At 38.8% G+C, this 144,179-nt stretch overlaps 2 protein-coding genes across 4 annotated transcripts; one reads left to right on the top strand and one right to left on the bottom strand.

The window, feature by feature from the left end:
- The first annotated feature begins 18,784 nt into the window (after positions 1-18,784).
- On the top strand, positions 18,785-22,146 carry ATP5PO (ATP synthase peripheral stalk subunit OSCP). Its single transcript, XM_082014348.1, has 7 exons — positions 18,785-18,832; positions 19,040-19,090; positions 19,196-19,306; positions 19,670-19,799; positions 19,916-20,028; positions 21,577-21,663; positions 21,967-22,146. The coding sequence occupies exons 1-7, from the start codon at positions 18,803-18,805 to the stop codon at positions 22,078-22,080; spliced, it is 636 nt and encodes a 211-aa protein (XP_081870474.1). The 5' UTR covers positions 18,785-18,802; the 3' UTR covers positions 22,081-22,146.
- A 10,904-nt stretch (positions 22,147-33,050) lies between these two features.
- Positions 33,051-139,125, bottom strand: ITSN1 (intersectin 1; the record flags this gene model as incomplete). 3 transcript variants are annotated; one of them, XM_082008654.1, is made up of 39 exons in its annotated part: positions 33,051-33,199; positions 34,147-34,320; positions 34,714-34,797; positions 34,892-34,974; positions 36,901-37,022; positions 37,558-37,770; positions 39,442-39,609; positions 40,444-40,542; positions 40,981-41,164; positions 42,594-42,700; positions 43,618-43,739; positions 53,125-53,316; positions 58,641-58,758; positions 61,831-61,952; positions 66,609-66,654; positions 73,048-73,214; positions 75,372-75,454; positions 76,139-76,344; positions 77,208-77,367; positions 79,010-79,254; positions 84,057-84,071; positions 85,773-85,894; positions 87,306-87,535; positions 92,830-92,954; positions 102,610-102,749; positions 102,924-103,011; positions 108,965-109,105; positions 109,282-109,431; positions 110,259-110,521; positions 113,987-114,102; positions 115,038-115,175; positions 117,148-117,211; positions 117,873-117,973; positions 120,701-120,794; positions 121,428-121,607; positions 123,090-123,250; positions 130,764-130,827; positions 133,608-133,700; positions 139,098-139,125. In XM_082008654.1, 39 exons carry the CDS (start codon positions 139,123-139,125, stop codon positions 33,051-33,053), a joined length of 5,157 nt encoding a protein of 1,718 aa, XP_081864780.1. The 3 variants fall into 3 exon arrangements, with proteins under 3 accessions (XP_081864780.1, XP_081864778.1, XP_081864779.1); XM_082008652.1 differs by lacking the exon at positions 84,057-84,071 and having other exon boundaries at positions 37,558-37,830; XM_082008653.1 differs by lacking the exon at positions 84,057-84,071.
- Between the last annotated feature and the right edge of the window lie 5,054 nt (positions 139,126-144,179).

Genomic DNA, 144,179 nt, shown 5'->3' with positions numbered 1-144,179 from the left:
TAACGCAGCCCGGGATACCATTCACCTCCTTTGCTACAAGGGCACATTGCTGGCTCATGTTCAGCTTGGTGTCCACCAGGACATTAATGAAGACGTTGAACAGGGTTGGACCTGGTATTGACCCCTGCTGTACAGCACTATTCATTGGCCTCCAACTGGGCTTTGTACCACTGATCACCGTCCTCTGGGCCCAGCCATTCACCCAGTTTTCAATCCACCTCTGTCTTTGTCTACTCAGACAAGGGCTATGTGAAGCAAGTTTTCTCCTGTTTCAGATTGGCAAATGCTCTAAGACATGGGAGAGGAAACAAGATACTGACACTAGCCTTCACACCTCCACAGGTAGGTAAACGAGGAGACTCCCAGGTCCACTGGAAGAAGACAGAAACAGATAGTCAATGCTTTCACGGTTGGGTGGGGTCCAGGCTACTGCAGACTGTCCAAAGTTAGAAAAAAGCTGACCAAGATGAGCTGGGCAGTGCTGAGAAGCAGCACAAAGCTGCAGCAGAAGAATAACAAGCACGCACAACTAAAAAAATTCCTTCAGAAAACTGAGGCAGGAAAAATACATAGCATTTTATGCTTTATTTATGGGGGAAGGGGAGAGTTAGTAGGCCATTGTATTTCCTGTGCTAACAAAGTAAAAATTAGGCCCTTTTAGAGTCTGACTAAAGTCTGGTACCTCTAATACATGCTGCACCTAACACACGATCCTGAAAAACTACACTGTAACTATAACACAGGTATATTGCTGCTCTGGAGGAACGTGTGTATGTGGTACCAGGTGTGGGACACATTGACACTAACTCTATAAAGGGGTGAAGAAGAGGGAGCTCTGTGCTGAAAATGAGCTACAGGACTTAAGCCAAGGTGTTAATGATATCGTGGGACATGGTATGGGAAGAAGTGGAAAGTATTTTACTCTCTTGACAATTTGTTCTTGACTCAGTCAATTGAGTAAGGATGATTTGTGAGATTGAAAGTTGGTCCAAACTTCAAAGTCCACCGAGGACCTAGCAAGAACCACAGCTCAAATTGTAGGCTTCCTCTCTGGTCAAAACCAACAGGGCTAAGGCCCATCTCTGCTGTCATCGGACAACTGAAAGCCAAGATAAAAGCACATGCCATGCCACTCTGCTAAAGTTTGAGCTTCCACATCTCCAAATGATGGACATCACGAGGCTCCGATCTGATATCACATTATTGGCAGGAGGTGAATGTTCTCACAGCAACAGCCACCAAAGGGCAAAGTCTTCCTCCTTAAAAATAACATCACCCAAAACAGGCCCACTGTTGGTTTTTTTTTTTTAATAGACTAACGAGCCACTGTATCTGGGTGGATCACACAGCTATTGTATGAGTCAGACCTTGAGATTTATTCAATTATTATTCCATTAAGACAAACTGTCAATGAAGTCAGTGGGAGTTTAATCTGAAAGGGGAAGTGGGAAGTGGAACAAGGGAAACATTTACCCCTCGGCCATGGAGATCTTATTTCAGTCTTATTAAATGGCTGAAAAGCACTTCAGGTGGTCCGTAAGGCTGAAATGTGCTCTTCTTCCATTTCTGTGAACACAGAAGATTCTGCCAAATTCTGCACATGTTTTCATACATGTTTAATTTTACTCAGGAGTATCCCAAAACAACCAGGATCAAGTTTAAGAGACATAAGATGATCTGGCCAAATGACAGCGTTTTATATTTGGATCTATTTTGGCACTGCTTGTTTGGCTCTAAAACATAGTTTAAATCCACATCACCTTTAGTGTTTAATTTTTTAAGTAATTTTCTCCTGTAGTTGTAAAACAATTATATCTTTTAAAAGGTCCAGTTCTGCTTGCACAGCACTGTCTGGCTTTACTTTGCTATGAGAGGAAGAACCAACCTGAATACTCCACTTGATCAAGAGTGATTGCATTTTAAAGTTTTAAATATCAGATGAACTAAGGAGCTTTGTATAATTGCATAGGCAGCTGCATAATAAATAGTTAACTGGCTATATGTTTTCTTGCGCGCACTGTTAAACTGATAAAATTGGCAGGATGCTTATAAGCTACACCTCTTCAATAACAGTATCCAAAACAAGCAAACCCTGCATGGTTTGGTTTGTACTATTCTTGTTTAATCTGGAGCAATCTTGTTTAAAAAATAATTGATCGGTGCCCAGCAAGATTTTGTGATTAAAACCAAAACAAAACATGTTGGGTCAACTTTCCTCCTGCTGTCATTTTACTCATTTCAATAAAACAACACTAGGAATGCCTATGATCTCTGCTATATACTTGCCAACAAACTCTGATCCATGTACTACTAAGATAATAAAAATAATAACAAAAAAGCAGAGAGTGAAACTGGCCTCTTTCCTGCTCCCAGTGAGGGCAGAGTGAAGACCTGCCATTTGCTTGGAACAGCCAGCGTAAATAATAGGCGTACGAATGCTAATTAAACCAACCATTTGTTTTCTCCTTCTTTTTTGTAGTTTGACGATACGAACGGCCACTTTTATCTTTGGTGCTTCTCAGCAAAACATTTGCTTATTTTAACTTGAAAAGCAGTGTGGGCTGGATTGTGCTACCTCTCACCAATTTTACAGTGGTTGCAGTGAAATTATCCTGTATTTACACTGGCGGAAATGTCAAAGAGCAGTAAATCCCTACCTGTAAACATACACGCTGATACTCATTCAAGAGTGGATGTGTAAAAGCTAGTCACAGCTCCTCTGGAGCATACACCAGTGTTAGAAGCTACGCTGCCAGCCTCCTCAGAAACCCTTTTCTGCTTCTCTGCCATCCCACCCCGTGTGAGGCAGAGCGGAGCAATGACTGGGACATTGCAGTCCGTTCCTGAGCTCAAGCTCCCAGCTCTACTGCGGACTTTGGGTAAGACTTTTATCTTAGTTTTCATCTTCCATAAAACATCCCCTAACAAGTGCTTTGAGAGCTACAAAAGCAATCCTTGATATAAGAACTGTCTCAGGCAAGTAATAATCTGAGTAATTTCAGCAGCTACGTTGTCACACAGTCATAGCGGCTTTCAGAGGGGGCAAGAACCAGATACACTTGAGTCAGCTGTGATTTGCTGACCTTGGAGGAGTGATTATCCTGTTTCTTTTAGCCTTTATGAAAGGCGTGTTACCATATATACGAGGGGGAGGGAATGAAAGAAAGTGAAGCACTCGTGTCATGATTAAAGGTTCACTAGGCTAAAACAGGATAATTGATTTCAGTGTGATTCAAAGCGGTTCATCCATTTTCAAACACCAAAGGTCTGTTGCATTGCCTTCCAGGAAACAAGGGAACAGTTGAGGTACAAGGCATTTGTGGGGACTGGGGGCCTGCTAGGAGGAGCCGATGACCTGAGAAACAGCGGAAACCCACTAACCCTAGTTAGCAATTACGTACAGAAAATTCCCTATACAGAGGCTGTTATTATTATTGCAGTCTGAAAGTAAGGAGAAAAAAGAAATAAATAAGTAAGAAAGATGGGGGCTGGGTTGTTTTGAGATGATGCCACTTCAGCTGGTGTTTACTGAGCCATCTCTTGACAAGCAGCGACCTGCAACCATCTGAATCCCTTGAACCATTTCTCACTGTTCTCTCCATGTTTCACACAAAGAGTGCATGGGCAGGAAAGTAGCAGAGGTGCATTTTGAGGTATGTGTAAGTGTAAATAAATAAATAAACATATATAAGTATAGATATGTGTATATATGTGTGTATATATACATATATGTATGCATATACATGCTTCAAAATATATGTATGTATATGCAGGTATATGAAGTATCAGTGGCATACATACATATATATGTAACTCTCTTTAGTCTAAACGGAAAACTGCATCAAACAACATCAAATTGTGCCAAAACCCAAATTCTACAGTCACTGCAAAGTCCGCCACCTTGGCTCACTCCAGCACTTCACACTTAAACCCAGTTCTACCTAACCTATATTTTCAAGGTTTTCCAGTTTGCACCCCTAGAAAATTTCCAGTAGAGCTGCAGACCCCTCTGTGGTGATTTGATTCCCAAAGCAGTGGGATCACTTTCTTTAAATACCTTTCAATGACTGCATGGGAACAGTCACAGACCAACAAGAGGCTCACAGACTGCAGGTCGACAGTTGCTGTGTGCATATATGGCTATCCAGTGGTGATTTTTTCACCTGTTTGTCACTCAGACTCACGAGAAGACCCATACAGCCTTTTTTCTACTCGCACATCCACCTTAGGCTCCCGTTCTTCCATCTGGGAAATCTCACCACAATGAGATCATGCAGTGCTGGAACAGCTCTGGACTTAGTGTGGGCACACTGATCAGCCCTGCGGCCTCAGGGGTGCTTAGCACAGCCCCGACATTCTGGACTCGTCGCACATTCTTTGCACAGTTATTCTACACAGGCACAGTGTCTGTCTCTACGGGACTTGGGACATCTGCCCAGCAGATGGAAGTTCAAGGCGAATGCTTACCTTCTTCCTTTTGTGACAGCACAAAGTTTCTGGGTGGAAGAAGGTATATCTGGACATGTGACAGTCCTGCTTTTGGACGAGATGTTGCGCACGCAGAAACAGCCGCAGATTTTTAACTGTGATGTTTCTGTCGAAAATAAACCTGTTTAAATCTTAAAAAGTATTACCTATATTTTCTTGGTTTGACCATTATGTTAGCAGCTGTTGTTTAGTCCTTTTTCTCTATATCACTTTACATCTAGTTAGTATTTGAACCATTCCAGTTGTTAACCATCGTCACCATTCCAACATTTTCTACAATTCTGCAGCTGTAGAATTTGTCCATACAAAGTCTTTGAACACTGAAAGAAAAAGGAGACGGAAACTCAGGGAATACTTTCTCCCTCCTAGTAGTTAATTAGAACTACAAATCTGAAATTTGAAAGCTTTCTTCCGCCCAGTCCGTCAAACACCAGCACCACAAAATATGTTACAAGATTTGGATCCTGAAAAGATTTATTTCTAGACTTAGCTTTAAGCAAATAACTAGTTGCGCTCTTAAATCCAGGGTTAGTTTTGTGTGGAAAGAGGTGTCAGAATGCCAGTACATATGGCCAGGGACATTCTAGATGATTGAGAAACACATGCCTTTTTTTTCTTTTTTTTTTTTTTTCCTGGAAACAGATACGTCCATTCTAGAACTTTCTGTTCCCAAATTAACCCCGTTTAAATTTAAATACTGGAAAAAATTCTCCCAGAAATGGGGTCTTTATCTTCCTTCTTTGCACCAGAAGTTATTCCAAACCTCTGGCCAGAAATTTTACATGTTCTGTATTGATTTTCATCTGCTGGCACCTTCCAACGAGGCAGCAAAGCCCAGAGAAGGCTAGCTGAGCTCAAGGGTATTCGCAGCATTTATTGCAGTAGACACCCCCCTCAATGGGAACCCACATGAGAATGTTTAATCTGGGCAGTCAGAACAGACCACTTAAACATCAGCTGGAAAAAGCACTTGACAATATCCTGTGGAGAAGCAGCTAAGCACTGACAGGAGCTGATGAGCAAATAGATTTTCCCAACCCTGTTTCCTGCGCTCTTCAGAACTGTTTAGTGGTTTACAATATGTAACTCATAAATACTAATTTATTTTTTTGTTGTTTATACCATCACAGTGGTTTGAAAGACATTTTAAAGATGAATGAGATCCCTCTGAAGAGGTCACTGTTCATCAAATACAAACTGAAGCTACAGGAGAAGATTAAAACATCTGGGAGGAAGGACTGAATGGCTATGTGACAGTCAGATGCAGTGAATAGCTCTTGGAACTTGAAGATGAACAAGAGTCCCTCTGACCTGCAGGTAGAATTTAACATGAATTTTAGTAGACTGTCAAGGCTGGAAACAGGACCACAAAGGTCTTTAAGGGGAAGTCAGTGTGGTAAGAAGCCAACAACAAATTTTAGGCTGTCTGTGTGACAGGGAGCCTGGGCAAGGAGTTGGAAACTTCTGTCCTCCTTCTGTCCACCTAACACCAACAAAGTGAACAGAGCTGCAAGAGAATGACTGCTGTGTGAATTAAGCCGCGGCTTAATTCTTCAAGCCCTTCTCCAATTTTAGAGCAATGCAGCTTCAGTGGTTCTAACCAAATTACCTGTGATCTTCATGGGGCATCTCAGCTCCATGAGCCCCAGGAGATCAGAATCAAGCTATCTCTTTTTCTGAACTAAAAAGCAGAAAAAAAGCATTGACTACATAATATATATTACAAGGATGTACAACTTGCTGGAGTAAGGAGCACAATTACATGCTAACTAAAGCATAGGTTGGCATCACTTTCATTGACATGCTGTCAACGACGGGTTCACGTTACACCTGAGCACAAATGTTACTACGCAGAACAACAGTGTAATATCAAAAGCTATATCACATTACTCACCCAGTCTAAAACAACAGATTTATTGACAGAGAGTTGGCTGTGGTAGCGCTGCTATTACCCCTAATCAGTACAGCTACGTTCATGAATCAGAAAGATTTCTGTAACTGTTTTTCAATAACTGAGTTTTTTCAGTGAATTCTTAGTTCATAGCAACAGCATGGTTTTATACTGTGAGATGGCAGAAACGTTAACACGATTTTAAGGAACAAACAAAATGGCCCCAACATCTATAAACCAGCAATCAGCAGCCTCCCATGTATTGGAAAAATATCCAGGAGGGTGTTACTGTCACTGATCCAGGACCAGGGCGAAAAAATGCATGCTTAGATATTTCTGTAATGCATGTTCATCTTCCAAACCAGCTTTTAGGACTCTGGTATTAAAAATGACTGAATAAAGGAAGGAGTTATACTATTTTTATTTTAATTTTCCCCTCATTTAAAAAAGGAAAAATGTTTTGAAATGTCTACATCTACAAAAATCCTGATTTCTTTTTCTTCTCTGCTTAGGAGGAGAGTTTCTAAAAAAAAAAAAACCAACCACCAAACCAACAAAAATCCAAAAGAACCCATAATTTTTTGTTCATTTTTCAATTCACTGCAATTTGAAACGTAAACATAAAAAAAGTTTAAATAAAATTAAAAGTAAATATTAAAAAACTAAAACATCATAAACATGAGACTGCTTTGAGCAATATTTAAAATATAACTTTGCATACAAAGCCTTTGTGCATATCTTTGTAAGCAAAGCTGGGCTGGCTACTCTGCAACTTTAAATCAGAAGTGCAAGGGGAAATGCAAGTAACACATTTAAAATAAGCATCAAAAGAATATGATCACAGCAAAGTCACATATATTATAGCTCAAACAGTAGTCACAGGGCGAAGGCAGGAACTGAAGTTTGAGGATCAATGGCCTGAATTTTGCAGGAAGTCTGATGAGATTATCATGATGGTCCAAATAGGTTTAACTAGCCTTCTGGTGCATTTGAATTATTATATCCCTTTATTACAAGATCCCATAGTCTTTTGTGTAAGAACACCTACCTCATTCTGTGCTCAGGAGCAACAGCACTGAGCTACAGAACAAGCTGACGTTCTCCTTTTCGTCTTCACTAGTTATCTTGTGTCTTCTGCATTATACTCCGTATATACGCTTCCAGTCCTTCCCTGGGAGGCGTCTTGAAGGCATTTCTATCACGCGTCCACCCTGACAGACCGGGATCTGAAAACACTGTTCAGTGGTCGCCACCTGCTTCGAGTCGATGGGGTGGGGATTCTATGAGCAAGTAGCAGGTGAGTGTTTAATTAAAAGCTTGTCCTGAAAAACACGTGCGGAGGGGGCAAAGGATCAGGCTAGTCTCCTCCTTTCATTTATCCATTCTCAGGGGTTTGCCTTGTAACTTCAATACTGTTTTTTAAAGTATCTGAAAGGTCAGAGAGACAAATACCCCCAAAAGCACATACACATCCTATCTGATTGCACTTAATAAAAATTAAGTGCTGGTTTTCACTTTTTTTCCCCAATTATGTTCATCTCAAGAGTTCTTCCAGGTAAAGCAGGTGACATGCAACCTCTCTGACATACCGCATATTTGTCCACATCTTTATAGAAGAGCTCTTCTGCTTCTGAACATAACTATGTGCTGTCCCTTATCCACGCATTCTAGACAGATATAAAGGAAAGGGAAACGTGCAAATAGTGTTTGGAGGAGACCAGCAGTGGATTCAGTTCTTGTGGGTTTATCTGTGAGAATTTTTTTCTTTTAAAGTTGTTTTTCAGATTATGCTGACCCCGAGTCATTTGGAGAGAAAGACAACCGTGACATCTCTTGTACCGTGAAACAAACAAGCAAGCAAACCTTATTTATTGCAAATAAATAGAAGAAAGGGAAAAAATGAAGCTGTGATGATCAATTTAAGGAAGTAGAAGAGAAATGTTGCCTCTTCTTTAAAAAAAGAGTAACTATAGTAGTAACTATAGTAGAGTTTGTAGTGGCCTCCTCCCTTACTTTCTCACAGCAGATGCCTACAAAACCAGATTAACGGATCCTCTCTTCAAGCCAGGTGGTAATGAAATGATGATACAATATTTCCAGCTCTTAACACAACCTCCAACTTGTAAAATGCTGAGGCATGCCCATGAAACACAGACAAAAGTAGGTGGGGCTACTGCTCAACAGTAGTCATAATAATAAGATATTAATGATACCGAAAACAGTGGTATTTACCATGAAACTCACAGAGAGGAAAAGTCCTTTGGCTATTTTCTTTTCCAATTTCATTAGAGATTATCTTGTTTCTTTTTTAACTCTGGCCCAACATAACACTATTCTGCTTTCTGCACAGACTTAGAAGCTTGCATGTGGTGTAGTTGCCACTGTTTTGTGTAATTTTTCTTTTAAATTTTGCTGTGATGACTCTCAGCCTTCAGGAAGGGCCGAGAGAGATTGTCATTTGTATTAAGATTTCACAGAGGTCTTGCAGCAGGTATAAATGACATTTCCGCTCATAGCAAAGTACCTTTCTGCTGCTGAAGTCCTCGTGTTGGCAGGAACCAGGCAACATACACCTTAAATTTTACTGTGACTGCTGTCAATATTTGTTGAATTATGGAAGAAATATCTTGCTAAAAATCTAGCAATAATACTGGGCAATCATTCCAATTAAAGTCCTTCAGGTTAAAAAAAAAACAGACAGATGATAAATATTCTTTTTTTATCTCACCCAACAAAAATGGCTGCAAAACCAGGACAGGCTTGTAGACGACACTTGTGCTTGAAGCAAACATACAGGAGGGATGATATTTTACTTGTCTGTAGCAGTAGTTTTCACTCCAAAGTGTTAGGTACATATACTACTCTCAATGCAAATTCTGAACATCTTCTCCTAGGATTGAATTCGCTTTATGTACAAACAAAGATTGAGGAGCCTGGAGGAGTTGAGCCTTGTGCACTGAACTCGCTTCAGTCTGACGTGATTTGGTGAAAAATGTGAAATGGAAGTTCTGCTGCTGTCTTTGTTCTGCTGTTGGACAAATGCCATTGAACACCGCGAGAATGGTTTCTGTATCAAACTGCAGTCGCTGTACTCCTCCAAGATCTGTAGTGCGAAGACATACCACTCTGTTGTAGAAAAGCCTGATTTATCCAGTTCCACCATACAGCCCAAGATGCAGTAAGGTGTGCCTACAATAAGATGGGTTAAGCTAAAACTAAATTCCTGCTCTCTTGAAAAATAATTGTCAGACAAAACACAGTTTTGCTGACTCCATCAGTGCTGCCATATCTGCAAGCGTAACCGAAGGGTAATGCAGCTGTTCATCTCACAAACCGTTGTGTATTTTGACAGTGTGGTTTTCCCCTCTTGCTTCCCTCTTTGCTTGGCTCAATCAATGAGTCTGTCCGCTGATGTGCAGAAGAAAAACACAGTGTTCGGATGCCAGAAACGATCTGCTGCCTTTTATCAGCTCTTTTGCATCCCTCCCTTCTTGCCACCTGCTAACAGTATCAGTAACGATATGTCCAAAAAATTAACATTTTAGGGTGGCGATTTCAGAACTATTCAAACCCTGTCCTGTGTAGACCCTTTGCAGAGGCCTCTTTTGCCCTCGGATGAGACAACTCCTAGTTCTGGGTCTGCACACCTGAGGCGAGCTGCAGATGCCACCTTCTCTGTAGCTCTGGGGACCAGGCTCTCTCTTGTTTGCCTTCTGTAGTAACACCTCAGCTTCTTGTAGAATAGGATTGGTTTTCTCTTTTTTTGTGTGTGCGTGCATGCAACAGCTGGTTATGCAATTATTTCGGGGAGGGGGCTTGGCAGACAGACTCCACTGAAATCACACTCAGCAGTCTAATAAGCCACCACTGGTGTTTGTGAGATGAGCTTTCATCCAACGATGTCATGGTGTGGAGGAGCCTCAAAAATATCCCAGAATGTTAAGGAAATATCCCTTTCCCTGCCTACACAAACACGCGGTCCTCACAACAGGATTTGCTTACGCCGGTCAAAGAAAAAGAAGTGTAGAGGGGTATATGTTACATGCATTATTCTGCCTGTCGCATCGCCTTCGCTGCCTCGTTATTTATTTATTTATGTTAAAGCCAACCTGTATTCCATCTCAGGCATGGCAAGTGTTTATGTCCTCGGAATCACGCCCACATTTTACATACCGGGAGCTCAGCTCAGCCTGGGGCTGCTTGTGATTCCCATTACAGTCAACAGGAGCTGCACATGTCCACCCGGGAAGGAGCGTCCCTCAACCTCCTGGTGCCGCGTCTGCTGGCGAGGAGAAAATTAATATTTTATAGCAGAGAAGAATAACTGGAAGCAGCCCTGCTCCACCGTAGTAGCCAGCGCCGTGCATGATGTATAGCATGCTGCCTAGCAATGTTGCTAAGCAACGCAGCACCATCCAAGAAAATCCTGCATTAGCTTGTAGTGTCTGGTGGGGTGGGTTAGACGTGACACTTTGCACACAGAGCGATGGGGAGGTGTGCTTTGCTCAAGACTGTTACGGCCGTCTCCGACTGCTAATACATCTCCCTATTATTCTCTCTGCGCTGATGAACTACATCACGATGCGCCGTGCGCCGCAATAATTTTCCGCTGAAAAAATACCTCCCCCCGCCCCACCCCCCACGCTTCCTGTTTCTTAATGCTCTTCAAACCTGATTTAGAGAGTAGCGAGTAGTGGAATTTTACAGCTACATCCCATGATGCTCTCGCTCTCGCTCTCAATCCCATGGCCTGGCTCATACCTCAAACTAACCGTAAAGTCAGATCACAATGATGTGACTCACTATTATAACTAAAGATAGATCTTGTCAAAAGCAGTCATGAGCCCTGGATGCTAGAGGTTGTTTATTCAGCGTTGTGTTTTGGGGTGGGTATTTTTTCTCTCTCTCTCTGCTCGTCTCCCTAACTTCTGACATTCGGAGGTCTGCCCCGTGTTGGTGAGTATGTGGGTGAGAGCGGGCAGGTATGGCAGATGCTTTTGTTGAGCTGGAGGAGACCATAGGTGGGCTGCACAGAAGTCTAGCTGCGGGTGCGAGTTCAGCCTCACATAGGTCCCAGGTCAGAGCTTCACAGTGGCATGGGCTGGGAGCTCCCAAAACACTGCATGGACACGGGGCAGGACAGCCCCAGAAAGGAGGGAGAAACATTTCTAAGAGGAGTTTCTTCTAAGCCTAACAACCTTTTTTTTTTTTTTAAATGTTTACATAGCAGCTGTTTTCAAGTGTAAGCATTCATCTGGAGCATTTAATACCCACACAGAACAAAGCAGCACTGGTGCAGGAGACAAAGAGAAGCAACCTAGACACCAATCAAGACCAGAGGGGCTCTCGCCCCAAGACCAGCAGCTCCTCCTAAGGCCACGAAACAGCTCAGCATCGGACAGGAGTGGGTAAGTGGCAGGACAGACAAGACCTGCTTTATTAGCCACCCCAGCCACCCGCTGTGGCAGCGACCGGGCAACGGGGACACGGGGAATACAACCACTGGTGAAGCTCCGTGGGCGTAACAGCTCTGCAGGGCAAACACACCTGGGACCTGGTGGAGATACTGTCCTGAAGGAGAGCAGCTCCTGCTGGTGCAAAGCCATCCGAGTTCCCCCCAGCCTCAGCCACGGGGAAAGGAGGACTGACTTTGATTATGCCATAAACATAGATACGGAAACTGGCAGGTGAGGGAGCTGGAGACAGTTCTTTGTTTGGACGTATTGGATCCATTTCAGCTCTGTATAATTCCACTAGTGTCAAAGGGATAAAACCAACCCATTATTTTTAACCTGGCCATTTCCTTTTATGCCCTTCATTCAGGAAATCCCTATGCAAGTGCATGATTTTAGTCATGTGAATATTCTCACTGGAGGCAGTGTGACTGCTCGTGTACTTAAACACATGCATATATACAGGCAGGACTGGGTCCTCAAACAGCATTGGAGGAAAAGAAGAAAGTAGTGTGGGAATACCTAAAAGAACAATGTACTGTGAGGGTCTGTGAAAGGTGTCTGCCCACTTGAGTGACAGTAATATTTCTGGCTGTGTTTCTCCTTTTAAGCTTGACAATTTCTCTGAGACAAGCAGCATCTTTCGGAAAGCATTTTAAGGTATGACTGCTGTAAAGGGTGGTGGTGGTGCGGAGAACAAAATACCCAAAATGCTCCTAAACTATTTCAAAAAAATTTTAACAAAGAAGCTAGTTATGCAAATGTCCTTTGGGGACTGCAATCTATGTCTGTGACTTTCACAACCTTGCCCTGATTCCCTCTCCTGCACTTGCAAGGAACACCCTAGGGGCCTTCATAGGAAGCCTCAACATACATGTTTTTCTGCGTTGCTTCTGGCTTCACATTTCTGTTCCTCAAAAAATACATAAGCTAAATCATGACTTCTGAACACCAAGAATTATGATCCCTAACCAGTGCCATACACTAGCAACGCTCTTCAGAAATCTGAACAGCGACTCCCATATATTTATATCTTGCAGCAATCTAGAAGACAGACCAGGAAAACATCAACCAAAGAAATTTGGTTGATGAATCTCTGTTCAGTTTCTGTGTTACACCCAAACTAGTTTAAAAATCCCCATTTGCAAAACCACCGCTTTCACCACTTTACGAAGAGCTTTTTCAAAAGGCTGCACGCATATTACAACATCTGGATGCAAAATGAAATGTAATGACAAGTCTTGACCTATCAGGTTTAAGCCTTCGACATGTGATCTGAACAAAGGTGACTTTCACAAGATACCATACTGCAAGATAAGTGGTTCAGTGAAATTCCTGAAATCAGTGGAGCTACTCTGGTGTGCAGCAGAGTAAATGAGATCAGGTTTGTCGTAATAAAGGAATCCACAAAGAAGGTGCTCACATACATTGCAAAACAGGCTAAAGAACAAGTCAGAGGACTTGCTGAACTCATTTGTCATTACTATGGGGTAAGAGCTACTAGAAATAGTTATGTCTATGGCTCCTAGAATAGTCTTTAATTTCTCATGCTCAGCCAAATGAGGGAAAACACCATCTTTACTTTATCAAGTGCCATGCCCACCGAACTTCCCCTTACTTGCCTGAGGACTGTTTAAATTTGCTAAGAAAACCACCAGCTTAGTTTCGTCCCAACTTTCTGTTTCAGGTTTATGCATTCACCATTCAAATGAGACAGGCAAGTCCATGACATTCATTTCACAGAACATTGAGCAAATGGAATGTGGAATAATGTTCTTTAGCTTCTGACATATGATCAAATGCATGTTTGCTACAAGGAAAGAGAAGGAGACATGCAACAGCCTTGAAATGGATAAAAACCTTGCCACAATAACCATAGTTAATGCACAAATAAAGTTATATTATTAGGATTGGCTTCCCTCTTGTGGTAATGGGTAAGCTGTAGCCCTAATACCTAACCAGAAGATGCTAAGGTGTCCAACACAAAATGCTGCAGTGTGCACATTGGGCAAGATCCTTGCATCCACGCACAAGACAGCTAATTTCGGTTCAAGGCAGATACGAAGATCTACATCTGGCAAGTGGAGGGCAGGCTGGGGTCTCAGTTCTGCAGACATACCCCTGACTTGAGTATTTCAGAAATCTACCCTGCTATGACTCAGGCCACTATTTGGATCAAGTTTAAGCTGAAGGAAGAGAGATCTTCCACTTGAAGGTACACTTTCAGTCCTGGCTGAGAGGGTGGTTCATGTTCTAGACCTGTTCAGTCAATGATTTCTGATGATTCTGCCAGCTTAGTGGGCATTTCTGTGACAGACCTCAAGAATATAGACCAACATCTCTACTTCACTGCATATGTTGCCATTCTACCTCCAGAGGTGAGTCTAGATTAACATCCCATTTTCCAAGGCAGTGATGGAGCAAGCATGATGGTCCTCCTCTTCTTTATTTTCTCCATTGCCACTTGCACATTACCATAATTTGACTGACATTTGTGACTTTACAATTTAATTTTTTTTTTGCAGCAGTGTGTGTGAGAAGGTATCATTGCTATTAATAAAGTGTGTTTCATCAACAGAATTTAAAGCTGTTTATGAAGGATGTTGGTCTCATTCTTGCTTTTTTACAGATGGGGGAACTGAGGTGCAGAATAATTAGAAGCCAATCAGCAGGACCAATGCAGACCTGAAAATAGATCCCAAATCTCCTGAGTCTCAGTGCAATGTTCTAATTGCTCCTCTGCCAATGTGTGAAATGGTAAAGCTCAGCTATTAGTACTACCTACACCAAAGCATGCCTATTATTCACATATTTTCACAAACCAGTTCTTTTTACCACTGATATTTCATGGATAACCTCTAAAACAGTCACATGTCCAAGTGAGCCCACATCACCTTTTCTAGTATAAAGCCTTGGAGATTAGTGCTTATTTCACCAACCTATCAAAACCATATCATGACTTACCCTTAAATTAATTTTGCAGGCTTTCTAGGGTGTCTTAAAAGAGTGTAGATTTTTTTTAAGTCCACACTTAAAAAGTGTAGATATTTTGCCAAGGAAGCTACAAGCACCTAGTTGTGGGTTTCTTTCCCTTTTACAACAGATTACTATGGTAGCACGGAAAATAAACTAGAACACTATAAGCACCCCAGAAGTATCACATTCACAATAAAATTGTAGCGATTAATCATTTTATCATAAAACAATGCTAGACTGAAACATCCCTTGAAAGGCAGGAAAATGTAGGCATAGGTGCTTGGTTTGTATGAAGAGCTTTCAGTAGAGTGTTCTGATGCTAAGGTCAGCGAGTTCAGTCACCTAACTCGATTAATATCGCTCCTGCTCCTATTCTGAATTCCCCTAACCATTTTTGTGGTTTTACAATCATTCTTTCCAGTTTGGAAAAAAAAAAAAGAAATGTTTTCTGTCCCCTGCCACTGAGTGGAAAACCCTTTTCTTAATGGGAAAATGAGTCAGGTCTGCCCTAAGCAGCAAGATTTTAGTGGGTGGGTCACTCTGCCTGTAAAGGCTTAGTCCCCAGGGAGTCAGCATAACAGAACACTTGAACTTACCTGCCCAAGCATAAATGCTTATGGAGCAGAGGTATGGAAAACAACCAGCTGAATTAGATTCAGGGAGTGTACCAACTGTTTCTGCAGAAGATAAAGGGCAGCTCCTGGGAGATAGGAAACAAACCCCAAAACCAAAACAAACAAAAACCTTACTTCAGCAGCTGCAGGAACAAAAACACAGTAGCAACAGGGAGGTGAGCTGGGTCATACCTTTTCTGTGCCACATTCTCTGAGCTTTACTTGAGCACCATGAGAGGAAAACTCCTCCACTTCTTGTGAACAACATAAACTTCTTACAGAGCTCAGGAACTTTTTTGCAGCTACACTCTGGCTCCTCTGGGACTCTCCCATGCAGAGTCTGCAAATCCCAGGCTCAGCCAAAGGGAAACAGCCGGGTGCAATTACTGACTAGCAGGTGCAGAACAGCATTCAAAACAGGCCACAAGCTCATGTTTCAGGTGAGTTGCAAGGTGAAGGAGAAAAGTATTCAGTGTTTTCAGCATTCCTTAAAAATTTGGGGTCACTAGTATAGTTGATAGAGTTTTTTATGAGTGGTATTTCTTGGTTTTGTTTTTTTTAAAGGAGCTGGCCATAGTCTGGTGGAGGGTAAATTTGGCATGTTTTGTGGCACTGACCTGACATGCTCTCATCACTGTGAGGACCCCAGATGCATTGTTACAAACCTCATTTCCTTTTTACCTCTACATGCTGCAAGTTCCTTGTGGAATGGTCCAAGACTTGCTACAAGTTTTATGACACTTTCATGCAGCTGGACCCTCATTGAAACGCATCCCCACCTCTACCACAGTTGAAGAATCATCACATTCTTTCTAGAGACATAAAAGTGCTGATTACAGCAAGCTCTGTGGGTGTTATGCCTGTATGAATTCCATGTATCTTCAATATAAGCACAAGGGTGTGTCTGAATGTATCTAAACTCAGACCAATTATTTTCAATATTTCTCAAATAAAAGGGAAAATACAATATATTTTGCATTATTTCAGTTCTAGTTAGTCTCAACAGGACAAAAATGTGATGTTTATAATATCACCATATTTACTAAGAATGAGTACTTTAACATTACAATCCTACAAGCACTGAAGTAGCAGACCCACAAGTGAATGTTCTTCCAGGTGTTTCTCATGGAAGAGCTTGTAAATGTTCAAGTGCTCACTAAGTAGCCAAATTGAAACCAGGGACAGAGGCAAATATCAAATGATGACAGACTGACAGTATCCGGAGTTTAATTGCTTTGTAGCAGAAAAAAAACCTCCTAAAAACTCCCACATAATGATGATTGAGGAATCCCTTATTATAACAGATCCCAAAACACAAGAACAGGCTTTATCAGCGTTTAAATATTCCTCACAGTGCAAGGTATAAAGGTACAAACTGTTTATCACCTGTGGGATTTTACTTGTCTAAAATTAACCTGTCAGAGCTGCTCTGATTCTAATTCTTGAAAGCACTAGCAGGATTTGACCCAATCTCTAGTTCATTAAAGCACCCTCAGCTCTCAGCGATTTTACTGCCCTCAATAACCCAGATTTTCTCTGTATTAAATTGCTACAAGATCATAGAATGTTTCATAATTACAGTAAAAAAAAATTGAGGTACAGGACCCCGCTTCAAATAAATTCGTTCCCTGCACCATTCCAAAACTTCAGTGCATGCATATTATCACAAAAAAAAAAAATTTATAAGTATTATTTTTGCTAATGAAAAACAAAGATTTCTCTACATTTTAAATATGGTTTTCTTAGTACTGTAGTTATTAAAATAATCAAGAAGCATGGTGCCATGTCAGGCTTCAACCTGTCACAGACTATACTTGTGCTTTTGAATGCCACCACAGCAAATACAGCCAGGGATAGAAGAGGAAACTAAATCCGACATCCAGACTAAAGCTTGTTGGCGATACTGTCTTATTTCTGGTGGGGCCATTGAGCAGCTCTTTATTCAGACTGTATTTCCTAAAGAGCGTTACTCTAATTCTCGGGTTTTGACGTAGCTGAAGCTAGCATTTCGCTTTCAATTTGTAGCAACAGCAACATCTAGTGTTTAAAATCTGCTCTGCAGACTTCATGCAGCATGCTTTTCATTAACGCCATGCTTTGTATTTCAATAGCACCGCCCATGCGAGCTACTCGCACCACAGAAAATAATTACCTTGTGAACAGCTCTGTGAAGCAGGCAAGCGTTTTACCTTCTTTCACGGAAAAGATGGAAGAATTAGGGAGAGAAAGAGTTTAACCATTCAAGATGGTTCAGTAGTAGGCAGGATGTGAGTTGCTCAAGGTCACACAGACAGACTGACAAGGTCAGAGCTGCCTACCCTTATGCTTTACCTGGAAGATTGTGTCTTTGCCCCAGGAGACATTCGGATCTAGTTCAACCGAGGGGAGTAAATAGCTCATTGCATTTCAGAGGTAGTTTTGCTGTGTTAGAGGGCAGCAGAAAGGTCTGTGAGGGAAGCACAGCTGACGTTTTCTGTGTAGAAGAAATCATGCGCCGCTTGCCCTCCTGGCGCATCTGAACGGAGGGACGCACCTGGCTGTGTGAGTTGCAAGACTCTTACAGGAACGTGAGAAAGGGCAGTGGGTCACTGCACCCTGTCACAGCAATTGCAAGGCCCCCAAGCAGCCCCTGCGGCCCAAACCGCTCTCCCCATCCCGTGGCCCCTCCACCTGCAAAGCCACAAACGCACGCGTGGCCAGCTGAGGGGCTGGGTGTAGCTCTGCATGTGCAGGACAGCCAGAGGCCGGGGTGAGGCCCACACAGGGAGCTATTGCCCTGGTCGCTCTGGTCCTCTCCAGAGACCCACACCACCAGACTCCGCCTGAGGAAAAGCCACCTTCAGCACCAGGGTGAGAGAAGGTGCAACGAGGGGGCCGTTTCAACCGGAGCTGCAGCCCGTGCGGGGTAAGGATGCCGCTGGACCCTCCACTCCCGTTTCTTTCACCCGTGGGTGGAGCACAGGCCGCCGTGCTACGCAGCGGTTTCCCCCGGGAGGAGCACCGGTGCGCAGCGCCTCGGCCTTGCCAGGCGGCTGGGCCGCCCTAGCGTCCGGCTTTCGCCCCACCTGCCAGCAGGACTCGGCGAGGCCGCTCGCAGGACGCTGGGCAGAGACTGGACATTGCGAGAGAGGGGCGGCTGCGAAGGGAGGCGGGGGCCGCCCGGGCCGAGTTCCCTGCCCGCGTTCAGGAACTACAGCCCCCAGCAGGCAGCGCGCAGCGGGAAAGGGGTCGCCCTGAGGAACTACCTTTCCCAGTGTGCCCCGCGGCAGAAAAGGACGGTGGGTAGAGCGGGGTTGGGGGCGGTGGCCGCCGCCGCGCCTGCGCACTGGCTCACCTCGGGGACGGAGGTCAGCTGTGACCTCGAGCGGCAGTCGGGGAAGATGGCGGCGGTGGCAGGGTTCTCACTGAAGGTGAAGTTGGGGGGGGGGCGCGACAGCTGCGGCCCTCGCGGGTTATTGTGGGGAGGGGGTGCAGAAGGAAACGGCGTGTTGCGCGTGCGCTCTCACCCACCGCCCCACGCTCGCGCGGGGTCTCGAACCTTCCCCGCCCTGTCGGTGCGCACCCCCGTCCCTGAGACGTGAGGCGCGCGCCGACGCTGGCCGTTATGCGCCCCGCAGGTGCGGCAGCTGAGCACGTCGGCGGCGAGGCCGGCCTCCAAGCTGGTCAAGGTGAGCGGGACCGGGGGGGTCACCGGTGGGGCCGCCGGCCCAGCGAGCGGGTACCGGCTCCGGCTCGGGGCCATTCTCAGTGCCCGCCCTCTTTCTCGCCCCCAGCCCCCCATCCAGGTGTACGGGCTGGAAGGGCGCTATGCCACCGCGCTCTACTCCGCCGCCACCAAGCAGAAGAAGCTGGACCAGGTAGAAAAGGAGCTGAGCCGAGTGTGGGTAAGGTATTCTCTAGCCTAAGCTCGCACGGGGGTTTGGGAGTTGTGGGGCCCTCCTGTTGCCACTTGTGAGGAGGGAGGTGGACTCGGCTCTTGCAAACTGTGAGACTCTCACAGCTGGCCTTGCACTGGCGCTGTCTGCACTGCGCCCCCAGTGTTAAGTTGCTTGGAAGTGATACAGGAGGAGCATCATCTCTGAAAGAAACATACTGTAAATGAGCTGCCATTTCACTTCCCATTAGTTTCAGACCTCTTCATTCTTACTCAAGGAATGACTGTGTTGCCTGTCTTGGGTGGTTCAGTTAGGCCTTGTAGTGCCTGGAGAAGTCCTGGTCTTTATCCTGTTGCTTGTTTATCCTCTTAGACTCTCTTGAAGGACCCCAAGCTATCCAGTGTTGTTATGAACCCTCATACCAAGAGCACGGTTAAACAAAAAGCTGTGAACGATGCCTTAGCAAAAGAGAAGATGTCACCTATTACTGTCAACCTGATGAGTGAGTAACCATTTGAATTCTGAAAAACATCTGAAGATACTTGTTTTAACTGGTAGCTAACCAAATCTGCTTTTAGTGGGTGCTTTACACACTTTCAGTGCATCTGCCTCTTCCAGATTTGCTTGCTGAAAACGGTCGCTTGCGTTACACTCCAGACATTGTGTCTGCGTTTGGGAAGATCATGAGCGCGTACCGAGGGGAAGTGGTGTGCACAGTCACCACTGCACAGGTGAGTTAGGAACCTCTAGATTGAGCTTAACAGGTAGCGGTATAAAAGGCAAACTTTGGCTTAATTTTGCTCTCTGTTGTTCAAGCACTTGCTATATGAGTAGTGAGGAAATATCTCATCTCTACCAAGGTTAAAGGCTTTCTGCAAGTAGGTTTTTTGATATACAATAATTACTGGCCAAAAAATAAACCAGTTCCTCCCATTTCAGCTTAACAGGTAACATCTTCCCTTCTTTTGTGTGGACCCAGTGGCTGACAAAAGTCAGCCTGGTCTGCAAGATACAACTTCCCCTGTTCTTATTTCTGTCATCAGGATCATACGGATCAGGTCAGAACTAACAGATGAGCTATTACGTACAGACAGGCAGATACCTGATAGGGCTGAGAATACCTGTGGTGCTTGGTGCTGTGCTTCATGGGGAGCAGCTACCTAATTCACCACCTGCAGCAGTCAGGACAAGTGACTAACTTCAAAACTGCAGGAAGACTTTTTTCAAAAGTAGCAGACAGGCAGGTCTGACTGGTGCCCAGGAAGGTGAGAGGCAAGATGATGCCTCCATGAGCTGTAAGCATCAGGCTGGAGGCATGGTACTTCTGGCACTTCAGTAACTTCTTCGTTAATGGATCCACACCCAGGTCTGTTAGAGCGGGAAGCTGGTCAGCTAGGTGTGTTGTGTAAATCTATGGCCCTTGAGTAGGGCTACAGTGAACTGCCTGCCTGGACTAAATGAAGACACTCATCCACTTCAGGTTCACTGGCTCTCTGTAGGCCAGATTGTCAGTCTAGCTGGCAGCCTTCAGGGACACATGAACTCGCAAGCCTGTGCGGACCTTTCCACAAGGTTTTCCAGATATTTTATACGTAGAGTTACTGTCCTGCTATGTTTTGTTGTTAGTTTCTTTTGGCTTTCAAACTGATAGCTATTATATAGAAATTATTTAAATAACCATTAACACAAAGCTACTACCCTGGTGGCATCCGAGTGACTTGTTAGGGAACAAGAACAAACTCATAGTGTGTCTCCCACAGGGATGCAGAGTTCTTCTGTGGTGACGGAGAGGTGTACTTAGCCAGGAGCATTCTGCAAGCGGGCAGCAGGCCTGGGAGCTCGCTGCCAGTGTCCTCAGTCACTTCCCAGAGCTTCACCTGAAACGGTGTTTCTTATCAAGCTGATAATTTTAATTGTTAGAAGCAGCAATAATTAATCTTTCGTTATATAGCCTGATCACTGCTATGAGGGACATCTCAAGATTTTCCATCAAGTGCTTACTTTGGCAAGTATGGATTCCTGACACTTGCTGTCTGAAGACGTCAGCATTGCACTTTTTCTAGGAATACATGCACAGTGTTTCATGAAATTAGGAGGGCACAAAGTGCTGTTTCTGTGCTGTCCTTTGGTTATTCCTGTTCAAGAAGGCTGCTTAATCTGCCTTCCTGGCGGAAGGGTCTGTCTTCATAAGAATCTGATGGAAAATTTGAGTTCTTGTCACGTCATTTGAATATTTTTCAAGTCCTTCATTTTCCTTGTCTTCTGCTCATATTTTTCAGCCCTTGGATGATGCCAGCCTTACAGAGCTAAAAAGTGCTCTGAGTGGATTCTTGGCTAAGGGGGAGGTCTTGAAGCTGGAGACCAAGGTCTGGATTTTTTAATTGTAAATTCATCAAGTTCATGTTAAGCTGGGCTTCTGTCTCACTGATCTTAAAAAAACAAACAAACAAACAAAAAAAAAGTACTGAATCCAGTTGCTACATTACATAGTTCTGTGCTTTCTTGTAGACTTCATGATGCTTTAATTACTAAAATCTTAACTTTGGAATACAGTGACTGCCAAGTTACCTTAAAAAAGGCTCTTTTAAGAGTTTTTACTACTGTAAAAATTGTATATTAAGCTAACAAATTTTTGCTAATATAATTTCTGTTTGATGTTTCTTCTTTAGACTGATCCATCAATCCTTGGTGGCATGATTGTCAATATTGGGGAGAAGTATGTGGACATGTCAACGAGGTCAAAGATCCAGAAACTCACCAAAATCATGAGAGAGACTGTCTAGGAAGCTGTCCTTGTCATTCACAGTGAAATCTGTCAGATGGAAACAATAAAGTTATTTCTTCTTGAATAGACGGTGTAAAGTATTTTGATTCAGAAACAGAGCACTGAGGGAGAAAGATGATGAAGCTGCAGTGAGTTTCACTGATTCCCCACTGAACACTTCACGGCATGGCCTGAAAGTCTTAGCTGGCCCTGAATGTGGGTGAATGTTGCTCTGAAGGAAACGGAGGATGCTCTAGGAGGGGATAGACTGGGTCACTGCTGCTCAGGTTCTGTCAGTCTCCAGAGAAAACTCTTGCTCAGGATACTGTCAGGACGGTGGTGCAGCAGTCCTGCTGCTGCATGTGCTGTTTCTGCCTGTGGGAGGCGAGAACGCTGGATCTGCAACTGGTGGATTCCTTCAGAAATGCGGCGGTGGCTGCTTAAAGCAGTCGTGTCATCACTGTGAGCGCTGAATTGTGCCCAGTTTACTTCCATGTTTGTGTCGTTGGAGAGAGTTTTGCATGTGCCTTCAATGAAAATTGCCCTCTAAAATCTTACTAGTGAGAGACTGAGGTGTTTATACCTTAAAACCATCTACAAAAATGCTTGAACAGGCCAGGGGTTCGCAACCAGTGAGCACTATGGCAGTGTTGCCGTGACCGTCTGTACATGCTTCCCGCTTAACGTTCGGACACAAATTTAAAAGCGTCCAGTTCCTGTCTTGCAGCGCTGCGCCTCTGTTTCCCATTTAGGTAATCTTGGCCTGTAAAGGTGTGTGTGATACCTATTCTCACTGTTGGTCCTTGGCCAAGAACTGATCTTTGACTTAGTTCTTGATGGATACCATTCTTGCAGAGATGGAGTGTTGAACTGTGTTGGATTATTATTGTTTATCAGACACTTTTAAAATTTTTTTTTTTAAGAACATTTTTAATAAGTAGACATAGTCCCTGCAGGGAGGAGACTGTACAGCCCTGTGCTTTCTCTGGTGCTTCACGCTGGAAGTACATTTCCTGACAGGGCTGTTGGCTACATCCTGCATGCAGGGGGTGTAAAGGGCTGTCGTGGTTTAACCCCAACCAGCAACTAAGCCCCACTCAGCTGCTCCCGCACTCCCCGTGCAGCAGGATGGGGGAGAGAATCAGAAGGGTAAAAGGGAAAAATCTCGTGGGTTGAGACAAAGGCAGTTTTAACAGGTAAAGCAAAAGCCGCGCATGCAAGCAAAGCAAAGCAGGGTATCCAGTCACCGCTTCCCGTGGGCGGGCAGGTGTTCAGCCATCTCCAGGGAAGCTCCAGGGCTCTATCACACAACTGTTGCTTGGGAAGACAGACGCCATCACTCCGAATGTCCCTCCCTTCCTTCTTCTTGCCCCAGCTGTACATGCCGAGCATGACGCCGTACGGTATGGGACATCCCTGGGGCCAGCTGGGGTCAGCTGTCCCGGCTGTGCCCCCTCCCAGCCTCCCTGCACCCCCAGCCTGCTCGCTGCTGGGGTGGGGCGAGGGGCAGGAAAGGCCTTGACGCTGTGTGAGCGCTGCTCAGCAGGAACGAACACAGCCCTGGGTTACCAGCACTGCTCCCAGCACAGCTCCAAACCATGGCCCCGTACCGGCTTCTGTGAAGATTAACTCTGCCCCAGCCAAAGCCAGGACAAGGCCGTGCTCAGCCTCTCACCAGCCCTCCTGGGGCCGGGGGGGTGGGGGGAAAGGGCTGGGAATGGCAACGCCTGAGGCAGAATAACTCCTGCTCGTTCTGGAGGCGGTGGGCATGTGCCGGGGAAGGGGAGCGAGTGCTGAAGCTTGAGGGGACAGTGCCAAGGGTGGGTGGCTCTTGGGACCCCCAGGAGACTCAGAGGCAGGGCAGAGGTGCTGCTGGAGGCCTGCAGCCCCGGGAGAGGGGCAGGCTGAGATGGCCATGGGGCCTCCTGTACCCTGCTTCCCACTCCTGGAGCTGTACCCACAGCTGTCGAGAGCTCCGTGCTGCCCAGCGGAGATGCCGGCCCCTCCTCAGCTGGATTAACGTGGCCTGGAGGAAGCAGCCCCGCACAGCCGCCGAGCTTCCTGATGCCTCCCGTCGCACCTACCTCTGCGGCGGCTGTGATTTACAAACCATCGCGGCCCGGCCCTTCGGCTGCAGCGCCGTCCCCTCGCATCAGCCCAGCCCCGAAACAGCTGCGAGAGAGTACATCCTCGGGGCGCGGGCCTTGAGCTGGGCAAAGGGTTGCACCCTACACTGCTTACTAGGGTACCGAGGGTATTGCCCTCCGGGCAGCCGGCCAAGTTCAGTAGTCATTAACAAAAATTAGAGATCAGCGTGGGACTTGCCCTACTCTGGGGCAGCGGGGCCCCCGGCGGTGGCTGACAAGCTGCATAAAGGTTGCTGCCGGCGTGCCTGGCCGCAGAGCGGGGCCTCTGTAACGCAGCAATGCGCACAAAGTAATGGCGCCTGGCCTGCTGGGCAAGTGCCTTTGGTTGGGGTTTCTGTGAGGGTGGGTGGCTTTTTAATTGTTTTTTTGACAATTTATTTTTGCTGTCTTTTACTGCAGATTTGGTCAAGTCTCAATTTTCAAGTCTGAAAAAAATGCAAACAATGCGTTACAGAGATGAAAAGTGGCTTATGCCAGGCGTTAAATGCTGGTAAGTTATTTCCCTGCTGCTGGGGCTACCACTTTGCTTATACCTATGTAGTCCTTTTGTCAAAAATACTCATCTGAAGATTTACTTCATGTGTCTGACACCATATCACTCTTCCCCAGTGCTTCCCAAGAACATAACTGTATGCGGTTAAACTTTAAAAAAAACCTGGATTTATTCTTGCATAATTTCACTTGCACAACTACAGTCTCATCTGTGTCAAACAAACTGCACAGCCTAAATTCGTTTTAAATTGGCAGTTTTTAAATAATTTTTAAATCGGCAGTTTCCGTCTTGGTGACTGCAGCCTGGGAAGCGGCACAATTCCTCAAAGAGGTGAACACATTTTAAGGACTTTTGCTAATCGGACCTTGTCTGTAAATAGAATTATTTAACCAACTGTGGCTGAGGAAAAAACACATTCAGAGCAACCCAAGTACAGTTGAAATTGTCTTACAAGAAACAGTGGTGTAATTTGTAATTATTCGTTATACCTATTATGAATGCTTAAAAAAAAAAACCAACAGAAGAAACCAGCTTTACAGTATGAATGTTTTACTGTAGAATAGTTAGATGTGATATAAATGAACAATACAAATTAATCCCATTTTCTCTGAAAAAAAAGTAACTTTTTTTCCTATTTGATCAGATCTTAAGACATACACATAACAGTTATCTTATAATACCTTGTAATTTTTAGGATCATATGAACACTACAGACAGTACAATATCTCCTTTTTGAAGGGAAAAAAAAGGAAACTAATTGATACCATTTGTTTGGCAGCAAAAAGTGCACTAAGAAGTAACACCACCACCAGCAGGGAGGAGGATGCCCCAATTCTAAGTATTAACATTGAAAAAAATACTACAGCTATGGGGGCTTTTTTTGTTGTTCAACACGTTACCAACACGAAGTGGAAAGTGCCCATTACGCAGTCTGCAAAGGCTGCCAGAATATAAATTCCTTTTCAGCAACCTGAGGACTGGACTAGGGTAATTCTGCACAAGCTGCTAACAAAGCCAAAGCCTTACAGGAAAAACTCCCCACGGGATCGGCTTTGCCTTTTCCCGGGGGATTGGGGTTGTCCCGCTGTGGGGGGAGCGCGTACCTGCGGCGGCGGCTTGCCATGGGCCTTGCCTAGGTGGGATGCGTGCGGTGCAGGTCCCCCTGCACCAGCGTGACCTTTCAGGCGATGCTGCCCGGTCACCCCAAAAGCAGCCTGTCCTGGGGTGAGCATGGTGGTGCAGACCTAGGAAAGCCTGAAAGACGCGGTGAGATGTGGCAAGAGGGAGCGAGAGTGGAGGCAGTGAGTCGGCCGAGCACCTGGACCAGCGCTACAGTCCTGCACCCAACCTTCCCTCTTCCTCCTGGCAAGAATGGGGTATACCATGGAGCGCCCACCACAGCTGGGAGGGATTTCCCTTCCAAGCCATCACCCGAGGGACACCCACCCATGGCTTTTTTTTTGGGTGGGAGGGGGGCCAGAGACCCTTCTGCTCACCAAGTTCTTACTTCTTAGCTCTGCCCTTATTTCTTCCCTTTTCCCCCTCCTCTTCTGCATCCCAGCCTTCCCCTTCAGCTGCACTCACCATGGCAGACAGGAGCTGCTGCCTGGGCATCTGATGGGGCTCTTAAAGGAAGCACCAGCTCCCTTCGCTTGCAGGACACGTTAAGATCCCAGAACCCACTGCTAAATCCAGGGTTAGCAACACTTTTGCAGCTTTACAAGCAGCACAAGGAATTCACCTACAGTCGCAGCAGAGCCTTTGACAACAATATGAAGCGACGAGGCTGGTTTAACATATTCTTACAGCAGTTCTTTATTCTTTTAAATGAGGTCCTAAATATATCCTCCTATGTACAGAAAAATAATTTCCCAAGGACAGTCCTTACTTTAAAATATTTAAACGAACAAACAAAGCTGGGTTCCCATAAGTGCTTTTCTGTTAGATTTACTCAGTATTTGACAACGACAACATAGCTGTGTTTCTATATTATATATACAAATAATCATATATATATATATAAGCATGTATTTAACTATAGATACATCAATATGCAAGTAGGACAAGAGAGTTCAGGCTAAACAAACGCCAGGATACACGTGGAATGTACGTACAGAGCAAACCCCTCAAAGATAAGGTGATTTAGCCTGATTCCCAGCTTTTCTGTGTTTCAAGGGTTTTGACTGCTGTATTTGAATAAACTGAAATATCACAGTGGCAAACGGAGCAGTATGAAAGTAGACTCCACTGCTGCAGTAAAAGTCTGGGCTTGTCACATCTTGAAAACATATTTAATCATATTACAAAAACTGCATTATCCACAATGTTCCCCCCCAACCCTACTTGCATGTAACAAAAAGTGATTTATTCCTTTTTAAAGGGTAAAAAAATCTTAAAATGAACATTTAAAAAGTTCCCCCATAAAAACTCATGTTGAGAAAATATATAATAATTAAGTACATCTAGAAAAAAGTTCTGTAATTTATCAGTCATTTGGCTTGGCGTCGGCTCAGCGACACGATCTGTCTTTTAAGGTGCCCAAGTCAACTCACCGTCTGCATGCAACCTCGCAGGGCTTTACAGACTGGCTTTCTACCAGCACTATACTTGGCAAGGTACTTGGTATTTCAGAGGCCAGGTCAGCCTAGTGTTTTTTGGTTTACAGTCCTTCCAAATGTGTGGCAATCTGTAGGTATAAGAATTATGATTTGCCCGGTAAATACAGTTCTGGCGAGTTTAGTGGCTGTAACCACTTTCAGGAAGGAAGAAAACAGATCCAGCTGCAAAGACTATAAACTACTACCGTACTTTCTCTTACTCGATTTTTTGTTTGATGCTCTTTGTTTTGCAATCTTGCAAACTTCAAGAGTTTGAGCCAAGTTCGTAACGTAGGCTTTAAATTATCAAAGCCTTTGGAAACCCTCCGTGCATCCCCAGCAAAGCACAGGGGCACTGGGCTGGCTTTGAGTGGGCCTTTGCACTGAATTGGGGCACGAATCAAAGTTAAGTGTCTGCTGAAGTGCTTGGCTGAGCCAGGGGCTGGAGAGGCTGCCAGGTGAGCTGTGAGGGAGAAGCCTGGAAAGGAGTCCCTAAAAGAGCACTGTTTCACAGAGCTGAGCCTTCAGGGGTTGGGGTTGAAGGGAAGGAAAGATTGATGCTTTCCAAAGGACTTAATTAATTACAGGACAGAAGAACCCGTTTACCCACAAGACGTACACCGAAGAAAAACCCAGTGGGACAGCAAGGGAGCAAGGCAGTGAGATGAGGTGAGATGCGTTTTTCAGTCACCCGCTGCCTTGGTTCATGCAACAAAGCTGGTGTTTGTCTTGGAGGGAGCCGATGGGCTCAGCAGGTGGGGAAAATCATGGCCGGGAGGGGACTTGACCAATCTCAAACGTGAGCCTCAACCCAAACGGCAACGAAGCGGAGGCTACGGGCTGCAGCGTGGGCAACAGGAACTCACAGCATGGTGGTGCTGGGAAGGACGGCACGGATGCGTGCTCGGGTAGCAGGGTGGGCTTCTGAGCAGGGAGAGCTGATCCTGCCCTGGGCACAACGACTTCCACCAAGCGTAGAGGAAAATGAGCTCAGGTGGCTTCTCTGAGAGGCATCTCTGAGGGGCTGACTCCTGTCCACAGGGAGAAAATGCTCGCCAGGCGGATTGACAAGACCAGGCTGATTCTTAGGGAGGGATAGGGGCGAAAGGACAGACACCCACCCTGCCGACTGATAATGGCATTGCTGGCAAATACCTCATACAGCTTTTGGCTGGGGAAACAAGTCCTTTGAGAGACAGAAAACTGGCACATTGATGCTGGCGCAGCTGATTCCCTGTGTGGAAAGGGCATATACCCGTGTATCTCCTGGATGGCCGTGAGAGCTGCCTGGATGACACCAGGAAAGCAAAGAGCCTGACGGCAATGCTTGCAAGCCTGTGAAGTCCTTGTGAAAGCATCTTGAAATAACACAGTGCCCAAGCACCTCAGAGGTGTATCTCAGAAGGCAATTCCTGGAAAGGTGGGTAGAAGGGCTGTTAAAAACACTGAAAAGCTCTGCTTCTATAAAAAAGTGCATGCAAACTTCTGCATAAACACAGAGCTGCACTAGATCCAGTGTGGCTCTCCCAGGCTGAGGACAAACACACGGTGTGTTACTAATCACTGTTGTTATTATGACAGATGCTTGGGGTCCTGGATAACTGAAGTTCTGCTGTGAGGCTGTAGATCTGATTTTAAACTAACTCCTCCCCCCAAAAAAGAAAAGGAAAAAACCTTCCTTTCCATTCTCTTCAGTATCCTGTCCTGTCTGCAGCCACAACCACCTTGACATTCTGCCCATTACCAGCTACCACCATCTTTTAAGAGTCATTTTAATAATTTCTAAAAGTGGTATTGTTCCCTTCCAGTTTCTTATCCATTAACTCAGTTCTACTACAAGACTTAAAGCCAAGGGAACACTAGGAAGAAATACCATCCTCCTTGTTAAAATGAATGCACAGAAGGGAAGAACACAGCTTGGAAACAAACCACCAGTGCAGCTTTTTCCATTGCATGTTTTCTCACAGCTGCAGATTTTGCTCTTTGTTCTTTAGGGCTTTTTTCTCCCACTTTATCCAAAGCGAGACTACTGTTTCAATGAAGGCAGTGAATGCATTAAAAAGTCACAGTATTATTTTTAGAAAGGCTTGATTGCCAGTGAAGGAATTTGAATGCTGGAGAATTACTTCTAGGTAAAATGTATTCTCCAAAAAAGTAGAGCCTGCTAAAAGGTAGAAATGAAACCTCATCTTAAGGGCTAGTCCCAGTGGCCCATGTACCAGTTTAATCTCATCAGTGCCTCATTTTAAGGATGAGTAACAGAGAGACCTTGTACTCAGCCTCTCTACAAGGATTAGTTTTACCAAAGCAGGTGCAGCCAGCCAGTCTCAGAATTCCACAATGTATAGGTTTACAACCGCTGCATTTTTAGCAGGGATGCTTATCTGCACGCATCTGCTCTGTCAATCCAAAATGTGATCAAGTATTATCTGGGCTTTGATTTTTTGTTGTGGTTGTTTTGCACAACATCATTAGGAAAAGTTAACACACATCTTGATGGGGCTGGAAAGGGACCTGTGCTCCATTTTAGCTATTTTACCAATATATTCAGAGCTCAATAACAAGAGTCTGAAATACAGGGTCTACATAAACACAGGTATTTAGTACCAGTAGCACAGACTAGCAGAGTTTGGCCTGACAGCCCGTACGTGACACTCTTAAGAGGATGGCTCGACCTTCATACGTTGTGGTAGTGCCAGCTGGCTTTCTAAATACACACAGAGATCTGTAACTTCCTAGGTATTGCCGTGTGCCTCTCCCTTCCCCAAATTCTTCAGAACACTAGTGGTATTTAAACAGGCCTACGAGAGCTTGCAGTTTTCTTTATGAAAGCACTAGTAGGAATAGAGCTAATGAGACTCTTTTTTTTCAGCAAACGGCCTGAGCTTTTACAGCATGAAGTCCTGGATGAGCGGGAGGTCTATGTGGCTGCGGTGGGTAGAAAAGCAGAAACCTGTAGCCTGCACAGCCACAGAGTTAATGCAAAGCAACGTGCGAGACCGTAGCATTCCTGAACAGGGAAAACCAGGCAGGAGCCAATGGGTTTCTAAGAACCTTTGGCTTACCCAGGTGAAAAGCAGTTCCCTCTGGGAAGCCAGCGGTGTCAATATGCTACAGAGCACCGAGGGCGAGCAAGCGAGAAAATAGTGATGTCCCGATGCACCGTCAGCTGGCTCTGAGGGTATAAACACAGTCTGTCCACAATGCACACCAGCCTTTCATCATCACCATCATGTTTGCGTAACTCCTATTGACATTAACGGGAGCGAAACATTGCAGTGCATCGAGGATAAGCGGGAAATCACACGTGAGGGTGGTCGGGAAGGTGCTCAGTAGTTCCGTTACAGTTCCCCAAAACAGTTCAACCGTACACGCCCACGACAAGGGTTGCAATCTGGAAGGAGCCCCTGCAGCTAAGGGTCCCCCGCTCCCAACACCAGTTGAGTCTCAGAGGAAGGTGCAGCTCCTCGAGGCTCCCTTCGAAAACCTGGCCAGGATTGCTGCGTTACACCCATGGTCTTTTTTGTCCTGTTTGTCTATTTAGTTGTTACTGTAATTCATGCTGGTGAAATGATACCATAAAAAAGTGATGCTACTTTTTAAACACTGAAATGAATGTTCACTGTAATTACAGCTGCTGAGTAAAATTAGGACAGCGATAAAAGGTTAGACAATGACATTTAATGTTACTCCATTAATAGATTTTATCACTTTTTTTATCCTACCACAACAATGTGTATTTTCATATACATTATATTTAATAAAATGTATTGATATGGAATTAGGAAAGCATGGGTTTAGTACTATTTACATATTTCAGTTGAAACAACTTTCTTAACAACATTGAAAAATAGAAACTTAAAGTTCTCTTAATTGTGTTTTCAGCCAGTTAGTGGTAAACAAATGCATGCCTAGGAAGTTACACTCCCTCTAAAATGTGGTCAGTTGAAAGTTTCTAACTAAAGCGTGTATCTCTGTCTTGTTTCAAAAAATACATAAGTATGTCTGTCATTTCTGATACAAAATTCTACACTATCTTCAATAAATAAATAATAAAGCGATTCTGAAAAGTATGAAATGTAAACTTTGTTGTCCCTCCAACATACATTTTTTTTTTTCCCATTGCTCAAAACATTACAGTGGTCTTGTAGGAAATTATAATACACAGACACTTCCCAGCACAGTTTACACTTATTACCATACTGTATCTACCTATCCGTTATGAATATATCCTAATTTCCTAATGGAAACCAATAAGACTTGTAGTGCTAGAGAACATCACCTATACAGGAAAGGTGGAAACCAGTACTGAAAGGACATGCAAGGAACACCAAAACCTAACAACAGGCTCCACAAGAACGTTCACATGCTAATGAAACAGGCTGACACCTCCCATTCAGAAATAAAGTCCTTACAAAAATACCAGTGTATGCATGATAGGTCATGAACAACATGAATCCAAGCAGAACAAAGAGCAATTTTACTCTTAGGGGCCTATTGTCTCTCGGGTCCAGACTCAGCAAAGCACTTACGCACGTGCTTAAGGGAAACAAGACGTAAGTGCACGCTTAAAGCTGGGTGCTTTGCCAAACAGGGAAAGTTTGCGGGATGTGGGCCTACACGTGTGTATTCGTAGAGTTAAATGGATATATAAGCCCTGGCATTCCCCCGGGTGACAAGGCTTTTGCTTTGGGGTTACCCACTCTGCACCATCACAGGCACCTGGCTGTGCCCGGCATCGCTGCCGCCGAACCTGCCATCGCCCCGGCCTGCAGCAAACACCCCTGCGAGCTACAGCACGCTGCTGCCCTGAATTCAGCCCCACGCTGTCTAACGCAGTTAGGCATGGCACGATTTAATAACTGGTCACCACTGATTGCTCTGCAAACCAGACTCTGCAGGGTAGAAATTAGCTTCCTGAGCTCGAGCTGCCGGGTTTTTTTTTTTTCTTCCCCACTGCAGGTGACGGATCATCCACCTGCAGTCACACAATCAAGCAGCAGTAGTAAAGTAGTATCAAAGTGGTATAGCACAACATTCAGCAGGGCTCTGTGTTCGATCCTTCGCTTACTGTTCAGTCATTTACAGTCCTAGAGAAAACAGCAACTTCCAAAGGTACCGAGTGGGTGGGCTCTTCCGGCATGCAATTCATCGCTGTGCAGAAGGCCTGGACATAATCTATTTTCAGGGGCAACGTGAGTCATGAAGTGGTATGTTAATAGAATCTTCTCTGTTTATAGATATAGACTATTTATTTTCTAAGTCTTTTCAGTACCACCACGAAGATCTTCAAAGATCTTCTTACTGCGTTACATTTACACACCACTTTGCTGAGAAATAGGCACAGAATTCCTTAGGGGGGAAAACCCTGCAGAAAGCCTTCAAAACATACCAACATTGCCTTCTTCATGTAAATTAAACAGTAGGGTAACTGGAGCAAGCACAGAAACCTATGTGGTTTGCCAGCCTTTCAGACTGGAGCACAACGAACAACTAGGTTATTTCATAAACCCAGGAAACTAACATCAAGTTCCACATAGAGAAATCGAGGGAGATCTCCTCACTAAATTGGGATCCATTTTTCAGTGAGAATTATCAAGGCACAAAGATGCTCCTGTTTGCTTTGATAACCCTCTTACGTGTGAAGGGCAAGCAGTAGTTTCATACGACACCAATAAGGATTTTGTGACAGCTTCTGCAGACACCTATTGCAGTGAACTCAGACTGAAATAAAACATTGGTCCCTTTCCTTCTAAGGCTCATCGAATAATTGCAGGTCTAGTCGGACGACTATCTCTCCTGTTGGGACTTCATGCAGAAGGAGACACTTTGTAACTGGTCCCTTTGAACCCTGATCCTTCTTAATGTCTGCCACACGGATCTCTGTTCTGCCCAAAAAGTCTGAAATGCAAAAAGACAGCATGCTCAGAAATGATACAATTGTTTTACATTGCAATAAAATGCTGATTTGCAGAAGGAACTAATCTTCCATCTACACACAACAAAAGGAGAAAACAAGTCTTCAGTCCAACTATATTTTTGCAGTTGAAGAAAGCCAAAGGCTGCCAATCTGCAGAGAAGAGAATTTTAGCTGGACCATATTAGACAGCAGCAGCATTAAAAATAAATGGTCCCATAAGCAGAAAAATCCACTATGTAATTCACAGCTCCCTTGCTTAAGTAGCTTATTTATTTTATAACATGTTAGAAGAAAGGCCAAAGGCTGCTGCACAGTTCAAACGGAGTGCAAAGCCCTCTGGAGATGACAGAGCCAAGGATTGCATCACACTAGTGACAAGGTCAATGGGCCAATTGGTGCTGGCCAGATGAGTGACAGTCCTATCCAAATACTTCCTGAGAGATCATGACTCCAAAATACTCTCTTCAATGCTCCATATGTCTATTCCAGGTTATTAAATAAGAATGGGGTACGAATCTTGGGTTCATTTTTGCCAGTTATTGCATATTACAGGAATGTGAAGACATGTCCTTCTTCCTGCATTAATCTATCCATTTGCAAACAGCATCCAGAGTTTTTTTAAGACTTTGTAGAATTGCAAACCACACCTTAGCTGTTGTCAAGTTGCACAAGAAAGGAAACACAAAAAACCCCAGAGTCAGCTTGATTCTTTTTGTGCCGATACTCGCGTGACTCCACTGGGGAGCAAGGGTGAGTAGGCTCCCAATATACAAAGGGGATCAATACTGGGACTCGAATTGGATGATCTTTAAAGGTCCCTTCCAACCCAAACCATTCTGCAATTCTATGATTTACCTTAGCAGGCATGCACCTCTTCCAAACAGGAGATTTGAAAATGCCTTTGGAAGGGCAGCAGCCCCGTACGTACCATCTGGAGAGAACTGGTCCCTCTCGAATACCGTAATGCAGAGCACATCCTGCTCGAGGTCTTTGATAAAGAACTGGCAGTTGGAGTTCCACTTCGGGTTGAGGGTGTCCTGTATCGTCTTGGTAATGTGGCACTGAGAACCCATCGTCACCTCACAGTATGGGTTACTCTTTCCTGGGAAGATGGAAACAAACAGAAACGAGTAATTGCATTTTTAGGCATGTGGTCTTCCTCCTAAATGCCTCACTGCCATTATAATGGACAGGGACACAATTCTGCAAGGCACTGAGCACCTTCCACTCTTCATTTCAGGACTTTGTGGCTTTTGATCTCTTATGATACAGCTTACATGGTAGAAACTAAGTTTGTCTGAAACAAATGCTTATGTGCAGGACAATTGCATGACTGCTACTGAACTGCACAAAATCAATTCTGTGTCTTTTAAGTTCATTAAAATGGCTTCATTAAACAAAACTATGTTTTGGACAGAACCTCCTTCAAAATCAGTTTGACAAATAGGAATGTCTTCTTCATAGAGCATATTATTAAAAAGCCCAAGGCACTTACCATGGGACCTGCAAGGTTTTAGTTCAATGCCTTCAACGATATTCACCATCAACCTCCCAATGCCTGTTGCTCTTTGCGAGCGAACTGCGGTGAAACAGGAGAGAGAAAAGTCATTAACGCATTTTCGTGCCCATGGACTTTTCCACAAAAGAGGAGACCCCCGCATCCCATGCTGTACCTAAGTAGGCCTTTTCCCTCTTCTTCTTTTCGGTCTCTATGTAAAGTTCTGAAGCAGCTTTGATCTTTTGAACCCAGGCAGTCCTTCAGAAGGAAAGGAAAAAAAGTTGCAAAATACCATCTCCATTTATCCTCCCTGGAGCACAGCAGACAAAAGTAAAACTGTCCCTCCTTCCCAATCACTTGCAGTGTAAGGCTCTGGCCCATCACAGGCTCTGCTACACTGAAGCTGCCTGCCTGGAAGAGATCTTACTGGGAATCATAGCATCTGTAGAATAATTTAACTGTCCCAAGCTAGCAGAGCCAACCACGCAAAGAAAGCTCAGAAGAATCACGAGCAGGAGGGACTTGGTGAGAAACCAAAAGGGATAGATAACAGGTTTGCCTTCACCAAGCCTTTTGCTTTATTGTAATAAACTAACTTCTTGTAGCCAGTAGATACAAGACAGCTATGTTGCAGAGTTGGACACTTTTCTTGATCCCTGAGGTTTCATACCAAAATCCTTCTGTGCCTTGGGACACATGAAGCATAACTCAGGGAATACACAGGTGATGAATGACTATGGGCCCTTCTAGGAAACCATTTTATACTTAAGGGACTGAGTGGAAAGATTGACAGAGAAAAAGCATGGAAGAAGGTGTACCAAGGGACCTCGAGGGTTTAGAAGAATTGCTGTGAGGACAATGCTGTCTTTGAGCTCAGCCCTAAGTGGTAAATGGCAGCTTCAGAAGTATACCACACCTTTGATCATAAAGGTCTTTTAGGATTCAACGGGCAATTTAATCACTCATTGATGCTAATGTTTTATTTCTGTGGCTCTTGATTAAAAACAAGTGAATATTGAAAACCTGGAGGTATCTCACCTAAAATGCTGCATTTATTTAGTAAGCAATTCTGGCATACAAGAAAGTCAGAGGCTGTATCTCATATAAATAAAGGCATTTGACTGCAGATAGCAGTTCCTGTGGGTTCTCTCTGTAGTGAACGGAGAGAGGCAGGCACCTCCAGAGGGTGTTCAGCATGTAAAGATCCGGTTGCTCCCATCGATGGCTCAGTGTAGCATGCCTAAGCACCCTGCTGAAGTTCCTGGAGCTAGGTAGGAGGAATGCGGTGCCGAGTTTAGATGTTTCTGACTACCTCTGTGAGTGCTCTATCGCAGAACAGACAGTTATTGCTATAGTCTGACTTGTGCAACAGATCCTAAATTGAAAAGGCTGTGTCAACTTTCACCACCAAGCGTCTAACCACAATGCTCGTTCATCCTGTGGCATAGAGGGACAGACAGCATCCCAAAGGACAAGTGGGATCTAAAAAAGTGCAATCTTCTGCAAGAAAAACCATGTGTATAAATAATAATGAATAACACTGGCAGGCAGGGAGCAAAGATGTTTTATACATTTTCATGTATCAGAATTTTTAGGGGCCATATATTTGCAAGCTGGCATAATGCAATGTCTGTACTATGGGGCTTTTTTTGCTGGACTTTCAGCTTTACTTTTTAACAATAGTTAAGCTTGCCAGAGACAAAAATCACCAGCTGAGGTTTTGAGGTTGCCATTTTTTTGTCTGTTGCAGTCTGAACTGAACCAGGTTAAAACTAACTGGGTTTTGTTTGGTAGGTTTTTGCTTCAAGTCCTAATTGTGAGCAGTTCCTGAATCTCATTCAACATACAGCCATACAAATGCTTGCACTGGCACAAACAAACAGATGGATGTTAACAGAGAAGACAGGATTGCATCTTTTGGCTTCCTTATGCTAACATGACATGCTGTGAAATATGGCCTATATATCAGCCCTCCTAGCCCTTTCACTGTTGGTCTTACAGGAATTCAGGAAGCATTATTTCTCCCTCCTTTTCGTATATTGAGTATCACCATATTCTAAAGCAAAAGGAATTCTCTAGTTTTGTGCGATAAGCTTCTTGGAGACTGCTATGCATGTATACATCATATACATTTGCACCAGACTTTTCAAATTCAGTACTAACATGGCAGATACAGGTACTTACCTTTCGTTAATACTTTCAGCCCGGAGCGTATAGACTCTATCAATGTGGGAGATATGGAAGATGGGCTCATCTCCAGAAGGGTCTGTGGGCAATTTTACTAGTACCTCATTTAGAAAAATGGGCTGTAAAACATTAGGCAAAGCTAGAGTTCTACTGCACAATATGTGAATAGATGCATTCAACACAGAGCAATTTACAACAGATTCATCTTGTCCCTGCAGTATCTTTCCCCTTCTGTCTGCCTTCCATCTTTCTTCAGATACGTCATTTTTGGAACTTTCTTATTATCAAAGACATAGGTGCCTCCAGAGTCTGGGAACACTTTTCCTGAAGTAAGAAAGCAGCTTCATGAAGCATAGCAATCTCTCCTTTCCCACAAAGAGCAGCAAACACTACTCTCCCCATCACACCCTGATACACATGACCTCTGCTGAAGAGCTTGTTTTAGCAAAACTTCAAAAGCATCTTTTCTTATCTCACTGAAGCAAACAACCAGCTTTCTCACCATCAGTCCCTGTAATCCCCAGCATATGCCAAAGCTTTCAAACCTCTTCTACATAAAGGCTATTGCCTGCACATCCAGTATGGGAACTGCTGCCTGCTATACGCACTGTTAGCATCTAACCATCTTAGTTGCTATTTAATAGTGGTACTTACAGTTTTGTACATTTTGTATTGCAGATTAGACTTGGGGCTGAAGACTTTGTCTGTGCCAGAAGAGCCAAGAGGTTTTATGATCTGAGTCAGGAGGAGGAAATCGTTGAACAGAAAGCCATACAGCTCCTTGTTACTCTTGGCTTTATAGAGTTTCCCACTGTGCAGAAACTTGCGTGGTCCCAAGCAGTTTGTAACAGAATTAAATACGAGTTGCTGCGAAAAGTAGAAGAAGAACAACAACGCACTGTATAAAGTAAAACAATCGAGGTTCCCCTGAAAGAGATCAAATATAGTTTTGAGTCCTGACATTTGTTTCAATATGTGTCACAGGGATGACGAGCAATGTCTCTGCCTTGCGCATGATAAGCAGTGCAAGTCATAGAACTGCTGCTTGAAAATTAACTTTACGGCAGCCCATCAGTTGCACGGGGCATGGCCCGGATGGTCAGAGAAAAGCCAAAAGCATTCGTGCCTCCTTTCAATTTTCTCTGCCACGTGCATGCATCTCTGAGTGGAACTGAGCTGATCATGACTTGTCCTGGATTAGCAGTAGTTATGCAAATGGTCTCTCCAAACGCTGAGCTTTCTTAACAAGGACTGGACTTCTGACTTATGTTTGAATTTCACCCATTAAAACCTACCAAATGAACTGCAGATAGCCTGCCTTTGTGTACCAACGATACCCGGAGTTAGAGGAGAGCTGCTGACCAGTGGCTGGAACTGGCAGAATTTAAGACTCATCTGGAGGTTGTTACCAGATGAGTAGAGGCTTGCCCTTTGTTAAAGTGTCATTTTCAGATTTCTTTTCACTAGGTGATGGTACGGCTCTTGCCAGCCTAGCTGGCTGGGCAGCTAGATCTGGAGTGGCTTCTTTTACAGATTAGAAACATCTCAGTCAGAAAACTGTGGGAAGGTCAGACCACTCCTTGCCACGGATTCAAGGCTGCTACTGGCATTACCACGTCAGCATGCAGACAGCTGGTCCTTCAGGTGATATTTTTGGTGTTCTAGGACCAGACATCATGTACAGAAGATAAAGGCAGCCACCTTCCTTCAGGCAGTAGCTATAAGACACCTGAACGTGACTTTGAACCTTCTGAAATGTCACACCTGTCTTTCCCCTGAAACAGTTAATTTCGTAAGATGAAATGCAATGTTTTCCAGTTTATAAGCCAACCAGTGCTTATTATTTTTTTATCTTCTAGAACTGAAAATTCAAAGCGTACTTTGCAAATCAAGTTGTGATCTGTCTGCCTCTATTATCTTTACCAATAATAGGAAAGCCATCAAAATATCCTCCACCCTTTTGCAAGACATACCGACACAGTATTTTCATTATAATAGTACAGAAATTTGGCATGTTACCTTAAAAAAAAATATATATATATAATGGGAGGCAGTGATTCTTTTTGTAAAGTCTCAAGAGAGACTTGATCAGTATTTTCTGAGTTTTCAAAATGTATACAAAGTTTTACCACAAAAAATATTTTCTGTGATGAGTTTTAAAGCACGCCAGGATGGTCGGGTCAGGTCTCATCACTTCAGGATGAGATACAGCAGCACAATAACCACTGTATTGTAAAGAGCTACAAAACCGGGAAGTTGTGGTTGAAAATTGCAGCATTGAACCTGGCACTAGCCCAGAGGCAAGCAACAAAAGCAGCATTTATCATACAGAAGGCAGTAACACGAGCAGCGAAAAGGATTACATGCAGGAGTGAAAGGGAGCCAAAGAAAGATGAAAACAAAGGATTGAAGATTATATGACTTGATTAATTACACTGTTTGTCCCCTGATGCAGTGCCATAAGTGAGCCATGGTTTCTTCCCGACCGGTGGAGAAGTGTGCCCACATTTGCATTACTCTAGGTAGCACTTTGTTTACCTCTGACAGGCCTTCACACTGCACGTGAGCCTGGATCCACTCCAGCCTATCTGAATTCTCCTTCTCCCGCACTCCTTCATTTACTTGAGAACATAATTCTTCTGCTTTCTCAAGAGCGTGCTTCAAGTGGCTGTGGTCTGGGTGGTTTTCAGGAGTGTTTTCTATTATCTACAGATAAATAAAATACATTAGCCTTTTCTGTTATCTGCAGTTGAAATGTATTTATATTGTCAGCCCTACACTTCTCTCATTTCTTTATTTTCATCACAACCAGCCAGTATGTTCCAAATTTCTTTTGCTCCTTGACAAACATGAAAAGTAGGAGACAAACTCGCAGTCTGTTTGTGAACAGCTGAAATGAATACCTGCCTGCAGAGCCTTTGCATCAGTACATTGCTCACTCTGCCAACCTAAGCATGCAAATTCCAGCCATATACAGAAATATATCCATGACTGATTAAGGAATCTCTTAAATGTCAACATCCAGTTTATAGTTGTTTCCTGCAAAAGTCTGGGGCCAAGTTCAATAGCATTATTGAGGACGGTAAGCGTTAGGCAACAAATGAAAGTTAGGAAAGGGTTGTAAGTTATCCAGCAATGTAAGCCGCGCAGTCAGGTAACTTGCAACAATTTGGCGTTCAGGCTTGCACACTGAATGCCATTTACCAGACTATGGGGAGGGAATGACACTGTAGAAAAAGGCAAAGATGAACATAAGATTGATCCATTACTCCTGTCATCTGAATTTTTCATTCAGCATTTACTGCCTTCTGGTTCTTTGTGTGCAAGATTCACCTCTGTTTCTAACGGAAATACAGAGTCATTTCGCCAAAGCCAAATGAGTTACTGCATTTGCTCTAGTGTGATCACATAGAAAAGGACACCCCACGTTCCCCAGCACATCAGATATCTAACAAAGCTCGACACAAATAGGGCAACTACCCTGTAATGAAGCTATAAGCAAAGCAGCATCAAAAACATCATCTTTGCAAAAAAACGTACATTTTTAATTATTAGTGGGTATCTTGTTACCCGTTGCATAGGCTTTAGTAGAAAACTTGATAGCGGCATTCCTTTACAGCGAGGATCCATTGCTAACCTCTGAAACATTAGAGAGGTAAAATGGTGTTAGTCAGTTTGTTTAAAACCCTGCAAAATGAGCTCCTCCAAGAAAGAAAAAGGTAAGGCAACAAATCAACACCATGCCTCAGCTAAATCTGTTCTTGGATCATAAACAGTATCAGTACAGTAGAATTTCTTGTATTTTTCACAGCATATTCTTCACCTTGTCTGTACACGAGAAAGGCCTCTTCTTACAGCAAAACCATTATTAAACAAAGTATTTTATGGCTCCATAATCGTTTTAAAAAATTTATTCCTTCAATGAAAACATGTACTCCTTCAATGAGTGCTTAAGTCTGGAGATTCTTCATTCTAGCCCAACACAGAGCACTATTTGAGACTATATTTTGCAAGTTATTGAAATGACGAGCTAAATTTACGGTGTACAAAATTCACGGCGAGTGCTTCTTTTCTTACTTTAACAAACTCCTTGAACTCAGGGACTTCATCTGTCTTCTGCTGGATGAGTGCTGCCCCATTCAGCTGGCAGCTACAGAACCGAATGTAAGGCTGCATGTGTGGCAGCTGAGCTGTCAGTATGTCACCAATCATTTTCACTGGCATCTTCTCTCCTGACATCTTCTTACGCACACGCAAAGCCCTAAACATGAAAAGGTCACGTGTGTTTTATAAGCAGACCACTAAAGAATGATTCCTTATTTATTAAGTGGTTTGATTTTTTGTTCATTATTGAAATAAAGAGACCCCTGAATAATAAATATATCAGCCATAAGACTTACTGCATATTGTAAGAATACAATAATCAAGATTGTGCCTTCAGCCAACAACATTTTTCCCTCTTGTGGCAACTGAACTGTTATTTGACATTAACTTAATGCAATGCCAGATCAGATACAATATAAAAAGAAATGCAATTTCCTTTTCTATTAGTTTAGAGAGTAACAGATACGCTTGTGAATGAGAGATAAAAACCTTACCACTACTTTAAGCCCAAAGCTACTTCTAGTTTTCAGCCTGGTTTCCTAAGGAAAGGATTTTTATTGTTATTGAGCTTCCTGCATTTGTCCCACCACTGTCATAACTTTTCAACTTGTGGGCCATTTTCAAATACATTTTACAAAAAAGGAGATACCTCAAAGTTATGGACTTGATGATCTTAAGGGTATCTTACAACCTAAATGATTATAAAATCCCTACAAGTTCAACAAAAAGTAGAAGCTCGGTAGGGAAAAGAGGAACTTTATTAATCCTCTTGCTTGTGAAGATGCAGGTTTAACTCATCCTTACTCAGTTTCTCTGGCAATGACCAGATAAGCAACCTGTGTGCACGTGCCTCCAAACCAGCCACAGCGTTCGCTGTGTCTTGCTGAAGCAGAAGGGATGGGTGAGGAGGATGCAGGTAGGAAGACTGGATCCATCAGAGGCCACAGAGAATGAAGGGAGAAATAAGAGTACTTGCACTGCGTGGAGTTTCATGGCAGAGAGTTGGGGTCGCAGTAGTTGGAGACTTTGGAAGGAAGGGTGCAGGGTACACTGGACACAAATCCATAGGAAACCAGGCTTTGTTGGTGCCACTTCTCACAAAACAGCTCATTCAGGTGCTATAAGCCTACAATAACTAAAGGAATACATCAGCTAACTCAGAGTAAGGGAGGCAGAGGTTGTTGCGCCTTCTTTGCACTCACAGATAACAGGGCTGGAACTGGGTATGGGATGTGACAGAGACAGAGGAAGGAAAAGTCTATGACAGGAGTGTGGGTAACCTTGGCAGGCGCTACTCTTCAGCAGAGGTTGATCTCGCCTTCTGGAGCGCACGTACACCAAGAGCAAAGTAAGTGCAAATACTTACTCATCAAAGAACTGCTGGATTTTTTTCAACAACAACAACAACGAGTCATAGCAAACATTGTTAATATTTTGCTTTTTCCAGCAGGGAAAAACGCATGGCCCTTTTGGTTACTACTTGCGTAAGTGGCAAATATTTTCATGCAGCTAAAAGGAGACATGGGGGGAGAGGCCCATGATTTTGTTATTGCTAAGTACGAGGGGAAAAAAACCAAACAACTCACTTCAGTAGTTTTATATTGCACATAATCAGCTCCTTCCAATTAACAAAAATCATAGCAACTTCTTTTTCTGTTAGCAGCTCAGATTCCATTAGTGGTTTCTGGAAGATCTATAGATTCAGAAAATTAAGCAATTTAGAAAGTAGATGTTAAGTATACACAAAGCGAATAAGACTGATGATGCTCACTTCCTTAGTCTGGAGGTGAGAAAACTTTACATCAGAGTAGCACTTGACACTCAGTGGAACAGATTTCAAACATGTGCTGTGCCCTAGGTATCCATAGTGTTCCCTGATAATGTTTGTGAGCGGCATATGGCTTTAAAAGAGAATACTCTAAATTTGTGTTGGTGGTGTTAATTCTGACCTGGGTAATCTGTTTGAAACTTGGGAATTTTACTCAGAGGTCTCCTGCAGAATATCCCAGGATTACTTTGATAATACAACTTAAAATACATTCTACTTTGGACTTGTTTATGGAAGTTCTGATTTATCTCATAGTGTCTCAGGTTTGCAAATCTTGTCCTCTTTCAAAAAAAGGCTTTCCCTCCTGGTCAAAGGAATCTGCCATGTCAGTTGCCGGTACGAATTTCCTTTTTTTTCTACATAAGGGATGCACCTTGTAACATTTAAAGAAAATCACTGTAAGTGATAACTGAGTACCACCGTGAATGTGGAAACTGGCACAAATAGCGCTTCAAGCTTTAAGAACTTACACATGAGAAATAAACATTGCAAATCAGGAGCAAAAAGGGTTTACTAGAATGATACTTTAAACGTCAGTGTTTTCATGACATTAACACAAGGGATTAGTATTAGTTGCCCCCACACCCATACATGCATGCATATATATCTAAATATATCTACAGATACAGAGAGATATATATGAAAATTTAATACAGATCATCCCTCGGAAGTCAAACACAGCAGTGATCTAAAATGAGTTTGCACAGTGAAATTATTGATCCAATTTACTTTAAAAAGATGAGTGACTAAAACCTGCTCCTAAAGCTGCTGTGCCTTCTTACCTCGGTGACCAACTGCAGATCGTTTACATAGTTCTCTTCCGTGACAATGAGCTCATGGATGTATCCCTGCCTTTTTCTTTCGGTAGGCGTCAACATATCCAGAAGATGCAAGTCTGCACACCCTGGAAAACACAACGGGATCCTAGATTTTACTTACGGTTGTTTGCAAATTGATTCAGATCTGTAGTAGTTCAAATAATACATAATCAACAGCAACTACTGCCTATTCACTTAATCATTATTCACATGTAAAGGCACAACGTTAAAAATGTTTCATCTCTTTGTGACTCAAAACATTGTATTTAACACCTTTTTTTTTTTTTTAGATAAAGGCCACTACTAAGTGATAACCTTTCTCTGGTGGCAAAGCTTAAAAGTCCTCCTCACCTCTACCTGTCCATTTCCAACCTCACTCTGAAGTTCACTGTCCCCTTTAGTTGTGTCATTCAGCCGGAGCCACACTGTAAAACAAATCCCCAAATGGATGGCTCTTAATAAAAAAAGGGGCAAAGACTTCACGTGGTATTACTGCCAAAGAAAATCTAGAGGTATCCCAAAAGGGAAGAAATTAGGAAAGAGTGCTACAGTGACCTTTATGGTCTGATGGGCACTTTGGAATTCCAGCTTATTTAGTGTATACTCTAAATTCAAGGTTAGCCTTTATCCTTCTGTCAAAGTAGGCATCCTAATCAAGAAGGTCCTGCAAGGCTTATTTACTTCTTCACACTCCAACTAAAAATTGCTTCTAAATTTTTGAAGGACTTGGGTCAGAACACATGAAGGTCCGTGGAGATCACTCCACAGATTTCACTAATTCATAGGCCAAGCCAAAGAGTTTTATTATTGTTCTCCTTTATCTTTAAAAGCATGGGAAAAGTTTGTAACTAAGAACTCCTCTTCCATCAGTTTTGTCCTTTAATTTTTGCAAATCACTTCCCTTGTGTTTATCCTGTGTAAATGCTAGAATTTTTGTATAAATTCTAGAATCTCAAACTTTATTTTCTATTCTGAATTAGAACAGAACATTTAATTACGATTTTTTTCCTGTAAGCTAGTATTTTTCAGCTGAGCTTAATTAAATTCTTCTGAGACTGGCAAGCAGAATGTTTTCTTCCAGTTTCACATTAAAAAATATTTTTATTACTTTTCTGCATTAAAAAAAATGCATTTCAGAAAGCAAAGGTGATTTCAAACAGGTTGAAAACATTTTGCTTTAAAAATGCACTGTTTACAACTATTTCTACACAATCAAAATTCTTCAGTTTAATTCTTTCCCCCACCCCCCAGTGACATATGGGCAAATTCAGTATATTCTCCATTGAAACAACCTTTCCTTGTGGAAAAAGTTCTGACCGAAAAATATTCAATGGGACCTTCACTTTATGGGGTTTAAAATGGTCAAGACTGTTTTTTTTACGTTGTTCACCAGCATCAACGACACCAACCTACTGAGATCTGACAGGGATGTTTTTAGATCAGATGTTTGCATATGCTTTCACAAAGTGAACCACTACTGCTCCTAATCACATGACACCCCAGACAACTCCTTCAGTTCTTTTCATTTGGGAAAATAGCCTGCTTCAATCTGAGCAGAACATGCAGGAGACTTCTCTGATAAAGGATTTTCTTCATGAGGTGCAAAAGCACTAAGATTTTTCTTGTCTTTGTATTAAAAACACCAAAGAAGAACTGGGTTCCTTTCCAAGGGGAAATGTCAGGCCATAGGGCTCTAGCTAGTTTTTCATGGATGCCAAAGTACTGTGCAAAGTACTTTTATGAACATCCAAATTCCACTTGCAGCTGTAATAATATCATTCGTTAATTCAATCCACTAAAAGAGACTCCTGCTAAGGGCTAGAAAGTGCCCTTGATTTCAGACATTTGCACCGACAGATGGGAAAGCTCTGCCGTGGGTAGAGTACGGGACCTTACCACAGTGTAGAATTGCTTAATATTTCGAACTTAAAGCACACAGATAGTCCCTCATGCATACAGCCATTCAGGTACTTAAAATCAGGCACTGGAATTTGTCTTTTCAGTTATTGAGTGCCCCATTCTTTCATATTTTCTCTCTTGCTCTGAGACAGTAGAGTGTTGGATCCCATCTGGAAGGTGCCAAATTTGAATCCTGAGCTACAAACAACCTAGTAAGCTCAGAAAAGAATGGGGAAATTACAATAGCTAACTTGTAGTGTGAATACACAAATTTCTGCCCTTCAATTGAATAACCACTACGACCCCAAGCAGAGGCATTCGCACACACTCACCAGACTGGTTGCTCTCTCTGGACTTACAGAACCAATGTACAAATGCTCTATCTATAAATCTGTGCTTTGGCCTCCTATCACCACAGGACCTGTAGGACTAAGGGATTCTAGAAATGTAACAAATAATTTCAAATATCATTCTAAGAAGTGAACTTGTTGTTCCTTTTCCTTACAAAGTCAGACCTGAAAATATAGGTTTTACAGAGCTAACCACTAAGCTTGAAAGCAATGCGCAAGGGAGGCTGCTTTTTCAGAAGGAAGGTTCTGCTCTAGAACTCACTGATCTTCCTACATGAGCACAACTTCCGATTTCTTCTAGTTGGGAGGGATTTTTCTAAACAATGTAACCGCCAGATTTCACTGTAAACCCCACGCTGGCTCAGTCCATGGTGACAAGATCACAGTAGACAGGAATCTGTTCTATTATAGAAAACCAGAAGCAGCAAAAAATATCACAGTTTTCCTCCAAAAGCTTATGCGGGGAGAAATAGCACTCCTGGCACCATGATAGCATTCCTTCACTCAAATTACAGTATTTCACCATTCAGTCTTCTTATTAAGTAGCTTCAGATGCAACCACCAATTTCCTGTAAATATCTTGTGGGATGGACCCTTCCACTGAGAAACTATCTCAAGCTTTTGCTGAGGACAGCACAGGTGATCAAACTGATCTCTCCTTTTCAAGCTTCTGTGATGCAAAATCCCATTTCACAGCTATTTTCAACAATGTCAGATGTTTACAATTTCTCAGCTGGACTGGTTGAGTTTATTGGTAGAGCAGAGCGTTTTCCTCTGGGACGGATGGAAGTGGGATCTAGAAACAAGTCCAAAAAGTCCCATTTGCAAAATATGAAGCATTACTTTGTTTTAGCCAAGACCAGATGCTACCAACACGTTACACCAGTCAGCTATTATCAGGTGAAGGGATTGCCACTGCCAAGCCACACAGGCCAACCAACAGCCTCGATGACCTTTCATAACCATCTACACTTTCCTTTTTCTCTTCTTTTTTTTAATTCTAGAACATGCCTGAGTGCTAAAGGCAAGTTTTGTAGTCCTCAACAACATACATTTGTAATACACTACCATCATCTTCATTTTGCCATAGCAAAATATTTCTGTGGAGTTTTAGGTTAATATCTTCGTTTTTACAAAAAAAAAAAAAGTTTTAGTATTCAATCAAAGGAAGGAGGTAAAGAAGAAAGGTGAGCCAGCTGGGAAGGAAACCTACTAAATCCTTTCAGAAAAAAACAGAACACATCTACCACTCCCTTTCCAGAATCTGCTTGGAGAGAGTAAAGTCCTACATGTGAGGGAATGGATGCATCTAAAAATTTAAATAGGCTGAGTTAACCAGTTCCTGGACTGGTTTATCTGCCATGAGGTAACTTTAAATCTCATCTCTGAGTTATAACCCAGGACCTATCATGAGCCCCTAACCCTTTACTGTACAGTAACAGCAAATCAGTCATGAGCATCAGCCACAGATCCAAGCTGAAGGAACTGCAACACTCCAATTTTACATTGTCTTCTGCAAAAATAAAGATGCTGTATAGGTATTTCACTTGGAGTCAGAAATGTTGTAACTAAATGTAGTATACTAAACGTTAAAATACGATATTTTATTATTATTTTCACTTTTCTCAGGCAGACCTCCAGCCATCATCATTCCTGGCTTCAGATCTTCCACCACCCCACCCCACCCAGAATTAAAGTGAAGGAATCAAACTAGATTTATTTTAACACTCATTGGGATCCAGAATTACTCCAATATACAAAACAAGTCAGCAGAGAACACTGCACTCGACAGCATGAGTGCGACAGAGAGAGCATGAATCCAGTTTCAGCCATCTAGGCCAGGGCACAGAAAACCTTTATCTGTGACGCTGATTTGAGCCCGGTTCAGACTAGCACTCTGCTAGCGCTGGCACCAGTTTACAGCCGTACACTGGTGGGTATCGGCTGAGCCGGCAGCATCAGGTCAGCGCTCTGGGAGTGCAAACTGGTACCTGGACAGACCAAACACAGAAGCGGGGAACCAAACGGCATACAGGCACAGAGCCGCCTTCTGGCTGCTAGGGCCAGCCGCTGCCGAGGGGGTCAGACTCAAAAAGGTAGGTAGGGCAGAAGAAACAAATGAGAAACTTGTGCTTGAAAATGGAGACAAATCCCGTGACCAAGGAGCACCACAAGGCCATAGGGAATCCAACACTTTCTAAAAGCTCTACGCCCACTTGCTGTTGCACAGCTACCTGGGGTACAAACATCTTTCCGCCTATAGATACCAGCAGCTACCTTTTCCATGAAACACTTAATATTATTCCACAAGAATGAACTTGTTCTAAAATCTGACTTCTTATTCTGTGCTGCTCCACAGGATTAATAGAAGTTACAGAAGAAGAGTTACAGTTTTGATTCAAATTAGTTTCTGGTTCTATGCAGACCCTGCAATCTGAATTTTTGTGCTGAGGAGGAGCACTACAGGGCTACGGGGGTACTTGTTGGGCTTTGGGTTTTTTTTAAAAGAAGTTTCCAAATTAAGATGTATGGAAAGGGAAGGGGAATGAAACAGCTATCAAACTTGCTGTAACAAGCTATAGAAACTCGTTGTGTATATCAGAATTATGCTTACACATAATTAACATTACTAGGTTACGTCGGATAGTTAAGATAACTCTCACGATTTCTCCTCACATGGACAGTAACTCCAAATGAATCCTTATTCATGGTAAAGTACTCCTTTGCAAGCTATCAAAGAAACAAGTACAAAAGTCTTCATGAAAATAATTTACGTTTTTAACTGCATCCAGGACAACCTTCTGAAAACATTCTTTCAGGGTTTGGAATCAAAAGGTTGCCTCAGCGCTCTCTTATTTAGGTAAATAGCACCTTGTTATGCAGTTGTCTGCGTGCATGCACTTAGCTTGCAATTCAACTGATTAAATAATATTTGAGCTATATTGTCCCTGGACTTACTAAAGTTATCTAAAAAAAAAAGGTAAAAATAAGCCATTTGTTGTAATCAGAAGAGGACTGCATATAAGAAGCTATTTAATAAGCGGTTAAATAGCTGGAGTTAATAATCATGAAGAACTAAAAAGAACAGCTTTAAAACCAGAGAACAAAACCAGAACATGCAGTTACTTTGCTGCCTTGCGGGAAGGTTACAGTAATAGGCCATTTTAAGATGTGTTCAGTGAGCTCACAGGGACTGAAAGAGACGCCACTGAGGCTCCAAAAGAATTGAGACTCAAATAAAACTGATCCAAATATGAAGGAAAGCACTTCTTGATAAACCCACATCTTAGACTCTGAGTTGTCTTGCACAGATCTAAAGCATTGGAACTGATATTAACAAATCCCCCCCCAGCAAAAACATTCAAGGAAATTCTTCCTCATCAGCTGAATACAGAGGCAACTCTTCTCAAGGTAAACAGAAAAACTGTGAAGAAAAAAAACCCACCACCACTTGGAGTGGTCTCTAAATCCAGTCTCCTCTACAACCCTTGAGTGACAGCTCCTTTTCCTGAGCTCCTGTACAAAGGGAAAAGGTACTTCACAAATGAAAATTAATATAAGAATGCATTCAATTGACTAGGCAGCAGTGAGACTGCTCTTTTTCTTAATGTTCACTTAAAATACAAATAAAATTGAAAATCATCTGAATGGATTCTCAGTTTTGTCTATGAAAATCTTGTTTCAGCCTTGACTGGGACTAGTGCTTGTTGGCTTTGCAGCCACAAATTCAAACACCAAAGAAACAAGAGTGTGAGCACATTTCTATCACAGCAGGCAAGCATTTTTTTGGAAATAGGTTTCCTTGCTGCAGTCTGGATCTGTGGCTTTGGGAGGGGACCGTGTGCCTTAGGAGGTTAAAGATCTGTTCAGATGAACCAGGAAGGCGGAGAGAGAGTCAAAACTGGATTGAGACACAACCCTGAAAAACTATTTTTTTTTATGGAAAGAATCCATTTTCTTTATTAAAGAATTGCTTTCATACTCCCTTTCTCAATGATATATATAAACAAAAATCCAGATAGGTAAGAAAAAGTGCAATACCTAGTTCCCTGCTACTCAAGGGAAATAACCGATTATGAGGAAGATTAAACAGTATCATGCCAAGCTATAACAGTACACTTAAGAACTTTAATAATTGAGTAAATAAACATTATAGGTATTTCAAGAGTGTATGTCGATATGAGCCACAATAGTTTGAATATCTTAGTCTAGGACATTTTAAATACGTTTTGAGGATTTTGTGAGTTAACTATTCTCAACTACAGACTGACTGATGAAGCTGTTGCTCTGTTGGGTAATACACAGTACTCCTCCGTCTGAGGAGTCCTGGCACAACATACACCAGTGTGTGTGTGTCTCTGCCTACAGAAGGGCAACTTCAGGCTGTGCTTTTCACTTCAGCGGAAAACTGACCCCAAGAACTTTCAGAGCACTGTGATTTTGAAAACCTTTCATGAGCCATCACTCTCAGCATTTTTAAGCAGCATGTTAGGAAACATGTAGCCTGCAGATTATTCAAATAGCTTTATTTTTCTGCTCACTTGAATTAATGGGGGGAAAAAAAAGCAGCATCTGAATCCCCTATATCCAAAGGATTGCCAATATTTCAAGATGTAGAGAAAGTATGTTTCTGGCCTGGAGTCATAAAAACCAAAATGTCCCTTAGGACAAATACTTTTAGCCAATTTATAAGTCTTTCAACAAAACAGCTCATTCTGGGAAATAGAGATACCCTTTCATTAAAATAACATTTTAATGCACAAAATATTGAAATAGTGGAGTAAAATCTGGCTGCATCATTCTCAGTAAGCAAAACAATGGGCACTGAAAAATACAAGTATTATGTTCTGTTCAATTTCTGTCACACCAGGCAGCATATTTTTCAGCAAGTTGCTATGGCGGAGAAGAAATCTTTTTTTTTTTTTTTTTAATGGCACAGAGGTAAATGAAAAATTTGTGCACGTTAAATACTATCCTAAAAAGAAAGAAAATCTGTGCAATTGTGCATGTTTTAAGACTAGACCTTCTGGCATAAAACACAGAGCCTAAGTCAATGTAAACCCATAGTAAAACAACAAAGTATTCTTAATTCATCTATCACTATAGTGTCCAAAAATATCAACTGATTTGTAACACGTAGAAAGCATTGAATAAAAAAAGGTGGAAAAGGTTGCAGATAATCATGATCAATCTGAGTAATTATCTTGGAATAATATTCAAAGAAACAAGACAAGTGTCATCCTGAAAATAAACAAGTGGGCTTCAGGCTATTCTGGTGGAAAATTTGTTACATGCGCTAATGCCACTTGGTGAATTCTGTGTGTACACAGCAACAAGACAACAAACACATTTTAGTCTACCTTTTATATGAAGAATTTAATTATCTATACATGTAACTAATTTTAAAGGCTGTATTACAGTTGTTAAAGCTGCAGGTTTTTATGTATTTATATAATTTACATTCATATTGATGAAATACTGAAGTGCAACTGAATAAGGAGCTTCACTTGTTCTTTGCACTGCATGACAGGTCAGACGGAGGGAGATGGGGTAGGATCAGAAATGCTACAAACAACACTGCCAGCATGAAATTTTGAAAGAAATGAAATACATAAACCAGAACAAAACTAAATGGTAAAGTAATTAGTAGGATGGCTATATTGTGCTTGAGGCATTGGGAAGAGAGGGTTTCTGCACTGACAGCACCAGGCATTTCATTAAGAGCTTGTAACTAATGCTGGAAAGACAAACATGGCTTAGCTACAGCACATCTACTACATAAACTTGACTGTAAGCTCCGTTTAATATTAATTTGTATAAATTCCACAGTCTAGTTTAAAAAAATGTAAACATTGGAAATTAATTGCAGGGAGATATTTCTATACATTCGTTCTTGTCAGGAAAATTACTTGTTCAAAATGTGTTGTTCCATAGTCGTAAGAAAGTAAAAATGAGAAATCAAACTTCATGTAGTCAAGATGAAAGAAGTTAATTCTCAAATCCCACATGAATGTAGCATTCTGTTAATCTCCGATACGAAAATGCAAAAACCAAAACATCTGAGACAAACATAAACCGGGGTGTTTTCTAACTGTATGCAGCTACAAGTAATGTGCAAAATAAAATTAACATAACTGGGATAACAATATTATGCAAGGTTAATATCTCTTGCATTGGAAGGAAGTTAATTTCTTCTCTCCACAATGTATTACACACTCAACAAGGAACACCTGATACATACAGTACAATAACTACAACAAAATACCTTATCTGTAATTGGGCACATTTAAAGTTCCTTAAACTGGTTTAACTCCTTCTGTTCTTTTGTAATTAAAAAAAGGAAAAAAAAAGACGACATATTGACAACACTGGACAAGTGAACAATAAAAAAGAAAGATACATAAAGTCTCAAATTTATGGACATTTGGAACAATTTTAATAGCACATGCAGCATTCCTTGATAGTGGGTCTTTTTGCACGAACAAAATTGCAACGAAAAAATTAAATTTATACTTTTCCTTTAAAAGGCTAAAATATATATTTTAAAATAATTTTAAAACTATGGAAAGCACCTGTGCAAAGGTGGAAAAATTAGTTTGGTAACTATGAAAGCCACAAAAGGACCCACTATCCTCTGGTTTTTTTGTGGTTTTTTTTGTTTCATTTTAATTTTGCGTCTATATCTGTAGGTAATTAACTCAAACATTGCGATTACATGCAACTAATGTAAAATGAGGTAAACTGCTCTGCAGTGTGTTCTTCTACTCAGAAGGCAGTAGATGATCATGCTGGAAGCCACATGATCAAGGCTGCATCTCCCATCATCCCTCTGGGCAGTGATATGGGATAGTGGGTCTCTTTGAGGACTTTCAAGCCTGAGTGGGGGATGGACAACATATGATTCCTAGAAAAAGGAGGAAAACAACACATAAGCAAAACAAAACAATGAGCAAATTCAAGCTAGGAAAATGAGTCAGGCATGTAAACAGCATGGTGCAAAAATGATAAAGGGTAACATGCTACAAAGGGGATGGGAACTAAAAATAAAACAAACATAAAATAAGGTTTGCATTACAGAAGGTCTTCAAAGAGACTTTGACAAGTGCAGCAGTGGTGAAGCTTTGAGTTCTGCAAACCACAGCAGAATCACAGCAATGCTGCATGTTTCATCTTAAAGTACTACACAAATAATCACACCACAGCAGCAGAGAGGGTGACTTACATTGCTGGCTTGGGTCCATGTCTGTTGTCAGCTTCACATAGTTGGATGGAAAGAGACCCACTTGTCCATTCACCTCCCCTTTCCACCAGTCTGGGTCTTCCTTGTTAAGGACGTTTATAATCTGGCCTTTATTGAACGCTAGCTCATCGTCATTCTGTGCAGTGTAGTCGTACATGCCAATTACCTGGCACACTGTAAGATAAAGGAAGAGGTCTATCGCACTGGTAACATTTCAGAAAACATAAGCTATGCATAAACCAACTACGAGCACTACAGATGTCACAGCACAGTTCCAAGATACCGTGCTGATCTGAACCGGTCCTGCCCCTCTCTCCTGTGCACCTGTACTAGTGCTTAGCTGAGCCCTCAACAAATTGGCTTGAGGTGATTTAAAAAAAACAAAGTTTCCTAGCAGCATTGCTCTCAGTCAGCTTACTGAGGGGTCAGCATCACACTAGGGAGCACAGAGCACAGCACTGCAAACTGAGAAGAGTGTGACCTGCCTGGAAGTATACCAAAGATATTTTTGTTTGGAAGTGCTCAAGCAGTAGGAGAAGATTGGAAAAAAGCAAAATTTTAGCAAAAAGTCAAATACTTCAAGGATGTTAGCTTTGTATTGACACTTCTCTTTCACTTTATATATATATATTTTTTTTAATGTATATATTTTTTTTATCTCTCTCTCTCTCTCTCCCAGAAAAGCACCAAATTTGCTGTACATTTATAAAAATAGCATTTTGCATCCTCACCAACCTGTTCTGAAAAGTATGCTTTCCAACAGAACTGGTCAATGGACAGAAAAGTCTGGGAAACTTTACATTCCACTACCCAAAGCCTGAAAAAGGCACTCTCTTCTAACTAGCACAACACAGCTCTATAATTCAAGAGAAAGCCAATGGTGATATCCTTGTACTACCACTGAGGCATTAGGAACACAAAGATCTTGGAAAGGATGAGAAAAATAAAAAGCATCCTAGGTCATTCAGGCTACCCTTCTGGCACCACAAGACTGCTTCCAGCAGCCTATTTTCTATTTCCTTACTGCGAAACTTATCAAATCTGACTGGTTCTCAGGATACAGCAGTTTCTGATCAATTATAATGGAGCAGTTTTCTTAATTCTCTAAAGCAGCAGGACTGTTTATTTAGATATATAATTTCCTCTAATTCTCTGATGTTTTCTATATGCCAAGTCACAGGGCTCCTGGTATTTTGCCTTAAGACACAAGGCTTCTATCTAATTAGCCTTGTTGTCAGGTTCTATCTATTACATTCAGCCTAAAATTTTGTTGTATTTTCATTCTTGTACTCAGCCACCAATGTATTTAAATTTGTGAAATAGCTCCTCTTTTTGGAATTTGTATTTCAGAAATTATTCAACTCCTCTGAGTTAATACTTTGTGTCTGTTCACAAACATCATAATCAAGTAAGCTCCACCTTTAACAAGACCTCTGCATATGTCTCAATATTTAGCTTTGTTACTTACAAAAGGAAAACAAGAAGAAAATATAATGGATAAATAAAAATAAAAATAAATGTGCACTCACTGTCATTTGTCACACCTAACACATGAACTAGCCAAAGTGTGCATTTTCCTGGCTTACTGTAGATAACCCAGCATTTCTAATAAAATGTATATTACGGTGTACTCCTGTTTTAGGTAGTTTTGTGCTAACACAAGTTTAAATGTGTGAACACCATTGATGTTCACATTTCACTTTACCTGTGAATCTGTTTTACAACATTCTTGTTACAGGTTTGCAGGTTATTACTAATATTAAGAGTGATAAAAAGTTTAAGCTAGACCACTCCTGAATACAATATGTACATTAATAGATTTGTAACCCATTCTAGAGTTAATTTCTTTCAAGAATTTTTCATTCATTCAGATCATTCTCTTCTACTTCAAAGGACTTTATAAAAATTGGTGCCGTCCAGTAGTATCATCAGAATATCTAAATAGTCCAATGGGATCCTAAGAATCACCTTAAACTTGAGGAGGTAATTTAAGAGAATTCTTAAAGACATAGGACTCCTCAATTGAACCTGAAGCAGTGACCTCACTTTTATCTTACTTACACTTGGTCACAAAGCTTAGAATATACCTTAGTCCTATATAGGAAGTTCTTGTAGTAGTCCCAGCAAGAAAGTTCTTCACTTATTTTGAACTCCAAAAGCCACTACTAACTACAGAAGCAAGCGATAGCCTACCTTCTCTGAGCTCCACTGCTCTTAGCCATTTGTTTCCTTTTTAGAAAGATTGTCTATTCGTTAATACTAGCCCTGCTGCAATGGCAGAGAGAATCCAGGTTCTTATGCAACACTCACAATTGGTACAATCTATAATGTTGTCTTTTTTTAAACAAGCAGAATGGTTGAAACACGATTCCCACTATTCCTATATGGTGAACTTCCTTATGCCTGACTAGCTCCAAGTAGTAACAGTTCTTTTCATTTCCCAACACCAGGAAAGACATGTTCATGACACAAGTTTAGAAGGGAACACATACAAAGCAGTCAGAAATTAAGAAAATCTCAAAGTATAAACCATAAGTGTTCATGCAACAGAACTAAAAACGTTTTTGAAGTCATGCAGTTTGCATTACAGTATGGCAGATGGAGAGCATCTACATCAAAACAAAATGACAAAAGAAACAGAGGCTTCAATGATAGTAGTTTCTGAATGATGTCCTACCTTCAAAACTCAGACAGTAATGACACACTCTCAGACCCTTCACAACGTACTACCTTGGGCACTATTTAACACTTGTAGATAGTTTTCTTCAGGCTTTCCATGTCTCTTGCTATAGTAAGCCTCCTCACGAACATACTTTCTCTATGAAGATGCTTCTCAAGCATCAACCACTTAACCTCTTACATTTACCATGCAGTTTGTGAGGCCATCTATCATAATGCAAAGATAGATTCTTCTTCTTGCCCTCCAAAATGAAAGGTCTATAACAAAGTTGAATTTGATAAAAATGAATGCCATTAAGATTTTGATGCTCTGTAGGCAATGAAAAGAGTGCTAAAAAGTTTATTCTGCAAAAGTTTTATTAGCATGTGTGAAAAGTCCCAGACTGTCAAACCTGAAATAATTAAAAAAAAAAACAAACAATCCCATCATATTGCCTTGTAAATGTGTGTGTGTCAATGCTGAGTTGCCATTTTAATTGCAGGACCCAATGCCGTGGTGCATTTCCCCCCACTCTCCTCACTTTGCACCTGGGCCACTCTAAAACCGGAGAAATTCAGTTGCCCTGCAAGCCTTGGCCTTTGACAAAGAGTTTGGTGGCTGAGAGCCTCTCGAATGTACCAAGCACTCTTGCTTAGCTGAAGTAGAGAATGGCACTGATTGTATCAGGAATGTGATTGCCTGATCAGGCTGAGGAACAAGAACAGGACTAACTAATTATCTCCTGACAACCCTGGACCGACTGGTACCAGTGCTACTGGAGACTTGAGAAATTATCTGTCTAGATTCTGGTCAGGACTGAAGTTCATTGATGCCTAAAGTCAGTCATCTCTCAACCCTACAAACAGCAGTCCCAAGCGAGGCCTTTTGAGCTCTCCTGGATCCCAGTGGGCTGCGACCAGCATCTCCCTCTGAGAAGGACACCTCTCAGAGCTCGTGAACTCTGAAGTTCACAATAATTGCTGAAGACTGGCATGGGACATGGGCAGAAACCCCTACTCCTTGTAGCTCAACCCTCACCCATTGAGAAATGCAAAGCATTCGACATTGAGTATTTCACCGGACTCAACAGGAATTTTTAACAGGTACCTTTGTGTGTGTGTGTATATATATATATCTGTATCTATATCTTTTCATGTTTCTATATCTCCATCCGTGTGTCTGTGCGTGCATAATTAGAGAATCTTACTAAGTTTTAAATTGTTATATTGTTAAACTTTTTTAGGAAATTGTATGATCTAGTACTGTGATTTACCTTAATAGTGCTAGTGAATTTTAGTTGCTGCCATTTTGTATTGGATTGTTGACATCCTAAAGTTACACAAAGCACAAAACCATAGACTACATCACCACACCAGAATCCCCGACACTTAATTCCTTTATTCATAAACTGTTGACCAAATCTGGGACCAGGATTGGATTCAGCAGCACCTAGACTCCTCTCTGAGAAGGAGTTTAGAAAGCAAGGGGGTCCACTCTGAACCTCGTGACTCAACGGGAGGGTATCCCTCATTTTCCCTAATCCACACATAAGTCACACCAACCCAATTCAATTTCCCTGACGCCATAAAAATAATTTCCCCCAATCCATGTGTAAATCATTCTAATCCAATTCTAATTTGATTTCTCTTTGTATGTTTTTTCCATGTTGAATAAGTAAAAGAGTGAACCTTGCCATCGAATTCTGTTAAGTGACACTTTTTACAAATTTATATTAAAATAATTTGCTTTCTAATACCTTTGGCTGTGATTCTTAAGCAGCCTAAACCACTCATTTGCGACACCCAAACTCACCGGTCTTATTAGAAGTCTGATTTTCTGCATCTTTATGTCTATCATCCAAGAAGCCATTTAGTACCATTTATAACATTTGCCTTCTCTGATATGGTACTTTTATTTACACCAATGACACATGAAACTAGTGCCTCGGCATTTTATTCTAGTTCTGTAAACTGCATGATAATCATTCATACATATTTAAAGGAGAAAATTATGCTCGTTACCATTTTTCATTTAGAAACATTTATTTCATTTTAATGATAGTCAAAAAATGGCCTCGGGAAGCAGCAAGCTTTTGCCCCCTATCATCCCGAACTAAATCCAAACAGACAGTAGACAGCCATGCCAAGTCTTTTGGGTGGCTTATGGAAGAAAATACATCCATTCTACATGTTTTTGGTTGACAAGAATCGTTTTTACTACACCAACTCACAAGCCCAAAACAGTTCAAGACTGAAACATTCGCAAGGAATGAACCTCCTGTTTTCAGTCTTCTGCCCGGCTTTATACCTCGCAGTAGTCCGACAAGACTGTTTGATATTACCTGTGGTGAAGCTGTAACAAAGAGCTTTAAAAATATAATGGTCTAGCATCCTTTCATAAACCTTAAAATAAGTAGCTATACAGGACAAAAAGCTACATCTTCATTTGAGTGGTTTTCTCACACTTCACCTTAGGAAAAATAAAAGGTTCTGAATAAGAGGTGCCTCAACGGTTAAGCCCACGGACCTTTAAAAACTCCTTTACTACAATTAGTGGAAACAAATAGGACTGATCATTTGAATGTTTTACTCTTTAAGATGTAATGTCACAGATGGCTTTTTAGCACTTAACAGTTCATACCTGAGAGACCACCACCATAAATACATAGACCAATTGTATATGTTTCTCATTTAAAAGAAAAAAAATTAAAATGAAGAGTTTAACCACAGTATAGCAGATACTAAATATCCTACTGATTGTTCATAATTATTTTTAGAAGTCCTATTGTAAATGACACACATTACAAAAGCAACTTTGTTAATGCAACCACACTGCTTACCTGAAGGTAATGCTGTTGATTTAGGTAGCTCGGTTGGTGTAGTTTTACTGGTACCAGGGCTCAGAAGTTTTACGTAATTAGCAGGGAACCATCCTATCTGCCGTTTTTTCCCTCGTGCCTAATAAAAAGAAAAAAAATTCCTTTAAGAGGATTAAGCAAATCAATAGATCCTTAGTCAAGGTAATTCAGCCAATATTTTAACTACTTGCAGTCGCACTGACTATTTCAGAATAAGAAAAATGCATTTTATAAGGAAAAAGTCAGCTATTTTTGTGGCAATAGTTTAATATTATGATACGTCTGTTACATGAAGTAAACTTCCATAAAATCTAAACAGTAGTTATTTACTACTAATTTGAGTGATTTTTCACTTAACACTGTTCCTACTTTGTGTGCTTTATAATTAATACTACAACCCTGATTCTTCTGAAAGATTTCTCCTGATTCTGTTCAAACCATAACTCTAGACTATTAGGCTAGCTATTGTATTAACGAGTGGCAGCATTTAAATGCTTTTTCATTATGCAAAGAATTACATTTAAATAGATAGCTAGATTGTGGTAATTAAAGTATAGATTAAGAATCCCAAGTACCTCTTTTCTTTTAAAGGAACAGTATCTAAACTTTTGATAGTCTCTCCTGCCCAAACTAAAGAATATAAACATATGTCACATTAACCAAGCCTAGAAAACCAGCAAGACATAATAGCAAGAAAAAATGGGTAAAGTTTGGATTCAAATACAAAATCCTAAAGCCAGATTCCCATCAAACAAAAATTAATCTTTGGCAACTACAAATGCATATGGATAAGCACTGTCCAAATGATCTTAATTAACAGGTGTTAAGGTTTTGGAAAGTACACTAGATGTTCTCATGCCTATCTAATCAGAGAACATGAGTATGAAAACATGGTGCACACATATATTAGTGTGCATGTGGTCCACGTGTGTGTGCTGAGAGTGCAGCAGGTTACCACACACCTCGTCTACTGCAGCGCTCCACAGCTTGTAAAGCAGCTGCAATGAGTCACTGTCAGAGACAGGATACTGGGACAAAGCTTGCGTCACCAAAGCAGGATAGGAATTTGACAGAAACTGCATCATGTTATTTCGCCAACTGCATTGTTCATTGCAAATAAAAGCAGAAGAAAAATCCTTACCGTAAGAAAGGTTATTCTAAAACTTTGAATCAAATCTCAGCTTCTAAATCTATTAAATTTATATTAAGAATTACTTTAACTGTTTATTCTCTTTTTGTGTTGTTAGATTAAGGTTGGAATTTGGGCATGTAGAATTTTGCCTTTAAAAACAAAACATGATAACTTTAGTTTAAAAAAGTCATCTAACACATATACTATTCTTTAACTTCTTTCTTCTCTCTCTTTTTCTTTACTGAAAAAGAAAGCACTTGATCTAAAGTGTATCTAGATCATTCATTTGAAGATATTCTGAAAGACTGCATTAAACCCGGCAATGTAATGCTTAACACATTTGCCTCATTTTACCTTCACTCTGACCCCTAAGACAAGTATCATCAAAATTTAGTTGAGGCCAAAACTGAACTGTACATACGGTTCTACAAAATCTGCCACTTGGAAATTAAATGTATAAAGAAAAGTTAATATTAGTGCCCTTCTCCAAATCTTGTCATCATTTCACTACTTTGGGGGGGAGGGGGTGCTGCTTTTATTTTTAATCAATTCCTCAATCCACTTCACCATACTGCTGTGTTAGCCTTTGTGCTCACATAACAAAGGAGCAAGAACTAGCAGTACAGTGTTGGAACAGGAGAATGAAAAGAATATGTAGGGGACTGCTAATGAAGAAAAAAAACAGCTTGTAAAACCATATGTAAACAACAACTTGTAAAGCCATACGTAAGACAGTAAGGTATCCAAAGCTACATGAGTATTTACACAACCAAAATTATTTTTTTTAAAAAAAAACCCTCACATTAGCTGCTAAGTGGTAATTGTGACAGCTCTTGCCCAATGAAGCTTATTTTCTATCTTAAAATACATTTAATGTGAGACTCTTTAAAGCTACAAGTTAACAACAACATAAAGGTTAGTGAGAATGAAACCCAAAGCAATCCTGGGAGATGATTTCTCCACAAGACATGAAAAAATAGCACCAGGAAAGGCAAAAAGGGCAGGTAGTAACGTGGAAAAAATATTCAGGTTTGCTTGAGCATCACATTGCAAAAATAAATAAATTGCATTCTTTCATGTAATATTCCCTGTTAAAAAAACAAAACCAAACAAAACCTCATCTAGTGGTACTGGGGTGGAGCAGGGGCAGCTTTTGCCACTGAAAGTCAGTGAGAATCAAAGTTTCCAAATTGTCAAGTCCAACACTTAAAAAAACCTGGTTAAAATATTTCATTACATATTATTTTCTAATACGACACTAAAGTTCTCTCCTATCTGATGCTTGCAACAGACACCTTTTCTCTTCACTCACTTCACATTGAGCTGTTGCTGAGATGGGGCTATTAGACTCTCACATTCATTAAGCAACCTGAAAAAGTGGCGGCCATCTTTCAAAAACCACTGCGGTAAAACACTTTCAACGAAAGGGATAGCCAAACTTTTGTCTGAAGCAATTTAGAAAGCTTCTTAGGAAAGCATTCAGGACTACATACCCCTGTATTTCTTCTGCTTTCACAGGGCACACAGGTATCAGCTGATCCAAATGCGCATATCTGCATGGTCACTATTGGAACAGGACATACAAGTAGACCCTGTGCCCTCCTGTTGCATGGCTGGCTTTCCCCACCACTTGACATGACAACTGCTTTTTTGCTCACGTGGCGGCGGCTACTGGACACAAGACTGGGAGGATTCAAAAGCAGCCAAAACAATATGCTCTAAAATCCACTCCTTTCTTGTATCTGAAAGGCCTCCAGGAAAATGTACAAGGGAGTGGACTGCAAGCTGGGTCTGCCTTGTGAGAGGGGTATCCTTGACTTACAATGAGGCACAATGGCTTCCTTCTGCTGTCCTCCGAAGTTATTTCAAGTTCAAGGAATTGGAATGTATGTATATTTTTGTAAAGGCATTTTATTTGTAAACGCTTAATTGCAGAAAATTTTCAAAATTATTTATCATTGATGCATTCATCATTTTGAACTATTAAGAACTTACACATTTTTTTACATGGAATTTTATTTCAAAAAAAGAGTAACTAACTTGGAGCTCTCCTTCCCACCAGCCACCTGGATTCTTCTTTCTGATAAGAATCAACTGACCAGGAGCAAGAGTAAGCTGTTCTGGACCCGTTGCTGTGTAAGAGGCAATAACTTGGGCAATTTCTGTTGAAGTGAAGGGGGGAAAAAAATAGTTAATTTGGAAAAACCTGAACACATTCTATACAACATTAACTCTGCTATTATCACTGGCATAGTATATCCATTTTGTATTTCTTTCCATAAAATGGTTATGTATTTATATAGTTCCATGAAAACATATGGTAATTATAAAACAGATCAGAAGTTCATAGCAGTACAGGAATAAAACAGAGGTGCAGCATCTGTATGGGTAGGATATAAAAATATTTGAAATAGAGAAGAAGAATAATGACCATCATTAGAGCTATATGGCTCTTAAGTGTCATAACACTGTTTTCCAATAAATACATTTTTGTAGCATCAGTTTGGACTAAGGTCCCTAAGAAGAGGACATACATGTTGATGACAATATAATGAAGTTGCAGTAACAGAGGTGTGAACTAACGAAGGCCTGCATAAAATTTTTCACCACCAGACTAGACAAAAAAAAATTTTCAAAACGTAACAAACAGGATTTATTTTCAAATCTTTATTCCATGAACATTAACACAAAACTGGTGCCTTATTTCATCACCTACCAGCATGAATCTGATGCAGAATAACTGTGAGCTCACAATTACCTCTCTGTTAAATTAGCCAAAGTAGATGATGCAGTTTACTCCATTTTATAGTGGTTGTGGAAAGACAGATGATAACTTAGTTACCACAAAGTCTAGCAGGATTAACCCATTTTTTGAACCAGTTTGAATGGACAGGCGCTTATAAGTGGCTGTAGGTATGTTGGTGTCCTACGGATAGCTTTTAAGTCAGGTTTAGCAGGTCATCAGTGTTTAGGGTGATAGAGAATGTGTTTAATACTATGATAATTGGGAACCTTTTGTAAACAAAAGATGGTAGATTTGGGAACTTTTAAGGTTTTGCTAAGCTAAACTTTTTAGGCTGTTACATTTATGTAGTCCCTTTTTAGTGATGAGTTAAGGGGAATCTGCAGAGAATGGTTTTTTAGCCTTCATTTAGTTTTACAGGGTCTCAGACATCCAAAGTAGCACAGAAGTAGTGTTGTTACTGCTGAAAACTCCACTTTAGGATCCCAGTACACAGTCATTCATCACTGAAGTAGTCTCCCTAACAAAATATCTAGGGGCTGTGTTTTTTTGAGGGGGATGGGGAATTTGTTTTTTTGTTTTTGTGAAAAACCTTTCCTTGAGTAGAAAATTCTGTCCCTGTGTTTAAGACAAAGGAGGTTTTTATTTGACAATGCATCAAATAAAATTGGGGACCATCAAACAGCCAATGTGGGCACTGAAATTGACTGGTTATGGTTGTGGTCTAAGACTATCCTAGAACAAGCCCACAGCAGAACTAGTAGTACAAGATCACAGAAATGTGTCTCAACTGCTTCAGTGCAAAGACAGCCAGCTTAATTTAAAACCTCAGCAATTATCCGATCACAGATCAATACACTGCTTGAGATTTTAGCTTTTATTTGAAACTCTTGATAAAAAAACCCTGGTATCAGTTATTTTCACTTATGATTGCTGTTTGTATATATTTTCAGTCTATCCTAAAAAGCTGGCCCTGGAAGACTAAGCAGAAAAAGGTCACACCGGCCTTCCGTTTGTCCCTTAATAAAGCAGCAGAAAGCAAAGCGACAGCGAGCGTGCGGTGGACTAGCAGTCAACACAGCAACCACAGCAAAAGGGACTGAGGCTGAAGGGAGCAAGTACACAGAAGTGGTCTCCAGCTTTCTCATGGGCTGAGAAAGTAACACAGTGCTGGGCACTGTCCGACTTGGCCCTCTCTGTCAACAAGCACCAAACTTCTGTGGCCAAGAGAAACAGCAAAGACGCTCAGTAACAACACATCACCCACAGGCTGGGAGAGGGGGGAGTCTGCTGGTAAGGCAGAGAAAGGGAGCAATCATTGAAAAGGCAGTTGTAGGCAGAGAAAACCACAAAGCCAACTCCCTTGAAACAGAGGGAGGTTTGTTGCAGGGAAGAAACAACAAAGCGATTTGAAGACTGCCAGGAAAATGATCAGATGGCTTACCTAAAATTTAGAAGGATTATTAGGAAAATAAAAAATGGTCAGAGAACCATTAAAGATGTAAATGAAAAACATAGGAAGGATGAGGAAGCAGAGAGATGACAAGCAATCTGAGGTCACTGCAAATGATGACACATGCAGAGTTACCTATGGCAGAACCTCCCTCAAGGTAACTCAAAGAGGGGAGAGGCAGGCACACAGAGGTGGAACCAAACGGGTGATGAAAAAGCCAGTAGCTAAGAGTTAGAAAGATGCTTTAAACCTGGATCTGGAACTTAGACAGCACACAAAGTGTGAAAGCAGAAGACAGAAGAAAGAATTTCTAAGTAAAATATAGTAGGTGACGATAGGAAAGCAGAAAGGTTTACACAGAGAAAAGCCAGCAGCAGCACAGCCTGCCCTGTATGGAGGCAAAGCAAGGAAGCCATTTGGCAGGAAACATGATTATACTGCTAGAAAGTCTGCAAGCTCCGTGCATTTGCAGATTTTTCCACAGAATCACATTAATTCCTCCACTCTAGAGCCATTCAGGAGGCAAAATGAACACAAGCAAACAAGAATTAGCTGTGGGAGTTTGTGGGAAAAAAAAAAATTTTTTTTTTTAAATCAGGCAAAAACCTTTCTCACTACCATGGCAATTATAATATTCGGTATATCACATTGAAAGAGCAAAAATCTTACACCTTGCATCTCTCAGAACAAGAAATTTCTCATTTTTATCTACAAAAAGGTGATTTGCATGGCTCCAGGTTACCAGATATCCTCCTTCACCAACCAGCAGCATAAAGAATTTTTACTGTGGACTGTGTGTTAAATAAGTTACAATACAAATTACAAGTTTAACATTCAGCTCCTGCATGTCACAGAAAGCAGAAAGCTAGAGAGAACAACTCACCAAAATAGTTAAAACAGAAATAGGTTTTCTTCCAGGAAGAACTTTTTAATTTTGATTTATTTAAGTACTGAATTACTGAGAAGAGATCCAATTCAATTACAGTCCAGGCCAAAAAATGTGGCCTCTACTAAAACAGGTACATTTAGAAAAAAAAATAAATGCCTTCTCACAGATACAATTGTCCTCATATTGCTGCTTAAATTCACAGAGCAGCTTGTTTTCCCTTGCCCTTCAACACACACTGTTACCAACTCCCACCCACTCGTCCTGCTGCTTCTAGAAAAAACAGGAATATTTCACCTCATTCATTAGCATTCCACTTATATTGGCTGAGCACTTGCAGCTCATTTATAGCAAACACATCTATGAATCTTCTTGCTGAAAAATAGGCAGGGTTGTTCCCAAACTGTTCTTAAATTTCAAAAGATTCTGAACACAGCTTTTGTCAACATTCCCCCAGACTCCACTGAAAATTCAAATCCAGGAGACCAGTGCTTATAAAGCTGGTGGTACTCTAGGCTGAAGTATTGCCCTCCACCATTCTCCCACACATGGAAAAAGCAGCCAGCCCTATCAGCATCTTCTCACTATTCCTACCAGGTATCGCTTCTAGAGGTTTTTCAGATCTCTATTCTTGACTGTCTCTTTCAAGCTTTGTATCTATTAACAAAACTATTTTTAATCATGCAAATGAAAGTTAGAAAGGGCAGGAGTAGTTTACTTCCAAGCCCTTCTTTCTATAGATGGAGCAGTAAGATGTGACATGAGCAGCCCACTGCTCATATGTAAAGGAAAAATAAGCCAAATGAAGTCAGGGCTGCTGCAATCTACTGTCCCCTCCCTCTTACACTGTGAACCAGTTCACAGAGATGAAGCAAAACCTTCTCCCCACAAAAAATGCATATGCATGTGTGTGTGTATGGAAATCAAGCAAGATTTGGTAGATCACATCCTTGAACCACCTCACTGTGCAACAGAACAAGCCTCAGAGAAAGGGATAGCATAGAAGCATGGGGCACCCCCTATTTAGTCTGGTTCATCTCAATGCAAAGTCATCTCTTTGGTACAAGAGCAAATAAATATACTGAGGGAAAAAAGAGGTGTCTTCTGGAAAGTTTACAAATGCCTGCCCGTGGCAGAGAATGCACTTTTCTAATGATCTTCAGAAATACAGTGGCTGTTTGGAAGGACTGTCCCCACCACCCCAAGAGCCAGGAGGCCTCTTTCTAGCCAAGAAATAACCTGCGAGATGATCATCTGCAATATGACCATGCTTCACAGGCAATAATCTACATAGCATGGATACAAGGTATGTGCTTTTGAAAATGAGAAGTGGGCACAAGAGCTCACAGAGTTTATGTATACCGTATTTTGTATCATTCCAGGAAAAATGCTGTAAAACCACAGGGTAAGAATGTGTCCTTCCATTTTCAGAGGCACTGGCAAACTTGGGCTTTTTGTAGGCTACCACTGTTCTGTTCAGCAATCTATCATGAAGTTTACATTCATTCTTAAGCAAGCAGATTTTTATTCTCTAGCTACATGCTGTTTAGTGACTGATACATGCTAGATAGAATGATTGATGCATTATTTCATTACAGACAATGGTTTTCATCAGTGCAAATTATTACAAAATGACCAAGAGCAAACATAATTTATTTTCAAGGAAAAGATTTTGTTCCCACTGAACTTAAGTACTTAAGAACAGATATAAGGTACTGTTACAATATATGACTCACCAGGTTTCTTCCCTAAACTTCCTGTTTTTCCAGCTGCTCCAGGAGCCTTGAAATAGAAAGTAAGATGCAAGTTTAGCACTCATATTTATTTATCTAGTATATGAAAATGATTTACTATGCTTCACTTTAACACACTAAAGAAGAATGTAAGTAAAAAACTCTCACAGGAAGATTCTACTCTTACAGAAACTCTTAATATTTTAATTTATATTTTTAATAATTTTTTTTATTTTTATCAATATTTTAGATGGCAATTAATACATAGGAATAAATACCAAGCAGTATGGAAGTGGATGACTAACTATATAAATGTGTAGACTTCTTTCCTAAACTTTTCTTCCTTTCATAGACTGCAAATACCAATGTAATTCCAAATTACATAGCATTTGAATTGTAAAGTTGTGTATCTGCAGAATGTGAATTCTGACAAGTTGAATTAACACAACAATAGCAGTTTTCAGCTCTACAAAGAGTTGTATGGCAAGTATGCCTAAAAATTTAACTGGACATAATTATTTCAATACTGTCCATACTACAGTTCTAAAATTTCTCATATGGCATGTTAGCATAGTCAGTGTAGTCACTGCATCCTTAAGACAAGTCATCTGAACTTTGTAGGTGGTGTATGTTGCAGTAGTAAAAGCTCCACCACCATTTTTGTGCCCAAGTGAGAGCTTAGGACACTGAAAATAGCAAGGTGCTATCTATCTGTAGCTACTTCCTCTGAACCTAGATGGGGTGAGATGAGGGATGATCATCATCATTATCATCCAGGCCAATAGATTTGCAAGAAGAGTCTTTGAACAGCCAGAAGAAATGCAGCAAGCAGTAAAAATAGTAAATCAGTTATGTATAGGAAAACAGCAATACTGAAAGATGAAATTTGACATGAAAAGCTTTCATAATTCACAAACTCAAAGTTCTCTTCCTGAAAAAAAAAAAAAAAATTTTTCCCTTGAGCCCACTGGTTATTTGGCAAGAGTTATTTTTATTAATTTATTTTAATGCACTCACAGGTCTACTGATATACATGCAATTAGAGTATTCAAAACAGTATGTGGTCTTAACTCTGCCCCTTGCATGCCTCCCTTCCTCATTGATCTTCCAACCCTTTTGGTCACCATCTTTGTCTAGGACAAAGCTTCGCTCTGCCCCTTAAATAATTTGTTCAGTTTCTTCCCAGTATATTGCCAGTCTTACCTTCTGCAATAAAAAGGTTTGATATGGATATAAGAAAGATAACAAATCTAAACTGTACTTTGGTTAGAAATGTTGAATAACCATAAATATCCTCTTGCCTTCAAGCAAGGCTCACAACACTTCCACCTCCCCTCAACTTCTCCTTTAGGATCCTCCTTACAAACTTTGAGCCTACATGAAATGACCTGAAGGTTTTCACATAATCCTAATTCCGCTATGGAAAAGAACAGTTTCATCCTCAATATTCTCCATATTAACTTGATACTTTGAAAACTTGGGGATCCTGGCAGAAGCTAACGTAAGGAGTAACTAAAAAACTAGTTAAATGACTGAGAGAACAGGGCTATTTAAAAAATGTGTATTTGTTTTGAATGCCTCTATAAAATAATTAGATAGATCTTCAATCCATTTTGAAGATTACATAGCTGCTCTAAGACATACATGTTTTGATCATCCTTTCAGAAAAGCTACTAAAGAAGGCTGATCTTTCAGACTGAACTATAGCACCTCACAACACTGTATTAATCAAGATAACCCCACCTAATAACAGCAGAAAACCCAGCAGAGTTGGCATTGCCTACCTCACATGCTGTTAACTGGTATTGGAAGGTAAGAGTGAGGATGGGAAGAATTATTTATTTATTTTTTTTAATTTGGCACCAAAGCACCTTACATACATCTAGAATAGCCCACTTCTCCTTGACATTTTGCAACTTAAATTTTGGGAAGGATGGATACTTTAAGTTAAATGATACTTGGATACCACTGTCTCAGTGCTACTTTCTTGTCATTGTAAAAGACTGATTATAGCTACTTTCTACAAGGCCAGCAAATCTTCCTTCCTTCTCTATGTTCTCTTCTTTCTCTTCAGTTCTCCACCTTTCTCTACAACCACTGTGACCTATATTAACCAAAAAAGTGAAATAGGAAAGCATCACACAGAGGTCAGATACAAAGACTAAGTTTAGGTCCAGGAACAAGGAGAAGATGGTCCAGACAAAGAGACTGTGAGTCTATCAACAGTCCCAAGCAGGGAAGATTAAAAGGTGTGGAATGAAAGGTGACAACTGGCACTGATATGGTAATATTCAGGAATTAATTCTGTTTTGGAAAATGTTTCTGACAGAGAAACACACCTCTCTCCTCAATAAAGAACAAGTGTTTGGACATTCAGAGAACACACTCCTTCAAAATATCACTCAGTCAGCATCCACGTTGCCAGATTAGGAGCATATGGACAAATAAAACAGGCTGTGACGCTGTATCTTTACAGTTAACTGGTAAGCATATAGAGATTATTTTAATAGAGAAGCTTCAAAATCATGTTGACCAGACTGAGTCTGAATTCTGTTTGAGGACTCCCTGAATCCTTGGTAAAAAAGCAGAAGAAATACATAGAGAAGTCCTTCAGTACTTCAATAAATAACTAAATTAATAAATAATGCATTTAAGATGGACCCAACTTCTGGCCCACTCAGTACATGGAGAACTATTTTCTATTCTTTCTGTTGAGAGAAACACAGTGGAGAGGACATACCCCATTCTTTCCCTTGTGTGCACACCTGAGACACTAACTGCATTTGCAGATATTTTGTGACACATGATGAAGTCTCTTGAAACAGTAGAGTAGAACTTGCTTTGTTCATTTAATAAGACACAGCAGTAGACTTGACAACTGTATTATACAGTAAGACCCTTAGAATCCAGATTAAATAAATTCAGACTGTTAATATTTTCAGAATATTTATGCAAAGTTTTGTAACTAGAGGCATCTAAATTTGTGTGTTTCCAAGTCTGAGCTCCATACCTTATGCAGAGGTAATTATCACCAGTCTCAAGAAAGGCAGCGTAGAATAAAAACCTGCTACAGAGCTGTATCCATCTACCTCAATCTAATGAAAACTCTGAGAATGGATCATGAACCAGTGTTATTTATTTGAATAACAAAGACTTTCACCCTGTTAATAAGTTGAAACTTTACGAACAGGAAATAGTTTAATTTAGTGACTTGAGGTAATGGGTAGCCTGGGACTAGGTACAGAAGAACAGATTGAAAAAAATTCCTTCTGATGTATAAACCCTTGGTATTTTGAAGCTTACAACCATTTCTACAAACTCTGCGCTTGCTGATGAAAGATCAGCACTGCCTTTTTCTCTGGGCCTAAGTCAATAGTGCAGAACACATTAAGTTAATTTACTCTTTTAGTAACATTTTCCACAATCAGCCAGCTGTCCAAGCACAGCAGCACATCTGAAAGTTAACAGACAGCCACTATTGTGAAATCCTTTGTAAAAACTGGCTCTGTGAACAAGCTGAATAGCAAAACACCGTACGTGTAATGGCAATTATCCACTTGGAACAAGAAATACGTCCTGCAGGGCTTATGAATCACTTTATGAAAATAAGCATCCCAGATATCAAGATCTCCATGAGCTCTGTGCTTTTTCCTCCCTCTCTCATCAAGATTTATCTGAAGATGTGATTTTCACCGGAAAAAAGGGCAGTTAGAGCACTTTTTGATGAAATGCACGTAGCTGTTTCAGCCCCAGACAAGTTGAGATCAGAGAAACATCAAATTGACTTCTCTAATAAAAACAGTTTTCAGTATTTAATGTCTATTTCTGAGTTCTCTACAAAGAAGATTTGCCAATATGTGTGCCAGTCTCTCACCGGACAGGACAAGCATCCATTCCATAAAGGCACACAAAAGGCAGCTCTGTACATCTGAATATAAATTCCAAGGCTTTGAGACTAAACTCTCTTGAGAGTATCTTAAAGGAAAAGAAAAACAGTTCCTTCACAAAAGTTCAAAGGAAACTTAACATTAACTAACAAGAATGTAGCTGAGGTTAAATAGCTAATTAGCTATTTATTACTATGTGCCTGAGAAAGAGGTCTCAAAGGGTTTTAGGAGGCTAACAGTGCAAATTCCCATTCACAAACTACAATACGAAGTTACAGGTAATATAAAGAGACTTAGGGCACAGTTTCATGATTACAAGATATTCCACAGGTTAGGCAATTATCTGTACACTTGCTCCTATACCTCTGTGGGGCAAACCACCATCTTTTTTATATATGTGAAGAATTACTAGCATGGCTGAACTATAATCCACATGCTGGATTGCAAAAAGGAGTTCTTTCCTTAACCAGGCAAATTCCTGGTTTGTGGATATAGATCCACAAACACCTCTGCTGCTACAACTGAAGGAACGTTGCACCACTCAGGCGAGAATCAAGCTGCTAGACTTGGGGACACAGAGTTCAGAATTTCTTCTTTGGACTCTCACTGAGCTCTGTTGTCAGGGTGAACCTATACCCTGCCTAACACCACAATTTATTACTGTGCAAAATTTAGTCTACCTGTCAAAAAGACAAGCTAGCCTGCTGTGACGGGCTCCCTAGTGCTGCAGCTACAATGCTTCCACTAACTGAACCATTAAATACTCCTCTTCTAGTCTGGAACCTGATCTAACTTTATCTGCTGCTCCATAGTCACTAGTTTTGATGGAACTGAAAGGTAGGAATGAGCACAAGCATATCCAAGCCCACATACTAAAAGTAAGGTATGACATTTTGCTTCTAAAATGAAGTATTTAACACAAAAGCCAGCTAAGAGTGCAGTTCAAAACAGTTCAAGCTAATCTAAGCTGATGGGGAGACCTTATCGCTCTCTACATCTACCTGAAAGGAGGCTGTAGCGAGGTGGGTGTTGGTCTCTTCTCCCAAGTTAAGAGTGATAGGATGAGAGGAAACAGCTTCAAGTTGCGCCAGGGGAGGTTGAGATTGGATATTAGGAAAAATGTCTTTACTGAGAGAGTGGTCAAACATTGGAACAGGCTGCCCAGGGAGGTGGTGGAGTTGCCATCCCTGGAGCTGTTCAAAAAATGTGTAGACGTGGCACTTCGGGACATGGTTTAGTGGTGGACTTGGCAGTGTTAGGTCTGCTGTTGGACTTAATGATCTTAAAGGTCTTTTCCAACCTAAATGATTCTATGACTCTATTCTATGAAACTACAGTCTTAATGTGCACAGAAAAGTGTACCTCACAACACAAGGGAAAGACTAATCAAAACTGGGACAGGAGTTCTCCAGTATAAGACTGATTAGTTCTCAGGTAGTGCTAGGGATTGAAGAAAATTGTTACATGATGCAAAATATAGATGAGAAAAGTTTCTAAGATGTTTCTGCAATCAATATCGCAATGCTATTTCTCCCAAGGACTGCAATACTAAATATTAACTACAATTGTTTTTTAACCCTGCCTCAGAGGATGTTACTGAAATTTCTCTACTGTCTAGAAATTTATTATATAAAGGCTTTCTACAGCTACATATTTCACTGCAGGTTTTATTATTTGGCTTTTCCACCAACAGAAATAGTTTTAAAGGAGTGACTTTGCCCAAGGTCTGTATTGCAGAGACAGTCTTTCATTGAGTTGTGTCACACATACAGAGAACTCAAGACTTGTGGAAAAAGTCTTACAACCTAGATTTCTAAAAATCCAGTAATTTTTACTTATTTATTTATTTTTAAAACCCCTATTATTCTTAGGGACATAAATGAGAACTCCTTCTCATCAAGAAATTAGTACTGTATTCAACTATGACTCTAAGCTAATTCCTACTAGTAGATTAATTATCCTCTCAAACAGATGGGGAATATAAATGAGAAAACATCTTTCTTTAGAATGCCTAAAATGAAAAAAAAAGAAATTTAATACAGACATGTTCTACAGGATTATTCCAGGACAAAACCGAGATGAAACAGAACCTCTATTATTCAGTCAAGAACTTTCAAATAAATATAGTAGTTAGCCAAGTTTAGTTGTGAAATTTGTTCCTCGTGATTGCAAGAAAATGACAATAGGGAAAAAAAAGTTAGTAGACTGAAATATTACTCTTTATATCTTTTTTAAAAAATAATGGCAGTAAGATACAACTCAGTCATTAAAAACTTACCTGGGGAACAAAGTAGTCATAGCTATTCTGATTTGTCTCTACAATCTGCCAAGTTAACTATTAGCATATGGAAGAGTCAGTTTCATATATGATCCACAAAGTTATTTACAACATTATGTTGTAAATGCAACTATTATTCTCTTTCCAATATCACATCAGTAAAATCACAAAATATTTTTTCTTCCCTTATGATCCACTGACTCACAACTATCACTGCAACACCAAATAAAACATATCTCTTCCAGCTCAATTTTATAACATTTCAATATGTCTTTACCTCAGAATCTTTGAGTCTCACATAATTAGATGGGAAAACTCCTGATTTATCACCCAGTGTTCCTGTCCACCAGTCGCCATCTTTCTTTGTCACAAGAATCATATCACCTTGTTGAAAAGTTAGGTCTCCTTGTTCAGAACTCTCATAAGTATACATAGCAATATACTCTGTAAGAGGGAAATAAATACAGAACATGGGAAAACACTTGGTAAACTGCTCAATTATCATTTGCAAAACCTAACTAATATAAAGTAGTCTATCCACAGGCTAGAGAGAAGACAAATTTATTAACTACTATTAATAGAAACCTCAATATGTAATGCATAAAATGATATATATCAGCACTAATTACAATCTATCAAAAGGTTACTTCAAGGGGATTTTTTTGGTGTAAAATAATTTGCTAGCATAATTAAAATGTACATACATTATTAATTTATTATTTAAACTGATTTAAAATCAGAAACTACTCTGAAAACATGTATCCGAATGGTTTCTCTTTCGTGCTGATGACTAAAATTTTCATTCTTGGGGATGGAGAGTCTCAGAATTCAAATATCTATGGATACAGTCTTCATTTTACATACGTTGTTTGGCTCTCGTATACAATGACTTCCTTCATTACTTGAAGCTTTGCATGAAGGGCGCACATCTCATTGCATCTTATGTAACAGATGGTTGGGAAATGTTAAGACAAAGCCTGAATGCGTTCTGTTTTTTTAAAACGCAGTCAACTACATGTTGAGAAATGCAATGCATAATTCAATCACAGAACTACATGAAAAATTTTTATATAAATTATCACAAATAAAAATTTCAGACAATTCAGTGATATTTTCTGTAAAACTTGATACACTCTTATTTAACTGAGCATTATGACACTTTATATGGGCACAACACAGATTTCTGAAGATTATATCCTCTGCTTCTAGGATCAGCTCTGGATCTAAGAGCAGTTCACAATATTTCAGGAAGACTTTCATGTACATGTAACAAAACATTCCAAGTATTCCACTGCAGCTGGGAATTATTCTATTTGCTTGAACACTAAATCTGATCAAAAAGCTTAGCTCAGGGAAGTTCAGCAAGAATTCAAACCACAATTATCCTTAATGAAAGCTAAAACATGGTTCGTCTAACAATTGCAGCTGAACACCACACACATCTGTTTGTATGCATGTACACATGCACATTAAATATTGTAATGTATGCTATACACATAGAATTTTCCTTAAATCCTTTAAATGTAATAGAAACTGCTAAATGCATGCTTTGTTATTCCTTAAAAATACAGCTTTTTTGAAATGTTTTATTAAAATGTTGTGTCCCTTTTTAATACAAACCTATAACCTGAGATATCCTATACTTTACAAAAAAGATTAGCATTTCTACAATTGCTTTTCCTCAAATATATAGTGAGCAAGACTAGTTGTATTTTGAAATAACTGATTATCTCACTTTCCTTGTTACATAGATTTTTACCATTCCCTCCTTTTAATTTCTGTAGGGCTCACTGCAGTGGCAAATTAAATACATCAGTAACCAATGAGACTCACTTAAAATTGTACGTAGAATTGTAGTTAAAAAAACTTAAGGTGTGCTGTAGAGATTATACACAAATGTTCATTTGTAACTTATATTTAGATTCATTGATTTACTCTGACTGTGATTTAAATTAACCTAGCTGACTCTGCACTGAAGTGGGTTAAGAGTGCCCACACAGTCTGTTAACACAGCTTGTGCAGAGACATTAACCTCCAGCTGAAGGGTGGTGAGAGCCAGGAATGCAAGTCTTCTAAAACCCTTCAGAGGCCTGACAATTATCTGTCTGTGCCCCAGGCTCCATCCTTAAAATTGAGGGCTAGCCTTGACCATAAGGATCACAACATTCTAAAACTGACTGTAATTTTTTAATTAAGAGTTTTAATGAAACATTGGAAATGAGCTTTGGGTGAAATTAAGACATTTATTAATAATTCCTGACATCATGAAGTACATGTACAGTTGTGCTTATTTGGCTCTCTGCAAAAAAACATTCCAGACTGGGAACTGCTACCCAAATATTTATACAAGAACCAGTACAAACTCCAGAAGATATTTTAATGGCATGGGAAATTACTTCTTCTATATACACAACATATATAAATTCTTACTATAATAATTTTAAATCATTATAGAGGTAAATTGATTTGCACTTTAATTTTAACAGGCCCAATCTTAAAACACTAAGATCTGATTCTAAGCTTGTTTCTGGTAATAACCAGACTTCTCTATTTAATTACATAGTAAACTACTATTAATGCCATTCAGTTGGAGATGCTTACCTTCACCTGACATAGCTGATTTTGTTGCTGGTGATGCTACTCTTTTCAGACTAGCAGAACTTTCTGAGGAACCAGAATCCATGCTTTAGAAGAAAAGAATGGTTATTTAAGAAATTAAATCTCTTCAGAAAAATTATAATTAAAAACTAAAAAATGCATATGCATCCATAAGCAATTCCCTACATTTTAAAAGAAAAGACAGTAAATGTGCAAATTAAAGCTTTTAAGTACAATGGCCAGTCATGGTTACATTTAGGTATTACCTTAAATACAAAAGTTTCTGCACCTCTTCTTCTCCCTCAGGAAAAAAAAAAAAATCGTTCTCATTTGTATTACTAATGTTAATGTTACCTTCACATTACACAGAACCAGATTTTGATTGTTAAGTGATTAAGTTTTGAGGTATATCTTTTTATTTTGGGGAAAGATAAGCTATGACTTCCATAGCTGCAATTAATGAAATCCAATACACTAATTTTTTAGTTGCAAGTCACATAAAATTAAGACCTTCTTTAGATCTTTTGTTGGTGATGCATGACCCAAGGAGAATGGAGGTCAGTTTTCTTATTCCTCACATGCATTTCCAAGGTTGGAAGTCAAAACCCCCCAGAAGAAAGTCATATAAAAAAAAAAAAAAAAGGGCATTTTTATAGAGTAGATTCTTTTATAGAGTAGATTCTAAACTTTAAAATTCAAGTGTGCAACTCTTCATATTTATTTAACTATTACAGTATAGAAGTAAAGTGTGGTCAAAGTAAATAAAATACCTCGTTGACTTCCTAATGGGGCCTGAAATAAGCTTCACATATGATTTAGGAAACCACCCCTTTTGTCCTTGAACCTCTCCAAACCACCACATATCTTGCTGCTCCAAAACTGTGATGATATCATTTTTGTTGAAATTCAGGTGGTTGTCTTTTTTTGCTCTCCAAGGATACAAAGCCTGTGCTTGAAGCCCCTCGACTTTTTCACCCTAATGCAATTTTAAAAACAAGAGAGAGAAGTCAGTCATGCACCACCTTTCATAAAGCAAGCTGCTTAAGGAACTATATTCTTATGCTACTTATATAGCAACAAAATACACAGACTCTCCCTCACCTGTATACAGCAAAGTCAGTCAACTAAACGTACATAATAATACCAGAAACGTTTATGGTCCTCCTACATTTCTATCTGTTTCTAACACATAATCAATACAATGCAAGATTATCAGAAGTTTTGCTTAACAAGTTAAATAAAGTTTTACAATTAAGATATACATGTAAATAAACCTTCATGAAGATATTTTGGCAGGACTTAAAGTAAACTTTATGGAAAATGATGCTTTGCTGCAAGTTACTCATTGTACATTGCAACTGTTTTTTTTGCTCTAAGATATTAAGATATTTAGCATTTTCCAGAACACATTAGCTTACAAGAACAGTATGTTGTTCAGTTGAGGAAAAGTAAATGCCTTAACAGATGGACGGAATTCATCTGATGTGAAGCTTTGCCATTGCTATTCCACTTAACTACATAATCCACTTTGGAGTGAAGGTTATTGTCATGTCATTCAGGAAAGCCCCAAGGAAGTGACCCAAAACTGGCATCCTGCCAAAACTTTAAGACTGGACCACCAAAGTCTAAAAAAGCCAGCACAGAATAGCAGAACAGAAACTGCTTCATGTTAAATTCTGCCATGGATTTTGGAAATGGGTGTGCACTACCTGTTCATCACTCCAAACTGAAACAGCTTACCTGTCTCGGGGAACTGTTCTAATGCATGGTCAATGTTCATACTTTGCTTTCCAAACATTCGTGTTGGGTCAGAACAGTTAGAATGAATATAGGGCTCACCTGACCCAAGACAGGAGAGGGAGATGACCCTGTAACAGCGGCAGGAGTGAAGGCTGATCGCTGCCGCAGCTGCCCTGCACTGGGAACAGTCAAAGATGGCTGAGCTGCCCAGGCATCCCAGTTATCAGTCTCTGGTTTCTCACTAGCGTTTGTTGGCCATCTGAAAAAAAGTGAATGACGTAATTCCTACCATTTTCAACTGAATGAAAACACTCATGCAGGAAGATTGTGCAGAAAAAAATATCTACATTCTAGGTTAATTTCTTTTAACTGAATATTCCATGGAAGTAGTGCAATCAAACATAGGCTAACAATAAATTCGTCTTAAAAAGGCAATCTCTAAATACAGTTGTTTGTCCTTGTTACTTAAGGCCAGCTGCTCCTGTAATTTAGTTTCATTTCTTAGCTGTGCCCCAATACAACAGAAGTTCAAGTAGTGCAGTCTATAGAATACACAGTGGAAAGAGGTAACTAAAAAAAAAAAAAACATTCTCTTCAAAACTGGTTTGAAATCTTCACACCTGCACATCACTGACCTCTCACAGCCCTTTCCCTTATACATCATTTTGCTGCTTCTCATTCAAATCCTTACCCTTTTTCTTTTGCTTAAAATTATTTCCTACTGACTTCTTTCAACTCTTTAGAGTTTTATGCAACCTCTTATCCTTTTTATGTTCTATCTTGTCCTTTAAAATGCCTACTAAATCTCATAATCCACATCTCTGCCTCCAAATACCCACTTCAATGAACAAAATCCCCTCAACTCCAGTAGTGTAAACAAAGCACCTAAGTTTCCTTTGCCTGTTGCTTGTGCTATTAGTTGGAGTAATCAATTGTTGTACAATTGTTGTTACAATCCACCTAGATTGTAACAGTGTCCAAAGGCCACGACCATCCCTAACCCCTATATCATGTCAAGGACAGTATTATTAGTATAAATGCTCTGGGATTCACTTTGTATTGAAACTAAATATTAATTTTTATGAAAAGCACAAAAGCATGCATTATCCACTTAGGGTAGAAACAGCTTTGTCAAATGTGTGATTTATTCAAAATAATAAAATCCAGCATATCCCAGACACCTCCAAGAAGCTCAAGATTTAATCTTGCCCTCCTCCCTCAGAAAAATTACTGTGTGTAGTAAAACAGAAAAAGTTTAAGTAACTGGAAAAGCTACTGTGACATATTTAATGAAAATTTTTAAATAGAACATATTATGTACTGTAATATTGCACTAAGATATTTAGATTTTAATTTATAAATATGTATTCCATGATCAAAAGATAAGACTATTACTTACCCAACCCCATTCACATAGGATTGATAATACTGCACAGAACATTAAATTGTGTTAACAAGACATCTAGGGAAGGGCACATGTTCTACTTGCATCAGTCTTACTAACGTTGTGATAAGGAATTAATAAATCATCTTCTCATGTTAACTCTGTCATTATCATAGTTTGCATAATCCAAGCTTGAAACCTTCAGTGAGGACTGGTGTCAACTAATTTAAGAGAAGGAAGGTGAACACCTTGGGATTACCACCATGTCACCATCCTTACTTAGGAATGTCTCCTATTTGTGATGTGTCCTTCTGCATTGTTCAGGCAGGTATGATGGGAGCATTGTTAGAAGTTCCACAAGGCTGTGATTTTTATTATTTACTACATAAAAAATACTTTATTTCAAACAAGCTATTTTTATTTTGCAATCTGGATACTCTGTGTTAACTGCCACCACAGTCAAAATGATTAAAAAGGATTTCGCCACATTTAAGGTGGTAACACTACCCAAACATACGTTGAACTGAAGTCTGCCCAGTTATTGGCAGTTGTAGTACACTCTGTAGAAGCAGGAGTTCCTAGAGACGTAGTGGTTTCATGCACAGAAACTTTAGGTGCAGCAGTTGCCTCAACTGCTGGCTTTACAGAAGCTGGAACTTCATTTTCAGGTATTTTCTCTGCATAGTTTGCAGGGAACCATCCAGTTTTCCCCTTCAATTCTCCACCAAGCCACCCTGGTTCTCCAGTCTGGCTTTCATCCACCTGTAGACACATTAAGTTAGAAAGTTAAGAAACGTAACATACAAATGGCATTTTTACTTAAAACAATCCATCTCATCCACAGTAATTAACTTTCTCTAGTTACAGACACGACACTCTCATTACAAATACAAGTTCCACCTAAGCAGAATTTGGTTTTGTTGTTATTTGGTTTACCTTTGGAGAATTATGTTGACAGCTATTCTTTCTATGGCGTATTAATAATTAAGGGAACATTTTGCAATGCAATACTGCTTTGCAATTCTTTTTTTTTTTTTTTTTTTTTTTTTGCTTTTTTTGCCCCAAGCCAAAATCAAAAGAATTTCTCAGTGTTGAGGTTAAAAAGTTTTATTTCAGTCCTAATGCATAAGCCAAGCAAGGGTTTTTAAATAGTTGCTTGGAAGTCTGTTATAGCACAGCAGACTTTGGAAAAGTGAGTTCTAGCGAAATCCCTTAAATGCTGATATTTCTGGTTTAACTAACACAAAATGCAGGTTTTAACAAGTTTTCCTAGATTTGCTCTTGCAGAAAATACAAGAAAAAAACCCACAGCATATTAAAAACAACACCCATCAAACAATTCAAAACAAATGCACAGATTTGCTAATGTATTTATACAAAACAATTCCATGGTAAGTTTTCACATGTAAATTTGCAGGCTTCTGTTCCTTCCCCTCACTCTGATATCTTTGCCAAGTCATAAAGGACAGGATGAAATAGGGCTATTTTTGCAGCTGTATTTTAATTCCTACTTATTGATTATTATAATCGTGTTTAGCTATAGTTTTGCAAACTTCACACTTTCCTGTTAACTTTTCTTAAATATTTCAAGCATTTGTTCTCCAAGCTCTACGGACCAACTAGTGTCTTAGTCTGCTATTTCAACAAAAGTGATCAGTTTAAATTCTGTGAGCTACAGCTAACCACATTCAGCAAGAATCGCAGGAGAAAAGTAATTCACTGCTGCTACCCCTGGTGAATTGATATGGTGGCTAAATAAATACCTCCAAGGCAATGCCAGTTGCAGAAACTTTTTAGAAGAAAAAAGGCAGTAATTTCAGTAAACTTGGTGTTCTAGCTATCTAATCTCTTTGACAGCTCAAAAGAACCTAAGTTTTCAAGCAAATCCTTACATATGAATAGGGTTTGCACCTTTGACATGTAAATAACACCTACTTTGTACAACAGTCTGCTGTGCACAGCTGCAGATTCCCCAGCAGTGGTCAAGTCAGCAGTAAAACCAGGCCAGTAATAGAAAGTCAGCTAAACCACCCTACACAGTGGCTGAATTTCTCTCATGTTTTTAGGCCAGTAGCAATCAGTATTTCAAAATATTTGAAATACTTTCAAGAGTTTCAGATGACAGCATAACTCAAGAGTTGACATGGCAGATAACAGTACAGCAGTCAGAGATGCTTAGCTTTGTACTTCTATATCACCTATTTCCTAAAAATCCATTATCAATGAGAGGGATTTGTTGATAACAGAATGCTTCATGAGCTAAGGAATAAGAAATAGTATTCTTCTCAGTCAAAGGAGTGTTCAGTATATGCCATTATATGAAAATAGCATATAGTAGTGTCTCGAGCTAGATGCTTCTACAGTTGGAAACACACCTATGAATTCACTCCATCGATTTTAACAAAATATAACCCCATCAGCTGCTTGTTAAGAGGAAAAAAAAAATTAGTGGCCAAAGAAAAATTATTTGTGGCAATGGTGCAAACTAGTTGCTCTAGCCTAAAGGTGGGACCATTCTTTTGCCTAGAAGTGACTGAAACCAAAGCAGCAAAGCTTCTGCCTCTGTCCCTAGACTACTCACTTGAGCTGCTGAGAGATTGCTTTGCCTTAGGCCAGCTGTTGACTCTTTGACAGCCTCCTATTGTATTATGTATCCCACACCCCTCTTTTGGTGCAAAACAATCCATTATTTCTGGTTTTTGTTGGGTCCATCTTCTGTCTCAACCCCTATTAACTCAAAGCAAACCTAGAAATAAAGCGACTACATGCTTGACCAGTTCAATGTGATTTTACTGCAGTGCAGAGCAGAATTTCTGCTGCAGCACTGGATAGGATTGTTAGAGCAGCAGTATGAGTGATGGAAGGTCACAGCAGAGGGTGAATCTTGGGAGAGAGAGAAATGGCTTATCAGCACCTGATGCCAAGTTGAATAATCTGAACAGTAATAATAGCCACACAGTTTCTACCCTCATTCAGTTGGTCAGGTAGTAACTAGAATCACTAACATGCAAAAGAATGAGGACTGAAAAGCCAAAAATCTGTTATGGTGATGTTCTAAATAGGGCATCTTTTAAATGAATTAGTCATACAGAAACCACTGATTTTTCAGAAATAAATTTTTTTTTCCTCTGCTTGTACAAAACAAACTACCAAAGGGTTTTAAAAGCAACCAATTTCATCTCTTTAGAAGACAGTTTTAAGTTAAAATAATTCATAAAACAGCCTATTAGGACACTCAAATTTATGCTTCTTCAATCCAATTAAGTTTTCTATGTATACTCATGAAAGGCACTTTGGAGGATGATTTTAACTCTATAATTCATAAAAAATCTGGTTTCTCAGTTATTCATATAAAATATAATTTGCATTTGTTTCTGTAGTACAGTACTGGAACTTTAAATAAATACCTTTGAACCTTTTTAAAAATCATCTAATTTCCTTATATTTTTACACCCACCATCCCCAACCCAAGTCCCTATGACAAACTATCCCAGAATATTTTTTTCCAAAATACAACTAGACTTTAAATGTACACCTGAACAGTGAATTATAGTGTGTGGGGGGTTAATTTTTTATTTATTCAATTGTACTTTAGAATCATGGCTTACAACTAAGTTTCAGCAACTGAACACAAGTGACAGGAGTAACAGCAACACAACTCTTAGCACAAAAGCAATAGATTGAGTTAGTATTTTTCTCAACAGAAGGGCTGGCTTTGCAGTGGCCTACCCCACTTTGACCTGGCTTCTGTATCACCAGCAGTGCGTGTACTCACAGAGAGAAGCCCTGTTTTAAGGTAGATATTCACTCTGCATACAAAGCCAAACCCTAATACTCTCACAAAAAGTATTTAATCAACGTTAAACAGAGTACCATCATCTGTTTTGTTCAACTACCTATCAGTTGAATGACCACTTAAATTCTCTTCCACTTGTAGGCTTTTGATCTAGATATTTTGAAACTGCTGGAATACCTGTTAGAATGTTGAATATAAGCTCTACAGGCTAGAAGCCATATGCTGATTATGCCTACACAGGATCTAACACAATGAGGTTGTCTATGTGTCTAATACAAAGAACATTCATTCTAATTCTCACAATCAAGAACTGACAAAACTGATGAGAAACTATCCTTATAAACTTGTTTCAGACTTACCATGGAAGCTTATTTATGAACTTCCTGTTTAACTTATGCTCTCCTGCTATCAGAGCCACTGCAATTCAGTTATTCATTAGTTCACCTCTATTTCATTGAATTATGGTTGTTTACTTAAATAAGCTGTATTATATAAAATATTATCAGCAGCAACAGAATCCATTCATTTACTTCAAGCTGGAGCCTAGCAGCAGCAAATGCCAGCAGGACTTGCTTTGTAAGAGAGCTATAAGGAATTCCATACATTGTATACATATATTCATACACATAATAGAAACTTAACTTCTTGACCAGACAGAGCCCTGAAAAAGTAATGGATTTCATGGCTCAGAATATCTGTTCCCAGACAAAAGCTTGGTTGTTATAGTTAGGATTATAAATCTCTCTATCTTACAGTGAAAGACATTTAAAGTACATAGAAAGGTAAGAAGTAGAGAAAGCAGAAACCCTAGTTAAGAGAAAATATAAAAATCCTGTAATTAAAAAGCAGAATTAAAAAAAAAAAAGAAAAAAAAATCAAACTACAGCCCATGCCCCACGCATTGTTTAAACCATTACCCAAGATACAGAGTGCTACAGATAACCAACGTGTACTGGAACGTCAGTCAGAAGAAAGCCCTCCTCAAATCTGCAAATACACTTCTCTTCAGAATAAACCCTCAACCTTTTCCCTCATTTCCTCCAAGACAGTCTCAAGATTCATGCACAGTGCAAAAGTGCATTACACTGTTATAAAAACTATTTACAAGCTATACATCTATTAAAGCCACAAGTCATTCTGACATAATGAATTCTGAAGTCCTATTTACATCCAGGATTTAAGCCTGGTTCCCATTGTGCACAGTAAATTGATTTGGGCTTCAGCTGGATTCTTTGCTCACAGCAGTTACAGTTTGGGTGGTATCTTCTGTACAGCTGTATGATTACAGGACATGGCTGCACAAGCCTGCACACACAAAGCCATTTTTAAGTGTTAAAATGGTGAAGTGCTAAATTTGCCTATGTTAGAACACAGTTATTCTAAGCAATATTTATATTGTTGCACCCAGTAAACTCCTAACTGTATAGGTCACCTTAATTACAGAGTTGCACTTATATCATAAATTAGACACACTTTAACATGTAAGCTTGTAAATTATTATTTTCCAAAAAACGTAACCGACTTGATCCTTTTAGAAGCACAGGACACGACAAACACTTAAGGACAAAGAAGAGTCTAAGAGTCCAAATGCCCATTATCAAAAGTAAGTTCTGGTCCATTGCACTTAAATTACTTTTGACAATGTAAGCTAGTTTGTTAACTTTACGCTAGGTGAACTGAAAAACAAGTAAACTACACGATAACAAAATCTGTATTTATGAAATGAATAAATTGCATAGACTTCCTAACAGTCATACAGCACACTTACCCATTCCCTTTTAACCTCCATCAGGAAAGCAATGATTTAAAGCAAGGCAGAATTATAACATATTTCACAGAAGTGTCTTACTTACATTAACTTTTCTAAGAGCAGACCATTTAAGCAATTACCACAGAGCAGGAGATAAATCCCACAAGAATCAGTCATCAGGTTTAATTATTGTCAAATGTAAGTTAAATAAAGAAAATTGAGAGTAGTTACTCTAATTTTGTGGATTAATTTAAAATAAAAACATATAGGAAGACTCAGATTACCTTAAAGTCTCTAAAATGTATGAAGTGCTCCTTAATATCATATATTTTTGGCAAAAATGTTATTTCCCTGCAAGTCTACCTAATAGTGATTACTTCAAGGAAGAGAACAGTTCACTTATATGCCTAGGCTACAATCTATCTCCCAAGAAAGCAAGACACAGCATTTTTTAATAGCCTAAGGAGACCCATGTACCAGTATCCCCTCTCATTTAACAGCTGACTGATCAATACTATTTCTTGATGCAGAATAACAACACATTGCATTGTTATTCAGAATGGCATTGGGCCTCTTCCTGAGTCATTCAGTAGTGCTAGTAATCCAGGATTCACCTTTTATTTTCCAAAAGCGGACTCTAATGTCAAAAGGCTTCAGTGTGACACAGCTGAGTAAATAAAAGAAAAAAAAAAACAAACCCCACAAAAAACCAAAAAGGCCAGAGAGATGAAGGCTCATCTCCCCAGAATACACGCTTTTTAAAAAATTATCATTACATCTTGTGAGAGTCTACAAAGTGTATTTTTCTAAAATCCATTGTTACTAAACTGTGCCAAAATGCAATAGCTCTTAAAATGCATTTTCTTACATAGAACACCGTAGTGAATACACTTTCCCACAGTGAACAAGGTATCATTTAATAGTTACACTAGGAATTCTTGTTATGAATTGACCTATGCATGCTAACGTCATATTAGTAATTTATTAATATCAATATACACATTTAATAACTGTAGTCATTAACAACAGAACTATAAGAGATGAGAGACAAAAGCAGAATGTCGCTTTAGAGTTTAACACGACAGTTATAGGCTGACCATATCCCCATTATCTCATCATCTACGTAAAAAAAAATGAAATTATTCTGTATCAATATACCTGCAACCAAATTTTTAGGTTATGAAGTTTCCATTTTTTAGAAATGACATTTTATCTACTGTATACCCTCTTTAAAATAAAAGTATCTCACAAAGAGTTAAGTAGAAAAAAAGGAGTAAATTATCATATAAACAATTCTAAGTTTTATAAATATAAATTTCTTATTAGAAACATACTTTATTTATCAAAGCCAGTTTTTGATTCCACACATAATAGCCACTCTCTCAATAGAAAATCACAGTAACTTTATTCCCTAGCTATCTTGGAGGACAAGAAAATTCTCACTGAGATAGCTTTTGTATAGGAACCTTTTCAGACACATTGACAGACACACACAGCTCAGCATACTAAACCTGATACGATCTACTTATAGATTATGTTTAAACTTTACACTTACAATGAACTGTAAGAAGCTATCCATTATTATAATAGGGCTACTATGTCACATCACCATTTTGGTATTCACAGAAATATTTTTCTCAAGTATGTAAAAAAAATCCTGCCATATATAATTTCAATCACACAAGTGCAAAAGCTTAAGTAATTTTTTCAAGTAATATCACAATCTCTTCTTACCATGACTATGTCGCCAGGCTGAATAGTGATTTCATCATGGCTTCTTGATTCAAAAGGATACAGTGCTCTATAATACACTATTTTTACATCCTCCTGAGCAGAAATGGTTAGAGGAGCTTTTTCTGAGCAGAGGAAAAAAACACACAGATACAATGAAAAAAAAAAAATCAAAACATATTATTTTTAAGTATTTGAAAAATCAAGTGAAACAGAGACAAAAATTAAGAAACCTTACATTGTCTGTAGGAATTATGTTATCCCTATTTTACACAAGGGGAAATATGAAAATGAATTATTTGAAATATAATTTTATTACTATTTTCTTTCCTAAATATCAGGTAAAATATTACTATTTTACTATTACTAGTAATAGTAGTAAAATACTACAATTTTCTGATATATAAAACTATTTTCATAGAAAGAATCATACACTTATCATGCAACATACATGACTTGTCAAATGCTTCAATGATTTTATAGGTTAAATCTGATCAGCCATATGTTCAATTCAAACGGTGATGTTTTTGCATATATCAATGGTATTCCAAATACTTTTAGAGCCTGCTTGTGTAGCAGCTTCATTTGCAGCCTGATTATACTTCCAAGAAAGATGTTTCAAAATGTTCTAGTGTATACAGATTGGCTGAAAAGAGGTCACTTACAGATCATGTTTTTAAAAAATTACATGCTAAAGATGTATTATTAGAAAAAGAATAATACCAAAAAACCCCAAAGATAGAAGCTAAATTGCTCTTGTGCACTTTCTGTTTTGCATATTCGGTCATAAAAGTACCCTCTGCTACTCTACACAAATAAAACCTAGCAAAAGAACATATTAGATTAAGTCAATTCTAGATTTGGGCTAAAAGATAGAAGGTAATTTCTCCTTTATGCAATCCTTTGATCAAATATTTAAACATATATTACATTCCCAATCAGTTCTCTTGTGTATGTATCAAAGCCACTTAAGAGGAACCATGATTCCCAATAAGGGCAAAAATCAGATTATAATGCATAGAAAAAGCTCTCAACTGAAAGTGATCATGTGCATAGCAGAAAAAAGGGGGATTCAATCTTAAACTTCAGGTCATTTCAGTAAACAACATGCATGGGGAAGAGGAAAAAGGATAACTAAATGACATATTGTTACTACTCTAAAAAAATTCCAAAGCATATATTCCGCACCAAAATAAGAACTGTAAAGAAAAGTACAGAAATAATTGTTGACGTCTTGCATCAAGATCTCACAACAGCTTACAGCTAAGATTGTCTCTTCAGTTGGCACTGTAATTCTCATTAACTGTGCTTTATGCTCTGCTAAACACCATGCTTTTAGGAATAGTAGTGAAGAATAGTGAAGCCTAAAAGAACAACTTTTTGGAGTCTAGAGCTCAATTCATACATGATTTACTTTAATAAGACTAGCAATCCAATCTTGAAACATAATATTCTTCTGAATTAAAAGGAAAGACAAAACAGAAAATAATTGTTCAAGAGGTATGTGCAACTGCATTTCTTGACTTTTTCCTCTACCTGCATTTGACCAAGGAGCCTGGACAGCTGGCTTGATTGGCTCTTGCTGTGGTTGGAAAAGTTTACTCAGTTTCTCTTGCATTTCCTGTTTCCCCTTATCCTCACTTTCCTTCTTCTTGGTTATTTCTTCCCTTTTTTGCTTTTCATCTTCCTGAATTTTTTTTGGCCACTGAAGTTCTTCTTCCGGTTGCATACGATCAAGCCGCTGTTTATCCCGTTCCTGGATACGCCTGTTGGACAATTAAGGTGTATTTTTAAGCCAGTCAAACAAAAGACCGTAACAGTTAGTTGACCTCGTGTGTGATCGATATGATAAAGTGTACTCTTTATGGCTTTTGCGTACCCTGTAAGAGCTGTTAATTTTATTTTGGTGAGTTATCAACCACTCCACAGCATCTTCTTACACAATGACTCCTAAAGGGCAAAGGAGAAATATTCAGAAAGATTTGGTATGACTCCATATGTATCAAAAAAGAAAGAGCTGTGACTCTCAGACAAATGAAAGAACGCTATTTCATGTAACCTACTATGAAGTGCAGGCCTCTATTACCTTGACTTGCTTTGTCTTTGCATTTAAAAAGCTACCTTTAATATATTTTTTTATTTTAACTCACATATCAATTCTGTACCTTTACAATACGATTTCCCAGAGGTCTAAAAGAGGTACAGAGCAACCTGAGCATACAGAAACGGTAAACTAGTTATGTTTTGGAGCTGAACATAAGATGTGGGGGAAAAAAAAAAACATTCAACACTATTTTTTCTTGACAGAGTTCTTCAGAGATTTGTAAACGCTAAACTTTATCTTCTTTATTGAGGCTGTGATCTCTTCTCCTCTACAATGACATGCAAACATATTTATCTGTGTTTTTCTAATTATTGTATGAAACTACACAAGTGTCTTAGAAGAGTCTCCTACTCAGCTGGCAATGCTCTGAAAATTAAAAGCTTCCAGCATCTGACACTTTCAGTCCCACCTCTTCAACTCAACGCCTGAGTGTCAACGTGGGGATTTGTGTATTCTCTTTTCGTAGTTTTCAATGGGATTTATAAATCCTATGCCATTGTTTTAAGTGATGAGCCATATGGAGAAAGGAGGAAGAGGGGAAAAAAAAAAAATCTCACTTGGCTGAAGAAACAAAACTCCTTGGCATCCAAGAACCCAGACATAAGCCTTTCAGTTCCATGTAACTTTAAGACTGCTTTTCAAAATCTCTTCCCAAGTAGTCTAATTCAAGCAATTTGAGTATCTCATTATATCATCATTGCAAGTTACCATTTTCATTTACCCCACAATTCCTTTTATTTATTTTAGGCCTGCAGATATCAGCTACAGCCATCACCAGACATTTTCAATAATGAAATTTGACCATAAAGTTTTTTTCCCAAAACCCAATAAGCAGCAAATTATACACTTCAATTTTTATCTGCTCAGCACCAGCTTCAGCTCTAAAATGCAGGAAGAAGTCAGGAATACCGATGAAACAAACCGGTTCTGCTTATTTTCTCAAAGCCATAAACATCCCTAGGTAAGACTAAAATAGCCAAGCCAGAAAAAAAATAAAAGCAGTAATCGGAAAATATGGCAGTCCTGATCCTCCTGTTGAGGGGTAAGGAGTAAAAATATCTGCAAGCTTCATACAGCACTCTTGCAGAACTACTCAGAAAATTTCACATTCCCAAGTGTGAAAGCTAACAAGTCCTTCCCCTCTGATAGAGGACAAGATAACAGAAGAAAAGAATACATATTCTCTGCTAGAAACAATTTGCACCAGTAAAGATAACTCTAAAGGGCTATAACAGATGTACAGTGCGCTTTATTTTGTTCCATTAGTTATTTCACTTCTATATTTTCCTCGTACTTACAAAATTAGTGACGAACGCATGACAAGCTGGTCATTACAGACTTGGCCTACTATATAGAGCATATTTTGTCCAAGGACAATATGAACTCCTGGACAAAAACTGCGTGAAAAAAAATTAATTCCCTACAGGGAAATGTCCACTTTCCAAACTAGGAACTAGGCACCAGAGGGCAAAAATCTCATATCTATCAATGCAAGTTCTGAGTAGGCAAGAATATTTTCTGAGATGTCAAGGTACCCAGTACCTGTTTAAGATGACAGCTACTAACTTACAAGCTCAAAAAAATCTTTGGTTCTCAATGAAGTTACTGATATCATTTCAGTATTCCACATCAGTATATAACGAGTAGAGGTTAAGACATCAGTGTGAAGGGTATCACTTCCTCCTCTATGAACTACTGCTACACTTTTCTGCCTTCAATGTAAAGTCATCTAAAAAGTTAATAAATTCACTGTTCTGACAGCCTCTTAGTTTAATCACTGAATTAGTCCTTCATATGTTCAGTTGCAAAGTATTCAGAGCCAATTACTCAGCAGGTTTGTTGCAACACTGAAGGTGCACCACATAGGCATACAGAGCTCAATTTTCTCTTGACTTGAGTGGTGTCTTACCTGGTGAGTTTAGTCAGATGGGCTTTAGATGGGAAACTGAGTTTTTAATTATGTTTCTAGTAGAGTCTTCCCATACTTACAAACCAAGTTTGTTCTAACTGCTGGAGTGAGAAGGGCAGATGAAAAATGTACCTTGGCAGGGTGTGGGCTATGTGTGATTTCTTTTTTCTTCCACAGAAGCTGCAGAATTTTTTTTGATTCTTATGGGAGCTAATATCATCAGTTGAAGACAAGGAAAGGAGTAAGAAAAGACAGAGAAGCTAAAGAAAAACAAGTCTAGGCGTGAGCGCCACAGCTTGGGGTTATGAACACAAAACTTGATATTCTGCTCTTTTCCTTAGTTCAAGACTCACAATGTGTTAATTATTGTGGAATAAGACCTCTAATCTGGGATTTACCTATACTTGCTTTTACTATTTTTATGTCTGTTTTTCTCTCACCAGTTGCATTATACCACTCAAGCATTTCTTATCCCAAACACCAACAGTAAGCTCTACTCATTTTACTCAAATGTATGGCAATTTTCTCCCCTCTGAACTTATATTACTCCCACAATCATACAAGTCTGCATGGAAGATTAAGATGCCTTAAGATAATTAAGACTAATTATCCATAAGAGGTCTTCAAAAAGACCTCTGCCATACCCAAATATGTATGTCTGTATCTTTGTTTGCTCAATTAAGTTATGGGCACAATTCAGTGCATAATTGCCAACAAAAAACTGTTAAGATAGTTCTCAGTATAAAGTGATTGTGGTTATCCATTAAGCCAAAGGTTAAGGAGCACATAATTATGATCTTACACTATTCTTTCTTTCTTTGCTTACTAGAGCTATTAAAAGGGAGCATACTTCCCTATCATGATGGGGTGGTATCCAGGTTATAAGTATTAATCGTTTACCTTATTCATTTTGGTGTCTGCTGGAAATCAGTAAGACTGGCAGACTGCTCATTACCAGGTATACCAATTATGATTATTTAGAAGCTTGAATATTTGGGCAGCATGAAGTTGTGAATTACCAATAATGTCTGAATGTTCAACTAGCATGGAAAGTTAGACATGAAGTTTTCCATGGCAGAAGGTTTTCCTTTTTTTAATCTGTTTTTTAAATTTCTGTTTTTCACAGAATCATTAAGGTTGGAAAAGACCTCTAAGATCATCAAGTCCAACCACCAACCCAACACCACCATGCCCACTAAACCATGTCCTGAAGTGCCACGTCTACACAGTTTTTGAATACTTCCAGAGATGGTGACTCCACCACCTCCCTGGGCAGCCTGTTCCAATGCTTGGCCACCCTCTCGGTGAAGAAATTTTTCCTAATATCCAATCCAAACCTCCCCTGGCACAACTTGAGGCCACTTCCTCTCCTCCTATCGCTAGTTAGTTGGGAGAAGAGACCAACATCCACCTCACCACAACCCCCTTTCAGGTAGTTGTAGAGAGCAATAAGGTCTCCCCTCAGCCTCCTCTTCTCCAGACTGAACCACCCCAGTTCCCCCAGCCGCTCCACATAAGACAAGTGCTCCAGACCCCTCACCAGCTTCGTTGCCCTTCTTTGGACACGCTCCAGCACCTCAATGTCCTTCTTGTAGTGAGGGGATTCGAGGTGCGGCCTCACCAGTGCCGAGTACAGGGGCATAATCACTTCCCTACTCCTGCTGGCCACACCACTTCTGATACAGGCCAGGATGCTGCTGGCCTTCTTGGCCACCTGGGCACACTGCTGGCTCATGTTCAGCCAGCTGTCAACCAGCACCCCCAGGTCCTTTTCCACCGGGCAGCTCTCCAGCCACTCCTCCCCAAGCCTGTAGCATTGCATGGGGTTGTTGTGACCCAAGTGCAGGACCCGACACTTGGCCTTGTTAAACCTCATACAGTTGACCTCAGCCCATCGATCCAACCTGTCCAGATCCCTCTGCAGAGCCCTCCTACCCTCCAGCAGATCAACACGCCCACCCAACTTGGTGTCATCTGCAAGGGAGTGGAGTATTCTATTTAATATTCTGAAATACAGTATTTTAAGTGTTCCTATACTTCCAGTACCTCAGCAGCCTTCTTGTTTTCAAGGAAAGTTGCAACATAATTACCATATTTAGTGTGGGGATTTATTCGTCATAGAAAGCTGTTTTCTTAGAAAGTTTGCCATTTCTGAAGTTGATCTTAAAGATTTTCAAAGGGGTAAGTTCTATGTAAATGATCTAAGAGTTATCTAAACTTAATCACTTTCTATTTATAAGATTTCTGTTTGAAGATATGGTTCTCACTGAGACCTTGTTCTGCCTGAAATGTAAAAATTAACTTGACTCACCAGATAGTAACACAGGCTATCAATTCACTTTAGGTCACAATCCTTGTAATGGATTTGATGGTTGGACTCGATGATCTTAAAGTTCTTTTACAACCTTAATGATTCTGTCATTCTGCGTAATGCTAGAACCAATAATTTAAGACCGTTTGTTCCCAGGTCTTTGTTTTCACCTCCTGACCAATATCTGTCTACATTAAGAGTATAGAAACCCCACAATTGCTAAAAATTAAATCAAACAGTTACTGATAAACGATGTCAGAATAAAATTGGTTGCTAGCCTATATGCCATTCTTTTTACATAAATATATGTTGAAAACAAATTTACAGGCATGTACAGAAAAACATTAGCTCTTTATTTTATGTTAGTATAAAAGAGCTAGTTAGTTTCACTGTTCAAGAACCTCTCTAGGTGTAGAAGTACACTACACATTTAAGTAATACTGGTGAAATCTCTATGTATTACTGACAGTTAAGAGTCACAGACAGATGTAGAAGCTCATCTCCACAGCACATCTCTTGTTCAAGGATAAATCAAGAGATTCCCCAAGTCTGAAAAGGGATCATCTGCACTGGAATGAAACTTGGTCAAGGTCTTGGATATTCTTTGCCATTAGGAGATACATTCTTTGAGATCAGATTATGCTCCCAGAAATGCAAAGTTAATTTTACTTGTTTGCAAAATGCTTTGCACTCTAACACCTCTACAGAAAGGGCTTAAATTAAAGCAGTTTGTTACCTTTGAGCTTCTTTTTGCTTTTCCAGTTCTACTGTCTTCCTTTCTTGTTCTTTCTGTTTCAGCCTCTCAGCTTCCAAGTTCTTTTGCTTCTGTAGTTGCTGTTTGTTATGTATTTCTCTCAGCTCCTAGAGAAAACAGTAAAGTATGTGTAAACGTATACTATGTGAATCATAACTAATGGCCCCATATATTTCTTTGTGAAGTAACAAAACTTGCAAATGGTTGGATCTCTCTGTTCAAACTTATTGGCAAACAGTATTGGCAAATGCATTAGCAGACATTTGAGGTAGATTTCAAAGGTCTATAAACCACTTACTGCTTTCCTATTTTTATCCATATAACCTGATATGTTAAAATGTTAAAGAAACAAGAAAGTCTTTATTAAATGGCACTCTAAAAAGTTGATGAAAGTTTGACAAAGCTTAAGCTCAGAAGTCACTTATGTTTTATTTTAACTGATTTGTTGAATTCATTTATTACATTCTGTACAAAAATTTGCCTGCTGAGCTGCTCATAACAGCAACTGTTTCAGTTAATTGGTTTTATGTTGAAATTAGTGGTGATTTACTAAAGAATCTTCAGGATTGTTTTATATGCAGGGGATTTAATTCCTATAAGCAATGTATTATGGATGAATAGGGGCACAGAGAGTATTCATCCATATACAAGTCAGTTTTCCTCTAATTAATTGGAAATACATTGCCTGAAACATTTACAACAAACTTTTTTTTTAAAAAAATCATCTTTTCCTTAAGATTCTTCTGCATTTATACCTATTAACACAAGTACAAATTTTACCCTGAATCTCTTTGCACAACCTAGAACTTTGCATCTGAACTCCTCAGTATTACAAGGTAAAAAAGGATAACCTTACCTATGACAACTGAAAGTTTTCATTGAAAATAGTTCACTTTAAAAAATGGATATGTCTTAATGAAAATACAGTACAGACAATATATGCAGAAAAAGTTTGTAGGAGGAAATTGTTTCTAAATCTGTATCTTAATCATGTCAACTTTTATTGAAATATGTTATGACTTACATCATGCAGGCTTATTTATTTCTCGTATCCTTAAAAGTTTTATCTTAATTCATTCAGGGATTGAAATAGTTAATCTTGAAAGTATTTGTTTTTCAAGTTGTATTTGAAAGAGTAGTTTTTCAGAAGTTCACAATCTACAAGTTAGCCAGATGAAGACTTCCTGTAACTATCCTCCTGCACTGACTGAAATGTAGAAAATTGCGTAAGAGTAAAAAAACTCCTAAATGTCAAGTGATTCAAAGAGCCAAAATGAGGAAAGTTTCAGTAAGTTAATTTTACGAGGTTATTAGTAACTTCTTAGCTATAGTTTCATAAAAGTTGAAAGTTAATACTTGTTTATTTACAGACTGTACTTGTACTGTGTCTAAAAATTTTAGTTAGTGAAATTAATACATGCATTAGTGCTGAACAACTACACACCGTGAAACATCGGATTTTAAGATGAGATGTCAAAATAACTACATGACAAAGAGGAGTAGCACATGACCTTTGCAAGGTATTAAAAACACTTCTGATATATGGATGAAAGTTTAAAAAAAGTTAAGATGAACCTCATGTCCTACCTCAGTTTCATTTAATTAATGATCCTCAATTTTAAATTCAATGAAAACTGAATTCAACATCATTAAAGAGACAATCAGTTCTTATACAAGTTTTTAATTAAAACTGTGCTAAGGCCATGAAACTCACTGAAATACAGAGATAATTTGGGCAATAGCATATTTTATGATCATCATTACTTTCCATAGTCACATTAAAGCTTAGTAGACAGTTAGTATCTAGAATGGATATTACAGAATGTAAAATAAACTACTCCTGCAAAATCATCAGAATTATTCAGGCAGGATATTGCCTTTGGGAAAATTTTTAAACCCTGAAAGCCCATGGTTATAAACATTCATGCATAGACTATTTTGGACTAAGGAAAAAGGAAATACATTAGCTATATTGAACGTAATGGGGTTTTAGTAGTTGGCCCATAAAGAACAATGAGAAAATAAAGGGACTGCGAGACTGCAGTGAACACACAGTTGGTCAACTACACCTGCAGCTAAAGGAGGCCTCTGACCAGACTATAAATTTCTGAAGTGCTAACTAGAGTGAACAGTCACTTCCAATAACTGTATGTTATTAATTCAGAGTCTTTAATGTTGTTACACTTGTAATATATTGAGGTACAATGGATTTGGCCCTTGTTTCAAATGAACATCTCTAGGGGAATCAGAGTTCCCATTTTCTCTACGTGATCACCTGAACCCTTATTTGTATCAAAAAATATGTACAGGTGAAAAGGACAAATATACGACCATAAGAACATTAGCAGTAGAGTATTTTACAAGCATTCATCTGAAAGGGCATAGATTCGAAAATAGCACAGTCGAAAGCAGTTTTCCACCTGGCCAACACTATTAGAGATTTTTGTAGATTGCAGAAATCTATAAACCTAAGTATCTACAAAGGTCTTGAAGCTAAAATACTACTTCTATGAAGTATCAAATATCTTGACTAGTATTCAGGATTTTTAACAAGCTGTTTCTCTTGTCTGGGTAAAGAGACTGCTATCCAAAGCGTAGGTTTCTGACTCTTACATTTAGTTCAGCTTTAGCCCAGGCTTCCTTTTAGAAATCCTTCACTGTTCTACTTGCTCTAGCTTTCCTTCACATTCATGTCCCCTCCTGCCACTTAACTTTGTATGCCAAGAAGCTCAAGATTCTGATTCCTGGCCGATGAGACCTCCTCTTGCTATTGAACAGAGAGATCTGGGATAGTCACACATTTCTAATAAGGCAACACTGAAGATAACCTGTTGTTACTTGCAAAACAGTGCCTTCCAGGTTTGTTTTTTCTTCCCCTTAGCATCTTTATCCCAAACTCTGGTGTTTGAGCAGTTAAATAGAAATAATCAATAGGCAAAGAAGGAGGAACTAAAATTCTTGAAGAGTATGAAGGTTATCATAGTTAAACAAAAAAAGCCAATAAATCTCAAAAGCTTTAAGTGAGACAACCCCGATGCAAGTATTTGAGCTTAGTTTACTTTTTAACAAGAAATTTGTAAACTAGAAAGAATGATTCAGTTCATCTAGATACACAGAATCAGGAAGAATCTATATCTAATTCAGAATATTGGTATTTTCCCCCCTTTAGAAAAACTTCTTGAATCGTGCAAATACATAAAAACAAGTTACAACTTGCAAGACATCTGTACACCAAGCATTATTTCCTTCCACTAGATGTCCAACTATAAGGCCAGCCCAAATTTTATATTTTAACTATAGTTTAGACATGTAGGTTTATCTCACCTCTAAACATATGATATTTGGCAGTAAAAATGACATATAGAAAACTTGGGGAAATTGTAGCTAAGATCCATGCTGCCATGCCTCCATGTCTGTGTGAAGCAAGTAGTTTCTCATACTGAGTACGTACAGTAGGATCATTAACGGCTGCATCACAGCAGTTAAGTGTTGCTGCCAACTCTGCTCCAAATAATTAAATTATTTTATTTGTTTATTTTGTCTATATGCTCAGCTAAGTTAGGATCTCAAGAACATTTTAATAATCATTTAAGTTTTCCATAGACATGCTAACACATTATTTCCTCCCAGCTAAACCAATGTGCTAGTTCAGTATTTTGTGAAGAGATTTTTCTGTGACATGCCTGTAACAGTTAAGAAAAACTAACCTAGCTTATACTCCTAGCACTGGATGGAATATTTTTGGAGATAACAAAATGCAATATATATCCTTCTTTGCATTAGCTAGGAGGAAACAAAGATTTGATCAGCAACTCATGCAACAGATACTTGGCAAAGCAACAGAGCATCTAACAGTTGGAGGATGGGGGAGAAAGAATCAGCATCTCCCACAGTGCTATAGGACAGCAGTTGAACAAAATTATAGTAACACTTCAACAGTCAACAAAATGAAACATTTGCCAGCTGAATATTCAGCACAGTCCTACACTCATCTTTTACAAACACAAGCAACTTAAAAGCTGTACATTTACAAATCGTATATTGTCACTCCAAAGACATAGCAATGCTTTACTTGTTTCTGGTGTGCAGGACAAAGCATGTCTTACCTTAAAAGCAGAGAGAAATTGTTACCTTTCCACTTAATTCACAAACAGACTAACAAGTATAATTTTGAGATGCTACAATAGCCACATTTAGAAACCCACATAATATTGAATATGAATTAAAATATGAGTTTCATACAGCAGAGTAATATTCACTATATACAGACAAGTCATATTGCTATGAAAACCTTAACGTTAGAAACTTAGTTGTTTAAGCCCAGATTTTGCCTTTTGACAGAAAGACAATAGAACTTAGGATACTTCAGGGATTACAACACAAGGTTTCTATCAAATCTTCTCCCCTTGAGACAAACCAGAGCATTTGATCACAGAGGAAAGAACCTTACAGTTCTGCGCTCACTGAGGCTTTCCCACAGCAACACTCTTCTACCCCACTCCCCAGCTCCCAAAGCGCCTGCTTTGTCCTTGACAGAGGCAGTTCCTCCTTCCACCCCACATTATAGCCATAGGGGATTTGAGAAAGGAAACGTATTGCCGTCTCTCTCATATCTGGAATCACAAATTACAGTGCTGTGTAGGAGTATTTAACATAAAAGTGTTTTCTTCTTAAAAATTCTGAACATCATGACCAAAATAGGCAATTAACTTAAAATCTTGATGTTTCAGATAAGCAAAAGGCAAAAATATCGAACTAGTACCTTGCCCAGGTTGCAATTCAAGGCACACTCCTCATCTAGGCAGTAAAGATTAGATAAAGAACCAAATTATAAACTCATCTCTTTGGTTATGTTTTAGTGCTAGCACCTCTTATTAAATACTAACTTAGTTAAACACTGCACACTCATCTGTTTATGGTAAAGTGAAGCACATAACTGGAGGAGGTTCATCACTCAGATTGATATAGTTGTGTACTGCCTGAGTATGGCATGGAGACCTTTAGAAAGGAGTCTAAGTAGTTGACGCAGCCCAGGAGAACTGCCAGGCACTGCAGCATTGCATCTTCCATTGCCACTGACTGGAAGAAAGAAATGCTCAAATGTAAACAGGCATTCATATGCAAGACTTGTCCAGTGCACACTGACCAGACAGGGACTGACAACAACTGGAACATGACACAAAATGTAAAACATTTTTAAGAACTTGATTCTAGTTGTTTACCACCTTTTCCAGGCACTGAGAATACCTTCTCAGCAAAATTAACATATTTCAGAAACACTAATTTAGTTGTCTTCTCCCATGCGGTAACACAGATAAACTCTAGATACTTGATACTTCTATGCTATATGAAATTATTATTTCATCTTTAGAGACAAAAATTGAATTAGGAATTATTTTAATTGCTTTATTTAACAGTGTGTAACAACTGACCTTTGCAAAATTTAAATGTAAATTCACGCTGAATGTAGAAAGAATTTGTAAAGGTAAATTATAGTAGAACTACACAAGCAGGAAACCTAAATATAAAGCCTTCTCTTCTGCAGAATTATTTTATAAAATTAAGAATATAAACAAGGGCCTAGTTACATTTTACTAATATCTGTATCAATTTTAATTATTAAGATTTCTAGGCTAAGATTCTTAAAGAGTACAGAAGTTTGAGCCAAGACTCCGTGAACCGTAATTAAGTATACAAATAAGCGGCCCAACTTTCAACCTTGTTACAGATTCAGTCACTTACTCTAAGCCAAATACAGCACAATCCACAAGACTATTATCTTCTCTGATAAAATGCCTCAAATCTGATTTAAAAGGATATCTGACCAGCTGCAGGCTAAGGTACATATTTCTTTGCAAAACAAGTACACTTTTCCAACATTGTGGCTTCAGGTTAAAACAATGCCCTAGAAGTAAAATAATTCTAAGTACTAACAGTTTTCTGAAACCATGTGATTCTACCTAAAGGTATTCAATAGAGATACTTGAAACTACTTGTTTTGAAATATTTATAACATTTTATACTCCAGAAAGTTTTTGAACAGGAACCAAATTCTGTAAACACTTCCAACTCTTGTGATGTTAAGTTGAAATAAAAGTACTTGATCTCGAAAGGACTAAATCAGAAAAAATTTAAATCAGTTGTTTTGGAGGGGTGAAAAAAGATGCAGTGGACAAAAAAAATTAATTTATCTCCCTAGTCACTCATACCTGATATTAGGACATGAAGCAAAGATAAGGCAATTTAAGGACAATTTTAAGTATTCATTTACTGCAGAACATAGAAACTGTAATATGGCAGCAAATGCAGTGCAATCCACTGTATACTAATACGGTGTTAATAAGCTGACCTTTAACCTAAAATATAACAGAACGTCAACTAAATCTTATAGTCTCATCAATGAAAAGCCACACTAGATACTAGTTAAATCGTTCATTTTATCTTTTATTATCACAGCATATTTCTGCACGGGCTATCAGTAGATCAAGTGTAGTCTATTTCAAGAGAATGAATTAGAAATGGAGTTTTACAAAACTTAAGGATGTATTCACGTAGGAGATAATGCAACCGATATTCATAGCCAATAACATAAGGAATAAATCTCAACCATGATGACAAAAGGTTATAATTTAATGTTGCTGTCAACTTCACTGTCTCTTAAGCATCACATCAAAACTCGTTTGGCATATATTTTGTACTCAGAGAGCAATAGCGTACATATTTACAATTTTGGTTCTGTTCTCTATTAAATTAAGCATTTTGACTAAGTAGAGACACATATTACTCCCTCTCCCAATAGGAAATAAGTGCAAAATGCTGTAAGATCATATACACCTAAAGAGTATTTAGATATGCAATTTTTTCTGGGAGTTCACACACAGTACCACATCATTCTGCTTCTCGTCCAGAAGCTAGTTGTATTACAGAAGACAACGCAAGCACCAGTGCCTCTCTATCACTTGTCAGAGAACAAAAGCTGCGCAAACCAACATGAATTATGGTGTTGCCATCCTAACAGCCACCCCATCAAATGTGCATCTCTCACTTAGTATACTGAAGTACAGAGTTAAGAGTAGATCACCATTGAAAAAGTCCATCAGTTTTAAACGTATAATTTAGGAACAGCCTTGATTAAAAATGCAGTTCAATTTTTTTTATTAAAAAATAATTTTTAAAATAAATATTTCTGTATTTCCCATCTTCATATATTTTCCCTTAATTTACAAGATAAGAAGCCCTTATTATATTTAGAGCTCAGCTTTGGTAGAATTTTGGATACATTATTTAAAAAGGTTTACATTTAAATGTGAGCATTATACATTTGGCTGATAATTATATAAACTGCTAGGTATTTTAGCACCAAATGAGCCTGCTGTATTTCTGCACCCAGTTACTAATATATTAAGTAAACAAAAGGTTCTCTGTTAATTGGGGAAACTATTAATTTGGCAATTATTTATATTCAGTTTTCTACCAAATTCAAGTGCAATAGTCATCTTTCCAATGGCAGTTCCTAAAAGTTGTCACAAATGTTTCATTGTTCACGTAAAAGCATCTGAGAATTATGCAAGTTCCTAGACTACTTTGTTTTCAGCATTATTATTACCTAAGTGATAGGGGTGTTCTGCCTTGATTTAGGAACAGAACTTCCACTTCACACAAACCCTAATAAAACTAAGATCCTCAGGAAAGCTTTCACAAGCTTTGTGCATAAAGTCTCATATGCAAGGCATTCTGAGAGCTCTCTCCACAAGAACAGCCATTAAATCACTGCTGCACACACAGCATCTTCGAAGCTGTTTCTCTGGCAATAGGAGTACTACAACCATTCCACGCTGAGTCCAGGAAAAGCATATATGCTTTTGTAGATATTTATATCCAGGGATAAAATCATCCAGCCCCCTCAAAATACATCTTGCACACATAGTGAAACTACAAAAAGGATAAGATACAACTCTCTCTGAATTAAGCTCCCACCTCTCAGTTTGAACAGTACACCTGCCCCACTGCCTTGTTTTCACCTCTTAAACTCATCTTTTCCAAGGAAGAAAAGCAAGCTGCAGCAAGGCAAAAATACCAGCATACAGCATCAAAAAGTGGTCTCCCTATTAAGCACTGCTTCTACACATTATGAAATAAAGAACACAATATCCTCAACCCAAACACAATATCCTCAAGCCAGAGAAGACTTGCTGAAGTCTTCCCAAAGTACTGTCTACATAACTGATTTTCAGCATTTAAGGTGATAGCTCTAAATACTAAGATTTGAACATAAAAATCAATTTCCCCATTAAACTGCAAAATAGTTTACAATTAGACAAGGCATTCTTGGATAGATGGCAGACATTCTGATAAATCTATGTCTTTGTTTAATGTGCATTTTCCATATTTAATTATCATTAGTTCATTATTTGTTAAGTCAAGCGCCTCAGTATTTAAAGTACTGAATTTTGTTTGCTTGTTTTGGGGTGTTTTTCTGCTACTGTCACAGTACTAAGATGATTCACCCCCCTGCCTATTTATAAGCTGTTGGGGTCATTTATAATCAAATCAAATGCTGGCACTAATTTTAGAATTAATATCCTTTGGTCATAGTTATCTGCAAAACACTTCAAAAGGACTCAATTTGAAAAGAAAAAAAAAAAAAAATCACCCAAAAAGCATGACACATTAAGATGTGTCCAAAAAGCGCATATATATATTAAAAGAAAAAAAAAAAGTGAGGTAAACCATTCTATTTTCTTTTAAAAATAAATTGCAAATATTTTATTTGGTTTGTGTCTCTTATGACTCTGCAGAGATTCTCCCCTTTGTACCTCACTGCCTAAGACTGTGAGAGTCATCTTTGAATTGGCATTGAAACGGGTGGTAGTAGTATGGTCTACAGCTTTTAATTTCTCCTATAATTATTAATAATTTTAATATTAAAATAAGCTATTTGCTGCTTAAATTCAAACATGTCTTCCATCCTAAAGCATCTGATGTAATCACAGTTATACTAATTTCAAAACAACTACAGAAACATTAATGTATCTATCATAGTGCTTTTCCTTCTAAATAGTTGTAGCACAATTTATTATACCTTGCAGAAAATTGAGTATTTTTCTAGTGAGCTTTCAGGAGAAACCATCAGTTGAATTAGCAGAGAAAGTACTTTAACATTAGAATATTTTATGAAAAAATGAACACTATCAAAAGTTTGTAACTAAAGACTGATTTATAACCTCTATCTGAAAAACATTCTTCTACTGACTTTTGCAATTTCTGTAATTCTCTTGTGCAGAAATAAACAAAAATCACACAGTTTTAACAAAAGACTGATCAATAAAGCATGAAACCACAAACAACAGACAACTACATTCAGGAACAAGTATGAGCTTATGAACAGCAGATAAAAATTCTGCATGTCAGTAGAAAATCAAGTCTCTTTATTAAAGATTTCAATTTGAAGTACTGATTCCAGTAGATTTGTTGACCTACTACAGCTTTGCACTTTGATGCAAAAGGGCGGAAACTGGCAATTTCATATTTGCAACCATGGATCTGGAATCAGAGCTCAAATTTATTCTTAAATAGATTCTGCAGATTAAGTTGATTCAAAGTTTGGATGCTAATTAGTATTTTCTTTAAAAAAAAAATTGAGAATGTTCCCCAAACTGACTTTCTAAATCAATCATTCTAGTTCAATTTTTTTTTCCATAATCAAGTTAGAAAAGAATTAACTGAACATTTAGAAGAAAGGGTTAAAAAGTCTAGGGTTACCTTTAGTTGATTATTGAAAATATCAATTTCCTGAAGTTTAGATCTGGTTTCTTTTTCTACTTCATCTAGCTGGTCTCGAAGCTGTTGACGTGCTAGTTCCTTTGCTTCTAAGGCTCTTTTGATAGTGAGAAGAGAATCTCCTGTATTTAAACATATTGTCAAATAAATATTTTCTTACACGGAGAATTTTAGGTCATAGAAAGCAACATTTTCCAACATGCATCTTGCAACACAAAGAAAGAAATTACAGAGTACACTGTGCAATGCAGCATTACATCCTATACAAACTTGGACATGTACAAAAATATACTTACTGTGCAAACTGTTCTGTTGAACTTGCTTTAGCTGGTCATTAAGCAATTGCTTTTCTGGAATCAACCTTCCAAGCATCTGCTGAGATTCCTGAATAGAAGACAACGAGGAGAGAGAAAGCAAGAAGAGACACAGGTGAAAAGGTGAGTGAAGGATGACCTTGGCTATAAGACCTCTCATTTTAATTTCTTCTGAAATGACTCTACTTTTTCTCTCACTAAATTATGTATTATTGCTGTTATCCAACCACTATCTGTGTGGTACTGCCACTCATACATAGTTCTCTGCCAATACAAAAAAGTGAGCATATAAAATTTGAGCATATAAAATTTGAGCATATTACTTGACAATTGGCTTTCATTGAATATGTAACTTGGCTTGGCATTACTTGAAATTCAGGGAAAAAAGACAAAGATAGATTTCAGGAAATGTTAAAACAAGCACTTATGAACCATTTAAGTATCATTTTAATAAGTGAATATTAATTTTGATCAACAATAGTAAGAAGATATTATGGCCAAAAGCTATGCAACACAAGCTCTGTTAGATGAGAATACTTGAGTCCTAGATCTCTTGATTTATCACTCTTGAACGAGGACCATGATCTCTCTCAATTTCAAACACACAGTCATAAGATTGTACATCGATATATTACAGGGGACCCTGCAGATGAGAAATTCCTCCTTCAGTGGATCTCATATCTATCTCTCTCTCTCTCTCTCTCTCTCACATATAATCCTTGATCTTTCTGGAGGATGAAGTGGTACTTCATACACCTTTCAAAAGCCTTGACCTTCAACTTCAAGTTGTCAAAACATATTATAGAAAGATAATATGAAATAGCTTATTTTATAAAAGCTGCCTGAGCGTCAACATCCCATCTTTCAGACGAACAAAGTAATTTATTTCAGCAGTTGTCTTGAATTGCAGGCTTTTGAGGAATTAACCATCTGACAATTTCAATTTGTCATGAAGGATTGCAAATGACATAATATGATCCTAAGAATAAATGCCACCTAATCGCTTAATACCAGAGTGAGTCCCATGAAAAGTTTTTAGTTTTTGTTAGAAGACAAGGTTGACCTTACTGACATGACTTCATAGTCATCTCAGTTTACTCATGGCAGTCTTTGATTGGGCCTCTGCAGCGGACAGCTCAGGTCTTAGGATTATGCAATGACTGCAGACTACTGTAATCTCTTTATGTTCCAGAAAAAATACTTAGATAGCACAGCAGAGTTAAGGACTTTAAAAATTCACAAAACACCAAAATTAAGATAAATTATGCATTTGACTATTAGGAGTTACACATATCCCTCACTGTTCAGCTGCATTGCCTATAGCCTCAGCAGATCTTTTTCAGCTCTTCAAGGATAACATGAAGGCCAGATACTCCTGTCATGGGACTATTATTCCCTACCTAGAACCAAAGGAGAAACAGCAACGTACAATGCATCATTTTCCTAATCATCTGCCTGAGGGGGCCTGCCTCCTTCCCAACAACCACCATTACTATGTTCTTAAACTACATACAAAACACTGTCCTTTGTGTTCACACTTTCCACCACACCCTCCCACCGAAATACCTGCATGCCCCATGCCATTATTAAATTAGTATAGCACACAGGTATCGTGAAATGAAGTTTTCAAGTAGTATAATCTGAGAAAGGTGGCATCTAGTAGACTAAGTGTATTGACGGATAAACCTCAAGAGAAAGAGGAAAGGAAATCACCTTTCAAGACACAAGGATATAAAAATTCGGTCATTTGAATTCAAGAACCATTTAGATAAGCCAAATAGCAGAATGGATGTCAAAATGAAACGGGGTGTACAGAAAAATTATCATTCTTCAAGCACAAGAAGTATCATAGGACAATATTTCAGGGTGGAATGTAATCCTAACCTTAGTTGTTCATTTTTAAAGGCCAGAACACTTCTAAACTCCAGATTACTCAATCTTAATACACAGAATGGTTTGAAGAGTATTTAAGGACAGCAAATGCCAAGGGATCAAGAGGGTCAAGTTCTGTTTCCTTAAATCACAGACAACCATGTAATAAGCATCTATTCCAAGAGCATCCACAACATGCTTTCCCAAATCCTTTAGTTGTACTGAAGAAACAGATGAAAGCAATTAATCACTAATACTAAAGTTTCATGCAACAAGAAATTTCCAAGAATTGAATAATGTCCCATATAGCAGAAAGCAAACAAAGCAATCAGAAACCAGTTCCTGTCAATCTAATGAGGGAAAGTTATCTTCTAACCCTACACCCTGAGCAAGAGGGGGTATGAGAAACTGAGGTATCACTATACATCTTAAGTCTCTGCCACATACCCTGCTTCCAGTGCTTCAGAGGAAAGCCAAATTACTTGGGAGCCAAAGTGTTCATCAAGGAAGCAAACAATCCCTGCAGGTAACTAGCAGAAGCCCTGCAGACAGTATAAACATAATTCAAACACATACAGTTTAGGTGTTTGGAAGGCGGGATCCTTCCAAACTTCCATGGAAAAACCACTCTACCAGATACCTCAGATTCATATAACTAGCACAACTTTTCATCACCCAGGATTAATTGTTATACAGTTTCTTCACAAGTTTAACCAAACTCCATCTTGAAACTAATTAATAGGTTGAAGAATAATTACTCCTTTGAATTAACTCATCTTTCCAAGGGTCAGATGTATTAAACCAAAATATTTCCAAGGGAAGATACATCATCCTACAAAGATAACTGCCAATATTGACTTTTTAATCTATTGGAGAGTTTAGAGAATCAGAATCTCCTTTAAATAAAACAAAACACTTTCTGCTTTAGCCTTTCCTCTACAGATCAGATAGTAAAATTTACAGGATATCTGAGAAACTCCTCTTTTTTTCAGGAAAAACCTATCTACTCTTTTAGATTCTCCCCAGATAAAATTTGGCCTTTTCTACTAAGCAGTGACATTTCTTTCTGGAATCACAATTGTGATAAACCCCTCAAGCAACACTAACTGAAATATTAGTGGTAGAGATCAATGATGACCTGAGAGCAGATAATACCACAAAGTCGCAGCTATTGCTGTCAAACTGAAAAAAAACCACCTCAAAACCAAAAATCCAACAAAACAACCACCAAGAAAGGCAAGTGTGATTTTCATTACCGAAGTGCTCTTACAGTCATTGTGAATGAAGCAATTTAGAAAGTGAATAGGCATTGGATCCAGAATATGCTGGATACATACCATCTAGTACCAGTTACCATGACCAGAGATGGTTAAAAATCACTACAAATATAGTAGTGACTCCAAAACAAGAGTAAAGTGTAGACAACTGTGCAAAATTCACTGTACTTCACCAGATGTTTCAATAAAATTTCAGAGTGGTGTCAAAATGCCAAAGACAAAAAATAAAGCAATCTGCTTTTTGACCATTGTGATTGGTAACAAGTAGCACCAACTAAACGTTAGGAAGGTAAAGAATCCCTCTGCCTCCTTAACTTTCCCTTTCATGGTGAAGTAGTTAAAACCAATGCATAAAAGCTGTAAGGAAGGAAAAAGCACATCTACAATCAGCACAGGATATGATTAAAAATTCAAAAAATTGTTAATGAGTCTACAAAGAACACTGTCACTTGTTTATCTAGTACTTTTTAATAAGCTACCTAACCACATCTACTTGTAAATAGGTTATCTTTCTCATTACTTGTGTCCCAATAGTGTTGGTTTCACACTTTTTTCTTCCCTCTGCACCTCCCATTTATTATACCCAGCAGTGGAAGCTCATTCCAAGTTCTTGATAATAATGACATTTTCTCACTTTTTTTTATTATGTCTGTTATAATGGGACCCCATCCCAACTGTAGCACATTGGTCTTTACTATAACATAAACTACTTACAGCTTTTTACTGTAACACACCATTTTTTCCTTCTTAATTTGTTAAATTATGACAAAAGCAAAGAGATACTTTATCTTTTCTGAATACAGAGGCTAACTGAACAAAAATTACCAAGTTAAGAGAAATGACATATGAATTCCATTCAATTTGTTAAAATAGCGTTTATCTATCAATGGCTATGTAGCTGCTTAGCTGCTTCTGAAGTAAATACCTGAGACCATTTCTATGGAAAGCTTTTGGAATAGAAGGGTTGGAGGGAACAAGTGGTTGTTGCTTTTACATGGAGATTGGCTGTGCACATATGATCAGTAGCATTTAACTTACTCAGGTAAATAGGGGCTTTTTCACACCTTCTATCAAGCCTAGTCAGCTCTTTGTCTCTTTGAGCCAGTACTGCTAAATGTAACTTAATTTCCTACACTTGATTCAATGCTGTTTGACTTCATTTTCAGTTGTCAATACAGAAGCATTTTGTTAAAGGAAGAAGAGTGTTTTCAAGCCTAGCTATAGCAGTTTACGACACAAGCTTCCCTTAGTAGCATTTCGTTTGCTATTGTTTGCATCAAGTGGGCACAGTGTGCAAGAATATGATCCCTAAATTATACTCCTTGTAACAAGGTGCTGCCAAAAGAAAGATGACTTGTGAAAGGTGTAATGATGTACGCAAAACTTCAACAGAAATGTAAGATGCTTTAAGAAAGAAGAAGAAAACTCCAAAAATACTCATACATAAAACAAAAAACCTGAGCTGTCAAGTTCTGGTTTTGTTCAAATGAATGTACTATATTAATTGTGCTGAGAAAGTTGAAATGGAACAATAGGATTAGGTTTTAAGATTGATTTTACATGCAAGTCCTTCAAAACCTAAGTGTGAGATCCTCTTTGTAGTGGTAGAAAAGCACTGAGAGCCCTCATTACCGGCCAAGAATTAATTTCAAGCAATATAAAATATTTAATAAAGAGAAAAATCCCTAAATCAAATAGGGATGATCAAACTGTCCTGGTTTCAGCTGGGACAGTTAGTCTTCTTCACAGAAGTCAGTATGAGGCTATGTTTTGGATTTGGGATGAAAATAATGTTGATAACACAGGGATGGTTTTGTTGCTGCTGAGCAGTGCTTACACAGGCCTTTTGCACCTTTCACCCCACCCCAGGAAGCAGGCTGGGGTGTATAGGAAGCTGGGAGGGGACACAGCCAGGACAGCTGACCCCAACTGGCCAAAGGGATACTCCATACCATATGACATCATGCTCAGTATATACAGCTGGGGAAGGAGGAGGAAGGGGGGCACATTCAGAGTGATGGTGTTTGTCTTCCCAAGTAACCATTACACATGATGGAGCCCTGCTTTCCTGGAGATGGCTGAACACCTGCCTGCCCATAGGAAGTGGTGAATAAATTCCTTGTTTTTCTTTGCTTGCGTGTGCGGCTTTTGCTTTACCTGTTAAACCGTCTTTATCTGAACCCACGAGTTTTCTCTTTTACTCTTCGGATTCTCCCTCCATCCCACCATGGGGGGAGTGAGTGAGCAGCTGTGTGGGACTTTGTTGCTGGCTGGGGTTAAACCACAACATCTGGAAACCTTTCCAAATTTCAAAGAATATTCTTTCGCCCAAAGTAGGCATTTACTCAATTCCATCTTTAATTTGACAGAGAATTTTAGATAGAGAAGTAAGAAAGATGAATGACAACATTAGATCAAGAACTAACTGCTTTAACTGGTAACTTCAATTTTGAAAGTTCATTATTTTATAGTTAAAAAAATAAGAAGCATCACCAACAAGCCATTTAACTGGTCAATTCTTTCTTTCAGCACAAAACCAGCAATCCCTGTCAACAGAAATACATGCCATAAAATATCACTCTCCTTCCCCAAAACTCTTTTAACATCTTCAGCTAAACAATTTATTTACTGCTCCCCACAACAGGATTCCATGAGGACGAAGTAGTAATCACAGATACAACCCTCAAGTGTAGGAAGTAATCCTTAGACATGTCTGAAGAACATTCCTTTAAAAGAATGACAACTTATCCACAATAATTCCTCATGTACAAGGAACTATACATCATATGTTGTGGCAAGTTTGCTTAGGATATTGATGCAGCTGAGGAGGTCAAAATGCAAGGCTAAGAACAAAATTAGAGAAAGTTTTCTCACCTGTAGCTGCTGTTGCAAATGGGTAATCTCTGCAATTCTCAGTTCTCTAGATTTATTTGTACTTTCAATTTCTTGTCTTTGGGTAGACAGCCGACATCTGATATCCTGAAGCTTTCCTTCCAACTGATTTTTTTTATCATTCTTTAGAAAAAAAAAAAAAAAAAGCTCTCTTTTTTACCAGAATCATTTGTCATGCAAGTCAGGATCTAAAAAGTAGTTTTGTTCTGTATTTAAAAGTTGAAATTATAGAAAATAAACATGACCGTATCACCATCACTACTGTGCTTGTGTGTTTTATCTGCAACGTGATCACTTACTAGAGCTTCCAGTTCAAATTCTAAGGTCTTCTTCTTTGCCTTCAGAACAACTATATCCTCTTGTTCTTTGTTTCTTTGATTTAGTAGTTCTTGCCGACGATTACGCTCCCACTCAAGTTGCCGTTGCCTCTCAAGTTCCCGTTTTGCAGCCTTTAGCATGAAAAAAAAAAATTCAAAATTATGAAATATCTATTTTGAGAAACTGTTCTAATCACTGATATTCATATTCTAATGTGCAATTAAAACAATTTAAATACACTGCTAAACTGTGGACTAAATATGTGCCTCTATTTAAGCACACAAATTGCTCAATTGTTTAAGTGCTCACTTGAAAGCACTGGTGAAAATGGGCTTTGCTGTATAGCTGATAGGTGACTAAACAGAATATCACTCCATTTTAATCAGTTTCCCAAGATCCACTCTTCTGATTTAACAAGTTCATACTAAGACTTCAAGAACTCTCCAGGATAGCATTCAAATCTCTCTCCAACCTCTGACATTAGACATTCTGCAGCTTTGCAAAGAATAGTCAAATGCTACTGCACTTAATGCATCATTAATTGGCAATGTGCGAAAATAACAGCTTTTTAAGTCAACCAGTATGTGTTTTCTTTAACAAATAAACTCCTTACAGGAAAATCATGAATGCCACCAATGCCTATAAGTTTTTCTTCATTAATTCCAGCATCTCTTTATAACAAAGAAAAAAATTAATAATAACAATAACAATAATGTAAGTCAGAGGTTAGGAGCACATTGTCCTAGATCTAAATGTCTGATCCATTAATTTCACATGAAAAACAAAGAGAGACAGCCGACTCTTTCCTTACCTTCAAAACCACAGAAATTTAAGTTAATTCTTTAAAAGTTTGCTTACCAAAAATTATGGCAAAATATTTAATGTTCACACTACATTTTGTTCTAATCAAACACAGCTGCCACTGACATAACCACCTTCCTTTTATCCAGTTGGTTACCTCTCTTCTTTCTATTTCTTTCCTCCTTTCCTCTTCTCTCTGTCGTTCCAATTCCCGTTGTTTTTCCAATTGTTTCTCTAGCTCCAGTTGTCTTTTACGTTCCTGCTCCTGCCGCTCACGTTCTTTCCTTTCCTGCTCTGCTCGTTCCAGCTGTGCTAGACGCTCTTGTTCTTTGCGTTGCTGTTCCAGAAGAGCCTGCCTCCGTTTTTCAAGTTCTAGATTGCCACGTTCAAAGTTCTCACGTTTTTTATCTTCAAATGTAACTTTAATGTGTGGAAACATGGGGCAAAGGAGAATTAAACTTTGCTACCAAGTTTTTTTAAAAAAAAAAAATCCATATATGCTGAATCAAAGTGAAACAACCTTCCAACAGTACTAGATGCAGCTCTCGACTACTAATAATGTAGCTCTACAAGTAATTCTAGGTTTTGTCATTAGCATTTATGTTGTAGATCTTCTTAAACCCACATCCTTAGGAAACCAAGGTGTGAATTTCAGTTCCCATTCCTCAGGCTTCTAGGTTTCTCCACAAGGCCCAGCAAGTGGGTATAATTTAGACAATCCATTTGCCATCTAATCCTTTGTGTGGACACAGAATCTGGGGTTCCTCTGTACATTTGATTACTAAAAGCAGTACAAGAACCAACACCTGAATTACTACAAGTAAGGCAAAGAATTCAGCTGATGATATTATCAAAAAGCCATTATGCAAATGACCAGAATGTACTTAAACTTTATATTCTCATAAGATTACTCATTACTGTCAGGAAAAGAAATGGCTTGCTTAAGTTCTTGAGCAGCTGAACTCAGGAAGACTGGATTCCTGCAGATTCACATCTTCATCACTCACCATCCTAAAAGAATGACCTCAGTTCCAGCACAGGTTCCCTGACATTCTTCTGCAATATTGGGGATTGTCCTTCCCCTGTTCCACGTTCCTAGGCCCTTCCCTCACAGTTCCTCCAAATTATTCTTTCTACTTCACCTTCTGTTTCTTTTCATACCCTATATGTCCCATTCCCATACCCCATACTATCTATTTCTCTCCCTACGTGCCCAACATGTGCGTTTTTGGCATGCAAGTCAAGAGATAGCACATATTTATTTCAAAGTGTGCACACACTAACTGACATGTTGGCCCGACATCTGCTGAACCAGTTGAATTCTTGTCTTTTTCTAAGTTTGGCCCCCTTTCCTGTTGCCAATCATAAAGTTTCATAAAACTTTAAAAAATTTAACCACTTTGATGTCTGTCAAGTTTGTTTAAAATTAACCACTGGGTTCAAAGAAAATTAAGATACAGACTGATAGAGAATGCGATTATAATCCCCACTTAGGAAACCAAGAAAAAAGGAAAAAAGAAAGAAAAAATATTTACGTCAAGAAAGTCAGTTAAGAGGAATAGGTAGAAGGGCAAAACACTTGCAAGTAGCATGGATATTAAGATACCATGTTTAAGGCTCAGAAAACACATACCATTAAGAAGAAACACCAGGTTATAAGATGGTTGCCCAACAAGCTAGAATGTTTACTCAGCAAAATCAAAGTAGCTACCAGGGATAACAAAATAAAGCATATCAAAGTATGAAAACAGAAAATAACAATTTTTATCAAATTAAATAAGTAGCTACTGGCTTGTGTTACTATGTTTAAGGGAAAGCTTCTAAAAGGTTATAAAAACCAACAACAAAAACTCTTTCAAATATCTCAAAAGAAAAAAAACCACCTAGCCAGATTCAGCAAAGCCAATGAAAAAGCAAAATGACATTCACTACTATAAGCAATCTTTACAACGGAAAATCTATACATCAAATACAGTAAACAGCTTATACACTCTAGTTCCTCTTTAACTGAAAACAGAAATGGCTTTAGAACAAAAATAAAACCAAAGTATGAAGAGTAACAGGTTGCCAAACCCAGACAATACTAACCCATAGTTAAAATACAAAATTCATAAATGACTAGCTGTGCTGTGCAATCCATCATTTAATCAACGTCAGTGCTGTTAAGACTAGAAGATGACAAGTGCAACACCAGTCTTTCAAGAAAAGACAGTATTAATGATCCTGAAAGCTACAGACAAGTCAACTCCCACAGTGGGCAAAGTAGCAGAGGCTACAGAGAGAGAGTTAGTTAGTATACATGACTAAACATGATACCATGGAAGAACCAATGCAGGAAAAAGCTGCCCCTCAAGTCCAATAGACCCAATTGTATCAATAAGCAAGTTGAATAAGATCACCTTGAAGAACACCTGCATGATTTTGAAGTCTAATAAACTAACCCAAGGAAGTGGTTGACCTTCCTGACACTACAAACTGCACACCAAATTCCTCTAATTCCAGAGACACAAGACTTAGGCCTCCAAGAGCCAATACAGAAGGGTTATATCTCACCTGTTACCAAACGCCTCATTGTGAGACCACGGTGAGGTTTGTTTCAGTGGTCCCTACTATCTCCCTTCATCCTTCTACAGCCAGGAATTACCCAGCAGCAGTTAGTTATACAAACCAAAGACAAGAGTTCTATCAGATCCCCTGAACTAACCTGGTATGGAAAGAGACAGAAGATCCTTGGGAACTAACAAACAGTCAAAAGAATAGAATCAAGGGGTGAAATAAATTACCAACTGTCACAGTGACACAAAGATTCTTAGTAGCCTCCTTCAAAGATCTCTACTAGCAATTGTGCTATTCAGTGTGCAACAATGATCTGGAAGAGATTGAAAAGTAACAAGACAGCTTCTGGAGATGATGTCAGATAGTCACAGTATTAAAATAAAAACCTGACTGTGAAGAGCTTTAGAAGAATCTCACAAAATTGAGTGATCTGGCAATGAAACAGCAGAAGAAATTCAAATGTTAATGAATACAGAGTAGTATACATGGGGAATCAAAATAATCCTAACTAAACATACACAGTCATGAGCTCTAAAATGGTTAATAGATTTGTCGAAGGATGTTGGCATCACTGGGGAAAGTCTTCTGAAACATGGACTCAGATCTAAGCTGTGATCAAAGAGGCAATACAGTGTTGGGAATCAATTAAAAAAAACCTGAAAAATAATTCAGAACAAAACAGAAAAGCATTATTACGGCACTGTATAAATCTGTCATGTTGCTACATCTTCCACTGTGTGACATTCTAGTCACCTTAGAATAAAATAGAGCAAATGTAAAGAAAGTACAAAGAAGAGTTAAAGAATGATCAAAGTGTTAAGATGTTTCCTAACATTTAGCATTTAGGAGGCTTTCTCTCTTTCTTTTTTCCCTGTTCTTCCTGCCCCTACACCCTCAAAAGCAGAGCTGCTTGTATAAAAAAGCATATTGTTATACAGACTGCAATGAAACAAGCCTCTGTATGTATATTGTGAACATTTAAAGAGTACGTAAGCCAAACTACACTCCACCTCAGTCAGAAGATGGAAGTAGTAAAAAGTTTTCATTGCAGTCCTATAAGAGGTCTGCCAAGTGCTGCCTCTGTTGAGAGTACATAAGATAAGCAGCCAGAAAGTTGTTCCTATCTCCATTGTCACTAACACAGTGATCATGCAACAGTCAGGAAACAGCTGGACCAAGCAATGGCTAAGGTTGTGCCTCTGACATGTCACAAACTGATCTAGAAAGAAAACATTTCTTAGTAAGTCTTTACAACTCCACAGCGTATAACTTGATGACAACACCCCTCTGATAACAGGACACAATACATCTCTATTGTTGCTTGCTTACCTGGTAATTTCTTTTCCAGTTGCTGCTGTTCTTCTTCTAATGCTGGTTCTTCTGGTAACCTTTGGTCTACAGATACTGAACTTACAGCAGATATGCCACTACCAGAGCGTACTCTTCTGTCAATAAAATGATAATTCCAAGTTGCTTAAGAGAACCTCTGCCTGACAAATTTATTTATGATTTAATGATGAAATCATAAATTAAATGCAATGATATTTAATGTTCCCTCAGTGTTGCCCAGAGGATTTTACTCAGCCACTGCCATTAAGATAACAATGCCCTCCAGAGTCCCAACAGCGCACACTGGAGACCTAAGAAATCTCATTCAAAGTTCACAGCACCATGCAACTTACAGCTGTGTTCAACCCTGGCCCCAAGATCTCTTATTTGTGACCAGTCTGAAGTTGGAGAAATGCTGACTTATACTACAGCAAAAGTTGCAAAAACAAAGGAAGAGCTTACTATAGTCAATGTAAAGACAGGACCCCACACAGAATAAAAAAAATTGTCATCTTTACATATTCTCCTGAAGAACATGAAGTTATGATTGTATGCAAACATTTCTTTCCATTGCTGTTATTGTATTGCCACCCATTTCTCCACAAAAAAGTGAAACAGAGAAATAGAAGTAATGACAAGTATTCACAGATACAACTGTACCAAAAAAGACATCTGAATTTGCTACAGTGTAAATTCATGGCATGTTTTCAATTCCAATACATCCCATTTGCTCTACAGAAGTATAAGCTTGAACTAAAACACTCTAAATTTCTACAGCCAGATTGAGTAAGTTTTGGAAGGTACGCTAGCATAAAACATTGACCAAAACTGTACTCTTACAGGGAATTCTTGCTGATTCCAGCATCCACTACTTGTAATAAAACCAAAAAGTGAGACAAGCATTTCCAAATGAGAAGGCACTCTGTGCCATAGATGCAGTACAAAAAGGAGAAGGGTTACTTTTCAATCTCTTGTCCTTTGCACTCACAGGACAGTTTTCCCAAATAAAATAACAATTTATGAGCAAGATTCCAGAATTATAATCAGTTACCTAAATGAAGGTGGAATATACTCTGGAGGCAGTACAGGTGGCAGCGGCTGACCAGACATAGCTACATCAATTAAGTGCATAGCCAGAATAAACTCTTCGGCTGTAAGTTTTCCATCTTGATCGATATCTGAAAGATTCCTTTTTAAAGGAAAGGTACAAAGTCAGTAAATTCTTAAAGATTAAAAATCATTGTTAAAAAGCATAGTTTTAATGTATTCAGTTCCAAATTAATTCACTTCACTTTTTTCCACATTACTTTGTTTCTTTAAAACAAATAAAAAGCAAAAACCAAATGCTTCACTGTTTCCCACATTTCTCATGCATGCCTGCCTTGGAACTATCCTTACAGCCAGGGCTTCTACTTACTTGCTGTTTGAGTGCTGCCTGTACGGTATGCTGTATAAGTAATGTTAATCAATGGAGTTTTCTTGAACACCTTGTGAACACCCACTACACAATATAATTTAGAAAAGAATCAGCTGATGCCTGGTAGAACTTTTTGATTTGGTCTCCTATCCCACATTCCAGAGTACATGTATGCATTAAAATCAAAGCCATTAACATTCTAGTCCTGACAACCACAAAAACATTTTAGCATTATGCACATGTTAAAAATTATGGAGTAATGTCTCTCAATGGCCTAAAACCAGTGCTCCAAGAGATGCACAAAATGCTTTTACTCATATTAAGGTGGTATTGGACAAAATTTAACAGCCTAAACACCAACTTTGTTTCTCTAGCGTGCTGCACTCTAATCATGCAGGAAAATCTCCCATGATACTGTGAAAATTGAAGGTAAGAAACTGATACATTATTTTGTTAACTCAAGGTACAAGACTTTGTTTATGGGATTTAAATTTGGAAGACAATTAGAGCCTCATTTGATCCTTGCTGGCTGGGGCACAAGAACAAGCCAGTAGAAGGAAAATTTAGCATGCACAGATACATTCGATCCACTATCCTGACAGTCTGGGTCCACATCTTTGTTATGGCAATACCAAAACAGCTGCTACAAAATAGCTGACAGGCTAGATATCAGTACTTCACTTTGTGTGTCTATGAGCCAGTGAATCCAATCCCAATACAGACTGACAAATCTTGCCCCAGAGACCAGCAACAGCGGTTCTACTGCCAGGGAGTAAGTATCAGGAAAGGGAGCAATACTTAGGACAAAAAAAGCTATAAAATCCATTCTTTGTCTTGGCAGTTCTGAATGCCAAAAACTAAGACTTATGTTTAGAACTCCTGGAGTATGCTGATGTCATTTCCCTACCCACACAGTCTACTTAAACGCTGGCAATAAGTGGAGTATTTTTTGGTTAATCATCTGCTGGATGATTAGGTTGATATTTTTTTCTTTATGGTAGCTTTGTTAGAAAACAGAGGAGACAGAGCTTTTTAAGATATAACAAAAACATCAGTTCTTAGCAAAGAAAGCAAGTGCTACTGCACTGCCACATCAGAGAGACAACACAGTTGACATCCTCATGCAGAAGTCAGATGGGTTAGTGAGTTGACAATGGTTTTCAAGCAAAGACTTATAAAATACAGACGTTCATTAGCAACAACTTTCTATGTGACAATAAGAACATAATAAACTTCAGCAAATAAGAAGTTGAATGGAACAAGAGAAGCTGAGACAAATCCTTTTAAAATACATTTTTTTGAAACGTATGTAACTCCAGTCGCTTGGAAATAAGCCCTTAGAAACTCGCATAAAAGGCAGACAAGCCCCAAAGAAAGTATGGTTCTGGATTAAGCTTCTTTTTGTACTACCTGTGCAAATATATGTTTCAGTGGTGCTGTGTCACAAGTGGCCAGGGATGTGGAAGACATAGGAGGCTGAACATCTGGTCTGCCTAAAAATCCCATAATTGAAACCCAACTTAAAAAACATCTATATGCATAGCATAAAAGATGCTCGCTCTTAGTTTTGTGAAGTAATATTAATATAAGCATAGCAGTGCAGGTTTTGGTTTATGAAGTTATACATTAAAAAGAGCAACGCAGAATGATTTATCAGTGGAGGGAGACTGAAAATGGAGGAAAAAACCCACAGAGGTTTAAGTACAGTTTCCAGTTTGATGGAAATTGATAGATTTCTTTTTACCATATTGTAGCCAGCTGAGCCTGGGGTAAACTTGACTGCATAAGAATAGTTCTTGCTTGTGGACCTAACAAAGTGAAACAACAATTAACAAACAAATAAGCAAACTTTCTCCTTTTCTTGCATTATCAAGCAGCTACTGCACAAGCAAAGCTTAGTTCTGAATGGTAACATTGAAGAGATGTTATCAGCATGAACAGGCTATACAATACTGCTATCTCTAGGCTCCCCCCCCCGCCAAAAGGAAAATACTAAAAAATACATAACCCTTCCCTTCTCTACAACAATCACTCAGATTTAAAAAAAAAAAAAGCAAGCTATGAAAGGCAAATAGATGCTTCAAGAAGTAGTAAAAGTAAGCCAGTGTACCATTCTAGTTTCTTTCCGAAACTGGGTACGCAACCACATCAGTGGATGAACTGAACACTGTAAATGACTGCACAAGTTTTTAGATAACCAACCCGTTGTACCCTTTCCAAGAATCATTTACTAGTGCTAACTTACTTTGCAGAAAATAAATGAAAGAAAGTGATAAAATGATCCCAGCTACGATGAATATTTGCTTCTAAACAGGATCATTAAGCACTTGGGATATTAGAAGAGAAAAATATTGACGGTGTCGAGAGAGAGAGATGAGAGTCTCTTTCTATCTAAATAGCATTCTAAATGCTATTATAATTGGTCTTTTACAGTTTGAAAAAAGGAGACAACAAAAACTGCTTCAATACCTGTTAAGTGTCCACTCATTGTTTTATCATGGCTATTGAACAGCTGTCTGTACTTCAGTCTTGATGACTGAGGTACAGCCCACTCTGCCACAGGAGGCACACTAGAATTAGAAAAAGAATAAGGAGGGGAGAAATATAATTTGAAATTTAATCACATGAAGCTAACAGGTAAAACAGGATGAAGTGCTGTACAGAGATCAAGTTTTATGCCCGAAATGGTTCTTTTCACAAATATTCCCTTCTATTCCTGAAACCACAACAGGTTTAACTTCTTGTTTCAAAACATTTATCACAATTCAGTGTCTTAGAAGATGTTTCTTGGTAAAGTTGAATAAGAGACCTAACAGTTTTCCTTTTTTCTTTACTAGCAGAGAATTAAGTATCCTAAAGAGTTTAGAGGAGCTAAAAGCTTTTACCAAAACATGTAATAGGAAATGCCTCACCGCAGTCAGCAAAAGTAATATCTCATTTTACCCTGTCTTTAACTGGTTGTTAATTCCATTAAATAAGCCAAATAATTCATAAGCTGATTAAGGAAAACAAATGTAAAATGTGCTGAAAACATAGACAAAAGTGTGAAAAAGCTACACGTGAAAGCAATCAAAGTTTCTCATAATGGAACTCAACTGACAAATGGAATATTCTCATTTCTAATTCATTCACATAATAGGTTGAGTGCTGTTACTTGTAGCTATAATTTCCGATGTTTGAAGGCTGACAAGTCTTCATACTGAAAAACAATGAGCACAGTTTTTCTGTCTTTAGGCACATTCAAACTTTGTCCTTTTTTGTTAAGGTTGAAAAAAAGAAGAGAGTGGGGAGGGAGGCAGCCAGATTAAATAAGCATTTGTAATAGCATACCAAATTACAGTTAAAAAAAGAAAAAGAACTAAAACCACCAAATCCCTTTTCCCTGGTCCACAGAGCCAATAGCATAAGATGATCTCTAAAAGTTGCGGTGAGAGGATTATATAAATGCTCTACTAATTGACCTCATACCCTATTCTCAGATGACAAGACCAAAACCAGCTAATACCTCTATTTCTATTTTCTACTTCCAAACTATTGTACTTTAATAATAGTCTTTCATGAGAGGAAAGCAAAACCAAGCTGCATCTCAAATAATGAAAATAAGAACTGGAATTAAAAAAATTTTAAAAACCCCAAACTCCCAAAAAAACCCACAACCCTCACTATTAAGTGGGGGTTAAGTTTTATCCATGTGAATGCCTGCCTCTAGATTTGGTTTCCACACTTTACATCAACTTTTGTCTTACATATCTATGTACCTTGATCTGTGAAGTAAAGTTACTACACATTAAGTAATGAAACTCTCCTTCATGGATACCCAAATGGTAGTTTTGGAAGAAAAAACGCTGGAGGACAAAACAGTTGACTCATATACGCCAAGAGTTCACTACTGGTGGCTTGGCAGACAGACTGATAAAAGCACTGCAAATGGAATTTTTTATTTCACCCTTCTCAAAATTCAAAATAATTCTCAGCTTAAAAAAAAAAAAAAAAAACACCACAAAAAACCTACTTCAACTTTATGTTTCAATTTAATGAACCTGGCTCTTCTTCCTCCCTTTCCATAAACTCTGCAAATCAATTACCTTGCTATCTGTTTTCTCCAACATAAAACTTGAAGACACATGGCAGTTCATCACTCAGCACTAGCAGTAGTCTGTTGAAGGAATACCCCTTTCGGTGCTGGCAGACGTTTCAGAAGTAACTGTGATTGAGCTAAAGAAGCTTCACTCTCAGCCCAAGCCAATTCAGAGAACCATGTAATTTCACCTCAGAAAAGAAGTCATCTCACTTGAGGTTCAGGCCTCTGTTGGCAATAAAAGTGACCAGCAAGATTCAGATATAGCTAACCCCAAAAGTATGACAGCCCTCTTACAGAGTATCCAGAAGCCATTTCAGCTGAAGTTCCCTGAACTTCATTCACTATGAATACTAAAACTGTTCCTATAGACAAAACAGGTAACTTCTTGTACCTCTGGAAATTGTATCAGAGCATCACTACTATGTTCCTGACAGTTCTAGATTTCAAACAGAAAAAGAATTGTTTGTTCTGAAAGATTTTTAATCCTATTTGCCAATAACCAGTAGTGTCACTTATCTAATAGCAAGGCACAAGAAAAACCTGCAGAAGAAAAATGAAAATAAAAATAGATAATTCAATAATGCCGCAATCCATTTTCTTCATGAAAAAAAAACCTGTAGTATAGATCTGTGAGAAAGTTCTGATTTATAAAGACTTTGGGAAATTACTATTTACCTCCCCCTAAGGAAGCTTTTTTTTGTTACATACATTTCCTCAGACCGTAGTAAAATACGTAAAAAATTTTGCCTAATGATACCTTTTCCTTTTAGGTGATTTTCATGCAGAACTTGAAGAATATATAAGAAACAGTTTACGAAGCGGATTTAAAATATGAGAACTAGAAAATATTTTGCTTTTAAAAATAATCCTAGAGTTGCTAATTGTTATGTTTTCACACTAACAGGAGTGTCTGTGCAGTATTACACAATGCAGATTATGTTTACAAAAGCAAATGCTTTTCTAATAACTTTTTCAAGAGTTTGAAAATAGTGTCAACACATACTGTAATAGTTAATTATTATATTTCAATGATTCAGTACTCATGGAGCAGTCCTTGTAAAACCACAGTGTCCTATGAAGTCCTGAAGCAGTATCTCAGCAGGAATTGATTTCTGCAAGTAAATATTATTTCAGAAAACAATTTTATGAAAGCGAAGTAGTTTTTCTAACTCTGGAGAACCAGATATACATGTACACTCATTCCATACCAACCTACCTAGCCACATCAAATGATTGTGCCTTTTGCAGTTTTGTGTTTAGCTGCGATCCTGGACCAGATCTACTAAAGGAAGAACTCTTTGGCAATGTGGCTGTAAATAAGAAAATACATGTATTTATTAGTATTAGCATTTTAAACTGTGGAATTTCAATTACATTCATTTAGTTCCTAACATCAAATACAAGGATTATGGTTCTTTTGATGGTAACCCTTTCAAAAATATTAAGATAAGTTAACAGTGTCTAACAAAATAGGTGAAAACACAGAGGTACTTCGCTCATGTCTTTTTACTTTTGCAGTTTTATGCAAACTGTTAGTATCAAATTATTTTGTGATTAATGTTAGAAATTATATGTATTCCAGTATTTTAAAGTAATCCCAACAAATAGCAGCCCTTCAATAGTTATAAACAGATAGGAGAAGACCAATTTCTAGGCAACAGTTTATTGGCAAGCTAGATTTATCACACTGCTATTATAACAGGGTTAATATTTTGCTCAGCATGACTGACTGGTACAGTATAGTATGTCCATGTTTCTTCTTCTATACAAGTTTGCTAACCAGTTCTATGGGGCTAAACCAAAATACAGCCCTTACCCAAAGTCATTCTTTAAAGCAAGTTAGAATGGCTAATTCCATGTCTACTGTTCTCTGGATCCAAAGAAAATGGCAGAATAATTTGTTAATAGCAGGACAGTAAACAGAGTCTCACTATGTAGCATACCAGGATGAGCAAAAGCAGGCAGAGGCTGTATAACAGCAGGAGCTCCATTAGCCAGGGGAGGTACGGCTGCTGCAGGAACAGAAGATACTAATGGTGGAGACATTCCTACTACTGGAATAGATGCCATTGGCACTGGGGCAACACTTGTAAGAGACGGCATGCTGGCAATGCCCCCAATACCTATGAGCAAGAAAAGGAGATATTTTTTCTAATTTAGATACTTCTAATATGAGATAACAATTTAACTTCAGCCTGCAACCCAGCAGCAAATGCAGAATTAAAGAGCAAATTGAAATGGAAACTTCCACACACCCCTTGAAAGAACCCTTAACAGTCCACTGCACCATTAGCATGGCAGGGGAATATAAAACAATGCAGAGGGAACAACATATCACTTTATAATGTATGCATGTAAGATCACATTGGATGCAACACTGACCAAAAAAATCTATTAGCATTTGCTGAAGAAAAGAATTGTTTGCCTTGAACTAAATGAAGAGCAGCACTGTCAACTTCCAGTGAGTAATGAACCCAAAGCCTACATTTAACCACAGCTGAAAAGAACAAGCTTGAGGATAACTGCTTGCAGCCTATTGTCAAGATGAAACAGTGCAAAGCTAATAGGGTAAAGCACAGTAATGAGGTATTTTAGGTGTAAGCACAGTTGCATGAATAACAGGGAGGTTAAGGAGGTCCAGTCATGTCATTGGGAAGAATGAGGCTGTATGCAAACAGCTGAGATCAAGTTTACAATGAACGAGAAAAAAGCAAATCACAGATTTGACTGGTTTTCTCAGGGTTTTGACTTTATTATGCCTTTTCGCACTTAAACCAGTATTTGTTCTGTTCAATTTCACTGATTTCTTACAGTCAGAAATAAAACTGTTTGTAGAACTTGTGGAAGCGACAAATGATCAAACAACACAGTTGCACACAGTTTATCAAATGCACTGTTCCCTTTTCTTAAGGACAGCAGTGATTCTCAGGCACCAATAACTTGAGACACAGCAACAACTAAAAGAGAAAGGTAAAGAACTTCTCACTACAGAACATCAAGGTGTCAAGCATGAGGTTCAGCTTTATTTATTTATTTACCTCTCACTATCCCATCTTCCCTACTCTTTTGCTAGAAATGCTGGCAACCTTGGCAGTACTAACCACAAGAACTGAATCAGCAGCTGCTCTAGCTAATACCAATGCAGCACTGTTCATAAAATAAAAGCAGAGGGGTGCATTACTACCATGATTTGTAAAAAGTCACAAAAAACATAGCTAATCTTGCAAAAGCTGGAGATCCCTTAATGAAAAAGGAGATAAATAACAATAGTTTAAATAAAAACTATCACTTTGGAATGCACTACACCTGCTACCTGATCCACCTTTTTTACCCACAGACACTTTTGTTTGGATGTAGAAGGAGCAGTATAAGACCTGAAGCAAACAGGACCTCAACTAACGTTATTAAGTATGGTTGGGTGCTAAAAGCTCATTGAGATTTTTTTTTGGAGCATATTTATGCATGTCGTAGCAGTTGGTTTTGAGCCCACGTACTTTTAGAAGTACTTTTTCCTAAAAGTTTCTTTTAGAAACTTCAGAATGACAACCAAATTCAACTTAGATTGCTACAATTCAAGCTAACAAGGAAGAAAATAAAGAGCTTACCAAATCCTGGTGCACTAGGCAGAGCAATGGGTGGCTGCTTCATGACAGGAGGCAGTGCAGATGGGAGTTGATAACCTTGTAGTTTTAATTTGATAAGTTTCATAGCTATTGAAAATTCCAACTGATCCATCCTCCCATCATTGTTCATGTCAGCTAGAGCCCTACAAAATACATGATTTTCATAGTTAGATGCTCAAATTATGAACTTCAGGAACTGACCTAGGAGCGTGCACACATATGCATATTGAATATGTATATTCAAGAGTAATTAATTTATCCTCAAAACAATTACGCCAGGCTAAAAATGGTCATGAAACAAAACACTGTTTAAACGGACAGATTCTCATTTCTTTCTTGTAGTAATTAAAAACATATTTAAAGTCACTTTTCTACTCTTAGAGGAACTACAGTGAAGCATCTAGAGAAGAAAAATTAATGCAGTTCTACAAAAACTTTGCAAAATCACACAAATGAAACTACATGGTACTACAAAGAGCACCACAGGGAATCAAATTACTTAGTCTGCAGGTCTGTACTTTAGCTACACTTAAAATAAAACATTCTTTAAATCTGTGCACTTTACTAAACACCATTACATCTGTAAGTATACAAATGTGTTTTCAGTTAAACAATACTACTCAAGAGAAAACATTGAGCCTAGACCTTGAATAACTTTCATGTAAAGTAGTCTGACTTAAACAGTTGCCTTTTTGTTTCTTCATTTGATGGTTAAGAAAACCATGCTCAGCAGGGAACAGGGTTGGGAGGTTGTGGGGAGAGAAGCAAGAAGACTAATGTTATTTCCTACAATTGCAAACCAAAAACCAGACTAAACGCATATTAATAATGTAATCAGTTGTAAATTTAGTTTTAAACATTAGGCTTATTCCTTTGCATTCATCTGAAAAATTAAGTACGCATTTCAGTATTGGAATAATATCTTTTAAGTTCATGCATACATTTACATGTCACAGACATGACAACACAAAGGACTCAGGCAGTAGTTAAACTAGAGCTTTATTTCTGATCAAATCTGTGTCAAGGAAAGCTTTCATGCAAGTATGTGAAAAGTTATCAAAAAGGTATTGCAATAAATTGACAGTTATTTATAATGGATACTTAAACAAGTAGACAGCCAGGTAAATGCAGTGGCAAAGTATTCACAAAATGAAAATCCTCCCACCTCTACCAAAAAAACCCTAAGAAAACCCAGCAAGGAGGGAGATCCCAGCAGGGGTTGCCACAGGTCAACCATACATCCTAAGAGTTTCCCCTAGTTTAGATCACCAGTAGCATTTCCCCAAAAATGGAGACACTCCAACCCTTCCCAATACTTGTAAGACAGCATTTTCAGCAGTGTAGCTGTCCTAATCCAACGATTTTGATGTCATGATGCCAAATAATACTACTAAAAATCTGGCAGCAGCATTTAGAGAAGACAGACAGCATCTGGTGAGGAAACTGTAGACCCTGAGGCTTACAGTTAAAAAGTATACATTACACCACTCCCTGAAAGATGATGAGTTACTGCATATATTTCACTGAATAACAAGTTTTGGTTGTGAGAACTTCTAGCAGTTGTTTCCTGAAGCTTCATATCACAAGGAAGTTTAATTACACATAAAATCTGCCTGCTTTTCAGTAACTTTACACCTTCCTCTAATCCCACTACCAGCAAGTCTTTGGAAACCTAAATTTTATCAAAACTGATTCTGGGACCCACATAGCATAACATGATTTGGATTCAAGTTTCAGTCACGACTGCTTAGTATGTGGTTCATGTGGCAAATAAACAGTCCAAAAGATCTTACTGTAGCAGTCAGACTACTACGGTAGTCCAACCAGCAGAAGAGGGAAGGCCAGCATGGCAAACCTGGATCAAAAGTAGTACAAATTTGGAATGGGTATCTCCTCTTCCTTGCAGAACACCACTGCTCTAGAGTCTCAGCTTCTGATCACTCTTCCACAAAGAGCAAGGAACACACTGGTACCTCCTGGTGTATTGGCAGGCTAAGTTAAAGTGGAAGATGTAATATTTTTGTCTTCATGCAACTTGCAGAGAGAAGTGGGAGAACTCTAGTGAACACAGAGGAGCCTCTCTCCTCTGAGTGTTAAGCAGCAGCTGTTAATGAAAAATGTGTATTTCAAAATGAGAGGTATAGTTACTTCTAGAAAATAGTTGTGTGAAGAACAGAGAGAAGGCTTCTCACATTTTGTTGTTGAGGTTATCCATGTTCTGTTAATTCTGAAGTGCAACGGCTTTCTCTGGACATAAAAAGCCTAAGATTTTATTAGCTTCCATCATATCTTTCTGTCCAGGGGGTGTACACAGCACAAGCTACTATATGCAAACCTGCAAACAGACTGCATGTATGCAGTATGTAGTGCTTTTTCTCCTATACAATGAAACAGGTATAAACCTCAAAAAAACAAGTTTGCATATCTCAAATTTTCTCTATGTCAGAAATGTTTATGTCAATTTAAAATTCCTGTAAAAAGCCCAAACTGATTTTGAAGGACTTCATAGTTTCACTACAACAATTAAGAATACCCACTCTATCTATTTTTCAACAATAGCATGGAAGTGTCCCACAACATGCTGTAGAATTGTTGCTGCCCAAAGTCATCACTTAGGCTTACAAGGAACAGTATTACTCAGTATATTTTCACTGTCTTCTTCATACACCTCTTTTTACAACCAAAACAGTTCATATAATGTCCATTAGTCACCACCTATAAATAGTGATGTTAGATTTCTAAAAGTCTCACTTGGGAGAAATACATGCTGCAAGTCTTAGAAACCTGAAACATTCAAGAGGCAAAAGGTATTTGGAGTGTTAGAATGTCAGAAACTTAATGGCTAAACGTAGTTTCTGAAGTGCTCCCTTTTGTGGGTTTTGCGCTAGAAAGTAAACTAACATACAGTGAACGAATACCGAGGGTAAGAAAGTCTCATTAGAAAATTACAGAGTGTTAAGAACAATGGAAACCAGGAGCAGGTAATTAGCTTCAGTTAACTGATGCTTACAAGCAGAAACCACACCTTTCCGATGGCAACCAAAGAAAATTCAAACATATTCAACAAGGGAAACGCATGGGTTTTTTAATGAAAGTTTAGTTGAACACTTGCTTAGCCATTCTTCTGTCAGATGTCCAGTGGAAACAGTCAGTAAAAATCAGGCTTATATAGCTAGCGAGCTGAGGATGTGCATAGGAACAAAGCTAGAAAAATTGATCTGGATAAACCTATTTTAGCAGATTTTTGACTGTACTCCAAGCAGTCAGTGGTCCTCCCAAAGATGACTTGATCTTCAACGTATGGAGCATAGTGACCAAAGGGCAGCACCAGCTCAGATAGTCACAATGTTCCTTACATTTCTGCATTTAAGCAAAGTAATTGCACAAGTTGTATTTGTAATAGTCTTATTTGTTCAAGTGGCTTCTATACCTGCAAATACTTTGATTTATAAAATTTAAGCCTTTCCATTACTAAAGCACAGGCAGAGTCCCTCAACCTGTCATATGCATGGCCATGAAAATGCAGCAAGAGTAAATACCCTGCTGTAGGCAACGTTGATTCTCCAGGCACTATTTACAGAGTGCACTGCTAGAACACAGTAAGTCTTTGCATTCTACATGAGAAAATATTAATTGTCCAGTAATAAGAAACTTTGATGTGCACCAGTCTCATTGGTTTAATTGACCTTCTATTCACATAATCATCAGTAGCTTTTAATTTAACATCTGACCATCTGTTCAACTAATTTAGTCTATGTCTCTTGTTTAAATTAATAGCACAAATTTCATTGAGAAAAATTATGTACACACTATAGAATTTATACACATTTTTACAGCACGCTAACAAAAATCAGCTTTTGTCTGACAAAATCATTAGTGCAAAAATAGGACAAATTTCCATTTCTGATTACTGAACCTAATGAAATTCTAATGAAATTTGGAAGAAAGTAATTTCCTTAAATTTGTTTCATTTAAGGTCTGTCCGGAACCAGTGCAGAGCAGTAAATGGATTAAACACCGACTAAATATTTATCAGATTTTATAGAACAGGCCTGTGTTTATAACAGGGGTTTTCTCATGAGAATAGCTGCAGTGGGCTTCATCACAATGCTAGATTTCAGGTGCTAACAAAATTCTTCCCCTACAGATCTTTCCCTCCTCCTTCCTCTCCTTTTTTCTGCAGAATTCAAAAGACAGACAACTTGATTATTTTTGCATTTATGAAGCACAGAAACTGAGCATAAAGGCTTTTTTCCATCAAATATGCTTATGATTAGCCTACAAAACATCTATCTCCATGAAAATAGCACAGTGTTAAAACAAGGGAACCTCCCTGCAGTTCAAAAAATCTGGATTTTTTTAGCTTTACGTTCCCATATTAGATTATACAGTCCCACACTGCATTTTATAATGCAGCCATCATGGGAGAAATTAGGTCTTTATCACAGTCAATTAATCCATGTATAGTAAGAGTTACAACTCAGAATTGCCACCCATAAACTTTCACTCCCACACTTGGGAGACACATTTAAGAAGGTTGTGAGGGGAGCATATGTCAAAAATATATAAGTCAATCAATGGCTTTAGTCTGCCCTGGAAACATAAGTAACTCTAAATGCGTGAAAAACAGATGGCATTCATTATTTTAGTTCTCATTTAATTCCAGTGATACAGGCTACACAGAAGATGCTTTTTGAGGCCACCATTCATAAGGGCTTTAGAAGAAAGCCAGATTATTGCCTACTTAAAAACAGTCATCTCCCGAGCCATTGCAGTCTCAATTCAAAGCCTACTTACAGGCTTCTTAATAGATTACCAGCTTGGCAGACTCCAAAGCTTGTAAAGGGTAGAACAGTAAGGAAGTTGTCACAACAGACCGTAATAAACCCACTAATTTGATCCACTAAGGTCCCAGAGACTTCTTTTTTCTCAAATGAATGATGAGTAGAAGGGACACAGGAATTCTCAATGCTAAAAACCATGGAGCTACTATTCCTAAGGTATATGACTTCTGGAGAAGCTCTGATTAACAGCAGAAATTAAGATAAAATATATTCCTTGGAGTCTCATCTTAAAAAACAATTACACCAACTGCAGAATATTCTCAAAGCAGATCTTGAGGCAGAAGACTCCGGACTCAAAGAAGCTGGTACTTCAGCTACCTAGCTAGTTAGCATTTCTTGAAGTGCTAGTGAAAATTATTTCTTCGTGATACAAAAATTCAATTTTAATTAAAATATAAGACTGCAAAAATCCTTATACTGCTCATTTATGCAAACAAAATTCTCACACTCATGAGATAATACGTTTGGAAACTTATCGAGATACAGGGCTTTCTTTTTCTGCAGACAGCTCTGAATGCAGTATGGGCAATCACTCATTAGGCCAATCACCCCTGCAGTCCCTTTCCCAGTTGTGGTTTTCTATACAAGAACGTCCACAGCCAACAAAATAGATGAAAGTTTGTATTAGCATAAGCTTGTCTACATACATAAGTAATCCTTTATGAAACAAATGCTAGGCTCCTATCTTGCAGACAGATTAATATGATCAGCTGTAGACTCATTAAGAATAGGAAAACACTTCCAAAACACAACATACATACACTTCCATGTTTCTAGCATCAGAAGAATAATTTGAAGAGTTTTACAAGTTGCTCTAGCTCAGAATAACAACTTTCCTTCCTTACAGACTGTTGTACCTCTCCTTCTCTCCCTCTAATAATCAAATGCTATCTAAAAAAAAAAAAATTCCATCTATTCAGGGAATAAAGACTACTGATAGAAAAGAAGTTTTATGCAGCTCATATCTCTCGTGGAGATTCCGGGCTTACAAGTTCAGAACTCCTCCCTCTATTAAAGTACTCATGGATCTATATCAATGTTAATATTTAAATAGACAACATTAGAATATTGCTATTAATCCACAAAGCAAGTGTGCCACTTGAAGATCTTACATCTGGGAGCCAAGACAAACAATGATTCACATTTTTAAATGCAGTCTTAAGCATATTGTGACATCCTTTGGAGGCTACAAAAGACTTCTTGCCACTGAACAGTTTCACTTCTATTGTTTCTATGGGACAGCAGTAATCTGTTGTAGGTTACAAACAAACATTCACTGATAGATGAAAAGAGTTAAATCATTCTAGCTGTGGGAAAAGAAAGGGGTTTTCCTTTCTTTTTTTTTCTTCTTTTTAAGGGGTCTTATTATGACTATACAACTATTTTCCTACTTGGTTATTTGATTTCCAATGGGGAATATATACAAGTGATCTAGATTTTTACTTAAATATTTACTTCTCTTAATCAGAGAATCAAAATCAAAAAAAGAAGAGAGACAGCAAGAAAGGGATGTCTACATGCTTTTTTTATGATTTACAAAGGCAGCATGAATAAGTTTTAGTTCAGCTTTATTTAAAAAAAATGTGCAAGTTCAGGTCTTGTCTCTATGACAACTACAGAACTCGTGGAATGACTGTCTCCCTCTCGAGAGGCTAAAAAACTGAATAATTCAGAGAGGAAGAGATTTTTAGTCAGACTATTTACATCTGTTTAATTTTGTTAAACTCTTATTTAAAGCTAATACCTACGGAGCATTTTTGGAGAAAGGATGTCTTGCTTAAGACAAAACTTCTTTGTTTAATTAAGAGGCAAGGGAAGTTCCAAAGGGACATCTGAACTTTCACTGAATCTTCAACCAGACCAGATCTGATATTTGTAAGATGAAGATAATTTGAAAAGAGAGCAAGCTATTTATTTAAAAGCAGTGTAAATCCAGCCCCTCTTTTAGGCATGCATATTTCCAAAGCAACTGTTTTTCTTGCAAGAAAATAATTCTCATCCTTCTCCAGTCAGAGCAAGATTCTGCCTTTAGAAGTCCCTACTACAACAAAAAGGTTTTATAACTGCAATAAACTACTCCCTCTTTCAAACAGCTAACAGAGGAAAAGTTAACAGATTTGTTGAAAGTTATCCCTTCCTCTGCTGCTTTTTACAATCTAGAATTAATAACAATATTATTTTACTCCGTCTAGCACCAAAAAAGTTTTAGTAGTAATATAATTAATGTAAATTATGAATAATCTGTGCAAGTTAGCATGTCTGAGTCTGGCAGCATCATGTAATTTGGAGCAGAAACAATTGTAATCCGGCATAAAGAAGCTGGCAGATTGTAAAAAATGTTTGTGGTGTGTAATATACAGCAACGGAGATCTGTCTAAACTCACCAAGGAATTGTAATAACTTCAAGCTTTCAAGCTGTATTTCCAACTGCAATGAAAATAGTCTATGCCAGAATTAATTTTTTGCAAGTGTTGCACAGGCTCTCCCATTAGAAGATTTTCAATACCAATTACTGTGCTTAGCAATTGTATTAGTACAGTTTTAATAAAGTTCAAAGCACTTAGTAATTTGAAATGAGGGTTGCAAATTGCCAACTTCAAACAATGCCATTTGTAGAAGGCACTGAACTAGTAACTTAAAAACTCAGCTAAAACATACTACAAAGTATATTTGCCTTGTAGACTTTTGGAAAGCACACTGCAGTAAATAGGTGATTTTAAACCTCAGAATGTGAAATATAGTTACTGTCCAAGTCTGTACCAGTTACTCTGTGACGTAACTGCAATTCTCCCATCCTTTCCCATGTACTCACCATATCTGTGCTAACACCGGTTGAGGTAACCCAGATTGAAAAAAAAAGTTTCTAGCTTGATCACCTATAAAATAAATAGGACATAATTTCAGAAATGCTAAAAATACATGTGTAAGAAGAAAGATAAAATTATGAGTCAAAAATATCTAAAACAGAACCAACAGTAAAACCATAAATACTTAATGTTATACATGCATAACAGAGTATGAGATTTAAACTTACTTTTTCACTTGCAAACCCACCAGATATTTCCAACAAGCATATACTATTTAAGTCTGCAACAGTCAGCACCACATGAAGTCAAATGGGCATAAACATTTAGAGCAATGGGAAACTCACAGTTCACAGTCCCTCATCTGTGTTAATGGCTCTCTGCAGGAATCATATGACTTGTGAGAACAAGAAATTTTTTTCTTCCAGAGAACGTATGTATCAATATAAAGTCTATCTTAGATTTTTTTTTTTTTGTAGGTATAATGCCAGTCAGATAGCACAAACTAAATAACATGGTCTTTACCCTGATGTGAACCTGATAAGTCACCATTAAAGAAAGCAATGGTATATAGCTGGAAAGCTGTCCAGTAGAAAAGGACCTGGGGGTGCTGGCTGACAGCCAGCTGAACATGAGCCAGCAGTGTGCCCAGGTGGCCAAGGTGGCCAACAGCATCCTAGCCTGTATCAGAAATAGTGTGGCCAGAGGGACTAGGGAAGTGATCGTGCCCCTGTACTCGGAACTGGTGAGGTCACACCTTGAATACTGTGTTCAGTTTTTGGGCCCTTCACTACAAGAAGGACATTGAGGTGCTGGAGCATGTCCAAAGAAGGGCAGCAAAGCTGGTGAGTGGTCTGGAGAAAAAGTCTTGTGAGAAGCAGCTGAGGGAACTGGGATTGTTCAATCTGGAGAAGAGGAGGCTGAGGGGAGACTCTTGCTCTCTACAACTACCTGAAAGGAGGCTGTAGTGAGGTGAGTATTGGTCTCTTCTCCCAAGTATCTAGTGATAGGATGAGAGGAAATGGCCTCAAGTTGCACCAGGGGAGGTCCAGATTGGATATTAGGAAAAATTTCTTTATGGAGAGAGTGGTCAGGCATTGGAACAGGCTGCCCAGGGAGTCACCATCCATGGAAGTATTCAAAAAACATGTAGATGTGGCACTTCAGGACATGGTTTAGTGGGTATGGTGGTGTTGGGTTGATGGTTGGACTTGACGATCTTAAAGGTCTTTTCCAACCTTAATAATTCTGTGACCCTATGATTTCAAAGTCATTTTCCAATTATCAATTAAAAGAAAGAATAGCAAAACAATTACAAAAGGATTAGGCACTTGAAAATGTTGTGGCCTATTGTTGTGGTTTAACCTGTAAAGTAAAGTTGTAAACGGACTAGAAATAGCACTAAATATCAGAGGAGGTCAATAAAAACAGTAGTATTTTGTACCGTATCTGTCATGTAACAGGAGCAGGAACTATCAAATCGTATACTTGGAGGCATGTACAGCTGTGATGAGACTCTGCTAAGAACCCAATTCTGATTTCACACTCTGGAAATTCTCTTGACAGATCGGAGAGCAAGAAAGGTAAAGTACTTCTATACCTTTCATTTCAGCTGAAGCATCAGGGTTTAGAGGGCAATAAAGAAAATTATATACAACAAAACAAACTAACAAAAAAGTAGGCATCCTATTGCCTTTAAAACCAAAGCAAATTAGTGGTGTTCAATGAAAATTTAGTAGGATCAATGCAATTCCTTTACTTGCAGCTTTGCTTCCCACAACTTAAATCAATTTTGCCTTTTAGATTTTTAAAGAGGTCATCCACACTGATTTCACCAGTTTAAACAATCAGTTTCTGAAACATATTTCAGTTAAATTGATACATCTTTATTTAAACAGACTTCTTAACCTATTGGTATGTTAGCATGGTGGGTTGACACCAGTCAGAAACCAAGCACCCAGCCACTCACTCAATTCCCTCCCCACAGCAGGATGGGAAGAGAATAGGGAGAGCAAAAGTGAGAAAATTCAGAAAACTCATTGGTCACAATAAAGACAGTTTAATAAGTGAAAGAGTAGGGAAAAAAAACCCACAAAGTGATGCAAAGGTAATCACTCGTTACCTCCCTCAAGCTCAGTCTCTGAGCAATGGCTACCTTGGAAGACAACAGCCCTTGCCCCAGTTTTTGTTGAGCATGGTGGTATGGGATAGCCCTTTAGTCAGTTGGGGTCAGCTGTCCCCGTTGTGTCCCCTTCCCAACTTCTTGCCCACCTCCAGGCTACTTGCTGTGGGCAGTACAGAGTAAGAAACAGTGAAAGCCTTGAGGCTTTCCAAGCACTGTTCAGTCATAGCCAAAACATTGATGTGCTATCAACACTGCTTTAGTCACAAATCGTACAGGTTGCTATGAAGAAAGTTAATTCCATCTCAGTCAGACTCCGTACAATGAGTTAATTCACTGAGCACACTAAAAGCGCTATAAATATTACCAGGCATCAGGGTGATTCCACACCCTGAATTCTAACTCTACAGTTTATAAGTATCAGCTGGCTCTACACAATAGGACTGCTTTATAGAGCCACAGTTATAAATAAATTTAATCCCACTTACAGAAAAATCAAGTGGCATAAACCAGGTAGATAGCTGGTAAATATCAGAAAAATATCAGAAAGTATCAGAAAAGATAGGGTTCATGTGGCAAGGCATATGAAAAATGGGATATACAATGAGAAATATCCATTCAATTTTTTAAATTCTTATGCCTAAATGTCTCCCAGGCAACTCTGTATATATTTAGGCTTGTTAGTTAAGATTTAATTAAATGGAATTAGAATTGAAAACTATTTCATTACCAGTGATAAATCCAGATGTTGGTTTCAGACTATGGAACTGCTGATCATGTTTAGCTCTCTCCTCTACAGTAATAGCCCAGATATCCAGGTTGCCTAGTTCAAAAGAAATTGAGAAATAAAATTAAGAAACAACTCCTAAAAACTACACCATTTTTATTTCTGAGTGTAATTATATCAAATCATGCTGGACAACATACACACAGAAGCCATTCATCCAAAGTCTATATCTGAAAGCTCCATGAATCCTTCAGTAGCCAGTTAGGACTTATGAATTTAACAGAACTAAGTGTTACCAAACTAAAGTGAACCAGTCCTCAGCAGTCATTTACCTGGCTCATACGAGTCTTAAGTTACAACTAGGCTACTTAAAGTGCAATCAAACTTACAAATGGACTATTAAAAGACAACATTGGCATACCAGAGAGTATAATGCAAAAAGTTCATAACACTAGATATTTAAGGGGTGGGAGGCAATTTGCCTGTCAGAGCACATACAGCTGTAATACGATTCAAGTTCTTTTAACTGAAAAAGTACCTCAAAGAATCAGTTGAGTACTATGCAGTTTCGTACTATTATAAGAGAAGAACTCTTGTCTAGGAAAAGTGTGATTCAACACTCTTCATGGGCGACAACAGCACAGAAAAACACGCTCATCATTCTTCTGACAATGAGAAATCTAAGTACAAATATGTTACATGGACCAGATTCTTTGCACCACACACACAAATTTGAGGTGATTATTTAGTCTACATTGATTTACTACCCTTCTACAATGCCATGCTTCCACAATGCTTTCTCCAGTTCTACCTCCATTTCTGCAGCAGTTACTCTCCTCTCTCCCCTCTTGCAGACTTTTCACTTTCATCCTTCAAATCATTTGTACTTAGAGCAAACATATCTCAACTTCCACTTGAGACCTCCAATGAACTCTCTAACACTGTGTTTCAGGTTTGACTCAATAATTTCTAACCAGTAAAACGTCATGATTTCAACATCTGTAGAAGTACATTATGCTGGTGCACCTTCCTGTAACTCCTACTGGACAGGAATGTAATGATACGAAGGCATCTAAGTTAATGGAATCGCTGTTTTACTGAAGTAATATTAAAAGATAAAATGTAGACTTGTAGAAAAATGAAGAGGAGATCTAGCATTCACTCTGTCTCAACACTAAATTCTCAGAGATTAAATTTCAGGTAATAAGGTCCACAAATATTTAGAGCAAATATTTCAAACTGCTTGCAGGCTGAGGCAGAATGAGACTCAGCAGTTACGAAGAACATGAGCATTTCCTGCCTCCTGAATTTCTTCTATTTAAAATCTACTTTCATATGGCAAAATATACATTGGAGAGAAAACGAAATGGACAAGGGGAAGAACAGCATTCCTTTAAATGGCAGATTTCATTAATGAAAGAAAAGCTACATTCTTGGTTAAAAAAAAATCATCTCAGTTTCAGATAACCTATATATTTCTAGAAGCAAGCAGGCTAATAATATCTAATTCAGAGAAAGGACATTTTAAGATTACTCCAAAAATCACAGAATTTTAGTGAATAAGCTCATAGAGGCACTGTAAACAGATTTCATAGCTGTGCTTCCTGTGGGAATGAAACAGGACTCTTCTTTGGATATGAACATCCCAAAACACAATAGTTCACGTAAGCAATTATCTCCCCCACCTTCTCATGAACTGACAGGAGGAAAGAAATGGTGTTAAGACTTTATGACCAATATGCACACTAGGCCAATTAGTCTAGACCAACTAAGAGCAGATGAATGTCTCCCTGTATTGGAAACAAGACTAATCCTGGTATCTGAGGCAAACTGAAAGCTCTAGTGTGCTGGTGGGTAGGAGTTAACAATACCATAAAGGTTACAGGATTAGAATGAAAACGGATCTGGTGCTCAAGAAGATGAAGAAGCATTTGTACTTAAGCAGTAAACCATGAAGACTTAGATGTTCCTGCACTCTTGAAAAATGTAACTGACATGAGGTTAGCAGAATCCACAGTAACTGGAGTAAAGATACAGGTGGCAGGAGGAGATCGCAACCACAGACTCAATTGAGGGACTATGCAAATTACACCCCCACTCTTTCCAGGAGCATGCGCGCCAAATTAAATATGTGTAACCAATAGTAAGCAAGGTGGTAATTGCTATCCAAGGAATGTAAACATGTTCTCTATCGTTTTCGCTAATCGTGTAACAGGATAAGTATGTGGTGATTCCTCTGTGTGGTGTGCTAGCTTTGTGGAATACCACGTAGCACCCATATCTGCGCAAATACGCTGTAAATGAAATACCTCTACTCTGTGTGTATATTGGAGCGTTGCACACCGGGTATATGATCCCACTTTTGGGACAACACTCCACACTAAGGTCCTAAGGCTGGATGCAGTAGATTAGACAAAGAGGGAGAATTTCTTTAATATAATGTGTGGAGAAAAAAAAAAGTCAGCATGAAATTTGCAATAATTAGCTGGCTTGCTCTCTCTCAGTTTGAGGTATGCATGATTCCAGTACCAAAAAAAACCCCACAGAAAACCGACAAAAAACCCCAAACCCCTAAAAACACAACAACAAAAAACCCATCTCTTCCTATCCTTCCCCAAAAGAAGGCAATAAAATGCAGAACTAAAAACTCTTATGGCATGAGGTAAGTAAAAATGTATTCTATTAACTATTTGTAGCTGGAACAAATGATTGTCAATATTTACTTTTCCTGATGGAGATTTGGTTGGTATTGAAACAGTAGATTTTCTTTGTGGGATATGAACATCAAAAGAACCAATGTTAAACCAAGCAAGCCTAGTAGCCTCTTCAGTTAGAAAAGTATGAATGGCATCTTTGGCATTGCCTTGTTTCCATCTTCTGTTATTTAAGGAAACAATAAAACTAATGGGAGGGCATGAAGCACGATCTAAGCCAACACCAAGACATCATTCATGGCTTCAGATCCTGGATGCCAACACAGACATTGTGGGGCTTTTCAATATATTTGGATACAAAGGAGGTAGTCACCAAACCACAAAATTGCCTCATAAGAAAGCTATTCTTGAATGCAGCAGCAAGCCCTCTAACCATCTTTTCTTTTACATGGGTTAGCAATCACCTCATCTGCAAAAATGAAGCAGCATGCTCTCATATATTAAATGGGCATTTTCTTCTCCTGGACAAATCAACAGAAGGTCGAACATACCACATTATTCCCAAAAATTATAAAAATCCTACCATGCATATTCTTTGGTTTTTTAATTAGTCATCCTTAAAATGAGCAGTGTTCTGGAATATCAATGAGTAACCCCAATTTAAATGGTGGGTGCTGTGCGGTTTCCTTGCCCATTTCCCAAGCTGACTTGAAAGATTCTTTCAAAAAAAAAAGAAGTGAAATAAAACCAAAACCACCATTATTGGTATTCACAAGCAGATGGATACCAGATAACGCACAGTTGGAGTGAGGGCTCTCTCAGGATGGAGACTGCATAATTCTTCTCTTCTGCATCTTGTTCAGTGACTACAGGTAACAGAAAATGTTGCATTCTCGAAAGGATGATATATTTCCCCATAAAAATTGGAATTTTCTTTATACCATTTGTTTCCTCTTACAACAATCTTAGATTTTTGCTGTCATTGGTCTCAGAGGAGATATGATGCTACTTGGTAGACTTGGTTCAAGTATGAATATCATAACGAACTTCCCTCACACCGCATTACAAATTAAAGATATTTCAGAAACTACATTAGCCACATGCTTATTTCAACTTTCTCATAGTACAGCAGTCAGATGAGAAAAGTTGTCTGAGGAGAAAGCATGAATTCCTTCCTAAAGCCATGTACTAGAGTTAAGAGGATCCTGGACAGCATATGCAAGATCAAATGGTAACATATAAAGTTGAAAAGAGAAAGCTGCTATTCATCTGTAATACAATGAGAACTCTCTGATGACGGCAGAGGAGAATGCTTTGAAGACGAGATTTCCATTAAGAATGTATACACTTGTTTAAATATGGGTGCATGCAAAGCACAGCACTAACTCTAAACAAAAGGAAATACTTCAGTCTGAACGAGCAGATTTCATTCACATCATGACTTCTCTTAGATTGTGAAAATTGGGGTGAAATGAAGCTATTCACAACTTTTTATACGACCTAAAAGGGTATCCTACTTGAAACTGTCCAGTGAAATCATTTGATCAAACCTTTTTGCCCCCAAACTGAGAAAGTCTGGCACCAAACAAGATTTAATTCCAGAGGGCTGGACTTAAGGCTAACTGAGGAAATGAATGGCAGCTTCCAATTATATGTTTGTTCCAGCTACCACATGCAGAGAGATGCTTCTTCTGTTGTGCTTCACGGACGTTTTCAGACTGGCAGTTTGCATCCTATCAATCGTGTTTAACAAGAACTGGGTTTCTCTAACATACTCAGAGTAACATGTGTGTTTCCTGAAGTTTCCCACTAAAACACTAACACTAGATACAAATTTAGTTCCTACCTAGATCCAATCCCAAAAACTAGACTGCCATATATATATATGTATACACATACAAAAATATGCATACACACCACTTTTTTTGATGTGTATGCATATTTATGTGTATATATACAAACATGCATATACACAAAACAAGAATCCTATCTGCATCTCCAGAGAAAAGCGCTTAACAGATGCAACAGTTAAGTGGAAACTGGCTACTAGTTCTCAGCACTGAAATCTATCTTTTAATCTTTCTTCAGATAGATTGCAAAAATGGGCACAAAAACGTATTTCATGTGAATAGCAAAAAGTAATGTCTCTATTGCACTACCAGGGCTCTTCGTGGATCTTCCAAAAAAGTTGAGATTCAAGATGCTATACCTTCCCCTCTTATAAATGGAGAGCTAAAAAATTCAGCACCTTTGTTCTAATCTAAACATGCATTATGGGACAATATGAAAAAGAAATTTGAAGTGATAGCATCCAAAGGCATCTTCTGTACTTGTTAGCAATTGAAAAGTCCAGGAATCCTCAAAGAAAAAGCATATCCACTTCTCAGCCACAACTAGTGCTTATAAAGTAAGAATTTATAACATTTAAATAGCATTTTAGGATTTCCTCTGAAAAAATGTGAAAAAAGCAGGCATGACTGAGCAGGGAAGCTTAAGACAGGCAAATAAAACTGGGTAATTGCAGAATGAGGCTATGCCCCACTCTCAGTGGCTGAGTGGCCTGGCTCTGCCCTACAGTTACAAACTATAGGACTTAATGGATCAATGCACAAAAAGGGATACAGCTCAGCTTTTCTGTTTGACTTTTCTGAGATGTCTTTGCAAAATTTCATGTGCATTCTCTAATAGGTCTGCAAAAAGATCACAAATCGGATAAACTATCATCTCAGAAAGATATACTCCCATAAACACTATCCATACAGAACATATTTGGAAAGCATGCATTTATGCAGAATTTTTGCAAATAAGATTAGTTCAGAATACACTATAAACAACTTACCCCCAAAAGGTGTTGGAAACTGAGCCATGGTTCTGGCACTTTTAGCTTGTTAATAGATGCCTGGAAAAGGAAAAAAACACAATAAAATACAGATAATCAAACAGTTACAGTATCTTCCATTTTCAACATATTTCCTACCACCATACAATCAATTAGTACAGCTAAAAATAAAGGCAATGAAGTAGGATCATATAAATACTACCCGCAGGAACTGTTACTCAGAAAAGAACTAAATGTCTCATTTTTTGCACTATACTATGCATCCACGAGTGCAATTTCATACTTGCAAACAGCTACATTTCAGTTCTGTTTCAAGAATGTCCTCAAAACCAATCTTCACTTATAAATAATCAGTGATGTAGTAAAGAACAGAGTTATGTCAGCTACAACAGACAAGATCTCAGTGACACTGCTCAAGGCTGCATTACTTTACTGGGTGTTAGGGCTCTGCTCCTACTTAAGAGCAAAATTGGCTGTATTTCCAACTGTTGAAAACATACAACATTGCTTTTATTTGAACAGCAAGCAGTGCTAACTTAAGAGTATCTCCCGTCAACTAATGTATTTTTGCTTGCGATGTCACCTTTAGCACTTTTTTCATTTGGATGTGCTTATTAAATTTGTGGGCTAGTTTTGGGGTAAGCAGTCTTGAAATCTAGTTTCATTTTTTAATGTACTTTGTTTAAAACAAAGAACTCTAAGCAAGACAGTGCATTTCATGAATTTTTCTGTCAGAAATAAAAAACAGATCGTTGGCAAGCTACACAGTCTAGAAGCCTAATCTTTAAAGAAAAAAGGAAAACATTTTTCTTACTCCACACAAAGACTGACATGAACTGCCTGAGCCAAGAGGACAATAGCTAGCAACAGAGCCACAAAACAATGAAAAAGCAGCCTCTTGTCCTACTAGATTCCACTCATGTTTTCCAGGCAACAGGAGAAAAGAAAAAGGAAACAGAATCAGGAGGAGAATAATTTAGACTGCTTGAACTGCAGCAGAAATTTATCAATATCACTAAGAAAAGGCATTAACTTGCATCACCAATTTCCTTTTGTCTGAGTTTCTTGTTTGCTCCCCTCCCCATCCCCCTTTCACACTTCCCACATACTCTTCTGGCTTCCAACTTGGGAACCTACTATATATACATTCCACAGATGTCACTGCAGAAAAACCTACAGCACTTTTGTAAGCCAGTCTCCCCCTCAGTTGTAGTTTAGAGAACTATGAAAAAAATACTGAATTTTTTCTCATCATTTGGCAGAGCAACCAAGCGTGGTATATGACTCAGAAACCTTCTTCCAAATGCCAACCTTCTTCCAAATGCCAGGTAACACAGCTGATACTAATTTCATGCACAGAAAGTTTTATCTCAAAAGTTTAACATCACATGCATACTGATACAGTGTTTTCAGAATAAGCTATCTTAATAGTACAGCTCTTTCAAAAGCATTTAAGTGCTAGAAGATCAGCACTTTAATTTTTGCTTATGTTTTCTTATTGTACTCTGTTGCAGGCAATACCTCTATTATGCTTCTATTTTTTAAAACTGTAAGCAAACCCTAGGAAAAAAAAGAAGAGTCCTCTGAGCTTCCACACATGTATTATTGAATCTTACAGCACAGGCAGTTTTTACACTCAAGTGTTAAAAAGATAACAGGAGAAAGACCAGCAGAGCACAGCTTCTCTTCCTTCTTCAATTTCCCAGAGTATGCAGAAGGACAGGAAAAGAAGTTGGGGCAGCAACAGGAGGACAAGAGACTTGCAAAGGCGAACTACAGGGTGGGTTGTTTCATTTTGTTGTTTTGGTTTGGGTTTTTTTTGCAAGCTAAGAAAACTTAAATATGGTAAATACTGAGACAGAAGAGTGCATAAAAGGACTGAAAATGTTTAGCCACTTAAGAGAAGATACTCCTCCACAGCTTACTAGTACTCCAAAGGAATTGATAGTTTATTCCTTCTTTACCTTGAAAACGTCAGAAAGAGGAGAGGGAGTGGGAAGTCTCAAAACTAACCCTGTCCTGGATGCCACAGAAAGCATTAAACCATTATAAAGATTTTGTGAAGAGGAAAAAAAAAAAAAAAAGCAGTAAGCAGATTAAATAGTGATGGGTAAAATGGAGAAAAGGAGCAGAAAGCTATGTTTAAACTTGAGAGACTGAAAAACGAAATAAAATAGACTGCAGACAGACATACAATAGGAAGCAAACAGAGGGAGAGAAAGATAAACACACTCCAGTAAGAGACTAATTTAAGTTTGCTATTTATTGCAAATGTAACACCCAACTTCCATAACCAGAGGTTTCATTTCACAGGCCCAAGGTGATACCAGGGACCCTAACTCTGCAGGAATTGAACTTTGCAACTGTGGACAGTTGATTCCAACAGGGTTTGTTATATATGAAAACGGAGGTTAAAAGAGATCAGGAATTTCACAGCATTCTAATACTGACTTCATAGTTTTTTGTTTAAGTATCAAAGAGCTGGAGAACCTACCCTGTGACAAAAGACTGAAGGATTTAGACAGAAGGCTCAGAGGGGACCTCTTCACAGTAGTCTAGTACTTAAAGGGTGGCTACAAAGAAGACAGAGGCTTTCTTTTCACAAGGAGCCACATGGAGAAGACAAGGGGCAATGGGTACAAGTTGCACCATGACAGGTTTCTTCTCAATATAAGAAAGAATTTTTTTACAGTGAGAACAATCAATCACTGGAACAACCTCCCCAAGGATGTGGTAGAGTCCCCATCACTAGAGGTTTTCCATATGCAGCTGGACAGGGTGCTAGATAATATCATCTAGGCTCCCTCTCCCACAGAAGGTTGGACCAGATGATCTTTCAAGGTCCATTCTGACCCAGGCTGTTCTATGATTCCATTTTTTGGGTTGAAGATATCTGGGATGGAGACCAAGTATCATTTATCCGAAAAGCATCTGGCATGGTCATTCTGTAATAAATTTGCCATATATTTGCAAATTGTTGTAATGGAAATACAAGCACTGACATTTCAATTTGCAACATTATTTTGAAATAGTAACAAGTTGTTCTAGATACACATTCCTTGTACCCTAATCTCTACCAGTTCCACAATAGTGTTAAATCCTCTGTCTTCCTTGTTCCTCCCAACATACTCAACAAGAACGAACGTATAGTGGGACAAAACAAAAGTTATGTAGGAACCAACAACCAGAATGCTGACAGAAAAACAGAATGGGTAAACTGAGCTCTGTGCCATTACCTTCAGGAAAGCAGTAATTTCTCTCTAACCAATGATACTCATATATGTAGGAACGTAGGTATCAGCAATTTTTTGAGCTCTAACAAGTTCAACTGACATTGACCAATTAGTTCAGAAATTATTCAAGCAGGAAGAAGGACAGACAATAAGGGGAACCACAACTGCACTGTCGGTCAATCATATGCACTGTTGCCTTAGAAAGCCAGCCCAAAACTCTTAGCATAAGCAAAATTACGCTAGTAATCAACTGTTAAATAACAGTCCATCAAATAGTTTATTTTCTGTGAGAATCAGAAGATGCGACAGATATTTCATACTGCTTTTAGAAAGAACAATAAAAACCATTGAGCTACTCACCTTCACTTGTCCACAAAAACGCTTAAGCCATCACCACACTGAGATTTGACAAACAGATGCAACATTAAACACTTCCTTCTAACATACATCACTTAATCTATAAACAACAGAGATACACATATCTAATCTCATACACACAAATAAACCACTAAACACTACAATCATTCAAAAGCTCTGTACTTCTCTACTCCCCAGAAAAGAGACACCAGCTTTCAAGTTCACAGTGCAGTAACCACATCAACAATACTGCATGCCCTCTCCCGACAAAGGTCTGTGCAGCACCAGAACATGTCTATGTTCTCAGATCAGTGAAAGCAGCAGAGTGAACAAATGATGTTCCAGTGGATCAATAATTTGCAAATGCACACAACCCATTATATACGTCTGCTCCCTGTAATTCTTTTCTGCTCAGGATTACTGTACTATGTTGTTATGAGCAGGCAGAAAGGATGCTGGTTGTCAGCGCTGTTCCAGTTTCACTCAACATCTACTGTGTTCAGGGGTTTTACCTCTCTGTCACTTCGGAGGTGGAAAGCCCAAAAAGTGAACATTTCCAGCAAGGAGAGCGGGGAAAGAGGAGCATGTTATGTCTCAAAAATAACGGGGTCAACAAGACCAGATAAGCCTACATTTTTCAGTCTGAGGACCGATGCTATTTCTCAGATCTAAGGAGATGGACAATACTTGCAGGTAGGTTCTCAGCCCTCATTGTCTTCCACTGTGGCAATCCTACTGGAAAAAAATACAATCCTCCCATTCATGATCTCCCACGGACATCCGTGTACAACGAGGCTTTCCCCAAGCCTGAGCATGAGGGATGATGAAATGTCATACTGGCACATGAACGTAAAGTGTAGAACAAATATCAGGACCAAGGCATTCAGATAGGCATAACTTCTATATTCTGTAGAAATAGAACTTTCATAATCTACACAATTCTTTTTACACACACAGAGAGTGTTAAAACATACATTTAAAATGCATACGTTAGTTTATGAGAAAAATTTGCTTACACCCAGCTCTGGGCGAGGGAGACAAGGAAATGCCCAGCCATCTCAGCTGTTAGTACACTCTTCTGTTTTATACTATTCTAGATAAGACCAGAAATATTTTATTTCCCATCCCTCACTCCAAATCATTTACTCCCTTCTCACAAACCAAATTCCATATACAAGTAGTACTCTCTTTTATATATACAAGTACTCTTTTAACATTCTGCTCCTTTTAAACTTAGAGGGCTTTCTTATTCATAGCTATTCATATAAAGGTAAAATTTCAACTTATACATAGACTAACTCCATATGTACCTAAGCCCAGATCATATCTAAATTCAAGTACTGATGTCTTATCTAAGTTTTTACCCTGAAAAAATGATCAGGTTGAAAACAAATACACTCACAACATTTATGCATAAGTCAGACATGTACAAAAATTCCTTCCTCCTCATATTATATAAGGACTTTAACAATGTGGTTCAAAACTTTATTAT

The sequence above is a fragment of the Phaethon aethereus genome (genome assembly GCF_964289735.1).
Source record: "Phaethon aethereus genome assembly, chromosome: 1".
Taxonomy (NCBI): Eukaryota; Metazoa; Chordata; class Aves; order Phaethontiformes; family Phaethontidae; genus Phaethon; species Phaethon aethereus.
This window is presented reverse-complemented; position numbering and strand designations above follow the sequence as displayed.

What these genes read in the sequence shown, in the direction of transcription:
- ATP5PO (XM_082014348.1), top strand. Translation starts at nt 18,803, where the DNA reads ATGGCGGCGGTGGCAGGGTTCTCACTGAAG. An exon ending in CGGCCTCCAAGCTGGTCAAG is followed by an intron (nt 19,091 to 19,195) that starts GTGAGCGGGACC and finishes TCTCGCCCCCAG; the next exon opens with CCCCCCATCCAGGTGTACGG. An exon ending in TCTTGAAGCTGGAGACCAAG is followed by an intron (nt 21,664 to 21,966) that starts GTCTGGATTTTT and finishes TTTCTTCTTTAG; the next exon opens with ACTGATCCATCAATCCTTGG.